This window comes from Micrasema longulum, unplaced genomic scaffold (genome assembly GCF_059751315.1).
Source record: "Micrasema longulum isolate JH-2025_06_02 unplaced genomic scaffold, ASM5975131v1 h1tg001528l, whole genome shotgun sequence".
Taxonomy (NCBI): domain Eukaryota; kingdom Metazoa; phylum Arthropoda; class Insecta; order Trichoptera; family Brachycentridae; genus Micrasema; species Micrasema longulum.
The window spans coordinates 18,273-162,451 of record NW_028278711.1 but is presented as its reverse complement, the minus strand read 5'-3'; the positions used below and the strand labels follow the sequence as shown (position 1 = coordinate 162,451).

Below are 144,179 nucleotides of genomic sequence, written 5' to 3'. Positions count from 1 at the left end.
TACCAGTTTCCAAATACAGAATCTTCAAATAATATTTATAATTTGCAAGCTCGTTTTAATGCTAAAAAAGCTGACTTGGGTTAAAGATGTAAAATATAGTGTACTTTTTTGTATGGAGAAATAAGCTGAGGTAATCGGCTAGTTTCATGGTTCACTGAGAACGGGCTGGGCGCTGGGCACACTTTATAGATATTTTTTTATAGGAAGATAATATAAACATATAAAAAAGGTGGTGATGATTTATAATAAATAACAGTTATTTGATTTATTTTCCCATAAACATGGTTACTATGAAACATTATTATCGAAAGTCAAATCAATCAAATGGTATACCTAACTAACGCATTATATTGTAAAAGGCACTTGTGCCGTATAATAAATAAATAAATAATGGTAAGCTGTGCATAATCGCTTATTTAGACGATTCGCCCCTGATACATACATATATCCGTATAGAATTAACAGTTCAACCGTCAGTAATATTGCTTCTGTTGAAATGATGCGAAGTGAAGTTTCTAATATCTGTCCCTTATGTCTATTGATATAAAATCCTCGGTTTGACTTTTCATACATTACGCGTGTCCTCAGATTACATAGACCGTTTTGTACGTCTCGGTAGACATTATAACACGACCTATTCTATCTGTATGCGGGTCTTATTGTATGACGATCTCCCCCCGACCCGCGGGTGTTGGGTTCAATTTTGGCTGCAAATTCAATGGAAGATGGTATTGGAGGGACGCCAAACTCATTGAATGCGTTTAGCATAATACGCCAGTTAACCTGATTTTCATAATATGTACAAGTCATTAAATATCTGGAAATTTCCTACACATTTAGCTGTACCGGGGCAGGAGTTGGTAGACTTTCAGAAAAAAGAGTCAAAATAAAAATAATAAGAAAAGAGTGCGTCAATATAAAATACGTTAGAACCTCATTTTACGCAGATTCAAAATAACACGGTCCAACGTCCACGGCGGAGAAAGTCCAAAGATGTGCTACAGAAATCCCCAAATGGCTTAAAAGGATGCCTTACCTATTGAGATACCAGATAAAGAAATGACACTCCATACAAATCCAAGCTAAAAAGTCTTCCCTAAAGGAAAGGAAACGACCTGGACGATCAAGTGTCGTCACTTCATATCACGTCGACTTTGGCAAGCAAAACACGTAGTACAAAAAAGGACGGACTGTTTACATCGGTCTACTGTAAGTTCTATTCGGCATATCGCTCCCTTCCGCATACGCGTCACCTTTGTTCGTCGTTTCACTATACGCCCGACTAACTGAGCGGGACAGAGAAAGGAGATAACTCACGAATTGGTAACATATTAATAAGACGTTTTTTGACATTGAAATAGCTATTTTAAACAAGTATTGATCGGTATCGATGTATTTGTCGGCTTCGTGGAGCAGTGGTCAGCGCGTTTGCCTACCGTTCAAAAGGTCACGGGTTCAATTCCCGATATTTATTTAAAAAGGTGTTTTTACACTACAATATTTCTTAGTCCCTGGACTGGTAACTGAAGCGTAAGAGTAATCATCTTACCTTCATGTAACAAATATGATTAAGATACACTGCGATTGGTGTACTAATGCAGTGCCCTATGCACTATTAGGTGCGGAAAGGGAATTATGATGATGATATGATGATTAAGATGAGAACATCACTTAGCAGTGAAAGGTTAGACCATCGCTTTTCCAGATCGATTTGTGCAGTATCTTAGCGTACATAGAGGCATTTTAGTAATTGCGAGGAGACATAAGTTTAAAAGTAGCCAGGGACTGCTCGGAACAGACTGAAGTCCATTCTATCAAACGTATGCCAATTGGCCGCAGGTCAAGGGACTACATTTCGAACGATCATGCTTACTATAGTTATAAAAGCACTAGGACTTACATCATTGGAAGAACGACGGAAGAGAGGGGACTTGATATAATGTTTGTGCGCTTTTGACGTTCGCAAATTTGTCCGCACCGACAGTTAAAATGTGGGCAGTTTGGCGATTTAGTTGCCAATACGCGCGCGCCAGCGTACTGGCCAACGTATTAGCCAGCGCGTAGAGCCGCCTTAAAAAGAGGTTCCAGTGTACATGGGTGCTGCCTCAATAACCAGTTGTAGTCACTCTCAGGAAATTTAAGTTCGTATAGAGATGGCAAGGAATTGCTTTTTCAAAATGCTTGACCTTCTTAGTAATAGAGACTTCAATCTCAATCTGCGTATGTGAATGAGGAACTTCAGCCCTGCGGAAAATTGGATACAAAAAAATGCTGTCTCGCGCGCAGTAAAAATGAGACCATTATTTTTTTAAAGCCAATCAACAGGCTTAAGTAAGTCCTTATAGATTGACATTAATAAGTAATACTTAATCTAAAAATTCTTAAAATCGACTTAAATTAACAAAGTAAATAATTAACAAAAGGTATGTATATGGCATAATCTAGGCGGAAATGGCAAGTGTGACATCGCGAGTCAGGAGAGACAACGCCGCTTGCTCCTTAAATGCTTGCCCTTGCTGTAGGAACACATCGACAGTAGCGTTTAGTGAGATTTCGTTCACTGTTCTGAGGATCCTCGGCAGAGGGGAAAAGAATCCGATATTAGTTTTGTAATTTCCCACAGCTAAGACAGGATTGGTACGCAAGTTACGGCGAGGTACATTAAGGTTTATCTGAGCAAGGATATCATGGGCATCTATACAGCTAGATATTAATTTGTGCAAGAATGTCAAACCAGCAAAAATCCTTCTGAATTCTAAACTAAAGATATGGAAGTAATCTAGACGATCATAATAGTTGACTACGAAAGTATTTGATCCGATTCTAAATATTAACGATTTTAAACATTTATGCAACGAATGCAAATCCTAACGTCAAATGTTCAACAAAAGCCTAAAGAATCTACTTTCTCTAAGTGATTTCTAATCATTTATAGCATTAATTTGTATTTCCAGTATCTTAATAATAATAATAATAATCATTTTTTATTATATAAATAAAACACTAGTGATACTTTAATCCACAAATTTGGAATATCTAGTGACCGGTTTCATCGCTTTCGCGACATCTTCGAGACTGGTATCTTTATTAAAAAGTTAAATGTATTTATACAGAACAGAGGTAAGGATACATAATTCAAAGTTATATGTAAGTAAATTAAATAAAGTTATTTTTATCTTAAGGATCATTATCAACAAATTTTCTATGGGTTAGCGAAAGCGATGAAACCGGTCACTGGATATTCCAAATTTGTGGATTAAAGTATCACTAGTGTTTTATTTATATAATAAATTACAATGAACTTCCATCAAGAATTTTCACTAACAAACTTAAATGTTTTAAATAATAATCATGGTACATTAACAAAAATAACAATTTCTTTATCTACTACATACACGCTTAGGTAATAGATTTGTCTGGATATGTCTCGTCTGCCTAACTAGGTACAACCTGTTTTAAGGTAGACATTTTTATGCAAAATAAACAATAACATTACTACCTACTAGTCAATTTATTATACAGTTATACATTAGTTATTTCATTATAAGACTTACATTTCTTCAAAACCAATAGACATGATCATAAACTAGATACGAAAATCGAAATGTCATTTCTTCGAATTCTGGATTAGCATCCGTCTGCCTCTGGAGGTACAGAATTTCAGAAATAAAAAACTTATTACCAAATACGAAAAATCATAGCGCTGATAAAACGATACATTAAAATTTAATTATTTTTTTGGGTTAATTTTAGTCTATTTTTTTCTTCTTAAAAACCACTGAACTTCCTCATTGTGCGATGCTATATCTCTTCATGAGGCTGCTCATCCTATTTCAAAAATCTGTGCTACACAAGACGGGTTGCTTTAGCTAACTTTAAATTCAGACAAAGACAACCAATATTTTGCCAGATAATTTGTTTCCATTTTCCTATCACGGTTACTTGCGGACAAACAGAAAATGTCTGCAAAATAAATTGTTTTTCAAATATTTCGTTTTACTATTATCTATGAAGAGGCCGCGATCTATCGACTATCGACTATCGACCCCTGTACTAGATCCTAAGCCCATGGACTTTGGCTATTTCAAATCTAATGTATTGAACAATGGTCCATTATAATGAACAAGCCGAGTGCGAAGGTTTTGATTTATTTGATTCCTATATGGGTATTAATAAATAAAACCGTTGGTAGTTTGGGTTTAAAGCCATCGAGTCGAAGCTAGAATTAAAACAGTTTTTTGTACGAAAATGTCAAGAATAATGGATTTTGGTAATAGATTGCTCCAATGTCATTTGTATTGTGAACTTTAATATGTTCAAGCAGAAATTTTAAGTCCAAGTATTTTTACTAAGCATTCATCTTACTATATACGAGTATTTTCGAATCAATCAATAATTTTGTAGTAATTTGCTATTTATCGTGATCAAATAGTCAGCGCATTTGCTTGCCATGTGAGACATCTCGGGTTCAATTCTCGATACGGTTGACAAGATTTTGTTTGTTTTTGAATATATCGTAGTCTCGGGAGCTCGGAACTGGTACCCGGGCCCCGATTACAATAGGAAGTAAACAGAGTTATCTTCGGCTGTCTATGAAAAAAATCTTTATTTGTGTACGAAAATAAGTGTATTTGCATGAACATTTAAAGTATCTTCATCGGTAACTTATAATTGAACATATTTAAAAGAAAAAAAATGTACGTATATTCTGCTTTTCAAACAGAAAACTTAATTTAACTTTGTAGATAAAATCGAAGATAAATGTCAACTTTCCATTGGAACTGGGGCCCTGGGGCCTAATTCTAATGTGGGCGCAGTCACTCATTCATAAGCCAACAAAGTTTGTATTCCACCTTCTGTGGAAAAAGTAGCCAGTGTAATTCCCGAAGTAGTGGAATGATATGACTGAACTTCCAAAGATTCCAAAAATAAGTCTCGCTGCGGCATTCAATACAGACTGTAGGCGAGTTATTTTATTTATTGGTAGACCTGCGTAGATACCATTACAATAATCGACTTTAGACATTACAAACGCATTTATTAATTGACGGGCGGCATCAACTGGCAAATTTTTGTGTATGCATTTAATCTGTTTCAGCTGGTAAAAGCATGAACTTATCGTTCTACCAATTTGAGCGTTAATAGAAAGGTCAGAATTAAGGAAGACTCCCAGTAGTTAAACGGTGGGTAAAGCGGTACTCCCTACATTGAGTAGGGCCGTATCCTGGATCAAATTCTGTCGTCTGGCTGAAGCCACCCATAGTTGTTCCGTTTTTTATGGGTTTAATGTTAGTCTGTTTTCAGCCATCCAGTTTCCTATTTTCTTGATGCATTCATAAATTAAATTGACAAGCACACTTCTCTCGCCTGGTTTGCAATAAAAAAATCTCTGTATCATCTGCATAGCAGTGAGACTACAATCCACATTCTTTGATAATGTTCTCTATATATTATGTGTGTCCGAGTACTGACCCTTGAGGCATTCCTGTAGACACCCGAAAGTTGGGTGAGCTTTTACCTTTTTTTAAAAAAAATATAATAATACGTTTATATATATTTTATTAAACATGTTCAATTACAGATTAACGACGAAAACATTTTGAATTTTCATACGAATATACACATTTTTGTCGTAAATGTTAGTTTATAGCGTCTCGTATGTACCGATGAAGATAGCGTTCGTAATTGCGGCGCTGGGTCCGTATTCTAATAAGAAGTTAAAATGAATCTTTAATTTTATCTACTAAGTAAAATTAAGTATTCTGTATGAAAAATAGGATATGTTTACACTGTCAAAAAAAAAAAACGTTATATGCAGGTACCTACCTATAACAGAGTTCATTTAACTGAGATGGTTTCTCGCACCTAAAGACTCCCCTCTAAAATCAGGTAGGCGTTGGGAGCTAGTTGGGTACCGTTTTTTGCAGAGAATCCGGAAGGAAGTTTGCCAGGAGCCGTAGGGAATTCGAAGATAAATAATTAAATGTAAAGGGGGAAGTTTAATGAGGCGTACGGCAAATACAGGATGCAAACAGCGCCATGTTTCTTTAGGTCATTTGTTGAATCCTAACTAACTTTTGATACCTTGGGTGTAATGAATTAAAAGGGTCAACAGGATTCACGGCTTCAAAGTTAGGCACGGTGAAAAGATATTTATTTAATTAAAATTAAATTAAAATACTTTTTTCTAACCACTTAGTATTGAAAAAAATAGAACAGAAATTGAGAAAATTTTAATTATGGAAATATGGAAGTCTAGGCATTTACATGGCTCATGACATTGGCTGGTTTAAGTCCCCTTAATGTCGATGGTACCAATGTCCAATGCCGTAAATCTACAAAAAATCTAGGAGTACTAATGGATGATAAAATGAAACTCTGTTTCCGAAAATTGATATAAAAAATGCAAAAACAAGCCTATTTTAGTGTTTTTAACACAATTATTCACCAAAAATAAGACATTTATACTTTTTCATGAACAACATCAAATTAATTATTTTTTTATTCGATCAATTTACATTGATCAATTTGTCTCATCCCTAACGTTTTTGCAAAATGTAACCTTGTTAGAACGTCGTTAATAATTAGGTTTATTTAAGTTTTAAAGCTGATTTTATACATTAATGTTGATTTATGTGTCAAGCATTGTATCAAAAAATTAATTAACACGCCAGATACGAATGATTTTTCGTGTGTCAATATAAATAACTCCTTTGACGTTACTACAAAGTTATGTCGTCACTTTTTCTGACAAATGTCATTCTAATCAAGCTATATTTTAACGGCTATAGATTCTATATGTAAACGATTATTTATAAGTTAAAACACTTCTTACTTATTTTTTGTGCAGTGTAAATGAGGGCTAGATTTATAAACATCCGTGCACTATGTAGCTGCAAGACGTGTTGTAATATAGCTCTTATATAATTATTAACATTTAATCTTAATGGAAATCGGAAACTAGAATCCCAGCCGCCTATGCGCTCTGTAGCTGCAAGGCGTGTTGGGATGCTTATTGTGCAGCGCCGTTGAAGTAATTTTCACAAAAATGGCGATATAAAAATTATCGTAAATAAATAACGTAGGACGAAGACGACCAAGAAAGCCGTGGCATGATCATATTAACCAAAATCTAAGGTCTGGGCATGTCAAAAGCAGACACAACAGATATGATATATATATACGTGTGTGACCCATCGTATCTGCCTACCCGTACGGGAAATGGCGTAATGGTAGTAGTAGTACTTCTTTATCTGCCTGGATACAGAAAATATAAATAGGTGAATTAATCAAACCTCAAATTAAAATTATTAAATAAAGGTTTTATCATACAAAAAAAAAATTATAGCATGGGTAATTTGACTTTACACTTGCTTAGCATAGTTAGGTTCTTGGGCGTTTTCTTCGCGCTTAATTATCCGTCTAGCCGATACAGTACGCAATATGAACACCCCCTACAATTTAGATTTAATTAAACGCATTAATCATGCACACCGAGCCGCTGAGGCTGGCACCTTCCACACTTGCACATATTGATTAACAAGAGCTGGCGCGTTCACAAAACTCACACAAACGCATGTGAAATATACAGGATGGTGATTTTTTTAAGGTTATATTAAATTTTAACCAAATACGCTTTATTTTTTTCAAAAATCTCTGTTGGATTAGAGGGTTGTGTGTATACGAAGAAAATAGGTTAAGAAAATGTAATCAATATATTTTTATACGTGTACATCTTTTACTTAATATTTTATGTTCATCATATATATTATTATAAAAATGAATTGTTAAAAAATAAATAAATTTATGACATTTTCTCAACTCATGGTTTTTTTAATACACACAACCCTCTAATCCAAAATAGTTTTTTTTTAAAAAACATGGCACATTCAATTAAAATTTAATATTAAGGTTTTTTTAATACATTCTGTACATTAAACATGCGTTTGTGTAAGTTTTGAAAACGCGCCAGCACTAGATAATCCACTTAGGCATACGTGACTAGATTAAATGAGAAAGTACGTGACTAGATTAAATGAGAAAGTATATATGCAAACCAGTGTTTTTGATCCATAGCTTAGTTAGTACCCATACATTGAATATATATTATTATATTTTTACTATTAAGAATCGCAGCGAAATTCAGACGAACGCGAAAGCCCCAGTGTATATTTTACTACCGTAGCAACAAACAAAGTAATAGTTGTCTCTGTCACGCTCATAAGCGGGTCTGAGCGAGAGAGACAGAGATTATTTTCACAATACGCATGCCGTGCGATGTCATACCATGCGCTTATTCTGTACTACTACACAAGCGAAATGTGTAAATGTATTTGTCGGGATCGTAGAACACCGACGTATGTGCGAAAAATACGACATTGACTTTGTTTTATATTTGATCTTACAAAGGTTATATAAAGGTTATGTAAAGGCTTTATTTTCCAGGTTTGAAAAAAAAATCATTTATATAACTAATACAAGTATCAAATGAACGTAGTTATGCAGAGAGCAGCCAGTCCACAATTTTGAAAAAATGAGATATTGATGTTATCAGGTGCAGTAAGGTCAATTCTATGTTCTGCTAAATACAGCCAGACCGCTTTCACACAAAAAATTGTATTTAATCACCTTCTGAAAATGGTGTCAAATTGAATTTTTCTATTTGCAGAAAACACCTACAGCACTAGAAAAATCTTACGGTTCTTTAAAAATCATTAAAACTGGTCAAGTGCATAATTAGATTCTTGTTTGTCATATTAAAAAAAAATGTTTTCATTGTTTATCATTTGTTAAAGCCAAAAACATTCTAACTATTGTGTAGATTTGTATATTCACTCTTTTTACAAAAGTGCTATTATGTCAGTTTCACTTTTCTATGGCTGGCTGCTTTCTGCATAACTACGTTCAAATGATATACTTTTGTACTTTTCAAATTGTGACTGCACTTGCGTAAAGTTGAAGAAAATCACATGCGTCGTTGTTCTACGTTCATGACGTATTGTTTGCGCCAGCTCTTCCTAACAGAGCAGTACTTGTGATGCCATGCTATATTCATTTGATTTCTTTAACTCTCCCTTCCCGGTGATGTGTAGCTAGTACACATGGCATCTAATAACTTTAATATCTCTATAAATATAATCAATTATGGGTTAAGATTTTCGGTATTCCTCTATTATACGAGTACCATTTACACGTTGGTTTAAATACAATTTTATTAAATAATGTATACTTGTTGGGACCAGAAAAAGCATTTTATCAAAACTATGAGTTAAATCACCAATACCATAGAAAGTTTACCGATGTGTCACATCTTGCGATATAAGAAGTTAGAGTACCGAATATGTCATTATCTCACTCACTCTTTACATCTCACTCCCGATACTAGAGGTATATTCCGGAGCAACAGACAATTTTACGCGTCACACATGCGAACGCAAAGTTGCCAGTACTTCTGTGAGACACCAGATAGTGGCACTCAGAGTTTCGTTAAGAGCGGTTCTTTCGCCCGCGCCGTGAGCATGAGCTAATGTTTTTTTTCATGTATAAATAGTTGACATCAACTGTAAATAATTGAAGCAATTGCCTATAATTATTCCATTTTTCCGATTTAAAAAACTTTAATTTTTTTCATGTGTAATGACTAAACAGCACCGCAACGCGCGTATGTTTTTGGCACAATAAGGAAGAGGTTAGCATGCTAAATGGTACTGGCAAAATATATCACTTGGAGATTACAAAAATCTTTAAAGATTTATTCAAATCTTTGTTTTTACTACTGTAAGATTTTTTTTCAGGTTTATTTAAAAAATATATTTTATTCCCTTTCGCACATAATGATCTATAGTACACCAACCGCAGCGTATCTTGTTTTTTTTTTACACGGAGTTAAGATGATCTTACGCTTCAGGTGTATCATATTCTAGCGTAAAAACAGCATCTCAAAATAAATATTTCAAGACAAACATGTCGGGGATCGAACCCGAGGGCTCTTGTGTTCTAGACAAAAAACGTGCTGACCATTATATCTCGAGTTGAACAAATATTGTTTTTATTGCCATTTTGTAATTAGTTGTATGTATAATACAACCATTACAAATGTAAGTTTTTTAAAAAGAAATACATATTTGCGTTGTTCTGATTTACCTAAATATTTCCTACATTTTCAACGAGTTGTAAATAACTCACTTTTAGAAAATGGTAATCAAATTGTGGTAGAGTGAGGTTCGAACGTCGGATCTCCGCGAGTATCGGCATTAGATACGATGCCATAACCCAATACAAACATGCTGTTTCCTCAGTTTCAGTTGAGATATCGACCTCCATAACGATGCCATCACTAATCACCACCCCTTCTCCCGACTCCTCGCGGGAACCTGATTACGCCCAACATAGTCCTGACTGCGAACAATATAATTTCATCATTAATCGGAATGTTGATTGCTGAATAATAGCGCGCCGTCACTCATAGCTTGTCAAGCTGCATGTCAAGTAGCAAAGAGCAATCGTAAATCATTTGTTATGCGTAATGTGACTATTTGTTCCATTTAAACGGGACATCTAATAATATTCAAGTAACTATGTGTATACGAGAAAACGTATATTTATTAACCTTTTCTGCGCCGCTAGGTATTGCTATAGCAGTCATCTGCAAGTCGATAATTTTTAAAATTTCTCATTTCCGAGTGTTTTTATCAAGCTTCTAACAGATGCCTCCGAGTGTGCGAAATCTAAAATCGTTTGAAAAATTTGACTTAGACGCAGCGTTGTCAGCCCTACTGATTTTTCAGTAGATCTACGATTCGATTGAAATTTTACCGATTTTACAATATTTCCATTTTTTCCATAGATTTTTTAAAAACTTTTTATTCTTCTCTAATACGGCCAATCCACCTATAAATGAATAAAACAAATGCTATATTTTTTATGTTTGCTCAGAAAGCTACTTTTTCTGCCATCTGTTTAGTATTATGAATACTATAGTGCTGGTTTCTTCCATCTCCGACAGATCAAATCCGTGCGGAGAAATATTCCTATAAATGCAACTAAAGCTCTTGTAAATGCTTATGTCGTTTCGCGTCTTGCTGTAATAGAATATACTCAAATCTCCCAAAATATCAAACTAATAAACTTCAACTTGCTTTTGCTGCCGCCGGCCCCTCTGCCTGGAACCAATTGCCTTCAAACTTACGAATCATCGACAGTCCCAGTCAGTTCAGATCCCAACTAAAATCCCACTTCTTTATACTATCATACCCTCAATTTTAAATCTGGAAATATAATATATCACTTTAGTTGAGTTAGAATGTAAGTTTAGGTATACAATTGTAAAGCGCCCTTGTGGTGATTTTTTTACAAAAATGGCGCTGTATAAATCAGCCAAATATTATATTATTATCAGTAAACATTGATTGATTCGCATCGGTATACTCGTGTAGTGATTCCGGAATATTTTTAAAGTTAATGAATAAAAATTATGGTAAACGTAAATTATTGTGACGACACACTGAAAATCAAATCAGTCATTCCCCGTGTGTCAGGCAAGCGTCAGCCATTAGTTCAAGGGGGCTGCATTTGGTTTAAATATAAAAAAAACTATTTTTTAACGAAAAAAAAAAATTGAATACATCCCCCTTTCTACCGATTTATTTTTCTGTATCTACCGATTTCCGCATGATGGTGGATGGCAACGCTGCTTAGACGCGTAAGGCGCGTACAAACGCACGCGTCTACGCGCTATTTTTGTATTGCCGGCCTTTCATGCACGGAAACGGAGAGCGCGTGAACGCGCTTATGGCACTTAACAGGTTAATAATTTTTATTTACTCCTGCATTTTAATCTGGGTCTGTATTACAACGGCAAGTTAACAGAGTCAATTGTATAATATAAGAACATCTAGACGTAAAAATGTTAAATTTATATCTTTATTCTCTTTATTCACTCTGTAAAGCGCTCTTGAGGTATTATATTACGAAAATGGCGCTACATAAGATATCCATAATTACATACTTGTCCTGGTTCATATATAGGACAAAGCGGGAGAGCTATTAAATATAGAGTGAAAGAACATTTAGCTTCACATAGATTAAATAACGATACTATGCATCAGATTTAAATGAATTTAAACATACTTTTGATAAAGCAAAAATCATAAAATTTTTACATGTAGGACACAAAGGTCAAAGATAGATTGGGGATTTTAGAAATAAATAGGATAAAAAATAATAGCGATAGAATTTTAATAAATCAGCAGATATAATTTTAAAACTCACCTTTATTAGCCCCCTTAGTTAGACCCTGTAAATAGTATTAAAACAATAAATATTTTTCATCTAATATAATATTCTCTTAAAGTACACCGCCAACACATGTTTCAATAATTTGTCTCATTCTGTTCCATTGCAATATTGCGTATTGTATCTTCTTCAACTTATTTTTAAATGTACCTACACTTGAGATAATATTTTGTTTTATATAAATTATCCTTACACTGTATAATATTCACCAGTCTGAAGATGCCCATTAGAGGGTGAAAGCGCTAATTGGTCAAAATAAATAATTGGAATTGTACCAAGTATTTTTTAAATTAATAACATACATGTAAATATAAGTTATTACATCATTACAATGGAATTCCATCAAGAATTGTTAATAAATAATTTAAATGAAATTATCCATAATTATTATTATTCACACACAGAAATGTATTCCTTATCCACCTGGACACAGAACACATTTTCTAACACCTACAGTTTATGGACAATAATTGAAGACGTAATTGCCTGTAGTAGGCTGCCTAAATCTGACGGGCACTCGAGGACAGCGGGGCCATTGTGACGGTAAATAAGTACAGACTACCCAATATGAATTTCGTGTCGTTGCCAATGTGACGGGCTGCCAAACGACGGCGGTGCACGTATAATAATATTAATTTATCATTTACCAGAATGTCATTACTCCCGAACTGAGGGCGATCAAACCAATGCAGCGGGATATAGGATATAGGTGTTGTGTTTCGCGGAGTACAACCACCGGCTTATAATAAATAGACACGTTATTTATTTATTTGACGGACTTATGCAGTCCATTCTAACGATGGTAAATACAATTTCTTATAATAAATACAGGTACTAATAAAATAAAATTATAAGAAAACTATTATTACACCGATATTTAAAGCTGAAGAAATAACTAACTACCGTCCTATTTCAGTAATTTCAAACATAGCTAAAAATTGTTAAAAAAAGGTTGAATGAATTTATAAAAGAGAATGAATTGATTTACCATAACCAATTTGGTTTTATGGAAAATAGAAGCACTCATGATGCTATTGCAAAATTATCTTCATATATTCATAATTCGTTGGACAAATCATTAAAATGTATTGATATATTTATTGACTTAAAAAAAGCATTTGATAGTGTATCACACAATAAACTTATTTCAAAATTAAAAGATGCAGGAATGGGTGGGATAACCATTGAATGGCTAGCAAGTTATCTATTCCAACGACCACAAATGGTAAAAATAAAATATGCGTATAGTCAAATTGAGACTTGCGATTTTGGAATACCCAGGGTACGGTGATAGGTCCGCTTTTATTTATTATCTATGTCAATGACATATTTTGTCAAGATTTAAATTAAAAAATAATATCATATGCCGATAATACGGTTGTTTTAGTTGAGGGAGTTAACTGGAACTCAGTAAATTTAATGACGTTATAAATAAATTGAAATTATGGTTTGACAAAAACATATTATCTTTAAATACGGAAAAGACAAAAATCTTCCCATTTTTTATTAACAAAACATATTTCGATTCGGTAGTAAAAATAATTATTCTGCAATTTCTTCCTATACACCATTTGACGTTTACTGATCAGTGTGGCCATTCTATGAAGCAAATAAAAATCTTCAAATTAACTGTAAGGATAATCCAGTAAAAAAAAAATACAAAATTAAATCTGTCTTAGGTCTTGATGATTTTGTTTGAAAAAACTACATTTATATAAGCGTCTCTTCTGCTGATAGGCACCGCTCGCGCCCGCTGTGCATATCGCTGAAGAAAAATATTCGGAAAATTAAATAAATAAATTATATATATAAATAATAAGTTATAAAGACGCCTCAGCCCGGGGTGTAATTACATTTGTCGATGCGTTTTGAAGCTGCAAGACTTTTTGTGATGTTAGCTATCATATTATTTTTATCATATCATGTAAATGTTATCGAATATCTAAATTTAGTAAATGGGGTCTAGAATTTCAACCGTCCATGCGCTCAGAAGCTGCGAGACTTGTTGTTATCTAACTTCTAATTTTATAAATTTGCTTTTTATTTCGTTTTTAAAATATCACTTAAACTCCAAACTTCATTGTCAAATAAAAAAATTAAAAATAAAAATGTAAATAGGGGCTAGATTTCTTATTGTCCATGCGCTCTGTAGCTGCAAGACGTTCTGTTATCTAGCTCATATATATCATAATTGGAGACGAGGAACTAGAATCCCAACCGTCCATGCGCTCTGTAGCTGCAAGACGTGTTGGGATATTTATTTATTGTACAGCGCCCTTGAGGTGATTTTCACAAAAATGGCGCTTTATAAATTATCCAAACATTATTATTATTATTAAATGAATGAATAAGTGTTGAGTGTAAGCCGGCTAATGCGGGGGTGACGCGCTCGTGACAAGTCGAGGCCGTCAGTCAACGCCACATGTTGGGTCGGCTCCACAGTATGGAGTATATTATTATGTATACTTCGGGGTGTAGATTCGAACACGCCGAGGCTTTATGAGTCCAGGTTTATATTCATTAGTCCGCGCGAACACGGCTCAATTTATTTCAACGGCGCGAACCCGAACGTTCGGGATCCGGCCACTACTCGGCGAGGAAGTAAAATGTTTTTAAATCGGCAATATTTTAAATACGTGCAAATATTTGTAGACAAAAACGGGTTCAACCGTCAAGATTGTAAACGAATTATTCTAGGTACCGAGGTGTACATATGTTTGGATAATTTATACAGCGCCATTTTTGTGAAAATCACGTCAACGGCGCTGTAAAATAAATAAATATCCCAGCATGTCTTGCAGCTAAAGAATGCATGGACGGTTGGAATTCTAGTTCCTCGTCTCCAATTACGATATTTAACAATTATGATATATAGGAGCTAGATTACAGCACGACTTGCAGCTACAGAGCTCATGACAGTAAGAAATCTAGCCCATATTAAAAAACTTTTTTCAATGAAGTTTAGAGTTTAAGTGATATTTTAAAAAACGAAAAAATGACAAATTTTTAAAAATAGAAGTTAGATGACAGCAAGTCTTGCAGCTACTGAGCGCATAATTAAATAAGGTATAATCAAATAGAGATGATGCTTCATACACTGATTGTTGAAAAATGAGCGCTGTCGCGTGAACATTGCATTCTGAAATGCCTAGTAGAGTAAAAAAAAAAAAACTTAGTATATGTCAGTTTACTGTGAATTATTATATATTTTTTACCTGCAAGTACAAGTTTTTCATTCGAAATTTGTTTCAACTGAGAGGGAAAACATTTTTGAGAAGGAAATATGGAAGTCCAGCCATTAACAGGGCATATGACTTGTCATTGACTGGCCTTCTTAAGTTCCCTTCCCAAAAATGTTTTCCTTCTCCGTTTTAGATCTGAATAACTCCCTAGGGAGGAAATCCAGCCTGTCTGCAAATATTTAGACATACTCAAAACATTGTGAAATAGTATTGTATTAACCAATCCCCACTCACTGACAAAGATAATGCCTGCATGCTGCCGCTGATTTTTCTTTTTTGAATAAATTATTATTCAAGTTGAATACATCGTTCGCATTGGCTCTAATAAAGTAAAAAAATCACAACAGAGATGGAGAACATTTTAGAGGAGTGAGAATGGAAGTCGAAGAATCGAAATTGAAGAAACCTGGACGTTCAAACATAGGCAATATGGTGAATGTTACGTTATGTTATGTTATGTTACTTATATCAGCCAACGACAGGTCATAAGCCCTGTAGATGCCTAGACTTCTACCTTCTTTAAAATGTTGTTCATCTCTGTTGAACTATGCTAACTTATTAGCAGCATAAAAAATATTTTTAAATTTGTAATTTTGAATTACCGCAAAAATGGTCATTCCATTGTCTACGCCCCTAATACGTCACGATTCATGTTTATTTGTTCCTGCCATTGAAATTTGTTTATAACAATTTCATGAATCATGCCGTCACAACAACCAAAGCCCAACATTAATGTTCACTTTCAACTTTGTTCCAAACCATTCAAGTTTTTCTAGTACATCTTCACGAATCTTGACGTCACAACTATCAATGCCAAACATGTCGCGTTTTTCTAGTGACACATTTGTTTATATTTTCTTTTTTAAGTTATTTATGAAAATATTTATCCACAATCTCCTAATTTGAAAAATACGATTATTCTAAATACATTTAATATATTTTTATCGGTATTCGTGAACGCGATATTTCCCTATTTTAAGGGTTCGTTTGAAGGGTGCATGAAAATTAATTCAACTAAGTAAATTGGGCAGTCGGCCCATCAGTATGACCCATCTTCAGGATAAACTGTGTGTTTTGTAGAAAAAACATGTGTTTATTTATGTACTAGTAATTCGTACCGTGGTATGTGCTGTTAGTCGGCCACGTAGTGTAGCAGTCAGCGCGTCTGCCTACCATGCAAGAGGCGGCGGGTTCGACTCCCGACATGGTTGGTATAAAATATTTATTAAAAAAAATATTTAATGATTATTATTTTTGTGCGTGTACATTTTTATTATATTTGGATAATTTATACAGCGCCATATTGATGAAAATCACCTCAAGGGCTCTACACTTTGCTTCATATCAGGTCACACTGACGATTAAACGTAAAATAAAAATATAAACACATAAAATCAAACATGATGATTTTCATTTAGAACATTATTGCGCTCTTAATACCCAAAACACTTAATTAGGTTGAATTGCCAAAACCGTATTAGTTTTTAAAATTTTTTTTACACAGTTTTATATATAATTTTACGTTTAACCATCAGTGTGGTCATTATATGATGAAGATTTACTATTAAAAATATAAAAATCCCCAAATTACCTACTCTCCGGGGGGTAGACAAGATTCAGAATACCACCCCTTAAGCGAAATACTGATCATCTTACTTCCATGTAACAAAAATGATCAAGGTACGCTGCGATTGGTGTATCAATGCAGTGCCCTGTGCACCATTAGGTGCGGAAAGGTAATGATGATGGTGAAATTGGGCAGTCTCGAATGAAATAAAGCGAATGGACGGCGGAAGAACTCTGCGGAATCAAATTTTAATGGATGCAGAAAACGACGGAGACCGAGAAAGACATAGCACAATCAAATCCAACAAATACTTAAAGATGAATTATTACTATCATTATAGTTGGATAATTTATATAGCGCTATTTATAAAAATCACCTTAAGGGCGCTGTACGGTATATAAATATCCCAGCACGTTTAGCAGCTACAGAGCACATAGGCAAATGAGATTCAAGTTCCCAATTATGACTTTTTACATTATAACCGATAGTAGCTAAATTACAGCACGTCTTGCAGCTTCAGTGCGCAAGAACGGTAAGAAATCTCTAGCTCCAATTTAGATTATGTTTTAATTTGACAATGAAGTTTTGGTTTGAATGACGTTAAAAAAAATAAAAGTATACCTTAAGAAAGAAGCTTGTTTAGCTTTGAAACCGGTTGGTGAAAAAAAAATAGTGGTTAAAAACAATGAATTTTTATTTATTTTATAATAATGAATTACCACAAAGTTAGTGCTTCAAATGTATACACAATTTAGGTATTAGATAGTTAGTAAAATTTCCATATTGAAGCTAGATTACCAATCGTTTTATTTGACTAATATATCGCGTCATAATTTACACTAAAAATGCATTATGTAACTTAGTACACATTATAATAATAAATATGTACATGTCTCTTCCCCTCCTTATCCTCTCTTCAAGCATTCTTGTCCTAATCCAGTCCAATTTACAATAACTTACTGTTTTAAAAAAAAATATTTAAAAAATATTTGATTATTGAAAAATATTTACGAGTACATGAAAATAACATTTTTATGTGTATAAACTTATCTGTATCTATTTAATATGTAATATATTTTGTTTACTAACTTTGTATACTTTGTGGAAATCTGTTATTAGTTCTGAGTTTATACACTATATCTGTATGTTTACTAAAAATATGTATGTTGAACTGTTGATTTCCCAAATGAAATAAAATAAAATATTATGCCATTAAATAAATGTCCCGTTTTTACGAATAAAAATGATGGTCACCTGCGTTATAGTACGTTCACTCTGCTTCCAACGTATTTTAGTCTGTTTTCGGGTGATGTATCGCAAACTGTATTCCAGTTTGGCGCAGATGTATTTTGTAGGCACTAGGCACCAATATCGATCTAGTAATATCCGGCGTGTGTAAGGGTGTATAAGTGGGTGTGTGAGTGTGTGAGCGGGCGAGATGCTGTAACTACACTTCCCGTCGACATAATGAAGTCTGTAACGTCCCTCTAAACTTTATGGGTACTTTATCTACTCGGATACGTACATTTTGTCGATAAAACCATTATTGAGAAGTTATCATCAGACTTGTGAAAATCAATATGGAAAAATATCAATTTATCCCTGGCATGGGTGTAAAAGGGCCAATGGCGCAAATCACAGCATTACAGGAGAATAATTTTACAATGACGTTATAATGAACTATTTCAGTAGCTCGATCACAAATAACTATCGACGTGCTTAAAAACATGCCAAGCATTTGAGCGATCACAATGAACAATAATGAATATGCTCAAATTATCGCAGTCATGAGTCAACGGGTGTGTAATCTCTAAGTCAACGCTCGTGTTGGTTTGCTTTTTGTTTTCGTCGTAAATAAATACAGTTCATTGACGAAAAATCCGTATTTACTTTTTTTTTTTTTTTTAATTTTTGAATTTGCCAAATAGTAAGAGTATCTATTACAAAAAAGTGAAAATGAAATTACAATTATTGTGACGAATGTTTTTTTCAATTTATTTGTCTTGCCAACCGCCGGCTAAATGCAATAAATAGCATGATAAATAATAAATAAAAACAGCAGTTTAGGAATATTTTCCATATTTATTTGACAATGAAGTTTAGAGTTTAAGTGATATTTTAAAAAAACGAAATAAAAAGCAAATTTATAAAATTAGAAGTTAGATAACAATAAGTCTTGCAGCTACTGAGCGCATGGACGGTTGAAATACTAGACCCCATTTACTAAATTTAGATATTTGATAACATTTACATAATATGATAGCTAACATCACAAAAAGTCTTGCAGCTACAAAACGCATCGACGAATGGAATTTCAACAACATAAGAATGATTTTAAAAAGTTAAAAATAAAAAAAAATAAAAAAAACAATAATAATACATTGAGCAAAGAACTAGTAAGTATGGCAATTAGTGAACATGTAACAGCACAAAAAGTAAAATATAAAAAACTAAACAAAGATAGCATTCCTTAACTTATTATTAAGGTTAACAAGATGGTAAGCAGTTTACAGGATCTATTGTCCTTTTCCTAGTAAATAACTGTAAAAACATTTGGTTCACATTTGGCTGTTCCCTGGGAGATGATAGTAGAAAACGCATATGTGTGCGTAGTGTAGAGTGTAGGTACAATATACTACCTTAAGGGCGCTTTACATGGTGATTCTATAGTTAATTTTTTTTTTATTGAAGCTTTTAAATTTGTAATTTAATTAAAACAATTTATTTTGTTGACACATGCTACGGATTTATTCAAATGATTTGGAGAACAAGTGGGTTTTAAGTTTTTTCCGAAACATCACTTCACTTTTACAGTCTCGCACCTCTGCTGGGAGGGCATTCCATGCCATAGGGCCTGCGACCGCAAATGAGCATGAACTTATCGTTCTACTAATTTGAGCGTCAAGAGAAAGGTCAGAATTAAGTAAGACTCTCCCAGTAGTTTGACGGTGGGTAAAGCGGCACTCACTTTCAATTTTCATTTCATTTCATTTTTTTGCACCACAACAGGCCAGGAGGCCCAATTACAGTGGTGAATTACATTACAGAACAACCAGGCTTGAGAAAAATCACACTTTAATTTTTGTGTTCTCACCGGGAATCGAACCCGGAACCTTCCGTGCGTGAGTCAAGCGTCTTGACCACTCCTTACATCGGGTGGTGCCGTATCCTGAGCGAGCGTTTTTAGCTTGAATTGGGATTTATTGGAGTTTATAATCGCCTTGAAATGGGCACTTTTTATCACAGAAGCCGATTAAAAATATAAATGAGAACTATTTTATATGCTTACCTACTGTTTTTTCTTGCATACCTTTGTTATTATTGTTTTTTTTTACTTTGTAAAACTTTTTATTATATCCTTTTTAACTAATTTCAAATATTTTTTCTGTATATTCTGTGTTTATTATTTAGTATGTTAGCATGTATTTCATTTTTATTTTTTGTAAATGCCTTTTGGGCGTTAATGAACAAAATAAATAAATAAATAAGATATGTTAAGAAAGTGAGGAACGCGGACTACATTTTCGGGGTCTTTCATTGGTTGGATTCGATCATATGACGTCGAGATGACGAGTCGGTAGAACATACTGAGGTAGATAGAGATAGTACAGAAGTTAAGTGTACCGTATCGGTATGTACGTATGAAGATAGCGTTCATAATCGCGGTACTGGCCTGATATGTTGTCCAAATTAAACGCCTGAAATAATATATTTTATTTGTTATGTTATTTTAATCTTATATTTGAATTTGAATAATTTACGACAATCAATTGAGGGTATTAAAAGCTCATTTAGAAATCTCCATTGAAGGAGTAACTGTGATATTTGCTAAAAACATTGAAAAAAGAATTGTGTGATTTTTAACTATGCTTCACTAACTCAATGGAGAATGCTCCGTTTGCGGTGTCAAGTATAATTGAAATCTGTTTTTGCAAGATTTAGATCGGGTTTGAATTACGCTATTATTAAGGGACATAGGTTTATATGTATAGTTTATTTTGGCATCAATAGCTAAATTTCCGTTTTTGGTGGAGATTTCAAAGTTTGCTTCTAATACCCTAAATTTACCCATATTAAATTGCACAACACTTTACTGCCGCTAGCGTGCATCCCGCGATAAGCCGCTTTTGCAATAACGTCATTGAGGTTGCATAAATGTTATTATAAACGCATGTATATCATTAAAGATGCATGTATAGCATTGAAGGTGCATATATCGGCAGCCACGACGCAGCCCGCGGCTGGATGACTAATGAGAAGGTGGCTTCCGCTAAGTTCCAAGTTCGCATTCAATTGTGGGCCGCGCGTTCGCTTCCCGCGTTGAATGGCAAACATGCAAACTGAGTTACAAATTAGGAGTTTTGGGTATGATATAATTATTTAGGTACGTTCAAATTAATACAACCGCTCGCTTATGCGAATGAAATACGTTTATTGAATCATTGTTCACGCGCTCCCGCTGGCAAGAGCCGTCATGACTGTTTTACATTTAAATATACGGGAACCTCGTTTTACGCGGTTTTATTACGCGGTTTCGAAATAACATGTTCAAAATTTGAAAGAAAAAATTAAAGATTAACTCATTATTCATTTAATTCATTCATTTTCAGCCCTTTAAGACAGGTGAAAGAATTAAAGGAATATTTATTTATTTTATTTTGTTTATTATGGTTCACTACTACTACTACTACTACCATCACGCCATTTCCCCGTAGGGGTAGGCAGAGAGAATGGACCGCCACACACGTCTATCCTGGCATACACTCCTAGCCTCTTCCACATTCATACATCTTGTCATACATGCCCTTCGGTTCTGTCTGCTTTTGACATGACCAGACTTAAGATTTTGGTTTATCTGATCATGCCACGTCTTCCTTGGTCGTCCCCGTCTAACGTTGCCGTTCATTTTTGCCATATATACTTGTTTTACCATTCTCTCATCGTCCATTCGTTCTACGTGACCAAACCATCTCAGAGACCCTTTTTTAATCTTATCAATTATACTTGTCTCAGATTTACACTCTCTCCTGATTTCATCATTCGTAACCCTGTCATACATTGATTTCCCACACATTCGTCTAAGAGATCGCATTTCAACCGCGTTCACTCGGCTTTCATCCTTCCTCTGCCAGTTCCATGTTTCACTTCCATACATAAGTGTTGGGACTAAAACTCCGTTGTGCACTGCCAGTTTAGCTTCGATTGACATATTTTTATTAGAAATTACTGTGCTTAGTGCTCCGTTCATTTTGTTGCCCGCATTCACTCTTCTTTCAACATCTTTTTCTACTCTTCCATCTCTTGAAAACATGCTTCCCAGGTACACAAATTCTTCTACTTGCTCGAGACATTCGTTGTTTACATTTATTACGCAGTCAGTAATAAAAAATAAATAATACATGTGACATTAACAAATTACAACGGGGATGGAGAATACCTTAAATAAGGGAATATTTACAGGGCTTATGACCTGTCTTTGGCTGGTTTAAGTGGCCACTTTACACAATGTTTAACATTCACCATTTTGCCTATGTTTGAACATCCATATTTCTTCAATTCTTCCATTTGTTGATTTTAGTGAAGTTAAAGAGCTGAAACCTTTATTGTTGCGATGAGATTCATCTGACTGAATTATTTCACATACTAGGCAACGCCTGAAAAAATTTTTCTTGAGACATTGGTATAATAATCACAAATTGTTGTTTTAGATTTTGTTCCATCAATTTAATGTGGACACAGCATGCACTAATAAAAAAAAGAGTTTATGCTAGATTTTTTTTAATTGGCTAACTTAATTCAATTCTATGATAGTTATAAAAGTTATTATAATAAAGTATTACTAACAGGTTATTAGAAATTATTTAACCTAACTAACATAAGTGACTATTCAATTTTATAAATTGCGTTACAGTTTCCCTATAATTATTTAATGTATTGTTAAAGATATCAATATCAGCATTACTTTCTACATACGTGATAATGCATTAAAGTGCGCCATATTATTATTGAAGGTTGGAAAATAAAATGTTGCATACGATGTCAAATGATGTTCAAACATAGGCAGAATGATGAATGTTAGACAGTGTGTAAAGTGGCCACTCAAACCAGTCAATGACAGATCACAAGCCCTGTAAATGCCTTAGAAAGACAACCCTCGTAGTAGGTTTCATCCCCAGAAGTTACTACAGCTCAATTTGGGACTTATACTATATTTGGGACATATTCAGAACAACAAAGAAACATCATCATTCTCTTTCCGCATCTAATGGTGCATAGGACGCTGCATTGGTATACCAATCAGAGGGTATCTTGATCATTTTTGTTACATGAAGGTAAGATGATCAGTCTAACGCTTCTTGTACCAGTCCAGGAACTATGAAATATTCTAGTGTGAAAACACCTTTTTAAATCAATATTTCACATCAATCGTGTCGGGAATCGAACCTGAGACTTACATGGCAGGCAAACGCGCTGACCATTAATAATAATAATAATAATGTTTGGATAATTTATAAAGCGCCATTTTTGTGAAAATCACCTCAAGGGCGCTGTACAATAAATAAATATCCCAACACGTCTTGCAGCTACAGAGCGCATGGAGGGTTGGGATTCTAGTTCCTCGTTTCCAATTATGATATATTACAATTATGATATATATGAGCTAGATAACAGAACGTCTTGCAGCTACAGAGCGCATGGACAGTAAGAAATGTAGCCCCTATTTACATTTTTGATTTTTTTATTTGACAATGATGTTTAGAGTTTAAGTGATATTTTAAAAACGAAATAAAAAGCAAATTTATAAAATTAGAAGTTAGATAACAATAGCATTATCGACAAAATTAAGAAAGGTCTTTTGCGATGGTTCGGTCATGTGGAGCGAATGAGTGATGAAAGAACGGCTAAAAAGATTTATGATGCAAATGTGTCTGGTTGTAGAAGTCGAGGAAGGCCGAGAAAGACATGGCATGATCAAGTACAACAAATTCTTGAAAGTGGTCATGTGAAAAGTCGGAATAATCGACGTGCGTGCATGAGAAGATGTATGAATATGAAGGAAGCAAAGGAAGTGTGCCAGGACAGAGTGGTGTGGCGTTCTATCCTCTCTGCCTACCCCTTCGGGGAAATGGCGTGATGGTTAGTTAGTTAGATAACAACAAGTCTCGCAGCTACTGAGCGCATGGACGGTTGAAATTCTAGACCCCATTTACTAAATTTAGATATTTGATAACATTTACATAATATGATAAAAATAATATGATAGCTAACATCATAAAAAGTCTTGCAGCTCCAAAACGCATCGACAAATGGAATTACACCACGAGGCTGAGGCGTCTTTATAACTTTTATTATTTTTTTACATTCTGAATGATTTTCCGAATGTTCGAGTTTGCTCTTTACCATATTGATGTGCAATATATTTATTTTTTAAATTTTTCATTATGTATCTGATCCTAAATAATAAGTGGTGATATACTCGTATGTCTGTGTTAACTAATTACTCGTCTTAACTCAACACGGGACTTTTAGTCCCGCGCAGTTGGGACTTACCTGTATGTGTCAAGAAATGTGTAATTAACTGTTATTAAGAAAATAAATAAATTTAATTATTTATTTGAGAACGTTCTGTCACTGACGCATTGGCAGAGATTACTAAAAATTCCAATAGGCTATCCATGGTTGAGAAATTATTTTACAGAAATTCAGCATGAAATTTATCGCGTGCCGTGTTAAATTATTCAATCGAACAAAATTAGTTAAAAAGGGTAGAATTTCTTGGGTACATTTACGTTTTAAAAAAATCATGAAAAATAATCGCAACCACTCAAACTGATTCACGTGGAGCAAAAAATCCTTTCAATTTGTTACCTAGTTTATATATACGATTTAAAAGCTTTACACGTACAACTATATAACATGTGTACAGGGTGGACAGGCAGTCAACGACAAAAAATGTGATAAAACACGTGAGATCTCTGTTCAATAGGGAAAATCAACGTTTTATTTATTATTGATCGAAGCTAATTTTTTTTTTTTTTAATTTGTACGTATCGATTTATTAGAGCTATGATTTTTTAAAGTTTTGAAATTACTCTTAGACGAATGTGTTGGAAATCAATGTATGAATGGGTTACGAATGATGAAATCAGGCGAGAGTGTAAATCTGAGTCAGGTATAATTGATAAGATTAAGTAAAGGTCTCTGAGATCGTTTGGTCATGTAGAACGAATGGATGACGAAAGAATGGTAAAACAAGTATATATGGAGAAAATGAAGGGTAACGTGAGACGTGGACGACCAAGGAAGACGTGGCATTGTCAGATAAACCAAAATCTTAAGTCTGGTCATGTCAAAAGTGTAAACACGTGGTTATATAACCACGTGTTTACACGGCTCCGGGATACAAAGTGATAACATACTTGCTTTGAGGAGGTTTTATCACCACATTTTTTTTATGTCAATCACTTGACCACCCTGTACACGAATGTAATGTATACATATGACCCTACCTGTGTGGAGTTAGATTTAAAGTGCCGTCCGCTAGCTAATGGGTGCACGGGTCGAATGAATTGAATTGGAAATGCTAAAATAAGTATGTGAAACTGGAAAAAACCTGGAATCAATTTACTGCGTTTTTTATTCTCCGTAAATGAAAATATATTCGGGCCATTAAACCGTTCGAACTCACCGTTTCAATCAAAAGCGAAATCAACGATTTATTAATTTGATTATTAAAGCGCCATATTCATAATATCCACAAGGGCGCTTTACAAAGTGATTCTATAAATACTTATTTTAATTTGACTTCCAATTTTAAATATAAGTATTTACTTATTTATTAACGGAGATTGTTCATATATACAATTTATAGGGTTTAAATATTAAAATAAAATAATAGTTTAAAACATTTTTAAAAAAAGAAAAGAAGCATTGACAAACATAAGGGGCATCGAGACAAGATCTGGACTATTTATTTAGTGCTCGTTTAAATCGTTGTAAACTTAAACCAAATAAGTCCAGATCTTGTCTTGAATTAATCTGTTAAAACCTTTTTTATGCGGGAGAGATTTATCCGGCTGAACCAAATCACCTACTAGGCAACGCCTGAAAACAATTTTCCAATTATTATACTTCTTCTTTTACCAGGTAGTTAATTCAACAGTGTTTGAGTATGTCCAAATGCTTGCTGACTGGCTGGATTTCCTCCCTAGGGAGTTATTCATATTTAAATTGCAACAGAGGAAATGTGGATGTTCAAATATTGGCGGAATGGTGAATGTTACACAGTGTGTAAAGTGGCCACTTAAACCTGCCAATGACAGGTCATAAGCCCTGTAAATGCCTAGACTTCCGTATTTCCTTATCAATAATGTTTTTCCTCTCCGTTGCAATAGATTTAAATACTATTAGTAATTTATTCTCGTTCTTAAATAAATAAATATAAAATACAGAAATCCAAAAAGAACACCGAAGTTCGATTATTCCCGGGCATTTATTTGAAATTCAAATAAGATTGACACTAACAACTGACCTCGGCGACATGTAACATTATACATTCGTGGGTACGCCGAATCGACTGAAGAGAAGGAAATGCGGTGTATAAAATTACCACTATGCACAGGAAAATATGTTTATTAACCAAAGAGCAAAGTTACACAGAATTAATACGCACTAAAAATGTCGTGTGATATGGATTTTGACCGGGCGCATATCATTGTTAGAGGTAGGTAAAAAGATAAAAAAAAAAAAAAAACACATATCTTTGGAGTCCAACAAATATGCGTTTTATCAGTTCAGTGACACACTGGCGATATAATCACATTTGACAAAATCATTGCTATGCATAATCGGTTAATTCAGTGCTATGGGAAATGGGGTACAAAAAATGTTTTCTTACGCGCTGTGAAAATTAAAGCATTTAAATTGTACGGCGAAGCGTATAAAAAAAATACAATAAAAATTGACCAAATAGGTGCGAAGGTTTTCACGGTCACTGTTATCAATATTATGTATCTTTTTTGGGTGATACCGTGTAAGTTGGATTTGATCCGACGTTTCGGCTACCATTGCAGGAGCCATCTTCAGGGAAAACTGTGTGAGTTTTTCACAGTTTTCCCTGAAGATGGCTCCTGCAATGGTAGCCGAAACGTCGGATCAAATCCAACATACACGGTATCACCCAAAAAAGATACATAATATTAAAAATTAACCACTTTGAAACGTCACAGGTGGACACGTGCTTAGAAGAGGCAATAAATTATGTGATGTGATAGATTTCCGGGTAGCCATGTCTAGCGTGTTTTGAAGGGTGTCAAAAATGTGAAAAAAAAACTCGAGAAAAGGAGGACGCAACAAAAAAAAAACAAATTAGTCAATAATGAATTCTCCTTCATTATTTGGCAACAAATTAGTCAATAATTCATAGCATCTTCACGTACACTACGCAAATATCACGAACAGCTTTATTCCCCAGATTAAAAGCGAACTGAAGATGTCGAAAATGATCATTTTTGTCTACTTGACATTTCATTTTGAAGGCTTTCAAAAAAATAATATACGAGTATGTAACAGAAAGACAATTATCATGATAATCCTCATTCATCGCTCCAACTCGCTTGTGAATGGTTTCTCAATTCGTAACATAAATACAAAAATGTTACCTGGTGTGGATATTCGCTAATAAGCGGAATGGGGAATGTTGTAGTACTTAAAGTGGCCACTTAACCCAGCCAATGACAGGTCATAAGCCCTGTAAACGCTCGAATATCCACAAGCCTGAATTTGAAAAAAATTCTACCTCATCTCTGTAGGGATATAAATAAAAATATATATCAAGTCCTCTTTAACGAAACCCATTTTCAGTAGAAGTGTACAAGTTTGGATTTTGTCTAAGGGAAGAGACAATTGCAGGAGACTGCTGCGAACTACACTATAGATTTATATACTATTAAGCGTGTTGTCCAGATGATTATTTAAATATATGTTAGTGTACTCGTAATAATTTTTTTTGTTGTATTGTTTAATAATATGCATGCTTCCACTTTCCATAATGTTGTCCCCAACTCAACACAGGGTTCTTGAGTTAGGGATACGTTATTATTTTTTGTAATATATATATTTTTAGTAATACCATCACGACATTTCCCCGTAGGGGTAGGCAGAGAATTGACCGCCACGCACGTTTATCCTGGCATACATTTCTAACTCCTTCCACATTAATACATCTTGTCATACGTGCCTTTCGGTTAGGCCTGCTTTTGACATGACCAAAATTAAAAATTTTAATTTGGTAATGTATCCAAAATAAAACAAGTTTATTGGATTATAATTCTACTTTATTTTTTATATTATAAGTTAGTTTGTTTGAAAATGTCCTAACAAGACGAAACGCGTCACAATATACCCTTTGTATATTTTATAAAAAATAAAGTAGAATTATAATCCAATAAACTTGTTTTATTTTGGATACATTGCCAAATTAAATATGGAATTCTACCAATTGTCTGCATACACAATAAATAAATTAAGATTTTTGTTTATCTGATCATGCCACATATTCCTTGGTCGTCCTCGACCCACGTTACCGTCCATTCTCGCCATGTACTCGTATACCGGTTTTATATATTTTTTGTCATCCATTCGTTCTACCTGACCAAACCATCTCAGAGACCCTTCTTAATCTTATCAATTGTACCTGACTCAGATTTACACTCTCGCCTGATTTCATCATTCGTAACCCTGTCATACATATTAACACTTCATGTAACAATTCTTGTACCAACTTCGAAATGCATTCACCTATATCCAGAATACATGGGTCTGGAAATAAGTTCGAAAAAATATTTGATATTTTCAATACTAACTCTGTTAATACATTAAAATGAAATCTTACATTCAATTTAACTTTGTTTTCTTGGATACGTATTTTTGTTTGTTTCTTTATATATCAATTATACATTTGTGGATTTATTGCGAAATAAAATAAAGGTGTTATTAAAATTATTTAAGCTTTCATATTGGGTCCAAAAAAAGTATTATTTATAAAGTATTATTGTAGCGTTATTTTTCTTTTTCATTATTACCAAGCTAAATACTAGCCATTTTATGTTTATGTTAAATTATTCTTAATTTTACTTTGTTATATTTATATTTAGAGCATAAAATATTCTTACTTTAATTGTTATCTTTTATTTGTCATCTTGGATATTTTATGTTTCTTTTGTACTTTTTTGTAGTTTTTTAAAAAAATATTTTACTTTTACTAATTTGTTTAGTTTTAATTATTCAGTTGAATTATATAAAGTTATATTAAATAATTCATAATGAATTGTACACTGCTGTGATTATTCCTGTAAAACTTTTTTTTGTAAAAGGTTCCTGGAACGGTTAATATAAAAATATACAAAAATCAAAATACATTGATTTACCACACATCCGTCTAAGAGACATTTCGACCGCGTTCACTTGGCTTTCATCCTTCCTCTGCCAGTTCTATGTTTCACTTCCATGCATAAGTATTGGAATTAAAAAATATTTATATTTGTATGAATAAAATAATAAAAGAGCAGAAAATTTTCAGCAGCAGTGTAAACCTTTACGATTTTGTTTTACTTTTGGTGGTCATTTTTTATTTGAAAAAAAGGGACACAACTTATGTTGATACCTAATAATAAAAAAAATATATATATGGTGTTGGAATGATCGATCACCCAGAGTCGTTAATTATAATTTTAATAAAATTGCGCCATGTTCCACAATCCCATCGCATGTTAATTTTTACGAAATAAATAATTGATCAAATTGGAAAAAACTCTCACCTTCATAGCGTTCCGGGCGACCCCTTAACCCCCCAAGGGAGGCATGGAAGATGGTAGAGGAATAAACTTCTGAAAATAAATAGACAAAACGTGAGCAGGTAATGTTGCGTTTAATAGAAAAAGAGGGTATAAATTACACTGGGTCAAAGGACGAACGATCACCTTTTTTGTCTGTTTGTACAAAACAACCTACCCCGTTTAGTTGATCATTAGATTAAAATTATTGCGGATAATTTATAAAGCGCTATTTTTTTGGAAATCACATGACGCTGTACAATAATTGTCCCAACACGTCTTGCAGCTTCATAGCGCATGGACAGTTGTAATTTAAGTTCCTAGTATTCAATTATAAAATAACTTTACAACATATAAGAACTTGATTACAGCACGTCTTGCAGATACAGAGCGCATGGACGTTATGAAACTAAGCCTCCGAACGCATTAAAAAAATATTTTTTTAAATTAAAAAAAAATATATATTTTATTTTTATTTATTAATAAAACATTTAACACAAAAAGTACATATTATTTTATGTATTTATTTTTACTTTTACATTGTTTGTATTCTTTTTTCTATACAGAATAATGTTCCCTCTCTGGGGTGTGCCGTGCCGAGGGATACATTTTACAAAATGTGAAACATGCCTAAGATTAACTATTTAACAAAGTTAACATAATAATAACAATAAAAAAACGTTATTAATCCAATAAACCTAATTCTCATTTACATAATAATCAATAAAAAACTAAAATAAAAAAAAAACACAAGACCAATAGAACAAATTTCGTAAACAGTACACATATTTTACCTACCTATACTCCCAGGAGTTATTAAAGAAACTCATTTAGGACCGTACATAAAAAAAATACATTTTTGTGACAATACACCGAAAACAGTTTTTCTCGTGTAATGTGTATCTAAATACACGAGATAATACGGCCGCGAGAGCATTTAAAATACCAGCCCAACACGGCCTGAAGCTACAGAGCGCATAGATGGTTGGAATTCTAAACCCTATTTGTGAATTTACATTTGAAATTATTTGATAGTTAATGACATTAAAACACAGAAGTTAGATTAACGAACGTCTTGCAGCTACAAAGCGCATTGACGTATGCCATTCTAGAAACCTAACGAAAAAATATACATTTGGCATAGTAATAGTTAACCAAGTGTGTCCACAATAAAAAGTAAAAAAAAGCTTATTTTTTTTCATGAATCACTGTTTTCGCAAATTAAGTATATTATTTATCAATATTTTAAGCATTAACTTTGTGGTCAAATATTTTGCTAAATGTAATTGAATACTTGTATATGACCACTTACCGCCTTTTCTATGTCTACCGGTTTTGAGACGTACCCGTCTCTTCGTCAGGACACCAATTAAACTAACACGCAAAACCCACTATAAACCTTCACCGTAGTTGTTGCACAAAAATATAAAACCAACACTATTTAGGACAAACATACACTGTTTAGGTTATGAAAATATTTTATACTGTGTTTCAAATTTATTTTTTCGAAATGTCTGGAATAAAAGTTTCTCGTAATGTTTTTATCATTGCCCGCGTTTTTGCCTTATCCGTTGCATCCAAAATTAGGCACCTACTGTATCCGAAATTAAGACCCTATTTACCTCACCCCAAAATAGCGAAATTTTGAAAAAAAATATTTAATAATTTTATGTACTTTTTTCATTGGAATGGTGTTTTATTTTTTAGAATAGAATTGAAGTGGGTGATAATACCAAACCGTAAACCATTAGTTTCATATTTTAAATTCTACATCATGAGAACAAAATGATATCCGAAATATGGGTATTTTCCCCTACCTACATAAACGTATTGAATAAATAAATTTAAAAAATAAATGATTTAATTTTAGACTCTTCGCGTTCTTTTCCTAAAAGCAAGCGGGGTCAGAACGGGGGTAGAAGGTCGTCTTTCTCGACACGTTGAGCTGATTTGCAAGTTAATAAGTCAGCAGTGCCACGGGTTGTGTAGAACACAGGCCAGTTCATGTCACCCGACCCGAACTAAATTCTGAATGAGAGAGGTAAACTACGGTAACTCCGAATATGATGAAATCGAGTTACTACTATATATGTCGGAGAGTGAATGCGGGCAACAAAATGAACGGCGTACTATCACAGAGGCACTCCTTACATGTGGGTCCAAGATTCTTCAATCTTTTAACTAAGGATCTACAAAACATCAAATCACTGGTACAGTTTAAAGTGGGTTTGAGGTCTTGGATAAGCATGGAAGGAGCAGATACACATTCTTTAAAAAATAAAAATAAAAATGCATACTGCAAATAAATCATATTTTCGTAATTTCAGCGTATGTTAATTTGGTTTTTCTTTTATTATTCTTTTCTTTTCATGGTTATGTCATACCATATATATGTGCTATAAACTATTTAATAATTGGAATGGCCCACGCTCAGACGCTGTAGTCTTTGTGGGTATTTTTTCCAATTCATATTATAGCTTAATTTTAAGATGTATTTTTCTAAAGTGAATTTTCGTAACTATATTTCTATGTAAATAATATATGTATGGAAAAATAAACAAATAAAAAAAATTGTTAGTAAAAATATGTTTGGTTCTAATACCCTAAATTTTATTTATTATTTATTTTTATTTATTAATTTTATTATGCATACATTTGTTAAGGACAGAGACACAGTTTATAGCGACACAATCAGGAACGACCCATGTCTGTGAACTTGCTCCGACTCGCTAGAAAATCCGTGTTGAGTCGGGGCACCTGTAATGCATTAATAACCATACATTCACACACATATATGCATATATATTCGCACATACATATTTATTTTATTTTATTTTTATTTTTATTTTATTAGGGAAATCAACAGTTCTACATACATATTTTTAGTAAACAAACAGATATAGTGTATAAACTCAGAACCAATAACAGATTTCCACATAGTATACAAAGTTAGTAAAGAATATATATATTACATATCAAATAAATACAAACAATTTATACATATAAAAATGTTATTTTCAAGTACTCAATAATCAAAGATTTTTTAAATATTAATTTTAAGAACATTAAGTTACAGTAAATTGGGCGGGATAAGGACAAAAAAGGACAAAAATGCTTGAAGAGAGGATAAGGAGGGGGGGGGGGGGGGGAGATGTACATATTTATTATTATAATGTCTACTAAGTTACATAATACATTTTTAGTTTAAATTTTAAATCTGACAGAGTGATGTTTGTATAATCTATATTTTTAAATTTTGTATTGTACATTGAAAAAGTCCTACGAAAAAAAGCATTTTTAACATACGATGTCTTACTTGTTGGTACATGAAACAGGTGGTACCGTCTACAAATCCTGGCTGGCACATGTATTGTTATTAAAACAAGCAGCTCTGTACAGTCAACCATTCCTGTCACAATTTTGTAAAGCAGTAGTTGGTCCGCACACACTCTGCGGTATTGTAGAGAAATGATTCCATGGAAGGTGGAGGCAGTGAGGGTAGATACATAAGAAATACCGGTTTTGTATTTAAGGTACTTTATAAATTTGTTTTGAATATTTTCTATTCTACTTATATATATGGCATACTGGGGATTCCATATCTGAGAGGCGTATTCCAAATGGCTTCTGACAAATGTATAATATAATGAAATAAGGGCCTTTGGATTATCAAAGTGTTTACTCATTCGAATTATGAAACCTAACATATATTATGTTTTATACATACATATACATATATATTAAGTTTATACACATCATTGATACTTTATACATTATTACATTTTACATTTATAAATACATATTAATCATTTACCAGTTAGTCCACATTTGATCGCAGAAATCCATTCCCGTTCGAGCAAACCAGTTACTCAAACCAGATTTGAATTTCGAAAATGACTCAGATTCCTTTGTTACCTGATCTAGTAAATTAAAAATTCTTCGACCTAACCACAGAGAAATATCTGAGAAATTTAATAAAACGATTGACCACAAAATTAATGCTTTAAATATTATTAATATTTTTTTCCTTTTTATTTAGTGCCTAAGCGAACTCCGGGCTGACATTATAAAAATCTTTACGTCTGCATTTCAATAGTGGCTTTATTCACTCGCGACCGATGCAGAATAACCCGGGGGCATGCTTAAAAACGCCGACGAAGGCACATTTATTATAGCATGCAAAACTCACCTCTAAGGGGGGAAATAAATATGAGTGCGCCCCTTTTTTATATCTCCTCGAAGACAGGAGCAACCGTCGACGTTCCGTCGATTCTTTATTTATTTAATATATATACGGCCTAAACCAATTACAACAAAGAAACATCTATACAAGAAATTGAACAAAAATAATATAAAACTATGTAGCAAAGACAAACAAGGGCAATAAAATAATGGTATACACTCAGAGTAATAATGCGTAACCTAGAGAGAAGCCCTATCACTATGTTTCATAGAACGCAAGCGATGTTGGTTAGGTTAGGTTAAGTTAGGTAAGGCAATTTTCCCGATGGAATGATATATTTTATCGGGATTGAAAGTAGTTTGGTTTTCCAATTATTGCTATGAAAGAAATATTGTGATTCGTTAATCTATGGTCATGTAGAATCGTTATTCCGTTCACAAATTCAAATTTCTACTACAAAACCAAAACGAAAAACAAACCAAATTTAACCATAGATAAAGCTAGCCAATTTTATAAATGTAAAGAATTAATTTCAAAATGATTCTTATTGACAATCCACCATACTATACTGCCTACTCATTTCCAAATAATGTTGCTCATCCATCAATGTTGGCGGCCTCCGTGGTGTAGTGGTCAAGACGCTTGACTCACACACGGAAGGTTCCGGGTTCGATTCCCGGTGAGAACACAAAAATTAAAATGTGATTTTTCTCAAGCCTGGGTGCTCTGTGATGTAATTCACCACTGTAATTAGGCCTCCTGGCCTGTTGTGGTGCAAAAAAAAATGTAAATGTAAATGTAAAAATGTAGATATATTATATATTTTTTAAATTGTATTTTTTTTTAAATTAGAAGAAAAAATAAGTATCCCATTTTACTTCTCACCTCTCCGGTTATCATTAAAAAACATATATCGGCCGCTCCGTTATGACGTGGAGGAAACACTGACAAACAAACACACTTTCGCATTTATTCAATAAGTATGGATGTTTGTAGGTATGTAAATCTTTATAGTAAACTAGCGAACCCGACAAACGTTGTCCTGCCCGAACGTTGGCTTGCCTGCTATTAGCTTGGAAAAAGACTTTTCATTGATAAGTAGGTACCTAGGTACTTGTTTATGATTGAATTCCAAAACTAAAAATAATTCATATTAATATATTGAATTATTTTTGCAAATGTAAACTCGGCTCTCCTCACCAACAGGGGTGCACTTTATTCATGAATGCGATGTTATAAAATGTATTGAATGACAGTAAATATTATTTTATTACCAAAAAGTCAGTTAAATGAAATAAATGGGAAGAAATTATTGGCAATGTAAGGAAATAATCTGATTGGGATCCATAAAAGCGAATGTTGTTTGTACACATTTAAAAACACATATTTTTAAACACAAAAAAACAACATCCTTCCATTTTTTTGTGCATGAATTCTAGTCGAACGCAACCCACACGACGCAGGTCGATGAAAAAAAGATTTATGCTTCTATAACCTTTTTTACAGATTCGATTGAGAATTTAAATAACTACGAACACGCGCAGCGCGAAGATCTACATTTTGCTAAAAACCGCACGTAAATCGGTTAAGCCGTTTAGGAGTTCAGTGACATCACACGTACAAAAGAATTGTAAATATATAAAGATAAATAAATTGCATGCATATAAGTTTTGAACGAATTTAAACAACAGACAAAGATAATCAGGACATGTAGACAGGAGTCTAAAATATAGATATTTATACATCACAGTATAAAGGAAGATTTTTCCGTCTTTTATACCTGATTCCATTCGGAACAATCGCTTAAAACCCGAGAGGCAGTTTTCTGAAAATGAGATTGCTGTGAACTTGGAACAAGGATGTTCTAAAAAAAATTAATGATATTATAAATTTTATTAGAAAAAGATAAATACTCAAGTTCTTATTTGCTTACTCAAATATTTCAATTTTTAGACCTTTGCCTAAAAGTCGTAAATAACTTGTGTTTGAAAAATGTAAAACTAATTGTGGAAGAGTGGGATTTGAACTTCGGACCTTTGGTTCGCGAGTCCACAATATTACCACAAGACCACAATCCGGTATTTAATTTATTTTAATTAAACTTTTTTTACATACAAACATGCACACTTGTATGTACATTTGCCTAACAAAAGTGATTATGTATGCACAATATTTAATATTTGACTTACTGAAGTAAAACTTTTCAGTGGAAAAATGTATTTTGCCATTACATGCTAAGAGTTTATTCAAATTATAGTTACAATATTATCATGTTTTAGTACAGTGGTGGGTAACCTATGATAAGCGTGACCGAGGATGACACGCCAAGACATTTTGGGTGACACGCATCGTTTATGGACGATCTTTGCTCAAGAACGAGAACTACTCATTTTTAGTAGTGTCGTAATTTCGGATAGCGCGATAAGTCTTGATAAAAATAGCAAAGCTTTGCAAAAATATTTTTTTTTATATATTTTTTTCATCGCAATGGGCGTTCAATTTTTTAGAATCAATTGAATATTTCACGAAGTAATAGATAATGCCCAATCGAAAATCACTAGTTTCATATTTCGAATTCTACATCATGAAAACAAAATGGTATCCGAAATATGGGTACTTTCCTCTATTAATGAGGAAGTCCAGTGGTTTGCAGTTATTTGTTTTTATTTGTTTTTTAATTTTTGACTTTTGTCAAATAATATTTTTCAAACCATTTCTATGCACCGTATTCTCGGCGATATGATTATTTAAAGTTCTGTATTTCTGAAATTACTCCGCGTGCGAAGTATCAAGTTCTCTTCCGCTTCTTTTCGGCCAGTTCTGCCGATCGGTTAATGTTCAGACAGTGATAAACTTCAAACCTCGGATGAGGACCAAAAGTAGGATGGAATAATTTTATAAAATAATTTTAACGTTCAATATGATCCAAAATGCAACTTTTTAGATCCCTTTCACTTCGATGACTAAAAAAATAAAAAAAACTTCATACATCATCGGCCTACTCTACTGTACATGTCTGGCTCATCTAAATCTAAGCAACTTTATATGTGCGGAGATGCTCGGGGGGTCTATGCCTCTATTATAAACGCTATCTTCATCTGTATCTATCGAGACGGTATACTTAACTTCTGTACTATCTGTATCTTACCTCGGTATGTTCTACTTACTTGTCATATCGACATAATATAATCGAAACAAGACAATGGAATGACCGCAAACAATTACTCCGCGTTCCTTACGTCATTAACATTTAAAATAGTTATCATTTATAGTTTAAATAGGCTTCTGTAATAAAAAGTGCTCACTTCAAAGCGATTATAAACTCCAATAAATCCCAATTCAAGCAAAAAATGTTCGCTTGAACATGAATTTTGTATGACTTTTGGAAATCACCGAGACGGTACGTTTAACGATCGTCTGTATGTATCTACCGATCGACTACAAAGCCGGCTCCTTTAATGTCTCGATACATACACTCGGAAAGATAGTAAAAGAGATAGAAAAAATGTAATAACTAAATTATTTTTTTGGAGTGGTAATTTTCTAACGCCAATATACTCTTATTTGTTAATAGGAGAGAACCTAGCGACATTATTTTCACATCTAGGCGTTCGTTTTATTCAAGTGACAGTTATGTCGGAATTTAATTCGACTTCAAAACTTACTTATTTCTCTCTCATATTTTTAATAGGCTTTTAAGAAAAAAGTGCCAGCCTCAAAACGATTAAAAAATGTAATAAATCATAATTAAAGGAAAAATTGCTCGGTGGAACAATTTTTTTGACACTTTTAATGCGTAGATAAACGTACGGGTTCTAGACCCGTCGGTATAAACCGATGTACTTACATCAAAACTTGATGGTGGAGGTATCGGTAGTGTACCTTTATAATCGGCCGGGAGACTTTTATCTTCAACTATGACGTCATACTGAAGCTATGTCATTTTAGGGCGTAGATATGTGTACCGTGACGTACGCTTCCCCTCGTTTAATATCGATGTCCCTACCCAAAACTTGAAGGTAACGGTTTGGTAGTATATCTTTATAATCTCTAGAGGTAATTCATCTTCAACTATACCGTCAAGGTATATGACGTCTTTATCTTCCCATCATAATCGAGGCCCTGGTATATATTGTACAGTTCTTCGTTATACCGAATGCACCACTGATTATTTTCTCTCACTAATCCGCAGATTCTTCGGAGTACTTTTCGTTCAAAAGTGTCCAGCATTTCAGCCATCTCTACTAAAACTTTGGTAATTAATTACTTCGGTAAAATAAACCGAAGTAGGGAAGAAAATGCCAAACACTCCTCTAGTGAAACGGAAGGCCTGTTGACTGCTGACAACAGGCCGGCTTCTCCTGAAGAGTTTTAAGTGGTTTCCTCTGCACATGAGCAAATTTTGAGAAGTTCCTGATTGGCCCACATTAGTATATCCCTCCTGACCCCAACAGTTTAGATAAATTTAAAGAAATATTATTGTACAAAAATCCACTTTTGAAAAATAAACCTTGTATATTATAAGCAAGGTAAATAATAAAGCAACTCCTATATATATATATATATATATATATATATATATTTTTTTTTTTTTAAAGCCATCTTTACTGCGAATGTTAGCGCCTCACCCCCATATAATTGTTTTGTATGTTACAGTACGTCAATTTTTGTATCACATTCAAGTCAATATATTTATCTAGGACATCCTGTGCACGCCTATGTTTATACACCCATATATGAATATATCCGAAGGAATATAAGATTGTGTTTTATATTGAATGCAAAACTGTGCGGGTCTCCCACGTTCCCGGTTCTCCCACCCTGTGCCCATAATACAATATCCAACCACAAACCGAGTAATTCCAACCAACATAACGAAGGGGATTTATATCAGCATACTTCTACAAATAACAACTGCCGCAAATCTTTTTTACATTGATAAATAGGCGTTTTAAAGGGAGGTTATCAATCATGAATCATGGCTGGTTGAACCATATAATTCTGAAATAATTACATGTTAACTATTTACTATTTTTTTTATTTTTGTTTTAATATTGATATTTATTTATTTATTTGCGATCATATTTACTATGGCAATTTACATTTAATTATTTATTTATTGACTTGATGTTTATTTTGTAGAATTCCATATTATAATTTTAATATTAAAATCTAAATTTGTTGCAACAGAGAGGGAAAACATTTTTGAGAAGGGAATATGGAAGTCTAGGCATTTACAGGGCTTATGACCTGTCATTGGCTGGTTTAAGTGGGCACTTTACACACTGTGTAACATCCACATTTCCTCAACTCGACCATCTGTTGACTTATGTGAAGTAAAAAAGCTAAAACCTTTCAATAATATTGATGTTTTTTGTTGATATATCTTGATAAAACTCCATAGTTAATGATTATGATAAATTATAAATAAACTTATCAATGAAACTTCTTAGTTTAGTTTTACTTTTATTATTTTGACCAAGGAGCGCTTTCGCCTAAGTAGGCATCTTCAAGACTGGTGAATTGTTTACAACATTGTGTGTTCTTTTCCCACCTTTTCAATAATAAAAACTTAATACCAATTTCGGTCCAAAAACTCCTTAAAATGAACTGTTTATCAAACTAGTTGTAAATATTTTTGTTTCTGTTCCCTGTTAAAATACTTATTTGATCTTATCTCCAAAATGTGTTAAGAATAGTAAAAAAAACTGTAAATGTTTTAAACATTTCACCAGTCTTGAAGATGCCTACTTAGGCGAAAGCGCTTGTTGGTCAAAATAATAAAAAGTAAAACTAAACCAAGAAGTTTCATTGATAAGTTTATTTATAATTTTATCATAATCATTAAATCCTTTCAGTTCACAAGCCCTGTATATGCCTAGACTTCCATATTCCCTTCTCAAACATGTTTTTCCTCTATGTTGTGACAAATTCATATTTAAATAACTCCCTAGGGAGAAAATCCAGCCAGTCTGCAAGCATTTTGAAATACTCAAAACATTGTTGAATTAACAAACTGGTAAAAGAAAAAGTATAAAAATTGGAAAATTGTTTTCAGGCGTTGCCTAGTAGATGAATTGGTTCAGCCGGATGAATCTCACCCACATGATAAAGGTTCCGCTCAAAAGCGAACGCGTAAAAATTACGAAAACTGAGAATGACCCTGTGGCCTCATTCTGTAACTAAATCGTTTCGTAAACTCATTCGTATCGTATGAAAGGGAACGAAAGCGAAATACGATTTTGACTGCGTTAAAGTGAGATGGATATATGACGAACGAACGTACTTATAAAAATGAAAGAATGAATAAGCTGCTGCATGCTGTTGTTTTCGCCAAAATACAAAATACGTTGTTAAATCATTTTCTTCTTCTTCTTTTCCACATCCGCTCTTAAGCTGAATATGTGGATACCACCAGTTGCCCCCAGGAGACCTATCGCCAGCCAGCACTCTCGCCTCCTTCCGCGTCAATCCAGCGCCCCTTAGCTCCGCCGAATAAAGTCCAAAGATCGTCATCGACGGCCTTCCAGCAAGGCGAGAGCCCGCAGGTTTTAAAGGAGAGGCAACTTGGGCCACCGCCGCATCCTCAAGTCGCTCGTTATAAGAGGCTGCTGCGTCCGGAATTCAATGTTAGTCATGAAATCGAACCACCTTACGCCTAATATTCTCCTCAAGTATATCATTTATATTTACCTATTCTTCATCCTCCTGAACACAGAATGGCTTTTTAATATGATTTATTTCACAATGTTTCACATTTTTACGATACAGTGGGGTGGGGTGGGGTGGCTTTTAAATATAATTTAATTCACAATTTCACAATATTTCACATCCGAATGCCGCTAAACGATTAAGCCGATTGTCCACTCGCCCGCCTCGATCCGTGATCGACATGATTTTAATATCGGCTGTCGCCGTCTCGCTCTCCGGCCGCGGCCAGAGCGGGACGCGGGACAAGTTTGGCAGTATCAGCGTGTGCGATAAACACGGCGTTAGATAAAGATGGAGTTCGCTAGATAGCTGTGTGAGTGTATGCGCATGACGTTAATAGTGTGGTGTGTGCATACTCGTACAATGGAGATAACTCGCACGATGAGAAAAAAAAATACCTACGGCCTTTTTATACAAATTTCGTGTAGGTTTTTAACTAAATATGTAATATTTATTTATTTATTTGACAAATTGTAGCCTGCATTACTTTAGGAGCTGTTTCACTTATTACGTAATGTAGACTGTAAATATAAGTTAGAAGTTAATTTTTGTTTTATTTTATTTATTTGACGGACTTATGCAGTCCATTCTAACGACGGTAAATACATTTTTTAATAATAGATACAGGCACCAATAAAATAAAATACAACTAAATAAAATTAAAGCTAGGACAAAAAAAAATACTACCTCAAGACAAGATCTAGTCTATCTTAGTGAATTTTTAAAACTATAAAGACTTACACCAAAAAAGTCTAGATCTTGTCTCGAGTTTACAATACGACACAATCGGAACATTGGTGCATGCGAGCCATAGTTTGTGCTGTGTTGATCGAGGAACAGCGCATTATTATTTCGCAACCGGCGGATGGGAACATTGAATGCCACTTGTTCCAGTAACGATGGTTATATCAATTAAGCCATTCAGCAAATTAAACGTAAATATGGAGTCAATGTCATTTCTACGTTTTTGTAGACTTGAGATTTTTAACATGGACTCCATTTCTCCGTAAGTGTAGTCCTCTCGAGGCCAATCATCCGTGCTACTGTTAATGAATAGAAAGCAGATATCTGCTAAACTGCCGATATGTACAGAAATATAGATCCATATTATACAATCTTTGAAACAAGATAAAAAAAAAAACTATTTGTGCCACCTAAAGGTGGCACAAATAGTTTCACTTTTTTCATTTTAATGACAACATCGTTAGGTCAGAGGAGTCACATGTACCTTGCTCCCAAAATTTACAACACTCTGCCTCTTGATTTAAAATTGAATACAGAAATTAAAATTATTTGTTAAAAATGGCTTCTGGATTTCGGTCCTGAAAACTGCCTTGAGATAGTCACCCCGCCAAAACAGTAGTCTATTTGAACTCGGAATTAATATTGCTTGTCTGCTATTTATGTTTTATGTTCATTATTCTGTATAAAAAAATAATGCAAACATTGTAAAAGTATAAATAAATAAAATATCTAAATATAAAGACAGTGGTTCAGTGTGCCGAATGCAGCAGAGCTGATTAGACTGGCCCAGGATCGTGAGGAATTCAGAACGATGGTAACCAACCTCCGGTATGACCGGCAAAAGAAGAAGAAAGTATTATTCATCTCTGTTATAATATGTTAATAAAATGATGACTTGTTTCATCACGTTGTTTGCACGTCTGTGTGCCCCCTCGATCAATGGACTGTGAACCCCACAGGTATAGGTCAAAGACGATTGGCCTACTACTCGGTTAAAGTGTACAATCTACTTACACTATCCATAAGGACAAATAGTAAGTTCTCACAATATAAAATTGCTATTAAGAAATGGATAGTAGAGGTGGGTTGCGCACGGATCGATGAGTGGATCGAGCCAAATAGGTAAAATGTGTGTACTGTTTATGAAATTCGTTCTATTGGTCTATATAAATTGGTTATGTTTTTTATGATTATTTTAATTTAAATTATTTATTATGTTAATGATAATTAGATTAATTACGTTTTTTTATTGTTATTATTATGTTAAAATTGTTAAATAGCTAATTTAAGGCATGTTTTACATTTTGTAAAATGTTTCCCACGGCATGGGAATGTTCTCGGCAATGTTCCCTCACCCCTCACATTATTCTGTATAAAAAAAATAATAATACAAACAATGTAAAAGTATAAATAAATATTAAATAATATTATTAAGGACATATGTACATACAATAGCCGGTATCAAATAAAGTATATCGGGCTAACGAAAGAGACTGCCGGCGTAATCGGCCAACTGCGGCTTCGTAAAGCGTCGTCTTTGTCATACATACAGATACCGAACTCCTGCGACAGAGACGACGCTCTACAAAGTCGGTGGTCTCATTCTTAAACCCGATGTATTTTATTTACTGCCGGGTACTGTATTTATATTATATAGGTCAGGCTAAGGTCGAAGGACACTCCGAGTAAAACTCGGTAAATTCGTGCGTCCGGCCCCTAAGTCCGTGACAGCCGAGTGTGGTGGCTCCGGAGTACAAAGATAACGGCAGATAACGACTAACATGAGATAAAGCTGTCACTATTCGGCGCTAACATGGGTACCGGGTAACGGGTACCAAGTACCGAGTACCGATTATGTACTGTGGCCTTATTCTGTAATAATTTCGTTTCGCAAATTCATTCGTATTTTTGAGAAGGAACGAGAGCGAAATACCATTTTAATTGCGTTAGAGTGAGATGGCAGCGGCGAAAGGTGATTTTATTTACAGGTAACCTATAAAAAATGTATTTTATTTGTACCTACATAGTAGGTGCATAATATAATGTATGTTATTTTTTTTTTTTAATTTTCTTTTATTTAGGAAACATAGAGTACAGTTACAAAGTTTTATATTTTACACAGTTAGACTTGACTCTAATGGACCAGTGAAGTGTCCATTTTATAAAGTAATTATATGTAAGGTTATTAACTAAAGTACAAAAAAGAGAATGAAAAAAAACACAAATAGATGTTGTTTAAAAATTAAAATGAAGGATGAAAAACACGTTCAGATGTAAAAATAAAATAATTATAACATTTTTTAAAGAGGAAAAACATAAATATACACAAACATATTTCAAGGGATTCAAAGAAACGATGAGACGAATCTTTAGATAAGAAAATAAATTTAAGTAAATTTAAAAACATCTTCAAAATTAATGACACATAGTAAGAGCAGCAATATATTGATTTTATATACATATACAATATAAGTAATTAAAAGTAGTTGAAAAGTATAAAAACATGTCATGTCATGTTATATACGAGTATACTATAAATTGCTTTTTTTCTGTGGTTCTGTGCGACACAACAACTCTCATATATGAAATCAACTCAAACAACGTAACTTCGTGATATATTATATTTTGTAGCCTATATATTATACGTAATATTATAGCTATATATTTGCCGGCCTCGTGGTGTAATGGTCAGCGCGTTAGCCTGCCATGGTTAATGTGAAATATTTATTTAAATGGGTGTTTTCTCACTAGCATACCTTATAGTTCCTGGAGTGGTATCTGAAGCGTAAGACTGATCATCTTACCTTCATGTAACAAAAATGATCAAGATACGCTGCGATTGGTGTACCAATGCAGTGCCCTATGCACCATTAGATACGGAAGGGGAATGATGATGATGGAGAACATTTTACAGAAGGAAATATAGAAGTCCAGACATCTGGGGTACGGTGTAATCAGTAAGTGACTTTAGCAAATCATTTTATATATTTTTTAGTTAAGTCAAGTTAAAGGATAAACTATTTATCGATTGACTATAAGAAAGTATATATAGTGCATAAAATATGTTTACTTGAATAGAGAATTGTTTAGTAATAATTTGAATCGTATTAGTATTAGATCCGATAGCGTACTGTCAGTTCCAGGATGCAGAACTAAGTTCGCACAGAGGCACTCCTCACATGTTGGTCCAAGATCCTTTAATCTTTTAACCAAGGAACTACAAAACATCAAATCACTGGTACATTTTAAAGTAGGTTTGAGGTCTTGGATCAGCATGGAAGGAACAGATAGACACATTCTTAAAAATAAAAATAAAAAAAATAAAAATTAATGCATTCTGTAAATAAATCATGTTTTCGTAATATCAGCATATATGTTAATTTAGTTTTTCTTTCTTTTTTCTTTCTTTTTTTTTCATGTTCATGTCATACCATATATATACGCTATTAACTTTTTAATAATTAAAGAAGGAATGCCCACGCTCAGACGCTTAAGTGTTTGTGGGCATTTTTTCCAATTCATGTTATAATAATAATAATAATAATATTTGGCTGATTTATGTAGCGCCATTTTTGAAAAAATCACCTCAAGGGCGCTTTACAATTGTATATCCAAACTTACATTCTAACTAAAGTTAAGTGATATATTATATTTCCAGATTTAAAATTGAGGGTATGATAGTTTAAAGAAGTGGGATTTTAGTTCGGATATGAACTGACTGAGACTGTCGATGATTCGTAAGTTTGAAGGCAATTGGTTCCAGGCAGAGGGTCCGGCAGCGGCAAAAGCACGATCTCCAAATCTAGTGTTTGGGAGCGCCGGATTTCGACAAGTTTTCCTCTTCCTGAATCAAATGCTGACCTAAGAGTAGATTTTCTTTGACATGTATTTTACCTAATACAAAGGTCCGATGGGTATTTTGGAGCCATTTCATGAAGGGATTTGAATACTGTCCAGCACAGCTTGTATTTTATACTCTCTGGGCTTTTTAACCAGTGCAAATCTCGAAGATGTTGCGAGATGTGAGAATATTTCTTTACTCCCGTAACAAGCCTCGCTGTTGCATTGAAACCAGATTGAAGTTTATTAGTTTGATATTTTGGGAGATTTGCGTATATTCCATTACAGTAATCTAGACGCGAAACGACATAAGCATTTACAAGAGCTTTAGTTGCGTCTATAGGAATATTTCTCCGCACGGATTTGATCTGTCGGAGATGGAAGAAACCAGCACTTACCGTTTTATTGACCTGAGAATGAAGAGAAAGATATGAATCTAAATGAACACCCAGTAGTTTAACTTATATATTTATTTTATAGCTTAATTTTAAGATGTATTTTTTTAAAGTGTATTTTTGTAATTATATTTCTTTGTAAATAATCTGTGTATGGAAAAATAAACAAATAAAAAAAGAAAAAAGAGTGTTCAATAAATAACTATGGATTTTTTAAAAGCATTTTTGTTACACTGTTCCCCATCTTACGATTTGAACATGATTTGGAAATAAATCTTATTTGAAAAAAAAAACAAAATACCATACCATGGAGATGCAACAAAATGACCATAAAATTATTAGGCTCTTTTGCTTTGGGGAGAGATTCCACGTACCAACGCAAACATAATTTGTGAACTTTGTCTGTTTCAATGATAATATTCGTGGTCGGATATCATCCCTCGCGGATTGGAGGACGTGTGCCGTCACCAGCCCCCACTCCATGCGGTCAGCGAACCCTCTAGTGGACCATAATGACGTCACAAACACGCGCGACTAGAGCTCCTCATGACGGTGGCAGTATCAGATTAATAGCAATTGCATAATATCAAAAAGCGTTAGGGTTTTCAATAAATTTATATTATCTTTATTTACATCTGCTATAGGTAAGTACTCTAAATAATCTCGAAAACTATGAGATACGAAAAAAGTAAAATTGTGCTTTTTTTAAAGGAATATTATTGTATTTTGAGAAACATTTTTTTTTTTACTAGAACTGATGGTTTCCAAGAATACATTTTTTAAATTACCTTTTTTTATGTTTCTCAGTATTTGACTCAAGTTCCCTTCCTTTTCATCGGGGCTTTTAATATTACCTTCTTTTGAAACCGCTAAACAAAAAAATGTGAAGCATAATTAAACACATCGGAATTCTTGATTCGATCTGTTTAGTTTGCACTAAAAATAAAAAGTCAACCAAAGTATTGTCTCAAAACAGCGAATGTCACACTAACCTTTTGTTTAAAATTTAAATTCTCATACGATATTTTTTAAATTGTCTATTTCTATACAGTGCACTTAAAGTATATCTATGATTTTATTTTACTAAAAGACATAAAAACAATATTAAAGCCGTGGTAATCTGTTTCTTGAAAATTTGTTGGTTGTGAATAACGAAAACAAGATTTTTTTTCGTTTGAAAAAAAGTTTTTATTTTTATTTTTTAAAAGTTTACTATGAGGAATATTCCTATTAAATTTCGCAGTCTGGGGTGGTGTATTCTAAATCTTCTCTACCCCCTAGACACTTTGCTTCATATAATGGCCACAGATTAAACGCGAAACGATGGACAAAACTGTTTTAAAAAATGGAAAAAAAATACGGTTTGGTCGATTCAATCTAATTCAATCGAGTGTTCTGGGTAATGCTGAAAGTCGCAATGATGTTCTAAATGAAAATCATCATTTTTTATTTTACGGGTCCATATTTATTATAAGTTTAATTATCGGTGTGGCCAGATGTATACGCGAGAGAAATTAACATAGATATAAAAATAGAAAAAGTAAATGAACTAGTACATAAATAAATTCATATTGATACTAGTCTTCAATGGAAAAGTGGAGAGGAAAGTAGGAGAAATTAAGGAAGAGAGGGGATATGTTTCATCGGACGCGATTTAAATAGAGATAATGTGGAAACATTTTTAAGAAAGAGAAGTCCAAAAGTTTATATACTCGTAGCTTGTGACAACAAACGCAGCATTTTTAAGAACGGGAACTCCAAAAAAATTTACAGAGCTTATGACTTCACTTTATCTTTCTCAAAAATATATTCAATTTTTTTTTGTAAAATACAGGAAAATGTCGTTTTGCGCCGGTTTTTTTTTACAATTTACAATTACGCCGGTCACTGCCGGCGTGGGATTCCCCGTTTCGGCCGACACCAGACGACAGTAGGCGCCGCGATTCTAATAGCAGACCCATTTTTACACGTTGCTTTATTATATTACCGTGTACACGAGCATCCTACTGTGTGTGTGAAATTATTTCCGAGTTAATTTTCGTTTTGTTTTTAAGAAAAATAATGAGGTATGATTATATTTTTTATTTTATTATTATAAAAATAAAAAGAATATTCAAATATTTGTAGTTTATGTTTTGATTCTGCAAGAAAGGCAGCAACAATCAAAGCACATGAAATTAGATGCTTTATTAAAAAAAGTGTAAGAATTTAATTTAGTACCGACGAACTGGTGAGTTGGTATTTCTTATAAAAAATCATTATTTATATCAAGGGATTATTATTTATTTTGTAAACGAATTTAAACTGTATTTATTAAATACATTTATAATTTATTTGGAATATATATAGGATATGTATTAAATAAACATGTAAGATTGTTCTTAGAATTTTGACACGGAACCCGACCTTATATTTTCCATTATATTTGTGTTAATTTTATGCCGATTTTTTTTTACCCCGGCGTAAAATGACGTTTACCTGCATTTCAACTTTGGTTAATTTCTTAGGGGTTAAAATCAAGTGCTTGTCTGCAAATATTTGCATATCATAAAAATACTTAGAATTAAAATAACAGTAAGAATGTATATGAAGCAAAGTGTAAATGAATGCAAAAATTAAAATCCCCAAATTAATCACTCTCTAGGGGGTAGAGAAGATTCAGAACACCACCCCTGGCCGCGAAACGCCGTGTAATAATACCCTTCCGTACTGCGAAGAAATGCGGAAAAACTAGAAATAAACTCGAGCCAGGGACAGCATTGTTTCTAATATCCAACACGGGCTGGGGGGCAGCGGGAGCAGGGCGAGGGGGTGACATTATTTATGATTATTTTCCCGCGCTCGCTAATGCACGACTTCCTAATTTAAATTTGCCGGCGGCAATAAAGCGCACATTCTCGTTCGGTCGTGAACCAACCCGTACGATAGGATTATGGACGTGCATGTGACAGAATTATGAACGTAGGTGAAATTGCATTGAGATGCACTCGATTAGAGATACATTATTTTTATTATTCAGTGTCCAGGTGAATGAAAAATACAATATTTTGTTAATTACCTCTGTTTATTTAGTTAGTCTTTTTTGTTTATTCTCAAATGTAAAAACATTTCAAAAAAGTATATTGTTAAGTGTCCTCTGCACGGGTAACCCCAGTGAGGTCACAATATTTTGATTACCCACGGTTTGTAAGAGAAAAATATGAATGAATAAATAAAATAAAATAAAAATAATATTAAATACCGTAAATGATATAGATAACATAGTAAATAAAAGTATCAATAAATCTTCTTGGTTTAGTTTAACTTTTATTTAATTTTGACCAACGAGCGCTTTCGCCTAAGAAGGCATCTTCAGGGCCGATGAATTGTTATGTTTGAGTTTTTTTTTAAAAGTTTTATTTATTTGAACAAACGAGTGACATATATAATTGTATTTTTGTTCCCTCAAAGCCGAAACTTGTCTGCGGGTTACATTACATTAAAAAAAAATATTATAGGTAAGTACATAGTTTAATAAAAAATTAAGAGTATAATATATTTATATGCACACTTAAGTTTCACTTGCTGTTTTCGATAAGTTTTTGACTATTTGTTTTAATGAATTTCGGTTTTTTTCTCATGATTTTCAATCGGTTTTAAATTAAACAGTTTTGGTACTACACTCCCCATTGTTCTATCTCCATAGTAGTTCTTCTGTCGTGGCACCATCAGCTGCTGTGCCGATACTTGTCGGGTCACGATCTGGTGGGTTACTTTGGATTTAATTATAAACGTATCATCGGCATACTCGAAGTCGCAGAGTTTTCGGGAGGAGGAGATGGATATTCCTCAATCAAGTGGAATTGACTTCCTTAGGATGAGGTCCATGAGGATTATAAAAAGGAACGGTGTAAGGACGCAGCCTTGACGAACTCCGGTGGTGACCTCGAACCAATCTGTGACAACATCGTTGATTCTGATTCGGCATTCGCTATTTGTTGGAAAAAGTTTGAAAGTTGGTCGAGCTTTTACCCTGGAACACAACTGCATATTCTCTCTCATTAAGATATGAACTGAACCACGTATGTGCCTGATCACGGATACCATAAGTTTTCTCCAGACGTTCAAGCAAAATATTATGGTCTACAGTATCGAATGCAGCACTTATGCAGGTCATTAGTTGTCAAATTTAACTAACTAACCATCACGCCATTTCCCCAGAGGGGTAGGCAGAGAGGATAGAACGCCACACCACTCTGTCCTGGCACACTTCTTTTGCTTCCTTCACATTCATACATCTTCTCATGCACGCACGTCGATTATTCCGACTTTTCACATGACCACTTTCAAGAATTTGTTGTACTTGATCATGCCATGTCTTTCTCGGCCTTCCTCGACTTCTACAACCAGACACATTCGCATCATAAATCTTTTTAGCCGTTCTTTCATCATTCATTCGCTCCACATGACCGAACCATCGCAAAAGACCTTTCTTAATTTTGTCGATAATGCTTAACTCAGCCTTGCATTCTGCTCTAATTTCGACATTAGGGCACCTATCATACATTGTTTTTCCGCACATTCGCCTGAGGGATCGCATTTCAACAGCATTCAGTCTACTTTCGTCCCTTTTTTTCCAACTCCATGCTTCGCTTCCATACATTAGGGTTGGTACCAGAACTCCATTATGAACTGCTAATTTAGCCTCTTGCGATAGACACTTATTTGCTACGACAGACTTTAAGGCACCATTAACTCTGTTACCGGCACTAACCCTCCTTTCAATATCCTTGTCCATATTTCCATCTCTAGTAAACATACTACCCAGATATACAAATTCTTCGACCTGTTTCAAACTATCTCCATTTACTACAATCTTACATTCAGTCATAGTTACATTTCTTTCAAAGACCATGACGTTCGACTTTTGCACATTCATTAGCAAATCACTCTCCTTGCACACTTCGTAAAAATTTAATTATAAATAAACGCCGGTGTAGCATTCAACTCTAAAAAGATGTTTGTTGTTCCCGGACTGGCACCGGAAGCATAAGACTGATCACCTTACCTTCAATGTAACGAAAACGATAAAGATATGCATAATTGGGTGCGGGTAGGGAAATTATGTCTTAAAACCGGTAGACACAGAAAAGTCGGTAAGTGGTTAAGTTTTATACAGCTTGCCCACCACATACCGCATCTGAGGACATAAGTCTCCTTGTCGGTGCCCACATACACGGAAAATTTGCTCGTTGTCAAACGAGAAAAGCCGCCCGAAGGAGCTCTCTGAAATCTGGTATCCTTAGCATCTTTGTGCTGAAAGAAAGTAATCCAGAAGTACATAATATGTACTGTATTGGATTGAGAAGAGAGGGAAGTGAATTCTTCGCTGACTGAGAATTAATTGATTGGACATGATCAATTCGCCGAAACGATTACAAAACTTTTTAAAAGCCTCGAAATTCTTTTTAGAAGCCACTAGATCTGTATATCCGACAGGGCCTATAACAGGGCCACGGATAGTAGCGATAACCTCCATTCGGTAATCATAGAGAAGGGGAAAGGGACAAGACCACAGGATGTGTTCAGAAGATTGGTTAGGTTAAGTTTTATACAAACAAATATTGACAAATTTGAATACAAATATACATATTTTGGTACAGAAAATTTAATTTGACTTTATAAACAATCGAAGTTAACTTCCAATGTAATCGGGACGCCGCTGACAAGCCTCGAAGCGAGATTTTTCTTATTTTTATTTTTTTAATAAGTGTTCATTTTTAGATAAAATAAATATGAAAATAAGTCACTACACGTCCATGTTGGGAGAGTGCCTCCACCACAGCCAGTAATCATCTAAGAGGTTTTAAAAATGCACGGGATTTTACTTTAATGGGAGGAAATATTATGCATCCAGGACGATTTTAATTAGAGAGGGGAAGGTTAGTGGAGAATTTGTCTCCCGCGGTACTAAATAGATACAGTATGCAAATTAAAATTGTTAAACACGCTCGAAATTGTGGCAGGGGTGTTACTTTCATTAAATTTGCCCGCTTTTAATATTTACATACATGCATTTTCGTGTGTTCATTACGTGGGCGCATATTCGCGTGGTCTCATCATAATCACCTGTCTTGGCGGACAGGAGAACACAGCACGAAGAATCAGAACCCTTGTATGCTGCTCAGTGGCAGGTTTCCTCATGTCCATTGGTCAATGACCCCCCAAAATTGGCCACCATTTAAAATAATTGATTTAAAATACATCATAAAGAAAGTGTATAATATAATAAAATACGGTGATATAATATTTTTTTAAATCATCGTTTATTCAAATATATAAGGACCTGTTGATCTTCATGATTTTATAGAAGTTATCTAGAATATTATCAAAGCACGTGCGCTGACAAATATCCAAAAATCAACATTTCTCATAGTACTTTTCCAACTTTTTTTGAATAATCTCTTCGGAATAAATCTTAGTTAATAGGTACACACGAACAACTTATTTTTCATTGTATTGTGTACTGTATAAGACATTTAAAAAATATAAAAAAACTTAGGTAATTCTATCTATTTTGTGTAATTCTTTGTGTAAAGTATTGTTATTGTTTACTTTTTGTGCTGTTACATGTTCACTTAATTGCCATACTTACTAGTTAAAGAACTCAGCATAGGCTCGATGTATTATCACGTGTAGTATATTACATGTGTAGTATCACGTGTAGTATTTAAGGAACATGATCGAAATAAAATAAAAAGGAATCAATTCATTAGTTACGTAAACCTTGACAAAGAAGCTTGTTTGCTTTGAAACCGGTCGGTGAAAAATAAAAATTAGTGGTTAAAAACAAAGTTGTTTCATTTATTTTATTGTAATGAATAACCACAAAGTTAGTGCTTCAAATATAAACTTTATATTTTAAATGTAAATAGGGGCTAAATTTCTTACTGTCCGTGCGCTCTGTAGCTGCAAGACGTGCTGTTATCTAGCTCCTATATATCAAAATTGTTATTTATCATAATTGGAGACGAGGAACTAGAATCACAACCGTCCGTGCGCTCTGTAGCTGCGAGACGTGCTGGGATATTTATTTATAGTACAGCGCCCTTGAGGTGATTTTCACAAAAATGGCGCTATATAAATTATCCAGACATACACATATATATATATATATATAATATGCATGTGAAATTGTATCGACGAATACCTTCAAATAGTATGTATTCTAATATGTATCTTTGTTGAATTACCTTATAAAATAAAATGAATGTTAACGGAACAAATATTTGAAGATGGAGATGTTAAAAATCGGAATAATCGGCGCGCGTCCATGAGAAGATGTATGAATTTAGAGGAAGCGAGATATGTATGCAAGAGCCATTGACACATTTCTGGTCATGCGGCTACAAGAGTAATACCCAGCAGAATGCTCGTACGAGGTTTTCCTGTAATTTGAATTATTTAATTCCAAAAACAAGTACGACGTTTGCTCAGGAGAATTTCACTTCTGTGACCCCGAGAGTGTTCAATGTCCTGGATAAACATATTGAGTTCTGCAAAACGAAAACCATTTTCAGGAGGAGGGTGCAAATCTGGATTTTGTCCAAGGGGAGACCATTGCAGAAGATTGCTGCGAGATATTGCATAGATTTATATACTATTGAGCGTGTTGTTCAAATTACTACTACTAATACTAATACTACCACACGCCACTTACCCGTAGGGGTAGGCAGAGAGAATGGACCACCACACACGTCTATCCTGGCATATATTCCTAGCTTCTTCCACATTCGTACATCTTGTCATACATGCCCTTCGGTTCGGCCTGCTTTTAACATGACCAGACTTAAGAATTTGATTTATCTGATCATCCCACGTCTCCCTTGGTCCTCGTCCTCGTCCTAGGTTACCGTTCATTTTCGCCATATTTACTTGTTTTATCATTCTTTCGTCGTCCATTTATTCTACGTGACCAAACCATCTCAGAGACCCTTTCTCAATCTTATCAATTATACTTGACTCGGATATTTTAATGTAATAATATTTAATTTTTATTTTTGATATTATTTGTAAAATTTTAATATTCAATAAAATTAAATATCCCAACTAGAAACCATAGACAAAACTTACTCTTTCATACCGATACCATAGAACTAACTATGGTTTTCATTCCCCTATGCCCAGAATTCTTAGGTCTGCCAACAAACATACCAGTCTTGATTTCTTTGATAACAAGTTGTCTTCTTTCAAACGATCACTGAATCAAATTCAATTATAAACATCTCTCTCCCGCTTCCACTTCCACAAAGTATACTATAAACCATTGAGTCTTTCTAATTTTTTTTTATGTATAAATGTGTCCATAAAAATGCTCATTGGCCGTATATTTTATTTTATTTTATTAACATAAACGGCAAATCTGCCTTTTACAAACATTTATAATATTAACATATTTGGCTTAATATTTTTTTCCTTTTCTTTTCAAAAACATGAATTTTAAAAACAAGATTTATAAAAAAAAAATCAAACCAAAAATTATACAATCAAACCAAGATTTATATTTAAAAAAATAACCTAAAAATTATACAGCTTATTCAGTAGAAAGTTGAAATAATAAGACATTCTACAGTAAAACTACAAGAAAATCATAAGTACTGTTTCACACAGCTAGGCAAAGTGAACAAAAAATTGTATATGAAATGCATGAATAAATAAATATAATTTCCATTCACCATCTTTGAAAAAGTTCAAAAGGTTCGTTCTATAGGAACAATACCCTACACTAAATATATCATATACGTGGGAACAACTATTGCCGAGTTCATGAAGTCTATTTAATACTGCATTACAAGTATACACTGTCCGTGAATTGTTGCTACAAAACGGTGGCACCTGTCTAGTCATTCTTCCAGGCACCCTGAAGTTGATGAGAGATAACAGTTCAGGGCAATCCTATATTGAATTTACAATTTTGAACACATAAATAAATATTTAATTATGTACATGCTTCCATTTTCCATTATGTTGTATCCCAACTCAACACAGGGCCCTTTGGCCTCATAGAGTTTGGGATGCGTTTTTTTTTTTGTAATATGTATGTATTTGTATGAATAAATAAAGACGGAGCGATGACGCGTTATATATGCACATTGGACTAATGGTCATTGTATGGGTTGGACGGGAATGATGCTAGATTTAACGATGTGAAATTCACATCTGAATACTGAGTCTATACTCTGTACTCTAAATAAACACTTGACGAAATTCGACATACATTATTTCATAGGCGAGTTATGCAACAAAGGATTCCACGCTCTCAATTATGGCCGAGTGGGGAGAGCCATGTTGTGTAACTTTTTAATTGGAGCTAAGGACCTAACTGGTTACTGGGCTGACTGTGCTCGGCCACTGGCCATTATCATATCATACTGCGGGGTCGGGACGTCAGAGTCAGAGAGCGCAGATACGGGAGACGATAATGTATTATCACATTGGGCGGAAGGGTTCAAACACGGGCAGAATGGCGAGTGTACAGTGCGTAAAATGGTCATATTTAACCGAGTTGCGCAGTTTATTTGGAAGACCAAAAGTTATAATAATACAACAAACCATCACGCCGTTTCCCCGTAAGGGTAGGCAGAGAGGATAGAACGCCACAACACTCTATATTTGCATACAGATCTCGCTTCCTCTACATTCATACATCTTCTCATGCACGCGCGCCGATTATTCCGACTTTTGACATGTCCATCTTCAAGTATTTGTTGGATTTGGTCATGCCATGTCTTTCTCGGTCTTCTATTTCTGCATCCATCAACATTCGCATTGTAACTATTCTTAGCCGTTCTTTCGCTGTCCATTCGTTCTACATGTCCAAAGCAGCGCAGAGCTCCTTTCTTGGTTTTGTCGATAATGCTTGTCTCAGCATTACATAATGTACGGATCTCAACATTTGTGCATCTATCGTACATAGTTTTACCACACATTCGCCTGAGAGATCGCATCTCGACAGCATTTAGCCTACTTTCATCCCTATTTTACCGAGTCCATACTTCGCTCCCATGCATCAGGGTCGGGACCAGGACTCCGTTGTGAACTGCTAATTTTGCCTCTTGTGACAAACGTTTATTTGCCAAGGTTGATTTAAGTGCACCGTTCACTCTGTCCCCGGCACTCACCCTTCTTTCAACATCTTTCTCAGTCATTCCATCCCTAGTAAACATACTTCCCAGATACACGAATTCCTCTACTTATTTTAGTTTAACTCCATTCACATTGATTTCCCATTTAGTCATACTTTCATTTCTTTCAAAAACCATCACATTCGATTTACCGACATTCATCAGCAAATCGCTTTCCTTGCATACATCGTAGACCTTTGTTACCAAAAATTAATAATAGTATTAATATTTGGCTGATTTAAATAGAGCAATGTTTGTGAAAAATCACCTCAAGGGCGTTTTACAATTTGATACGTAAACTAACATCCTAACTAAACTAAAGTAACATATATTTACAGATTTAAAATTGGGGGTATAAAAAACCAAAAAAGTAAACAGGATTTTGATATTGTTCCAAGAAGATAAACTTTTGGAAATAAGACAAATATATTGTTTTCAATGTTTAAAATATATATTTAAGAACAAAAATTTATTTTCAAGTAATTTAAATAGATAGTAAAAGAAGGAATCGTGTGCTAGAAATAGACTAGTGACTACAAAAGCTACCCTTCGGATATTTGTATCTGTAATGTTATCCACAATGTTGAAGTGCTTTATCTGTTTTGTTTTTATTGTTTACTTTTTGGCACGAACACTTTGCAAATTTACTATTATGCTCAATGTTTGTTTTTGTAAATTTATTGATAATTTTAAGTTGCCAGTATTTCACTCGTCCATGCACTTTGTAGCTGCAAGACGATTAGTAATCTAGCTTCAATAGGTAAATGTTATCAACTATCAAATATCCAAATTTAGTAAGTGAGGTCTAGAATCCCAACCGTCCGTGCGCTCAGTAGCTGCAAGACTTGTTGTTATCTAACTTCTATTTTTATAAATTTGTTTTTTATTAATTTTTTTTAAATATCACGAAATCTCTAAACTTTATTGTCAAATAAAAAATGTAAATAGGGGCTAGATTTCTTATGTCTATGCGCTCTGTAGCTGCAAGACGTGCTGTAATCTAGCTCCTGTATATCATAATTGGAGACGAGGAACAAGAATCCCAACCGTCCATGCGCTCTGTAGCTGCAAGACGTGGTGGGATATTTATTTATTGTACAGCGCCCTTGAGGTGATTTTCACAAAAACGGCTATAAAAATTATCCATATATATATATATATATTGCAAAACGAGGATAGCACAGAGACATTCATATTTTAAAGGGACCAACATTTTTAAATTCATTTTTTCTATGATATATTTTGTTGCCTTTTAATAATAAGGGATGTTTTATTTCCTTTTTAAAAAATAAAAAAGAACCATCTAATCTTTTACAGAATATTTTATTTTCTCTTTTTCATATTATACACAAATATTATACCCGTCTATTATCCATATGTATAGGACCAAAAAATTAATAAACATTTCTTGTATACCCAAGAACAGGCCATGCCTTTGCGGAATAATTATAGTTTACTATTCTTACTGTTAAAATGTATTTCATTGCTATTTAATTATTATTTATTTTAATAATACTCTGTTATAGATCTTATGTATATGGTAAACAAAAAATATATAATAATAAATAAAAAATATTAATGTATTTCGTGATGGTCCGCGCCCAAATATAAAAATTCCTTGACTAAAAACATTAAATCATGCGTCTAATATTATGGTTTCGTGCGTTTGTTTTGAAATGTTCTATACCCATAATTTATCATTGTTTTAATTTATTCGTAACTATGGATTTTTTAAAGGAATAACCGTATCTTGATAGTTTATCTTAATTTTATGTAATAATTGTATCTTGATATTTTTTGTGACACGAAGGTCACAAAAAATATCAAAAGAAAAGATAGACAGTCTTACGCTTCGGGTACCAGTTCGGGGACTATGAAATATTCTAGTGCAAAAACGCCTATTTAAATAAATATTTCATGTCAACCACGAGTTTATGAGAAAGATGTTTGGTGTTATTATTATTTTTTTTAAATGTTCATACGAGCATATTGCGATATCTTTTATTTGTGAACTGAAAATATATTTTTTTAAATCAGTTAAGATCTGAACTAACTGGGAATGTCGATGATTCGCAAGTGTGAAGGTAATTGATACATATTTTTTTTGTTTTTTTTTTTAATTTATTTATGTCTTAGTTTGATAGTTATAAATAATAAAACAACTGAACAACTCAATTTTTTTTTCTTAAATAATTTTCTGAAGTTCTCTTCTCGGTCAGTTTTGCCGATCGGTCCGTTGACGGTAAGTGAACCGGAAATCTTTCACAACTCTCGTACCATCGGTTGATTCATTTGAAGTAGTGACGTCGTTCAAAGTAGCTCGCTTATATTAAAATATTTTTTTCTTATTGTCTAGATAAAATTTTTTTGGTCGATATTAAAGAATACCGAAGCGCCAATTTTCATCAAAACTTAACCGGGCATCGTCAAAACTCATTACCGCGTTAGTTCCGCGCGCCTTGAACGTACCGCGTCTATGTTTTATCAGCTTAAATTCCAGTTTGCTTATTTTATTCTTAAGTTCTCTGCTTCTAGTTAAGTTAATACTGAGTTACAGAATTGAGTATAAAAAATGACATCTGGTTTTTCAATGTTCAATGTCGAAAATACCAGATGTTTGCATCATTCATGTATTTTTTTTGCTACCCCACCAGTCAAAGTTTCTAAAACATTTTTTAAGTAATTTTAAACATTTCGTAGAGTTTGTAAAACTGAAAAAATTGAGGGCGCGTTTATTTTATTATATTAATGTATACATGGAGGAATTATACAGGGTATTGCAGACAAAGCAAAGCAATAAATCCATTATACGATTATGCTTTTATCAGCTGAGAGATTAAATGGATACGCAAAAATTTGCCAGTTGATGCCGCCCGTCAATTAATAAATGCGTTTGTAGTGTCTAGAGTCGATTATTGTAATGGTATCTCCGCAGGTCTACCGATGAATAAAATGACTCGCCTACAGTCTGTATTGAATGCCGCAGCGAGACTTATATTCGGAATCTCTAAATTCAGTCATATCAATCCACTACTTCGGGAATTACACAGGCTACGATTTCGGAATACAAACTCTGTTGGTTTATGTATAAGTCACTGCACAACTCTGCTCCAGAATACTTAAGGGATCTCTGCATTCCCGATGAGCTAGCTGACAGACGTCTTACGCTTAGACCAGCTACATCTACGTCGAAAGGAAAAGTTATTAAACCTCTACGCAAACAGCGCACTAAATTCGGCGAACGCGCATTCGCGGTCGCAGGCCCTACGGCATGGAATGCTCTCCCAGCAGAGGTGCGAAACTGTGAGAGTGAATTGATGTTTCGGAAGAAACTTAAAACCAACTTGTTCTCTAAATCATTTGAATAAATCCTTAGCATGTGGTGACAAGGTACATTGTTTTTCTTAAATTAAAAATATAATTGTATCTTTATATAATCACTTTGTAAAGCGCCCTTGAGGTGATATATTACGAAAATGGCGCTATATAAGTTATCCATATTAATAATAAAACCAAATTACACAATTCCACAGTTAATATTACTTAAATACAGGTTGGCCGAAGAAGTGACGTCCAAAAGGAAACTGTAGGTGCCTCATATTGAGAGGTATCCGAATCACCCCCATGAATTTAAGCGATTGTGCTTGGTTTTTGAGTTATGATTTTTTTTACGAGTTTTGGAAAATTTTCGACCGGATCGATTTTTTGTTTTTTTTTTATTTATGGAAGGTTTTTTTAAGTTCGAGCGAGACAAATTTGAACTTTCAGCTTCAAATTAAAAATCTAAAAAGCCAATTCCTTAGTTTCTGAGTAACTTTAAAAGCTGCGCTGGACTCTATTGTAACAATACATTTTTTTTAAAATATTTATTTGTGCATATTGTGTTCACATATAATTGATGAACAATATCTAACATAACGAATTGCGATTATTATACCAATGTCGTATATATATGTTTGGATAATTTATAAAGCGCCATTTTTGTGAAAATCACCTCAAGGGCGCTGTACAATAAATAAATATGCCAGCACGTCTTGCAGCTACAGAGCGCATGGACAGTAAGAAATATAGCCCCTATTTACATTTTTTTAGTATTATTTTTTATTTAACAGTGAAGTTTAAAGTTTAAGTGATATTTTAAAAACAAAATAAAAAGCAAATTTATAATAATAGAAGTAAGATAACAACAAGTCTTGCAGCTACTGAGCGCATGGACGGTTGAAATTCTAGACCCCATTTACTAAATATAGATTTTTTATTTTATTTTCTTTTATTTAGAAAATATACAGTACAGTTACAAAGTTTCATATTTTACACAATTAGACTTAACTCTAATGGACCAGTGAAGTTTCCATATTATAAAGCAATTATATGTAAGGTTAAGTATAAAAAAGAGAAGGAAAAAAAAACATAAATGAAAGTTGTTTAAAAATTAAAATTTAAGTAAAAAAATATATTTTAAAGTTTGTAGTTTGTAGTGAGTAATTTACAAATGGAAATAATATTTGATAGTTGATAACATTTACAAAATATAATATGATAGCTAACATCACAAAAAGTCTTGTAGCTTTAAAACGCATTTACAAGTGGAATTTCAACAACATAAGAATGATTTTAAAAAGTAAACAATATTTTTTTTTTTTTAAAAACCAAACCGGTTTGTGAATCATAATAAATAAAATAAATAAAAATAAATAAATCTAGCGATTAAGGCAGATTATTACCGAAGCGATTACCTCTATTTATTGATATGGAATTCCACCCTAGTTGTACACATAAAACGCCATAGTGCCCATTGGGGTGTATCATGGCGGGCATTATAGGCAATATGGGTAAACGCTCAACGAGCAGCCACGTTATAAAGCCAGACGCCAGCATGGCGTAACCCAGGTAGAAGTATGCCCGCATGGGCAAAGATTAGCAAGGATAGTACAAAATAATAGCTATTGCTTTTATTTTAAAGGAAAAAATATACTAGCGATCTTTAAATTTACGCAAATACTTCAATTTCAGAGTCCATTTTCAACGAGTTGACTATTAGAAAACGGAAATCAAGTTGGGGTAGAGTGGGGTTTGAACCTCGGACCTCTGATGCGTGAGTCCGCAACACTAGCCACGGGACCACAACCCGATTCAAGCCGATATTTAAAGGACGGTGGGTGCCGGGAACAGGGTGAACGAAGCACCAAAAGTAATTTATTAAATAATTTTTAAAGTTTGGTATTTCTGAAATAAGGCCGCGTGCGACGTCTCAAATTTGCACCAGCTTCCCTCGGTCAGTCCTGCCGATTGGTCCATTGACGGTAAGTAAACCGGAAATCTTCCACAACTCTCCTATCATTGGTTGATTTATATGAACTAATGACGTCGTTCAAAGAAGTTCGTTTTTATTTAAATATTTTTTTCGTGCTCTAATTTTAATAAACGTATTCTGTATCCAATTTTCCGTAGGGCTAAAGGGCCTCATTAGTAGTTCAGAAGAAAAACGAGGAGAAAGTAGGCTGAAAGCTGACGAAATGCGATCCACCTACGATGTGTGGACAAATATCGAGATCCGTGCAGATTTACACTATCGACAAAATTAAGAAAGGAGTTCTGCGTTGGTTTAGACATGTAGAGCGAATGGACGGCAAAAGAAATGCTCAATTGATTTACGAAGCAAATGGTGATGGACCATGACCAAATCCAACAAATACTTGAAGATGGGACGTGTCAAATCGAAATCTGTAGCATGGGAAGACAAAACAATACGTTTCACTTAAATTGGAACTATGCAACAATTATACGCAAGCAGCATGGAATAAATTAAGGGTCACGAATAATAATTCATACGGGCAATTATTCAGACTGCCTAAGTACTGCAGTGCCTCCGAAATGTTCACAGCTGGACGGGTAAACACCTTCGCTGCCCTACTTCGCCAAAGCGCCTGGAGCCTATGGGACGCCTGAAAAGCTCTAATAACGCGCTCTTCAAGCCACTGCAGGGTGGATCCATTCACTTTTGTTCACCGATGGCGGGATATGTGATTAAAAATAAGTGCATTAAAAAAAATGCCATTTTATTGGAATAGTATATATATAATTTGAATATTAAATTATGAAAATTACTATACAATTATTTTTTTTAAGTTGTCCTTTTTTATTATTTATGATTATAAAAGTAAGATTTTGGATTTGTGTCCCGCGCGGCGCGCCGCACTTTGAGAGCCACCGAACACGTGACAATCTTAACAAAGCCATTATGCGCGCGCACACCCAACACCCAACACGGACAAAACACAAATACATAGTGCTATACGCTATGCACGATCGGCGATCACACCATCTCAGCTACCAGCCAGCACCCAGCAGCCAGCAGATGTTCAACCATTCGGGGCGCAAGTAACCGTCAAACAGTGATAGAACAACACCCAGTATTCGCAAGAAGCTCCTATGAAAACAATTTTTCGATTTTTATACTTCTTGGACCAGCTGGGCCTCGATTACAATGGGAAGTTAACATTTATCTGAAATGTTATCTACAAAGTAAAATTAAGTTTTCTAATAAAATAAAACAACTTTGTTTTTAACCACTAACTTTTTTTTTCCACCGACCAGTTTCAAAGCAAAAGGGCTTCTTCGTCAAAGTTTACGTAACTATTGAATTAATTCCTATTTTATCTTCATCATGTTTACTAAATACTACGCGTGGACTCAATAAATCAAGTTATTTTTTTCCTTAAAAGGGTGGTAATTTAATATCAATATGTTCGAAGCTAGAACAGGAGAGGACTAAAAGAACTATTGTTTATTTGGCTATAAATTAATTTTATTTCTTATTATGAATTGATTTTTTAGTTTCTAAGATTTCTAAGTTGTCTTTTTTTTTCTTCAATATAATTTTTTTTTTTCTTCAATGAAATATTTGCGTTCTTATAATTTACACGAATATTTAATTTTGAGGGCCATTTTCAACGACTTGTACATAACTCACTATTAGAAAATGGGAACCAAGTTGGGGTAGAGCGGGATTCGAACCACGGATCTTTGATCCGTGAGTCCGAGACACTAGCCACGGGACCACAACCCGATTCTAATTTTAATATTTTATTTTGAACATGAAGTACTTTTAATCTAGTGTCTTTATTGAGTATTTTCCATCAGTTGATTTGCGAATTCAGAAAAATTATTATTATTTAAGCAGATTATTTATTTATATATTTTATTTAATAAAAAAAATGTCATTTACAAATCGTTAATTTAAAAAAAACATGCTTAAATGCAATAAATAATATTTGTATGGATTTAAACAATTGTACTGAATACCTACTTTGGACTACAAAAATGAAATTATCCATAATAATACGAGATGGATAACATTTCAGGGAAGGGAATATATAAGTCTAGACATTTACAGGGCTTATGACCTGTCATCGGCTGGTTTAATTGGCCACTTAACACACTGTAACATTCACCAGTGTTAATATTCTATGGAATTGGCCCACAATGGACTACAAATCGGGCCAATCAACGCATTCCCAAATAATTGATTACCGGGTCCAAACAACGAAGATTTCTCCAGAATCCGGGATTTTTCTCCCCAACGCGTTTCCTGTCTCCTGTCTCTCATGTAATGATGGATTGCCCGGGGGTGGGGGTGGGTGGGCCGGCTACACAGTGCACCGGACAGGGTGGGTATTATTCCGACACGAAAATCCAATTTGTGCCCCAGAAATTGGGAGTAATAGACAGCGGGTCGCTGTGCTAGAAGAGCTGTGTATTATGCGAGATTTAATTGAAATGTTTTAATTTATATATTATATATACACAGCCTTAGGCAATTACAACAGTTATATAAAGAAACAATATACAGTTCGAACAAAATTAGCAGTTCACAATGGAGTCCTGGTACTGGACTCTGATGTATGGGAGCGAATAATGGACTTGGAAAAACAGGGATGATAGTAGGCTGAATGCTGTCTAAATGCGATCTCTTAGGCGAATGTGTGGTAAAACTATGTACGATAGATGCACAAATGCCGAGATCCGTACATTATGTAGATAGGCATTATCGACAAAATCAAGAAAGGAACTCTGCGCTGGTTTGGACATGTAGAGCAAATGAACAGCGAAAGAACGGCTAAAAATATTTACAATGCGAATGACGATGGATGCAGAAATAGAGAAAGGCCGAGAAAGACGTGGTATGATCAAATCCAACAAACACTTGAAGATGGACATGTCAAAAGTAGGAACAATCGGCGCGCGTGCATGAGAAGATGTATGAATAAAGAGGTAGCGAGATTTGTATGCAAAGATAGGGTGATGTGGCGTTTTATCATCTCCGTCTACCCTTGCGGAGAAACAGCGTGATGATTTGTTGTTGTTATTTACAAGAAACTGAACAAACAGAACCTCAAAGTATGTAGCAAAGACAAACAAGGGCAATAAAATAATAATAGATAATATAATAAAAAACACGATCAACATACAAGACTTCGAGCTAACCCATGCTAATCCATCTTTATCTCACACTGTGTTAATGGCGAGAGATCTATCCCAAAGAATTCCAAGTTGTGTGACGAATCGACTAATCTACACATTTTGGACATTGGGCATAAAATCAAAAGTAGCTATTAGAAGATTTTGACAGCAGATTTTGATAGCAGATTTTGACAGCAGATTTTGATAGCAGATTTTGACTTCTGGTGACATTAATAAATTCACTGAAATGAATACAAAACTTTTTAAAAGCCTTGATATTAGTTTATAAACTGAGGATAGTAGCAAAAATCTCCATTCGGTAATCATAGAGAGGGGGAAAGGGACAAGACCACAGGATGTGTTCAGAAGACTGATTAGGATATCCGCAGCAGCACGAAGGGGAATCGACAATGTTAAAAACAAATAATTTGTCATTAAATTTACCATGACCTGATAAAAACTGCGTAGTCCAGTGATCGGGGATAACCCGAGAAGATTTTAAGCGCTGACGGATTGGAAGAAAAAAAAGAAAGGTAACCTTCGTTTTGGGAATATTTTATCGTATATATTAATCCCTAATTTCAATCATTTATATTGTAATTAGGGATTAATATTGGGTATTATACTTGACACTTAACTTTCTTTTAAAATTCATATTGAACATGTTATCGATTATTCCTTAAAACTTCTTGGATTTATTAACAGAAGCACAGCTAACTTCAAAAATATCAATACCCTTAAAATTCTCTTTTGTTCCCTAGTTCGTCCGCACCTAGAGTATTCCTCTGTTATCTGGTCTCCATATTATGATGTTCACATCAAGAATATTGAATCAGTTCAACATCGATTTTTGAGAAAGATAGGCTGGAGGTTGGGCTTATCATGAGACCCATAAACGTATAATGAGTTAGAAACTACCTTGAATATATCTTCTCTTCAAGACCGTCGAAATAAATCCGACCTTACAGTCCTATTTAAAATTCTCAACTCACTCTTTGATGCGCCTGAACTACTGAGCTCAAAAAAATTAAATATCCCAACTAAAAACCTCAGACTAAACTTACTCTTTTATACCGATAACCATAGAACTAAATATGGTTTTTATTCCCCTATGCCCAGAATTCTTAGGTCTGCCAACCAACATACCAGTCTTGATTTCTTCGATAACAAGTTGTCTTCTTACAATCTTACAATCAAATTCAATTATAAACACCACTCTCCCGCTTCCACTCCCACAAAGTCTTTCTATTTTTTTAATAATAATTTTCTATGTATAAATGTGTCCATAAAAATGCCCACTGGGCGTATATATAAATAAATAAATAAGATAAAAGTAAATATAAAATAAAACTATAAACTCACAATTAGATTACCTTAGGTTTAGTTGTAAACTGCATTTTTTTAAAACTAAGGTTGTTCAGGCGATTGGACACGAACCACAAAAAAATGTGTTTCAAGCTAATGTCTGATGTTTTGAAAAATGGTTCTCAATTAAGGTAACACTGCAGCCATTATATGCGACGAAAGAAGATGATTCTGTAGGGTTATGTGGTTGAGGGTTGGTTGGAGTTCCTACCCCAGTTAGAGATTGACAGAGAAAACACGAGTTTGCTGTTTAATGCGTATTTATTACATGGCGAATAAGATATAATAAGATACAACACTTGGTTGTGTAGCGCGAGCGTAGCGGCGATGATGGGTTGAAGAGACTGCACTTGAACTACATGCTGAAACTGTATGACTTCGTCGAGCTGGACTGAAGTGAACTGAACTTGTTGGACTGACTGACTGGCGTTACGTCCTGTGGTCTCATTATAGACGACCTTCCTTTGTAGTTCATTTCTTCAAGGTAGGGACGATGTGAATGTACTGCAGAACAATGCTCCCGGTTTAACGTGCAATACTATAAGAGTTGCATTATACGAATGTATTGGATTCGATAGAAAATGATGACATTGCATCGTCGGTCATTATTCTACTTCATGTGAACTAATTCAACACGTGTGTGTCATCGATTACGGACTATGGACTCTACCATTCGAAAAATTTTGGAATTGTATGTGCTTTTGCATTGGTAACTGTTTAATTGTTTTTTTTTAATGTTTTTTCCACCCTGTTATTTCCAAATCTATCCGATTCACTCCGAAATCTATTCATCAATTCTGAAACTAAAAATAATTAATTTTATTTATTCCCAAATCTACCATCAATTCCCAAATATATCATAATTTTCTGAAATTGATACATTCAATTCCGAATATTATCCGTGTATTTCCAAATATTCCCATTGCGATTGCCAAGCACCAAGAAGAGCATTTAAATACATTTTTTAAATATTCGATCGAGACATTCCTTCGAGACATAGTAAAAACTTAAAAATTGTATTTGTTGTTAAACGTATTAAATTCTCAATCGATCCAGGGCCAGTGTCAGACGTAAAACAAATAAAACCAAAAACGTGGAGCACTTAAAACGCCTATAAAACAGTGACAGAAAATAGATAAAATATAAAACGTTCACCAGCGGCTTTCCTCTACCCAGAGTCAATAAGGCTCGTGGCACGGGGAGGGCTTAAGGTTTTACTACCCCGAAACACATGTGCGAGGTCTGTATTGTGTACAGACATTAGGTACACGGGGGTGTGAGACATCCAAAGACTCGTAATAACACTGAGGAGTTAAATTTTATGAGCAGATCTCCATACAAAGAAAGAAGACGATCAAAAAGGAAACATTGTCTAGCGGCTGTTTTATATTGCTCATATATTTTTTGTTTGGTTAACTTTTTGAAAAGTGAAAACATTTTTGCTAGGCACCAAATGATTTTGATATGTCACGCTTCGAAGTGAAACGCTCATTAGGGTAAGCTTAGAGAAGCAAAGTGAAGCGAAAAAAAAAATTGTGCGAACACATATTTTTTAGGGCAGTGAATGTGTTCGATCCGCCGCGCTTCGATGTAAAATGCTCATTCTTCATAACAAACATTTAAAATGCGAGAGCTCTGCGCCGTCCCCACTGCTGTCCAGCGTTCGAAATATGCCAAATACCCGTTTTCTCTTTTCTTGACAATGTATCTTAAAGGATACATATTTATATCATCAAGTACTTACTAAAGTTAATGAGATGCGGGATCTCGGGGTTCTACTTGACAATGAGTTAACGTTTGAGGCACATGTCAAATCAATTGTGAAAAAATCATACCAAATGTTAGGTTTCCTCTTCCGTATAAGGAGAGAATTCAATCATGCGCGCACTCTTAGAACTCTTTACTTTACATTTGTTCGAAGTCAATTAGAATTCGCATCTCCCGCTTGGAGCCCTCAATACAAAAAATACATTAACCGAATTGAATCTATACAATCAAAATTTTTATCGTATTGCAATTTTAGACCGTTGACTCAGAATACAGGTCCAAATGAGTCTATAAACTTACCTAAACTCTAAACTCTCCAAACTCTCCAAACTCGAAGGAACATGGCTGATGCCATTTTTATGTATAAACTTTGAATAACATGATAGATTGCCCTAAGATTCTGTCACTTATTAATTTTAGAGTCCCAGTAACGCAGACCAGAAACCAATCTCTTTTTAAAATTTCTAAATGTAAAACTAAATCTTTTCAAAATTCATTTGTAAATAGAACCTGCCATATGTGTAATCAGAAATTAAATAGTATTGATATTAATAACATATCTTTGACTTCCTTTAGGAGTGAAATTTTCCAAAATAATTTAAGTTATGATGTTGCGCCTTGAATCCGCAGCCTATATTATGCAGGTTATGTGCAGTTCTGTATGTAGGCACATACTAAATGAACACTGTATGGTCAACTATAGTTGTATTATTTATTGTAATGTGCAACTGTGTGACCAATATTCACTTACATTTCTAGTAATATTATAAGTTTTGTATGATTAGCTATTTTATGTTATGTATAATTTTTATGTGACAACATTTACAATAACAATATTATGTGGAAGCCTCTAATTGGACTTTATGATATGTATTTATGGTATAATTGATTCTTGTAAATGTATAAATGTCTGTTGGCTTTCCAATGAAATAAAATAAAATAAAAATATGATCCTAGTTTTTCTCGTGAACTAAAATACGAGTAAAACAGCATTAAAATTGAAAATCGCTCGCTATGTTTTTCATTCGTCTGCAGTTACGATTCATAATAAACATTGGTTAAAACAAAAAAATTGTTTAGGATTCTCAAGCCTTTTTTATTTTTATTTTTTTTATTTTGAATCTTAAAATAGGACACACATAAACATATTCTTATGTGTGCTCTAATAATAACAATGTACATACATTTCAATTTATTTCAACAGAGAGGAGAAAACACTATTGAGAAGGGAATATGGGAGTCTAGGCATTTACAGGGCATATGACCTGTCATTGGCTGGTTTAAGTGGCCACTTTACACACTGTGTAACATTCACCATTCTGCCCATGTTTGAACATCCACATTTCAAATGTCAATAATCAATAATCAAAAATTGTTACATATTTATTTATTTATTTATTAACGGACATTGTCCATGTATACAATTTATAAGGTTTAAATATTACAATAAAATAATAGTTTAAAACATTAAAAAAAAAAAAGAAAGAAGCATTGACAAACATAAGGGACATCGAGACAAGATCTGAACTATTTATTTAGTGCTCGTTTAAATCGTTGTATTTCATTTATAAATTATTTAACATGTATTTACCGTATACAAAGTAAGTAAAATATTAATTAGATTTAAAAAGGTAGAAAAGGGGCTCTGTAAATAACAATCCAAGATTAATGTGAGTTCTAGCGACCCTGGATTAGCATACATGAAAGTGGCTAAAAAACTCACGCGAAAAGCAGCCCCCGATATGTCGCTAGCGATCCGTCACCTTACATGTTTGACACGAAAAAGAAAGCATAGAAACGCCGCGTTTTCAGACGCGTATTCGGCATAGAAATATCAAAAGATTGGTCGTGTGATTATTGTCTGTGACGGCAAGCAATTTATGACCGTTACAATATCAATGAACACCGCTGCATCCTCAAAACGTTCGTTTTAAGAGGCTGCTGTGTCCGTTCTCGGAGTTCAACATTAGTAATGAAATCGAACCATCTTATACCTAATATTCTCCTCTAGCACTTCCTCTCAAAACTCAGAAGTATGGTGTTTCGAGTTTTAGTTAAGTGCCAGGATTCGCACCCATAACCCTAAACTGGCATTATACAAGAGTTGAATAATCGGCATTTCGGTTCGCTCTCCCCGTTCGGGAAGGTCGTCAATGACGATCTTTTGGCTTGGTTCGGCGGGGAAGACGAGAGTGCTGGCGCGATAGGGTCTCCAGGAGGCGTCTAGTGATATCCACATGCTCCACTTAGGAGCGGGCGTGGGAAAAAAAAGATATTAATGAAAGAATTACAATCCCTATAAACTTCTACGTTTTTCGCTTTGGTCGTGCGTCACACGGCCTTAATCAAGCGCGGCTTTAAAAAAAAGCATTATGATTTAACATCTCTAATATGATTTGAATACTTTTTAGCGTTCAATTGATATTGTATCTGTAAAAATACCTGGCGTGAAAAAAATATTATGTAAATCAGTGTTCTCGTGAAAAAAATCTAATATCAGGAGATTGCTTTATAAATCCGTTGGTATTAAAAGAAACGATGCCTCCCCGTTCGGATCATAAAATACTGGAATGAAAAATGTTCTTAAGTGAGTTATAAGATATAGAGATGACCCGTTCGAATGCATTCGATTACTCAATTCATTCGAATCCGACTTTTATTTCGAATTCCGTAATACTGGAAATAAATAATTCATTCAATTAATTAATTTATTTATTTATATACGGCATTTCTGCTATTTACATATATGTGGTATAAAGAGTGCTTAGAAATAAACATATTAAAAAAAAAAAAAAAAAATCGAGTATGAAATATTAATATACTTATATTAATATATTAGTACACATTATTAATTACTTGAAATACATACATATTTTAAAGAAATTATACAGTAACAAAATACATTAATCAATCAAATTATGACTATTCCAACCCAATCTTCTGAAGATGATTTGCTCTTTTTGATAAAAATATGTTGGTCACTTTATTTTTTAAGTTAGGCAGAGATAAACTAAATAATACAATAATCGATTATTGAATTCATTCAATAACTAATCATTCGATTAGTAAATTAATTCGATTATTTTCATCTCTAATTATATATACTAGAAAAACATGCGTTTTTTTTTATGATTTCTAGAAAAAAAAACTTTTTTTTTTCATCAGAACAAATTTTCTCTCATTACATTGTTTTGTATGAGTGGCAATCAATGTACCTAAGTTTATTCTAAATTTCAAGAGGCGTAATCTGCCGGTCCAAAAGTAATTATATTTTAGTTTTATAAAACTTTTAAGTACATGATAAATACCTTGGCAAATGATTGCTTTTATCAAATATTTATTTACTCAATTTTTTTAAGCGTGCAATTTTGAAAGAGCGGTTTTTTAAAATGGCAAAACCGTATAATTTCCTTTCTATTTATCAAACACAAGTCTAAACTAGAGTTAGGGATACGTTTTTTTTTTTGTAATATGTATAAGATATTACAATAAATAAAAATAAACCGGGACGTTGTAAACCTTTTATTTGAAACACTAACTTTGTGGTTATTCATTATTATGAAATAAATAAAACAACTTTGTTTTTAACCACTTATTTTTTTTACCGACCGGTTTCGAATCTATACTTATATTTATTTTATTAACGGGACGTTATTCTTAGGAAAAAAAACAGTTGAGATTTTAGACCTTACTTATTTGAAATACATACAGATTGTACGCGCCTGTAACGATTATTTAAGGAAACTATTAAATGTTTTTTACGCACAGTAAAATGCAAATGACATTGCATTTGTTGGTTTATCAAATAAGGTAATTAAACCGATATAACTTTGACCGCAATCCGCCGGGAAATTGATTATAAATTTGTCGAAATTCGGTACTTATTTAAAACAATCTAATTAAAACTACATTATCATGGTATGCGGGTATTATTTTACAACCGTTGCATACATGCTGGAATGAGATTGTAAAGGGTCGTTATGATTACATGAAGGTATATAAGTTAAAAAATATTTTTAGGCGTTGCCTAGTACCTAAATGAAATTGTAGGATTTAAATTTATTTCAACAGAGAGTGAAAAATTTTTGAGAAGGGAATATGGAAGTCTAGGCATGTACAGGGCTTATGACCTGTCATTGGCTGGTTTAAGTGGCCACTTTACACACTGTGTAACATTCACCATTCTGCCCACGTTTGAACATCCACATTCCCTCAACTCTTCCATCTGTTGACTTTTGTGAAGTAAAAGAGCTGAAACCAACAATGTTTGATTATGTCCAAATGCTGCAAGCATTTGGACATAATCAAACATTGTTGAAATTGTAGGACTTTAAAACCCACGTTCACCCTTTAAAACAATTTTATTTGTTTATTTAACCGCTTTATTTAAATATGCAAAAGGGCGGGCATTAGGGTGGTCCGATATTTTTTTTTCCGAATTTCGAAATGAAAGAGGTCTAAAAAGTTGCCTTTTGAATTACTCGGAATGCAAAAAATATATTTTTTTAAATTATTTGATACTACTTTTGGCCCTCAACCATTGCTTGAAGTTTACGAAAAAGTCTATTTTTTTGCGATAAACCGGCTGTCATGTCGTATTTAAGTAAGAAAATCAGGCCAATTAAATTTTATACTGGGCATTAAATCTTATTAAATAAGCATCTAAGGACGTGAGTTGCACTTTGTTTTGTAAAAAATAAGTAGCATTGTTTTAATTTAAGCCATTGTTTTCGTCAATATTGGCCAGGCGCTTAACGGAATCAGTTCCGCGGAGTGTAAACTTTTTTCATTTCGGTAGTTTTAAAACGTGTTCGAATTTATAATGTGATTAAGTTATATCTTTACTATCAAAAAAATAATTTTATCAATAAAGATAATTAACAAAATATTCCGACAGTTATAAACTTCAAACCTCGGTTGAGGGCCAAAAATAGTAAAGAATATTTTTTTTAATAGTTTTTAAGTTACGAGCTCCACACCCAGCAACAAGCTAAATACTACATTTGTAACTAAATCTCTAAAGTCCATCAAATACTTGAAGATGGACATGTTAAAAGTAGGAATAATCGGCGTGCGTGCATAAGAAGATGTATGAATGTAGAGGAAGCGAGGTCTGTATGCCAAGATAGAGTGTTATGGCGTTCTATCCTCTCTGCCTACCCCTACGGGGAAGCGGCGTAATGGTTTGTTGTTGTAACTAAATCTCGGTACTGACAAGGCGATATTTTGTAAAAGGCTCGGGTTAATACTTCAAATTAATTATATAAATTCAAGTCAAACAACTACCAGTTTAAGGTTAAATAAATTACTCTCACGAAATATATATATATTTTTAATGTTAGCAGGGCACGATAATGTTGGCCACTAATAGCATGTGTCCTAAGAGCACACTGTTTCTATATTTTTAAGCAACTTCTAATGAGAAGGTATATCTTTATTTTTTAAGGGTTTTGCGTGTTGGTGTAATTAGTGTCCTGACGAAACCGGTAGACATAGAAAAGTCACTAAATGGTAATATACAAATATTTACTAACTTTTTAAGTATTAAAGTTGATTTATTTCAAACTTACCTCTTGACAGAAGATCATGGTTCATGGTTCATATGATGCGATCTGTAACAAAAAGGAAAAAAATGTAAGAAGACAATTTTCAAGAACATGACGTTATGATAATCTAAAATAATATAGAATTTTCGTGTAAAGCTAAAACAAGAAATATCCAAAAAAATCAAGAAAGGAGCGCTGCGTTGGTTTGGACAAGTAGAACGAATGGAAGGCGAAAGATTTACGATGCAAATGTTGATGGATGCAGAATACGAAGAAGACTGAGAAAAACATGGAATGACTAAATTCAACAAATGGGGGTTATAACTTGCAAATCTGGCAAAATCAAAAATCTTAAAACAGTGAGATATGAATTGAAACTTATTCAGAATACTATTGTATACAATAATTATAAAATTGTCAGTTCAAAACACGACTTTATTTGTGAGAATTTGACTTTCAAATTGATGGGTTTGTTGCAAACATACCAGTCTCTATTTGAGAATAGCAAGGTTGGTAATTTCCAAAATTAAATAAAATATTTCACTATTGTTTCTTGACAAAATAATAATTATTTGATGTAATAACTTATATTTCCATGTAAGTTATTAATTAAAAAAATACTTGGTACACTTCCACTTATTTATTTTGACAAATTAGCGCTTTCACCCTTTAATGGGCATCTTTTTAAGGCAAATAATTTTAATGAAATAATAATTATTTCATCACCACGACATACCCGCCACAGATCTCCCTTTTGCTCTGCAAGTTCTAGGACTAACTATCACATGCACTCGCCTATCCCTAGGCTCCACAGATATGATAATCAGTATGAGGACAAGGCTGATATATTTGGTTCTGGACTCGATAGTTAGAAAAAGAGTCTGATTTATTTTTTTCTCTCGCAATATAATTCTTAAACTTTTCTTTATATTCAAAAATGTTTTTCCTTTTTTGTTTTTTCATATTTATTTATTTATTTATTTCGTTAATATTTTTGGTTGCTTATGTGTATTTACCTACTTGTTACTATTGTTATAGTTATGCAATTTTATAATTTTTTGTTATGTATTTTTTTTTCATATTTATGTTCAATATGTGTTAAAGGCAATTTATGCCGTTTATGTATAAATAAATTAAATATGAACTGGTTATAGTAAAAATTTGGAATATAAAAAAAATATTAATGTATCAGTTCTTTGTGATTTGCTAAAAATAAATTTTGCCGGGTTCGCAAATACATAGTACCCTCAAATACTTGAAGATGGACATGTCAACTGTCGGAATAATCGTCGTCCGTCGAAACGGCGTGATGGTTTGTTTGTACTAACTTAATTGTATAATAAAATTTGTTTATGGTTAATATTATTCATTATCTGGGCGGTTCGGGATTATAATATTTTAATGCCCTATTTGCTTTGAATAGTCTTTTTAGCACGCCGACTCAGAACCGTGAAAGCCTCGAGGACAGAATACCTGAGGACAAAATACCCGAGAAGATGGGCGCGTAGCTTCCCATTTCCCGGTGGCAGTCGGTTCGCTTCCGGTTTATTCGGAACACGCCGGAAGGGGGGGATTAATGTTTCAAAAAACATTCGCCAGGAGAGCGAAAAATATTCTACACAATAATAATTGCGAGCCGGATAAATGAACGAGGCATTCATTAAGGGTCCGTTTTTCAACGTGAGTTTACGTTATTGAGAATAATTATAAGTATAAAAAAAAAACGATGTCTTTTATGCCGTCTTTTGCGTAGATATACAGGGTGTTCTTTAAACCCTGTCACATCCGAAACCACAATGATCAGTATGGGCAAGAAGACATATTAGCATATTCAGAACAAAGAAAGTTTTCAAAAGTAAAATATGAAAAAAAACTAATGGTTGCTTACTTCTGCAGGGGAGAAGTGAGGGGAGAGCGGCGCAGTATCAGATTCCCCCCCCCTCCCGTTTCTTCCCTGCAGGAGTAAGCAACCATTTCCTTTTTTTGATATTCCAATATATCTTCTTGCTCATACTGATTATCGTGGTTTCGGATGTGACAGGGTTTAATGAACACCTGAAGAAAACTGTTTTTTTTGTTATATTTTGTATCCGGGCGGAACGAAAAATACAATTTTGTGTGTAAAACAACCACGTCGGCCTCGTAGTGTAGTGGTCAGCGCGTTTGCCTACCATGCAAGAGGTCTCTGGTTCAATTCCCGACGCGGTTGACATGAAATATTTATTTAAAAATGTGTTTTTATTTTATTTATTCGGGATATCAACATGAATGCAGCGAAAATACATGAAATCAATAACAGATATCCACAAAAATACGAACATTTTTACATAAGAATATTATCCCCGAGTTTTACTGCTTTTTATTTTTTTTAAATATATATTTTCATATCTTTATCTTTCCTTGGTTCCTCTTTCTCTCTCTTTACAAAGGTTTTATCTGATCACACATACCCCATCATTTAATATGTATAAAAAAAATACACTTTTAATTTAAGGTAATATGTGCAAGCCATATCTCCCAATTAAAAAACAGCTGTTATTTTTAATTAATTAGGCTTTTTTATATAAATATGTATTTTCCAATATTTATTTGTTGTCTTTTAGTACAAAATTTTGACCAATCTCTTCTCAAAACTAGTCAGTTTTGGTGGGCTGGAATATATTGCTTTTAGCAAAAAGTCCGCCAAAGTACTTATTCTTGCTATTAGTTTTAAATAAACAAATATTTCATAGTCCCTGGCCAAGCACCCGAAGCCTAAGACTGATCTTCTTACCTTCAGGTAACAAATATGATCTAGAAACGCAGCGATTGGTATACCAATGCAGTGCCCTATGCACCATTAGGTGCGGAAAGGTAATTATGATGACGAAATAGAACCGTAACGTATTGTTGTTATAAATTGGGATTACAGAGTGAAATAACGATGAAAGATAGAGAAACATAAAAGCCGATGACTACCAAAAAGCACCGATCTGGCTACGGACATGTATGGTAATATAAAAATTAAAAACAAATTTCCTTTTTGATAATGCCCTTGAGCTGATTTTCACAAAAATGGCGCTATATAAATTATCCAAACATATATAATGCGTATAATTTGATTTCTTGTACATCGCGATCATTATTTTGATATTCTGTGTAACTTTTAACCTATTAAGTTGTCTCTAGTTTAACAACTTGTTAAAAATGGCCCACAAAATTAAAATATATCGGAAAATCGCTAGAAAACAAATATTGTTGTTTTTATTTTGTTAACAATAATCACAGCACAGCTCATTGTTGTCTTCTAAAAACAGTCCCCCCACAATTCTATTTAGTGGTGTGCTGATTCCCAAATTAAATCCACGAAATGGCGATTTAAGTTCCGAAAATCGATTTACAATCGTATTCAACATTGAAGAAAATTAATATCGATTTGGAAACGAAACAAAACGGACAAACCAAGAAAATTATTGAAACACCTGTGCCGTGCCTGAACATCGCACAATATGTAAAACCGACAACAGAGGGCGCTTTCGAAATGCTATAAAAGGAGACCAAAAGAGAGATTGTTCTCTTTTCCACGCCGACAGCCTCCGAACTAATTCTTAAATTGTAGATTATTTTTAGCATTGTCAACAGTAAGAAAGACAAATTTGTGGTTTTTCATACTTAATACATCTTGTATTTATCAATGAGAGGCTTTAAAGTAAATTTATTTTCTAAAATATATTAATTTACATTTTTAAAATCTTCGGGAGTATATTTCTGTGACTATTTCTCTTAATTGTTTCTCAAACATAAAATATTTTCATAACCTAATCAGTGCATGAAACCGTTACTTATTAAAGTGCTTGTCGTGTTGGTTTTATATAGTGGGTTTTGCGTCTCGAAACCGGTAGACATAGAAAAGTCGGTTAGTGGTAATATACAAATATTTAGTAACATTTAGTAAAAATAAAACAAATTGAGAAATCTACAAGATTAAAAAACACTAAGATTGTATCCTACGGTAAAACACGTCTGATATTTTTTACTTGACAGCTAAATCTCGTAAGCTCGTGGGCTGACATGAGGCGTGAACATTTAGCACAATATTATAAAAGACAACAGGATTAGCGAAGCTCTGATTGAAAATCGTGACGCGCCGCAGCCCCGAGGCAATGAAATAATATTTGATGTAAATACGGGCGGTAATGCCTGGTGGCGAAGGGCGGGAATCGCTTAACATGGCGCTGGGGGTGGGTGGTTTAATACCGACGGTTATTGTGTGTAAAACAAGCGGCGTGTTGGTGGAAAAACGGTTAGGTGGCAAAACCTGTGTGGAAAGTCCGATATATATATATTATATTATACAGGTTATTGAAAACGACAAGAAAAAATTCACCGAGATAAACTGCCTCCCTACGTGAAAACTGCACCAAATACTTTGAATATCTGGTTGAGGACTTCACTTTCTAATCATGGTCTATTGAGAGCACCCTCTTTTTACTCGGATCCCTTCTAAAGGCCTTGTGGCGTCTTTTCCTTTTTTGAGAGGATTTGTGGTGTCTAAGAATTTTGAACTGTAAACTCCCCCTAAAGTTGTGCGACTTGGAGTATGCAGACGATGCGGTTCTTCTTAAAAAGTCTGTTAGTGGTTTTCAAGAAATTGTTGACAAACTGCAGGAAAACTCTACCCGTCTGAGTCTTAATATTAACACCAAAAAGACTCGTACGAACACCGAAAACTCAACAAATTCTGTCCTGACCCTGATCAGCCTCTCTATAATAACGGACAGAGGATCGAGAAAATTGACGGCTTTAAATACTATAGTTCACATAGCTGAAGATGGAAGCATGCACAAAGAGCTCGCAACTCGCCTAGCAATTGCTGGGGCAACTTTTAACAAGATGCGTGCTATTCAATTCAATTAATTTATTTAAATATAGCATATACATTACAAACATATGTTCAATACGTACATATTATAAAAAAGAAAAAATACAGGAAAGAGACTCATGTCAAAGTAGTAGGAGAATCCTGCTCCGGAAAACCCCCTCGGATACATGGAACATATCAATATCCAGAGCGATGTTGTTCAGCATAGCGTAGCCCTTCCAACGGCAGGGTGGTTTTCTATATTGGAATATGAAACAATCTATGCTGACGCTGTCTTAGGTAATTATCGGGAACATACAAATCAATGCTCATCATAATCTCAGGATTATCGATCGTACCGCGCAACAATCGATAAAAATGTGTAGTCAAATACACATTCCTTCTAGTCTCTAAACTGCTGTAGCCAAGCATACCCTGGAGAAACTCGGCCGGGTAGAGCCAAGGATTAATATTTAGAGATATCTCAGAAAATCAGCTATCTGGAGATCTAGTCTATACAAGGTTAAAACGAAATGCTAATTATTTAACATTTGTATAATGCCAGTACTCTCCTGTATGGGTGCGAATCTTGGCACCTTACCAAAGCTCAGAACACCAAACTTCCGAGTTTTTAGTGTGAGCGCTCGAGGAGAATAATAGGTACAAGGTGGTTCTATTTTATAACTAACATTGAAGTCCGAGAACGGACGCAGCAGCTTCCTTTAACGAGCGTCTTGAAGATGCGGCGGTAGACCTGGCTCGGACACGTGCTGCGCATGCCTCAGGAGAACCTAGTCCTAAGATGCCTCTTCTTTAAACCTAAGGCGATCACAACAGTTATATGAAGAAAGCATACACAGTTCGTACAAAATTAGCAGTTCACAATTGAGTCCTGTTCCCGACTCTGATGTATGAGAGCGAAGTATAAATTTGGAAAAACGGGGATAAAAGTAGGCTGAATGCTGTCTAAATACGATCTCTCGGGCGAATGTGTGGTACAATAGAAGCACAAATGTCGAGATCCGTACATTATGCAAGGCTGAAATAGGCATTATCGATCAAATCAAGAATGGAGCTCTGCGCTGATTCGGACGTGTAGAGCGAATAAACAGCAAAAGAACGGCTAAAAATATTTACTATGCGAATGTTGATGGATGCAGAAATAGATGAAGACTGAGAAAGACATGGCATGACCAAATCCAACAAATACTTGAAGATGTCAAAAGTCAGAATAATCGGAGCGCGTGCATGAGAAGATGTATGAATGTAGAGGAAGCGAGATCTGTATGCAAAGATAGAGTGATGTGGCGGGGAAACGGCGTGATGGTTTGTTGTTTTTGTGCTAAAGTAGAATTTAATCCAATATTATTTTATTTTGGTTTTCCTTACCTACGAGTAGAAGTAGAAAATTGAGTTCATTATTTTGAATAACCCTGTATTCAGATTATACTTTAAATGGAAAACCCATTAATGCCGAGGCACCTGGATACAAAACTTCCGCAAGACAAAAACTCGCCAACTACTTACACCCGTTTTAAATGGACCAGAAAACATTACAACTTAATCATAAAAGTCGTAAAAAAAAAATGTAACTAATTTTGCAAATTACAGTAGAACTCAAGTTATCCAAATCAATCGGGACCGGACCCCTTCGGATAATCCAAAGATTCGATTTTTTTCCGAAAAAGGGGTATGTTTTGATAAATTATTGTTGGTACGTATGTTGAAAATGAATGATTGAAAATAAAAAATGATCGTTGATTTCGAATACAAACAGATGTACAGGTTAAATTAATATAAATAAAAAATATATAAAACGTTAAGATAGTAGGGCCTGCCATCCAATTATGTATTCACTAACTTATACGACGATAAAGCGACGACGGCTTTAAGTTTAAACTATATAAATAATAAATATATTAAGAGAGAAATATGGACAAAACAGGGAGGATAGTGGGAAAGAAAATTGATAAGGAGTGGTGAAGGATGATTGAAGGAAAGTAGGAGAGGAAAATCGCATTTGATTTAATGATAAGAGCAAGAAAATAGACAAAACGTCTATTCTGTTATTCTGAATCAAGCCTATTAGTTCTCTTCTGTACATATTGTATGGAGCGTTAAATATATTGAGACTATTAAAACTCTTGTCAAATGCTTCTTTTTTAATTAATTAAATGAAAAGGCAAAACTTTTACACGTTAAGCGTAGTTACAAGAGCTGTACATTGATACAGTATGTACGTACCGTACTGTAAATGAAAGTCATTGCTTGCTGAACATCTCGGTCAAAGTAAGCTGTTGGACTGTCATCATCTGTTTTCGGGCAGTCAAGTCGTTATTTTGCGAATCGCAATTTTTTTTTTTGATCGTGTTTTTTAATATACTATTATTTTATTGCCCTTATTTGTCTTTGCTACATAGTTTTATGTTTTTATTGTTCAGATCCTTTTTTTTTATTATTTATTGAATTTAACAATAAATTAGCATACATAATTGTACTGCTGTTCCCGCAAAGCCGAGACTTGTCTGCGGGTAACACAATTTTTTTTAAGGGTAGGTACCGAATTAAATAAAAAATTTAAAAAATATTGTAGACATTAAAAAATTCTAATTTTTTTCTTTTAAAGTCTTTTTTGAAAAATCTCATAATAGAGTAAATCTTTAATTTCTCGGACTGGCATCCCTACCGCTCCTCAACAAAAAAAAATGAGAAACGTATTTGACCAACGATGCGATAAGCACCAGACGCGGACAAGTGAGGCGGCTGGGTAGGAGAGGGGTAGGGGTTTGTGGAAGGACTGCTTGTCCGAGAAATTAAGGATTTACTACATTTTGAGATCACAATTTTTTTTTAAAGCTTACCATGAGGAATGATCCTCTGAAATTTTGCGGTCTGGCCCTGAAAAACCGTGTATTGCATTGTTCCTGGACTGGAAGCTGGAGCGCAAGACTCATCAGTCTTATCACCTTACTTTCCCGTAGCAAATGATCGAAAAACGCTTCTTTTATTTGAATAGACAATTTCTTGTTCCTATAATTTACTCAAATATTTCCATTTTGGAGTCATTTTCTTATAATCATAATAAACCGCAAAAGTTTAAAGATAAAAGTAGAAGTGAATCCAATATATTTTTTATTTTGGATACCGCACCAATAAAACTAATCTTGTTATTTGTAGTAGTGAAAGAAATACGTATATCGACTTGGGTAATTTTATTATTAATACAAAAATAATATTTTATTTTGAAATATGCGCTCTTGGCATTAACCCCCATAAATATAAAATAATATGTATCCATCGCAAATACCAAATTTATTAATGTCATCCTATACAAGCTGCTACACTTTGGCACATTTACCTCCCTGGTAAAAGATATTTGCCCATTAATAACATTCACGAAATGTTTAAAACATGAATTCTTCTTCGTTAATCTTAACGTAATTACTCATAAACATTTTTCATAATTTCTACCTTTCCAGGTAAAATTTATTTCAGAATTTAAGTCACCTTGTTTAATTGCACGAATGCTTAAATAATATCCCTTGTACCCGGTAATCTTAGGCTAAATTCGTTTGAACTTTGAACTTCTAAGCGGATTACTCATTAAAAGGTACTTTTATGACCTTTTTTATGCTTATCGCGAGAGACGGAATTAGCCGTTCACAATAGAGCCCTAGAGCCTGATACCGACGCTGATATGGGGAAATGAAGTGAGAGATTGGAAAAACGGGGATGAAAGTAGGGTGAATGCTGTAAAAATGTGATCTCTGTGTGGTCAAACTATGGTGCACAAATGTAATAAGCATTCAAGGAGCTCTGCGCTGGTCTGGACGTGCAGAGCGAATGGACAGCGAAAGAACGGCTAAAAAGATTTACGTGAAGAATGTCGACGGGTGCAGAAATAGAGGAAAACCGAAAAAGACAAGGTGTGAATAACCAAATCAAAAAAATACTTGAAGATGGACATTTCAAAAGTCGGAATAATCGGCGCGCGTGCTTGAGAAGTGTCATTAGCAAATGCCACCCGATACTGTGCGAAATAGACAACTGCACGTCGGACTCATTATGCCTAACTAAAATCGACAAAATCGAGGTTTCGCATTTCCATTTTACCTATCTCAGGCTGTTGGTGCTACTAGTTGGCGAATTAAAGCTCAGAACACCAAGGCATGAGAAAAATCACATTAAAAGTTTGTGTTCTAACCGGAAATCGAACCCGGAACCTTCCTTGCGCGATTCAAGCGTCTTGACCACTAAGCCAAGGAGGCTGCCATTTTACAGTCCTAGTTCCCATAGTAAACAATTTATTAAAAAACAAAACGATAAGGACACGCCTTTTAAAAACCTAATTAATTAAAAACAACAGCTGTTTTTTTTCATGGGGAGATAAGGCTTGCACATATTAACTTAAAAAAGTACACTATACTATCCATATTAAAGGATGATATGTTTTAGTAATAATAAAAAAATAAAAAATAGTGTGTAAAAAAAATCACTGCTCTGGTGCCATAATCTAGGGGTGGTATTCTGAACGCAAAAGCGCGTGTAGAAAACGAACTTTTAACGCGTATTTACGTATTAAATACACGCTAACATATCATATCTCTTCGCGCGCAATTCCATTCAGAATACTAGCCCAGGGCCCCAATTACAACTGGAAGTTGACGGAGTTTTTTTCGACTGTCTATAAAGAAAAAAAACGATATTTGTGTACATAAATGAGAATATTTGCATGAATATTTAAAATATCTTCGTCGGTAACCTATAATTAACATTTTTAGAAGAAAAAATTGTACGCATATTCTGCTTTTCACGCAGAAAACTTAATTTTACCTACAAAGTAAAATTAAAATTTCAGTGTAAAAGATATAATATGTTTATTTTTTTCCCCTAAAAATGTTCAATTACCGGTTACCGACGAAGATGCTTTGAATTTTTATACAAATATACATACTTTCGTTCATAAATATCGATATTAGTTTTACCGTCTCAGTATAAACCGATGAAGATAGCCGTCCATAATCGCGGCCCAGGGCGAAAATATGTACGTAAATCTGAAGAAAAGTCGGGACGCATTCTCTCTAAATTGCAATAAACGAATTCGGTTGTCTGTATTAAAAAACCAGAACAAATTTAATTCTTAATCGTCCCGATTTCTCCTCATCTTACGATCCCCAAAATTACGGAGAAAAGATTTTAAAAGAGGATCCCTGCCTCATCCCTAGCCAATATTCCAGATCTCGAGTGCCCCTTTCTTCCCGCGTCACTCTTTGTTCTCTCCCTACGTTTCTTGAGCGCCCTGTTCTGCCTCTGGCCTCCTATCCTCTCGCCCTACCGTCGCGGTATTGTGAGCAGAGAACAAGAGCTAATTTCAATGGAATCCTTATTCAAAGGATGTTTCTTTGGCGCACACGTGTACCCACCCAGACACTTGGAGATTTATGAAAAAGGAGCCTTGAATTTCAGAGGGGCGAATGAAGATAATATAATATTTCTTCAGTATGAACGAATCTAGGTCGAAAGTTTGATGGGACCGAGGCCTATATAACGTCACCTTGCACGGATGCGTAATAGGGTAACGCAGTGGTCGGCAAACCGCGGCTCGCGGCCACTCGAGTGCGGCTCAGCGCAATTTACACTTTTTCTTCAAATAATAGTTAATAGTCCTTAAAATATAGCTCGATTGGAATGACAGCTGCCAAACTAATGTCAATAGTGAAATTACTGATCACTGATCATGTACCGATCAAATCGATTTTATCAGTTTTCTCATGCAAATATGAAATAGCGGGTTCATCAATCTATATTATTCGAAGAACTTGTGTAGTGGTCAACGCATCTACCTACATGTTGGCATGAAATGTTTATTTTTAAATGTGTATTTACATTATAGTCCTTAAATATAGCTTGATTAGAATGACCGCTGTCAAACTAAAATCATAAGTGATGGGAAAATACTGATCACTGATCAAATCGATTTTATCAGTTATTTCATGCAAATATGAAACTCTGTTTCCGAAAATTGATAAAAAAAAGGCAAAAAACAAGACTATTATAGTGTGTTTAAGACAAATATTCACCAAAAAATAAGACATTTATACTTTTTTCATGAACATCATCAAATGAATTATTTTTTTATTCGATCGATTTGTCAATTTCTAATGTTTTTGAAAAATTATGTAACCTTGTAAGAACGTCGTTAGAAAAGAAACGTCGTTTTTTTTAATTAAAATGTTGATTTTATATATTTATATTGATTTATATGTCAAGCATACCGATACGAATGATTTTTCGTGTGTCAATATATAACACTTCTTAGACGTTTTTTTGCTGACAACTGTCATTCTAATCAAGCTATATTTTAAGGACTTTAGTCTACAGTAGCTCAATCACCAAAAAACTATCGACGTGCTTAAAAACATTCTAAGCATTTGAGCGATCACAATGAACATGCTTAAGTTATCGCAATCATAAGTCAACGCGTGTGTAATCTCTAAGTCAACGCTCGTGTCGGTTTGTTTTTTGTTTCCTCGTAAATAAATACAGTTCATTGGCGAAAAATCCGCGTTTACTATAATAAATAATACAATATATTGCATTTGCAAAATAGTAAGGAGTATCAAATACAAAAATGTGAAAAATTAATTACAATTACTATGGCGATTGCTTTTCTTGACATTTGGCTTGCCAGCCGCCGCGCCGGCTATGTGCAGAAAATAGCATGATAAATAATAAATAAATAAATGAAAATAGCAGTTTTGGAATATTTTCCATATTTACGCCGGTGAAATTGAAATATGTGATTGCGCAGCAGGATTATACGTCGCGAAACGTACATATTTTTTCATTATCATATTAGACTTGATGAAATTATTTCAATTTCAACATATAAAATAAAATATTTAAAAAAATATATGGGACTAAAATTATGACCGAAGTGAAAACGGTTTTTATTATATTTTCGAAGCAAAGGTTAATAATAATAATAATTTATTCATTTATTTGACACTTTATATACATATACAATAAATATACATATAAGGGTGGGCATATTGCCTTAAGGCAATTTCTTCCTACCTACCCAAACCGTTCGGTTTGAGAAAATTATAAATACATGGACATATTGAATCTTACAATTTTATACAAAAATTAAAAGCAAAGATTAACAAAAATAAATATATATATATAAAAAATATTTAAAAAACACTATACTATGAAAAGAGGAGAGGGGGTGGGAAGGAAAGAAGAAGGATAAAGGAATAATTTAAATATTTAGATAGTGACATTTCAATCTTGACTTAAATGTAGATAAAGAAGGGGCGTCTCTAACATTAGTGGGTAGATTATTCCACAATCGAGCGGCTACTGCTGTGAAAGAGGAGGCAAAAAAATTAGAGCGATGACAGAGTATTAAAAGGGTTCTCTCGTTACTAGAACGAAGAGATAGTCCGTGTTGCGAAAGAGGTTGGATGAGCTATCTCAGATAAATAGGCGAAGTGGGATTATTTAAAATATTGTGAAGAAGTGATAGAATGTGAATGTTTCTTCTATACCTGATACTGAGCCAGTGTAGTTGCGTGCGATACTCGGTTATGTGGTCAAATTTGCGAAGATTAAAGATATAACGAATACAAATATTCTGCAATCGTTCTAACTTATCAAGCAATTCAGAGTTAGCATCTGGATAACATACATCCGCGTAGTCAAGGAGTGGAAGAAGTAAGCTCTGGACTAATGTTTGCTTAACATTAATTGGCAACAAATTCTGTAATCTTTTAAGTGAGTGCAAACTGCTATAAAGTTTACGACTACTTCGTTAACCTGATCGTGCCACCCTAAATGCTTATGAATGATAATACCTAAGTTTTTGACTGAAGTCATGAATGGAATTTCTGTACCATCTATTTTGAAAAGAGGAAGTGTGGAGTGAACGCGGTTGAAATGCGATCTCTTAGACGAATGTGTGGGAAATCAATGTATGACAGGGTTACGAATGATGAAATCAGGCGAGAGTGTAAAACTGAGACAAGTATAATTAATAAGATTAAGAAAGGGTCTCCTAGATGGTTTGGTCACGTAGAACGAATGGACGACGAAAGAATGGTAAAACAAGTATATATGGCGAAAATGAACGGTAACGTGAGACAAGTACGACCTAGGAAGACGTGACATGATCAGATAAATCAAAATCTTAAGTCTGGTCATAGCAAAAACAGACAGAACCGAAGGACATGTATGACAGGATGTATGAACGTGGGAGAAGCTAGAAATATATGCCAGGATAGACGTGTGTGGCGGTCCATTCTCTCTCCCTACCCCTACGGGGAAATGGCGTGATGGTAGTAGTAGTTACTTTTATCATGCTGTGAAATGAGCCTAGCTTGTAATAATAAATTTATAATAGATAAATGAAATAAAATAAATCTTGCTGGAGGGTGTGATTTTTTTAAATGCTGCGAATGCCCAGTTGCATTTTTTATTTGTTTATTTTTCCATACTTATATTATTTATATAGAAATATAATAACATAAATACACTTAGGAAAAATACATCTTAAAATTCAGCTATTTATTTATTTACTTAAGTTAGTTAATATTACATTGTATATTAACTAATATATTTACAATTATAACAAATACTTATTAAATATTTCTTACATAACTACATTATTACAATAAACATAACTTTTTAAATCCTTAAGTTTTCTTTCATTCTTCATACTTTCAGGCATCTCATCATACAGTTTTAACCCTTTATACATTAAGCTATTTTGTGATTTTGTTTTTTTCTTAAGTGGTAGTCTTATCCTATTTCTATTTCTTGTCCTATATTTATGTACATTTCTATTTAATATAATTTCACTTATAAAATACTTTGGCATGAGATTATTAAACACTTTATATATAAATACAAATACATTATACAATAGTCTTTTCTCTATTACCTAAATTGGAAAAAATGCCCACAAAGACTTCAGCGTCTGAGCGTGGGCCATTCCTTTTTCAATTATTAAAAAGTTATTAGCATATAAATATGGTATGACATGAAAAGAAAAGAAGAGAAAAGAAAAATAAAAAAAAGCCAAATTAACATATTCTGATATTACATATATGCGCATTACTCGATGTTACGTCTTCTCAGTACTTTTTTACGGCGTCGAAACGTGGACACTCACCCAAAACACTTCAAAAAAGATCGAAGCCTTTAAAATGTGGTGCTACAGGAGGATATTAAAAATCTCCTGGGTGGATAGAGTCCGAAACGATGATGTTTTCCGACGGATGGAAAATGATAAAGAGGTACTAAAGACCATAAAGAAAAGAAAACTTGAATACTTTGGACATGTGATGAGAGGCGAAAAAAATACAATTTTACAAGTCATTCTACAGGGAAGGATTGAAGGGAGACGCAGTGCAGGTAGAAGGCGCATCTCTTGGCTTAAGAACTAACGCGACTGGTTCCATTGCAGCACTCAGTCCTTGTTCAGGGCAGCTGCCAATAAAGTAAGAATCGCAATGATGATTTCCAACCTCCATCGGGGAGAGGAACCGTAAGAAGAAGAAGATATTACGAATATGTCTATCTGCTCCTTCCATGCTAATCCAAGACGTCAAACATACTTTAAACTGTACCACTGATTTAATGTTTTGTAGTTCCTTAGTTAGAAGATTGAAGGATCTTGGACCAGCATGTAAGAAGTGTCTCTGTGCGAACTTAGTTCTGCATCCTGGAACTGACAGTACACTATCGAATTCAAATAATAAATTATATAAAACTAATACGATTTAAATTTTTAGTAAACAATTCCCTATTTAAGTAAACTATCGTCTATCAACCACCGAGTACAATGTAATACAATCCGAGACCAGATTAAATTGACAATTGATCTCGCGTTCATTCGCGCGTATCTTTCAAACACAGCGCGGCCACGTCTTCATCTCTCACCCCTGCGCCGGGCCAGTGAGGGGAGGGTAAGCCATCTTCCTAATTCCCTCCCAAAACACGTCCAACCCCGCTGGATTTACATGCGAACACTCTTCTCCGTTCTCTGTATTAACGTCCCGGTGACGAGCTCTCCCACTCCGCTCGCACTTCCCGCACATCAAACTTGCTAGTCTTTAAACGTCTAATTCGCCGGGTCTGTTCTGGAGCAGGGCGGATCGATTGTGAAGGGTTGAAGGTTGAACGAATCGTAATTGACACATATTTGAATTACTATGATATAAATCATCAGTCCAAGTTCAGGATTTATTTGTTTACACCTTTTATCAAAAATACAATTTAACGTTCACTTTGCCCAGCTAACAAGGGTACATACCCCGTTCCAAGCTGGCAATTACATTCCAATATATGATAACAGTTAACAAATTAATAGAGAGCACAGACTAATACAGTATAAACTTACTCGTATACACATTTTGATACATGTACATACACACATATATTTACACACATATAAACACATGTACATACAGACACACGTACATACACCCATGCGTATAAACATACTTACATTCATGAAACATTCATGAGACAATTTATTTATTGTGTATGCAGACAATTGGTAGAATTCCATATTTAATTTGGTAATGTATCCAAAATAAAACAAGTTTATTGGATAATAATTCTACTTTATTTTTTATAAAAAACGTCATAAAAAACATATGAAAAGCGTCACAATATACCCTTTGTATATTTTATAAAAAATAAAGTAGAATTATAATTCAATAAACTTGTTATATTTTGGATACATTACCAAATTTCATAGACAATTTATTTATAATGCGAAACTTCACGGTTACCATCTGTATATATATATTTTTAAATTATTCTTTATTTTCATATTTTACTTTCGACATCCAGTAAGAATATCCAATCCGTGGCATGCATCAACCTTTCTGACTCCCTACGCCCAATGTCACGAAAGAGCGAGGTCAACACCTTCCGCAACTTGACAACACTCCCGTCTTTCCACGATTCTGGCAATTGGTTATGGACCTTTTTGCCTACGTAATAGTGTTGTCTCGATGCCAGAGCAGTGTTGACCCCTTCACCTAGTATCAGATCCCTATTAGAGTATCTTGTATTATGGTTGTGGTTGACGCTTGGGTAAATATCTCTATTGATGTGTGTAACCACTACCGTTCTCAAAATATACTGTTAAATAATATTCAGTACTCTGAATTCTTTGAAGAGCAATTAGTTGTAGACTGTTTTACTTACTGACCTGCGAGCACTATCGCCGTCACAAGTCTCATTGGGAAATATTACATACTACGAATAACGATAAAAATATATGTAATGGATTTAGAGAGATTAATTGTATTTTCAAAATAAATATGGATATTGCGGAGAAATGTTTTCATACACAAATGTAAAAAATAAATTTAATAAAAATATTTTCGTAGAAAAACGCTAGGTGTTTGGTATTGATTTTTGTGACGTCAAGGTTCGTGATGTTGTTCGACACAAATTTCAAGGGCAGGAACAAATAAACTTCGTATGATAGCCTAAAGAAGTGGGATTTTAGTTGGGATCTGAACTGACTGGAACTGTCGATGATTCGTAAGTTTGAAGGCAATTAGTTCCAGACAGAGGGGCCGGCAGCGGCAAAAGCACGATCTCCAAATCTAGCGTTTGGGGAGCGCAGGATTTCGACAAGTTTTCTTCTTCCTGAATCAAATGCTGACCTAACAGTAGATTTTCTTTGACATGTATATGGATGGACGCAGAAAACGAGGAAGACCGAGAAAGACATGGCACGATCAAGTCCATCAAATACTTGAAGATGGACATGTCAAAAGTAGGAATAATCGGCGTGCGTGCATGAGAAGATGTATGAATGTAGAGGAAGGGAGGTCTGTATGCCAAGATAGAGTGTTATGGCGTTCTATCCTCTCTGCCTACCCCTACGGTGAAACGTCGTGATGGTTTGTTGTTGTTGTTGTTGTATTTTCTCTAATACAAAGGTCCGATAGGTATTTTGGAGCCATTTCATGAAGGGATTTGAATACTGTCCAGCAAAGCTTGTATTTTATTCTCTCTGGGCTTTTTAACCAGTGCAAATCTCGAAGATGTTGTGAGATGTGAGAATATTTTTTTACTCCCGTAATAAGCCTCGCCGCTGCATTGAAAACAGATTGAAGTTTATTAGTTTAATATTTTGGGAGATTTTTTTTAAATTTTTTTTATTAACATACACGGCATAATTGCCTTTTACAAATTTATAATATAAACATATAAGGTTTGATATTTTTTAAACTACATATTTGCACTCAAAACTAAGGAACAATAATCAAGCCTAAAAATTATATAACATAATATTTAAAAAAAAAAAAGTTTAAATAAAACAAAAGTTTGAAATAAAAAGTATACGAGAACTTTAAAAATTAATATAAAAAGTAAATCAAATTTTAAACATAATAAGGTTTATAATAAAAATATATATAAAAAAAAAAAAACAGAAAATCATATATGAAGTAACTACATTAAATATGATTACTGCTCATCTTTGAAAAAGTTTATAAGGTTAGTTCTATAAGAACAATACCCCACATTAAATATATCTTGCGTATATTCCATTACAGCCATCTAGACGCGAAACGACATAAGCATTTACAAGAGCTTTAGTTGCATCTATAGGAATATTTCTCCGCACGGATTTGATCTGTCGGAGATGGAAGAAACCAGCACTAAAAGATAAAATAAGAAATTAAGAAATTAGGAACAGAACCAGAATAACTGACATTATGGATCGCGTAGCAGGACTGAAGGGGCAATGGGCAGGACATGTTGCGAGACAAGACCCCACAAGATGGACCCCTAAAATTTTAAGATGGGGACCTTGGGAGAATAAGCGAGGCATCGGAAGATCTAAAAAAAGATGGTCCGACGACATCGCTGCTGTGGGGGGTAAAAATTGGCTGTAAGTAGCAACCGACCGAGAAAAATTGAAAAATATGGAAGAGGCCCATATCCAGCAGTGGAGAACAGAAGGCTGAAGAAGAAGAAGTTCGAAAACCGTTGGATGCTTTTTTGAAGGAAGAAGAACTTGTACAAAACGCAGGACACGAGATATAGGCGTATCAGCAAAGGCTGCCTGCCTTTAACGAATTGCAATCATTTTTTAAGCTCTGCAGCTTCGTCTCTGTTGAAAATATCTAAATAATATTGATAGTAAAGTAGACAACACCTAGTTAGGTTTTAGCACGCCGTAAGCGTACTTCTACATGCACGCATACACGCATAAATATATCTAAAAACACAGTTGTATTTTTGATGAACACACACAAATATTATATGCACAAGTATTACATCTATGATATAATATTATACAGTTAGCCATCTTAGCACTGTGAGTGCTAGGTCGTGTAAGCGGCGACGTGCTCTAAACTTTAACAGTGTGGGGGGGAGACGCTGTTATATTGAACATTTTTATAGCTACGATATTATTATGGTTCTCCTTGTAAAGTATTTTCGCCATACCAAACTCCATTTAAGTTGACAATACACTATTTATTAAATAAACACTGGTGTAACTCCTTAGCGCCTTTTTTATGATAATGGTACCAACGTGTTATGAGTTTAATATTTAGGCATTTTGAATTCTCTGTGTAAAGCATTCCCATATAGTCCCTAAATGTAAACCTGAAAGAAAAAAACAATTTGAGATGTTTTTTTACCCAGTAAAAGCATCTCTATTTATTTATTCATAAACAGAATTAGGTTCTTTTCTATTCATTTTCGTTTATATTATTATTATTTTTTTATTTTTTTTTTCACATTTTAAACTTTAATTCATAATGAAAATAATGTAATCTTTTTTTATTTATTTTTTTTTTGGTGAGAACACAAAAATCAAAATGTGATTTTTCTCAAGCCTGGGTGCGCTGTGATGTAATTCACCACTGTAATTAGGCCTCCTGGCGTGTTGTGGTGCAAAAAAAAATGTAAAAAAAAAAAATCCCTTCTCAAAAATGTTTTCCCGCTCTGTTGCAATAAATTGAAATATGATTAAATTTCAGGGAGAAAATCCAGCCAGTCTGCAAGCATTTGGTCATACTCAAATATTGTTGAATTATCATTTTACATAAAAAAATATTCACTTCAAGTCCAAAAGAAAAAAAAAATTAAACTTAAATCTTTATTTAGTTAAACTGCCTCTATTGGGCTTAAAAATCCACCACTGGCCTACAAAAAAATTTACGCATTCATTCAAAATATTCTGCAGCCAGATTAGCACATTTATTTAGAAACGGAACGACCCTGAAAACAGCTGTTATAATTACAAATACACAGTACATCGATCCTAGACTTCATTATATTAGATAAAACCGCACCCCAGCTTTATCCGACCGGCTGTTCCGTGGGGGATGAGGGTAGCCGGGTGGCCTGGTATACTTGTGTGCTGTATGGTATATGGTAGGCTGTGAGTCTGCTCTGAGAGGGGGCACTCTACTCGGCCACGTGGACAAACATATTCACTTCGTTTGTCCAATTTATTCGTCGGTAAGCTTTAGTGTCAATTAATTATAATACTTGGTCATCTCAATAGAAACGAAGATTTATAGGGAAGGGAATGTGGATCGAACAAAACAAGTTCGATGTTTTAACCCTCGTTTTGGCAGACTGAAAGGTTTTTTTGTTTATGTCAAAGCTTGTCACGAATTGTGATCATGTAATGTAAATTTTTACCAGACACGGAGCTATGAGAAGTTACCTATATAGGTTTAAATGAAGGAATGATGACTATTGTCCATGCGATGATATTTCTTCACAGAATATCGGACATCTGTTATTTCAGTGCCCATTTTTCAGTTTACAACGCCATAATCTTGAAGCAGAATGCAGGAAAGATGGAATATCCTTAACAGATATCCACACTGAGTTAAAAGTAGTTATCACGCGCCATTGTTCTTGGACTTGGCAACAATGGTGATTGGACTCATAAAGGTAAGAAACAAAATCAGTGATCGAACATCCCATTTCCAAGACTAGCAAAAACGATTTTTTCCGAGTAACTTAGCCTTGTACATGACACGTACGTAAGGCTACTAAATACAGGGGTCTAAATATATATTTAAAAAAATATTAAAAATATCATTTAATGTATTTATTATAGATAGTTGTACAAATAATAATCGGCGTCGTGGTGTAATATTCAGCGCGTTTGCCTACCATGCAGTAAATCTCGGGTTCGATTCCCGACATGGTTGATACATTATTTACTCAAAAGGGTGTTTTCACACTAGAATGTTTCATAGTCCCTGGACTGGTACCTGAAGCGTAAGACTGATCATTTTACCTTCATGTAAAAAAAATAATCAAAATACGCGGCGATTGGTGTACTAATGCAGTGTCCTATGCACCATTAGGTGCGGAAAGGTAATGGTGATGATGATGACAAACAAAACTTTAACACCTAGTTATACCTTAACGCCTTAACTAATAAACAATATATTTACAAAAATAATTTCAAAAACAAAACATTGTTATAAAATCCAGACGCTTTCAGATGACACTCTATTTACCCATATGGATGTTTTTTTTTTAACAAAAATCATCGCCATTCCACGAAACGATGCAATAGACCCAGCATCTCTCATCTATTTTGGCAACTCATTAAAATTCTTTAGTCCTTTACGGTACAAATTTTTCAGAGTTATTATTATTTTAGTTGGGTAATTTATATAGCGCCACTTTTGTGAAAATCACCTCAAGGGCGCATCAGGATTATTGTTTTTGAAAGTTTTATGCAGTAAAGAATGAAAAATCAGGTAAAGCGGTTTTGACTGAATGCAGATTTACTAGTTCATGAGAAAAAATTAGATCATAATGTGTATCCTTTAGTTCATGCTTTCACCAGCTAAGACAAATTAAATGCGTGCGTAAAAAAATGCCGGTTGATGCCGCCTGTCAATTAATAAATGCGTTTGTAGTGTCTAGATTATTGTAATGGTATCTACGCGGGTCTACTAATGAATAAAATGACTCGCCTACAGTCTGTATTGAATGCCGCAGCGAGACTTATTTTTGGAATCTCTAAGTTCAGTCATATCACTCAACTACTTCGGGAATTACACTGGCTACGTTTTCCACAGAGGGTGGAATACAAACTCTGTTGGCTTATGTATAAGTCACTGCTTAACTCTGCTCCGGAATATCTAAGGGAACTATCCATATCAGATGAACTAGCTGACAGACGTATTGCGCTCAGACCAGCTACATCTACGTCGAGCGGAAAAGTTATTGTACCTCTCCGCAAACAGCCGTTTTTCTTTTGCCCATTTTATTTATTTACATGTAGTTTATTACACATTATTTGAGAGATATGTCCCAACTTCATGGGAATAAAAGTCCGGTGTTGAGATGGGACGAGCAATTAGTTGACATAGACACATAAGTATATCTACCACAAATATAGGATCAGAAACATTTTTAAAAAATCAATCCATTGAGTAATAGTATTGATTTAAGGTAATTTATATACTAATACAATTATTTCTATTTTTGTACGTCTTTCGCTTTTTTTTTTCTCTATTAAAATACAAAAATTAAATTTAGATTTTATTGGTTGGTAGGAATAAATTGCCATTTGGCAATAAGCCCGCCAATGTACATATATTTTTAACAAAAAGTTAAACAAATGATAATTTTATTTCTTTGACTCAATCTTTATTCTTATCTTTCACTTAATCTTTATTATTACTTAAATTGATTAAATATAAAAAAAATATTTGATTATTGAAAAATATTTACGAGTACATGAAAATAACATTTTTATATGTATAAACTCATATGTATTTATTTGATATGTAATATATTTTCTTTACTAACTTTGTATACTTTGTGGAAATCTGTTATTAGTTCTGAGTGTATACACTATATCTGTTTGTTTACTATAAATATGCATGTAGAACTGTTGATTTCCCAAATAAAATAAAATAAAATTAAGCTACACACTTATTTTATATAATTTATGAAAGATGGTGGAGTTCTATAATTGAGGGTATGTATAAAGAATGTTAGGAATGCGTACTTAAAAATTGAAATTTTATATATCCTTGTTGAACTTCCAAATAAATAAATAATAAGTTAAATAAATTTACATCTAAACAAATAAATAAATGAGAGTTCATAACCCTTGTAAATGGCCAGGCTTCCACATTCCCTTCTCAAGAAGTTCTGTATTCTTCAGAAATACGAATCAATCAGGTAATTAAATAGATTCATTGCGTACGAAGTTCACAGTGGAACGATGCGCCCTTTAGCCACTCCCCGAGTAGCTCCAAACTGAGGGAGCTTGCATCGGATCGATGGCCGTTGTTTCGAGTTGGCAGTAGGCACACCCTTTCTCCAGACGCATACGTATATACTACGAGTATATTACACTCCCTATACCGATAGGGATTATCGATACATATCACCGCGCAAAGAAAAGTTTTACAGTTCATACGCATTAGAATGAAAGCCACAGGTTGCAGCGTTTTTCCTAGATGTGTGAAAATTCCCATTAAAGACCTATAGTCCTTAAAATACATCTTAATTAGAATGACAGTTGTCAGCAAAGGTGACGACATAACTTTGTAGTAACGTCTAAGGAGTGATTTATATTGGCATACAAAGAATCATTCATATCTAGCATGTTAATTTATTTTTTAATACTATGCCTCGTAGTGTAATGGTCAGCGCGTTTGCCTACCATGCAAGAGTATTTGAAATATTTATTTAAAAGGATGTTTTCACGCTAGAATATTTCATAGTCCCTGGGATGGTACCTGAAGCGTAAGACTGGTCATCTTACCTTCAAGTAACAAAAAAAATGATCAAGATACGCTGCGATTGGTTTACCAATGCAGTGCCTTATGGACCATTAGGTGCGGAAAGGGAATGATGATGACATATAAATCAACATAATTATACAAAATCAGCTTTAAAAATTAAAAACTAAAATCAACATAATTATTAACGACGTTTTTACAAGGTTACATAATTTTGCAAAAATGTTAAGAGATGAGACAAATTGATCAATGTAAATGTAATTCATTTGATGTTTATGAAAAAAGTATAAATGTCTTATTTTTTGGTGAATAATTGTTTTAAACACACTATTATAAGCTTGTTTTGGCGTTTTTATATCAATTTTCGATAACAGAGTTTCATGTTTGCATGAAAAAACTGATAAAATCGATTTGATCGGTACATGATCAGTGATCAGTACTTTACCATCACTAGTTAGATTAGTTTGACAGCTGTCATTTTGATCGAGCTATATTTTAAGGACTATGGTCAGTGGTCATTAAACTCATTAGTAAAAATATCGAAATATCAGCATTATCTAGTTATGCAGAAAGCAGCTATGTTCTGCTAAAAAGAAGCCAGGCCGCTGTCATATAAAAAAAATGTAATAATCAGCTTCTGAAAATATTAGGTGTACCCATAAGTAATCAATTACTTTTAGGGTTTGATAATGACGCTTTAAAAACACCTGTGGAAACGAATCCTAAACTGAGTATCCAGGAAATAGCAAATACTCTTCAGGCTACTTGGTAAACAGTTCAGACATCTTTACGAAATCGGGAAGGTTTGCAGACAGGGTATTTGGGTCCCACATCTATTGTCGGAGATGAATAAAGATCAACGGCGTATAATTTGCTCATCTCTTTTGTGCAGAGAAAGAAGTTATCAATTTTTACAAGGGTTGTTACTAGTGACGAGAAATGGGTCGATCTCGATCTCGGGTCGATCTCGAAAAAAAACGCATGTATGCATTATTTATCATTTGTCAAGAAAAAAACACATTGCGCACAAAAACATAAAAATCCAACTGTTGTGCAGATTTAATTATTAACTCTTTTCACAAAAGTGCGATTATCTCATTTTCACTCATCTATGGCTGGCTGCTTCCTGCATAACTACAATAAATTACTAAGATTTCTTTTCGTTTGGGAGAAATTAATCCGATTGAATTATTTCAAATAATAGGCAACGCCTTAAAACTATTTTGTATTTTTCAAATTTCTTATTGGACCAGTTTTTTGTCTAAAAACATTTTGACTAACTCAAAATATTGTTAAAAATCTCATTATTTTCCCAGATACACAAGGCGTGTCGGTATGTTTACTTTGTATTGAGTAAATGAAACCATTTCAAATTCCACTGTCAAAAAAACATCCCTTTCTCTTGAGAAACCAGTCTATTTATAATATTTACAGGTAATTATTTATTTTTTATTTACTTCACGGACGTTGCCTAGCGAAGCACTTTAGTCAATCCACATTCTAGAAACAGGACGTGTGGCGCTAATTGGTCAGCCAACAGGGGTGCGAATCCGGAAGTGTCTGTCCATTTCCGGCCGAGGCGGAACTCTATTTCCGTGTGAAACACACTTTGTACAATTTTCCGGAAGTGAAAATCTACCCAGGGCCCAGAACTATCTAATAAAAGAGTCTTAAATATTTTGATCGAAAGAAGTTTTATTTATTTTAATTTCATTGCAACAGAGAAGGAAAACATTTTCACGAGGAGAATATGGAAGTGTACTGCCCTGCAAAGCCTACAAGTCGTAACTAAAAAAAACCGTTTTGCGTAGTATTTTTTGTAATAGCTATTCCATAGCCTTAAATATTTACTAAACCAACATTTCTGCTTCTCAAATATGAGATATTCTCTTGGAAAAAATAAAAAATTCAGACAGGCAAAGCATAAAACAGTAAAGTTACAGTGATCGCGACTCCAGCGAGTGCGGTTTCGTTATAACGCGATATTTTTCGCAATGTAGGGACGTTCTTATCCTTATTTATTTATTTATTTTACACTTTATATACATATACTTTTTTCCATCTTGAGTAGTTTATGCTATGTATATGTGCCGCATGCAATGTATATGTTTGTGTATGTGCGTTCATGTGTGTGTGCGTGGATGGCTCGGAATGTGCATTCGGTTCTGTTTTTTTTTTTAAATTAATTAATAACGATAACCTCCATGAAAATGCAATTGTTAACAATTATTATTTTCTCACTTGAATTTCTTATTTATTTTTTTGTCAAATTAAATTTTTACATCTTATGCATAATTTATGAAAACTTAATTGATCTTTTTATGTTCAAAATGAATGTTTTCTGAATAAAATAAAATAAAAACAAATAAAAAATTGACATATAAGGGCGGGCATATTTCCTTAAGGCAATTTCTTCCTACCTACCCAAACCGTTCAGTTTGAGAAAATTACAAAAACATGGACATATTGAATCATAGAATTTTATACAAAATTAAAATCAAAGATTAACAAAATAAAAAAATAAAAAAATAACACCATACTATAAAGAGTGAAGAGGGGTGGGAAGGAAAGAAGGAGGATATAGGAACAACTTAAATATTTGGTCAGCGACTGCGATTGGTGTACGAACGCCGTGCCCTATGCACCATTAGGTGCGGAAAGGGGGATGATGGTGAGCAAAAGAAGCATTTTACGCCAACCGTTCCAGGAATCGAACTCAGAAACTTAAGCGTAGTAGGCGAAAACCTACTACACTAGGAGCCGGACTTCTCTCCACTGGATTTTTTTTACATGTTCTTTTTTCTACCACTACTACTACCATCACGCCATTTCCCCGTAGGGGAAGGCAGAGAGAATAGACCGCCACACACGTCTATCCTGACATACATTCCTAGCTTCTTCCACATTCATACATCTTGTCAGACATCCCCTTCGGTTCTGCCAGCTTTTGACATGACCAGATTTAAGAATTTGGTTTATCTGATCATGCTACTTCTTCCTTGGTCGTCCTCGTCTCATATAACTGTTCATTTTCGCCAAATATACTTGTTTTACCACTATTTCGTCATTCATTCGATCTACATGACCAAGCCATCTCAGAGGCCCTTTCCTAAGCTTATCAATTATACCTGACTCAGATTTCCACTCTCGCCTGATTTCATCATTCTTAACCCTGTCATACATTAATTTCCCACACATTCGTCTATGAGATCGCATTTCGACCGCGTTCACTCGGCTTTCATCCTTCCTCTGCCAGTTACATGTTTTCCTTCATAAAATTAAAATAACTGTAAAAGCGCTAGTCTAAAGTAGTAAGGCGTTCTATCCTCGGCTATTCCCTTGGGAAAAAGCCTCGGGGCAAAAGCGGCGTGTGGCGTGGTGTGGAGAAGGCCAGGATAGAGAATTGGTTATAACAGCCGATTACGTCATTTCCTACTTAGCAAATAGGTGGGGGAACGGATAAATCTACAGCTTCCGGAATAAAGTGTCATGGCGACCATGCTAGATAAGAGAACTCTGTACAATCTGACGAAAACGAGTTGAAAAAAATTCAGGGCGCCAGCTTAAAAATCTGATTCACAATATCCGACAAAGTCCCTACATGTAATTTGCAAAACTCACAAGGAAAGGGGCAGTGAAAATAAAATAGTTAAATTCAATTCGTCGATGAGTTCCTACAGCAAAGGCATGCATTCAAGAAGCAAGCGGTGTTATCACTCCTGACTTGAGATGACACACTTGCCATATCTGCCCAGGGCCTCGATTATGATGGAAAGATAAAGACGTCATTCACCTTGACGGTATAGTTGAAGATAAATTCCCTCTAGCGATTATAAAGATATACTACCGACCCCACACCTTCAAGTTTTGGGTACATCGATATGAAACAAGATGAAGCGTACGTCTCGGTACACATTTCTACGCTCTAAAATAACATACCTTCAGTATGACGTCATAGTTGAAGATAAAAGTCTCCCGACCGACTATAAAGGTATACCTACCGATACACCATGCAGTTTTGATGTAAGTACATCGGTTTATACCGACGGGTCTAGATCCCCCGATACGTTTATCTACGCAATTCAAGTGTCAAAAATTTTGCTCCACCGAGCAATTTTTCCTTTAATTATGATTTATTAAAATTTTTAATCGTTTTGAGGTTGGCACTTTTTTTGTTAAAAGCGAAATAAGTCAATTTTGAAGTAGAATTAAATTCCGATATAACTGTCACTTTAATAAAACAAACGCCTAGGTGTGAAAATAATGTCGTCAGATTCTGTCCTATTAACAATAAGAGTATCTAGGGGTTAGAAAGTTACCACTCTAAAAAAAAAAATAGTTATTATATTTTTTCCATCTGTTTTACTATATTTCTGAGTGTATGTATCGAGACGTTAAAGAAGCCGGCTTTGTAGACGATTGGTAGATACATACAGACGATCGTTAAACGTACCGTCTAGGTGATTTCTAAAAGTTATACAAAATTATGTTCAAGCGAGCATTTGTTGCTTGAATTGGAATTTATTGGAGTTTATAATAGCTTTAAAGTGAGAACTTTTTATTACAGAAGCCTATTTAAACTATAAATGACAACTATTTTAAATTTTAATGACGTAAGGAACGCGGACTAATTGTTTGCGGTTATTCCATTGGCTTGTTTCGTTCATATTATGTCGATATGACAAGTAGGTAGAACATACCGAGGTAAGATACAGATAGTACAGAAGTTAAGTATACCGTCTCGATATATACAGACGAAGATAGCGTTCATAATCGAGGCACAGCGCCCCGATTTTACAATGGGTTAACATTTATCTTCAATTTTATCTACAAAGTAAAATTAAGTTTTCTGTATAAAAAGCAGAATATGCATACAATTTTTCCCTCTAAACATGTTCAATTATAGGTTACCGACGAAGATACTTTAAATATTCATGCAAATATTCTCATTTTCGTACACAAATATCGGTTTTTCTATACACAGTCGAAGATAACTCAGTTAACTTCCCATTGTGTAATCGGGGCACAGGTACCAGTCCGGGGACTATGAAATATTCTAGTGCGAAAACACACTTTAAAATAAATATTTCACATCAACCATGCCGAGAATCGAACCCGAGACCTATTGCATGGCAGACAGACGCCCTGACCATTACACCACGAGCCTACAACTGAATAATATAACTGAATTATTTCACCTACATAATAGGCAATGCCTGAAAACATTTATCAAATTTCCGTTTTTTTCACAAGTAGGTTTAATCAACAACATTGAGTTTCTCCAAATGTTTGAAGACAAATCTCTCCAGGGGGTGAAATCCAGTCTTTTGTTTACAAACATTTGGACAAACTTAAAATATTTAAAAAATAAATAAAACTTACTCTTTTGCAGACAGGTTAGATTGCGGCCATTTTATAAACCAATTTAAAATGTCTGTATGTTGTTAACGCGGTGTCGTTTTTCTTCATACAAACGTATTCCCGTATTTTCTTCCTGGATTATGGCACTGGAGCAACACACTACGGATATTTACCATTTGCGTGTCCCTACCGTTATTTTTTTGATTAATTGTTTATTGTGGAACCGCCGAGGACCGCCAAAAACCCATAAAAACGTCCAGTCTTATCTGCTGTCGTCAGACGTACGTACAGTATACAAATATTCAAACATTTATTTTGTTCATCATTTAAAAAGTGCTTTATTAAATTTAATTCAATCAGATAAATAAAAAAAACTTTGTTTTTAACCACAATATTTTTTTTCCAACGACCGGTTTCAAAGCTAAACAAGCTTCTTTCTCAAGGTTTACTTAACTAATGAATTATTACATCTTTTATTTTATCAGTATGCTGCAAATGAAACTAATAATCAAGTCTTTTTGTCTTAAAGGTCTTGTCGTAAAACGGTGATTTTACACTATAATATTTGAGATTTGATTTTTTTTTTTTATTTAGAAACATCGCTGGTCTGTCTTTAAACCGTTTCTTTTTTATGTTATAATATTATTGTCGACTGTTTGTTTCAGTAAAATAAATAATATTACATAGTCCTGAATCGTAAGACAGATCATCTTACCTTCACGTAACAAAAAATGATCAAGATAAACTACGATTGGTGTACCAGTACGGTGCCCTATGCACCATTAGGTGCAAAAAAAGGAATGAAAAATAATAAAAATAACTTTTTTTAAATATCGCACAAAGTAATACAGAAAATTTCATTCTGACGCACTTTCTTAAAAAAACAACTAAATCGGTTCAACAAAATCGGCAACAAAACATCGATTTTAGTTAGGCATAATCAGTCCGATGTGCAGTTGTCTTTTTCGCACAGTATCAGGGAGCCATCTGCGAGAGAGTGGCGGAAAAGCAATGTTGATTTCTTAACAAATCTCGCAAGATACAATCGTTTAATTAATTTTTTCATTAATTTGACCCCCGGGTCAGCAATAATCTCTCTGAGTCAAAATATTTAGACATTGATAAAACTTTATTCAAGTCACAAACCTATTTGGAGCAATCATTTTAAAACGGATGTTTCAAAATTTAAACTGTCTTCTTTTTGGTTGAGTCAATGAGGAAGTTCAGTTCAACGGGAAATAGGATACAAAAAATTATTTTTCTTACACGCGGTAAAAATTAGAGCATTCAATTTTACAGCGAAGATTCTCGAAACGTATGAAAAAATGATTTATATAAAAATAAACTATTTTAAATGACGTCACGGGTTCTTTTAAATCGACCAATGATTGATAATTATGATAGATTATTGATTTCCGGGAAGACAACCCACAAATCAGGACAACTCATCGAAGAGAGCTAGTGACGTCACGCGCGGAGTAATGAAAAATTTACAAAACTTTTAGTCGTAGCCATGATACGATACGTAAAAAGAAAGCCATTTTTTTAGCCTGGTTTGATAGTTTATTGATAACTTTTATTATTATTTTTTTAAACACCGAACTTCATCATAGGCTCGTCACAGGAAAACCGTTACATTTAGCAAACACGTGGAGTATTGACAATATTTAATCGTAAAAATGCATCGAAATCGCAAAATCAGATAACATATTTAAATTCCTTCATTTGAGATGTGAAAATTCGCATCGAACCGCAGATAACGAATTGATGCAAGTCATTAAACTCCAAAAATAACATGTTCGTAAATCAGCGTTATCAAACGCGGCAGAAAAAAATGGCGTGTGGAACCGCGGATTTCACAGCGTCCTTGAAAGGAGATGAAATTCGCGACACAAATAGACCGCGCGAGTTAAACTGAAAAATTCGTTTTAATTTTATCGACGCGGGTGTTAAACAGCGTAAATTGACGAAATAATTCAACATCACAGCCGGCGTACTAAGAAAATGTTTAAAAATTATGAGGGAAAGATGCGCGCGCGTCGCGCACACCCTCCCCAAAAAGCGACCGCCGCAAAACTGAATCGAATTTCGTATTCCATTGCAAATGAACCGAAAGCTCAGTGTTCGAAAATTGAACGTCGCCATGTCGCTATAATATCTTAATAATACACGATTCTCAAACTGTGAGGCATGAATTTCTAATTCTAACAATTCATAAACTGGATCAAAAATATGAATGTCAAAGTTTTCTTCTCCAGATAAACTTTTAATTGGCTCTCGTATTTTTCCCTAGTTTAATTATCAACTTTTATTTAATATTTTTTTTATCTTCGTGTATTTTTTTTCTATTTCTTATTTTACACATACTCGTGTTTTGTTTAATGTATTATATATGCATCTACACCTTAGATTTTTATAATGTGTTCTAGATTAAATATACCCACGCACAGGCCGTGCCTATGTGGGTTTTTTGTTATCGTGAAAAAAGTTATATATCGTGTAATAAAAAATGTACCAAATGTACACAAAAAAAATAAAATAATAATAAATTAATTTATCTGCCCAGCTGAGATATCGACTAACATCTACAGATGTATATTTGTTAAGTTAAATAAATTCTTTATGCTCAATTTTTGTATAAATAAATTTTACAATCAACATATCAGTCTCGAAGATGTCGTGATAGCGCTGGTCACTGTTTTTTATAGATTTATGAATCTGAGTTTTACTCGCTTTTGTTTCTATAATGAGCCAAATACCGAACAAATATAAGTATTTCTGTCTTTTAAATAAATAATCCTTTATTGAGACATTTTGAGAATTGATTTGATATATTATGTATTTGTCTTAAGATATATTGGAAGAAGAACACAATATTATCGAAAAGTAATACAATTTCTGACTTTTTCTCAAGTTTCCGACGTGGATTGAAAGTAAATTCTCTTTGGGAATTGTATGTGGTTTGTTAAATAAAGTTCCTTTTCAATTAAAAGTTATTTTGAAATATTTAGCCTTGCTTCAATATTCGCATTGTTATTTTGAATTTAGCCTTTCAATGTATTGACTGTATTTTGAATATTATAACTGAATATTAGTAGACGTATACCTTAGAGGGATTTTAACAATATATGATCTGAATGGAAAAGATTTTTTAAGAAGGGATTATAAAATTTCAGCATCGGGTGTGGCACTAAGTAATATAAAATCGATGGCGAAAATTTGAAATGCTTTTAGGACGAGGCGTAAATTGTTCAAGAAAGGGTAAATCGATGTCGTCAAAAATAATATATGTTGTTGTTGCGTAAATATAAATTTTGTGTGTCCGAGTGGATTAAAAATACAGTTTTGAGAGTTAAAAAAAACCAGAACCCTGGACAAGCGTTGTTGACTCGATGGCTACTTTGAGGTCTAATTCTGAAAAAGAAAATCGATTAGATATAAGTCCACCTCGTTGTGTAGTGGTTCGCACGATAGCCTACGATTCGTGAGTTCCTGTGTCCTATTTCTAGCGGGATAGACATGAAATATTAGTTTAAAGGATGGTTTAAGACTGCAATATTTCAACGTTCCTTGACTGGCACTTGAAGTATGATGTAAAAGCATTTTAAGACGTTAAAGGTATCAAGTACCTGCTGTCAATAAAAAAAATTAATTTTACAGGTGTGAATTACAGCTCAGAATACTCGGGCTTGAAAAAAATTACATTGAATTTTTGTATTCTCATCGAGAACCGAACCTGGAACCTTGCGCGCGTGAGACAAGCGTCTTAACCACTACACCACGGAGGCCGCCACCATACACTTGACTGTAATTTTTCAATTATAGTGATTGATTTGTGAATTTATGTATGAACTGCAATTGCGTACTTATTTTTTTACGAATTATTATTTATGTTAAATTATTTTAATAGTGCATTATGAGTTTTACTATTTTTCGAAACACCAAAACCTTACATAATGCATGGATCTCGACATTTGTGCACTAACAGTGGATTATTTGACCACACAGAGATCGCATTTTGACAGCATTCAGCCTACTTTCATACCATTTTTTTCAAATCCATACTTCGCTCCCATACATAAGGGTTGGAAACAGGGCTCATTATGATTCATTTTTTACATTTGATTTTGTAAATCATTTTTCTTCTCCTGTTCACACCCAATAGTGGAAAATACACTAGAATGCAATGTGTCTAAACCATCGCAGCATCCCTTTCTTAATTTTGTTGAACAAGCCCTTGCTTTTGAACGATGTCACCTAAACGAACCACTTATTTCTGCTACTACAACTACTAATACCATCACTCTATTTCCCAGTAAGGGTAAGCAGAGAGGATGGACCGCGAAACACACGTTTATTCTGAGATACATTCACACATCTTGTCATACATGCCCTTCGGTTGTGTTCGCTTTTGATGTAACCAGACTTGAGATTCTAATTTATCTGATCATGCTACGTCTTTGTCGGTCGTTTGCGTCTTACGTTAAAATTAATTTTAGCCATATTTAATGATTTATTTAGGATAATTTATAAAGGATATTCTTGTGAAAACCCCCTCAGGGGCGCTGTACAATGATCATACCAACACGCCTTGCAGCTACTGAGTGCATAGGTAGTTGAAGTTTTAGTTCCCCATTTGCATTAAGGTTAAATTTTAATAATAAAATCTAGATTACATGTCCTGCAGCTACAAAGCACTTGGTCGGTTAAAAAACTTAACTGTATCCACCCAGCCACCGAACAGGCTAGGTGTGAAATATAGTTCCTCTGTCCAACTTCACTTTTAAATTCTAAAGTAATTGTTTAATTGTTAAAAACATTGAGTTTTTTTATAGAAAAAAGAAATATCAGCGTTCTTATAATTTACCCAAATATTTCGATTTAGGTGGCCATTTTTAACGAGTTGTAAATAACTCACTATTAGAAAGCGGAAATCAAGTTGGGGTAGAGTGGGGTTTGAACTTTGCACCTCTGATCCGTTAGTCACGGGACCACAACCCGATTAATGTAAGGATATGCCATAAACAAAGAGTGAAAAGAAAGATAATATGAATTATATATCTCTGTTATATCGTTCTTTTGCCACCCATTCGTGCATTCTTTCCATTTTAGATAAATTAAAATGCTAATTTGAAAACAGGATTGAGAATCGTTGTTTGAAACAGACGATACTAAAATAAATCCCTTAGGATTGGCCGATGGGATAAACTAAACAATCCGCCGAGGCGTGCTTTTCTACGCGCGAAAAAATAAATATGGTCGGTATTTTTTTTGAATTCGCATTTCGAACCATGAACATGGAACACATGTTAGCCAGACCCTTCAACCGAATACAAAAATACTTCCGTCAACCGAATCCCAACCATATTATACTAATTCTTAAAATATGTGACGATAATTATATATTTAAGAGGATATAATAATAATAATAATCATAGAATTATAATACACAGAATAAGCGTAAAAAGTCTGTTCATTATACAAGAATTTTCAAATAAACAATCCTGCCGCGTGATACTAAACGGCACGGTAAAATTATAGTGGATTGTCATTTATTAGATTCGTTAGTACCTATTTAAATTTGATAGCATTTATATTTTTGATTTTTTTATTATTAAACTCCATAGTTAATGACTTTAGTAAAAACATCAATTAAAACGTCTCAGTTAGTTCATTATTTAAAAAAAATAAAAAAATAAAATTTAGCGTTTTTATAATTTACCCAAAATATTTAAATTTTGGTGACCATTTTCAACGAGTTGTAAATAACTCACTATTAAAAAATGGAAATCAAGTTGTTAGAACCTCGAACCTCTGATCTGTGAGTCCGCAAAACTAGCCACAGAACCACAACCCGATTCAAATAATACAGTTCAACTTAACGAAGGAGATTTTAATGAAAATTTTATCAAAATCATTTTTTAAAGTTAGCGAGTACTCTCAGGTAAAAATCCTGCAAAAGAAAATCGACTGGAGATTAGTCGGTCTCATGGTGTACTGGTCATTGCGTTTGCCAGGCATTAAATAAATAAATAATTAAATAAACAATAAATATCGATCATCCGTATTGTATTTTATCGGGCTGTGTAGATTTTCGCCATGGTGTGAAATGGGCCAATCGTGCGATATCACGCAGTGGGCTCGTGCATTGCACGGGTAGAGCGGTCCAGTCTCCGTGAATGTACGGTAGAATCATATTTTAATACATCGGACTGTGTCAAAAAAATTACGATCGCCCCCCACTTTGCCCCACTTTCGCCTCGCGCATGCGTGAAGTCGCCGCGTAATGTTGCCAGATCACGAACACTATTATCGTAACACAAATGTAAGATAATTATATTTCAAAAAAAGGTATTTATTAATTTCTCTAAAATTTTATTGTCATCGTGGAAATATTGATTGACACAACAGAGTAAATAAGTAAGGGTAGTTTAATAAGAGTAATTGAACTTTGAATTTAAAAAAAAAATATATTTTATTTTACATATAGCGGATATTTGTATGTCATTTTAAATAATATTTGATGCCATTATGTTTGATTTGTTTATTTTACAGAAACAAACGGAATGATTTAATAACATAAAAAAATACGGTTTAAAGACAGACCAGCGAATTTTCTAAATAAAAATCATACATATTAAATTATGGTACAACAAAAGGTTGTGTTTATGTGTATTTGTATGAGAGTAAGTGTAGAGCTGTAGAGGTGTGTTTGTGTGTATTTGTGTAGGAGTAAGTTACACACCTAAACAGGTGTGTAAGCATCATTAAAGGTAATGTCAGTCAAATGTCCTCCACGGCGTTTTTTAATCCGAGATGTCCAATTTATGTTAGTTCTCTCATATTATACCCTGGTAACACTAACAAAATGTCTGTTTTTAGTTTAGTTTAGTTTTGTTATTACCACCCTGATTTTTTAAAGTTTTGTATTTTTTAAATTACTCCGCGAGTGACGTTTCAAGTTCTCTCTCTCTTAATGCAAAGAAGTTCGTTTTTATTAAAAAAAAAAAAAAAATTCATACATTTTTAAGAAACTACGCAGAATAATTTAACGCTCTAATTTTTACAGCGCGTAAGAATATATATTTTTTCCAATTTCCCGTAGGTCTGAACTCTTTATTGTCTTCTTTTTGGTTAAGTCAAAATATATTGGATATGTGGAATAAGGTCTTAAATGTCTACACGTCTACAGTGTCAATTATTGGTATCCATATCTTACCCCATTTCAAATATCAGGGGTGATATTTCAAACGCTCTCGCGGCCGTAGAAAAAGCTTTTGTCTCGTGTATTTACATACAAAATAAGCGAGACAAAAGTGTCTTCTACAGCTGCCAGAGCGGTTCAAAATAGCTCCGCAGAATGGCATTCAAAAGCACATGAAATGAAATCAGCTTCATTTTGTACAATTCTCCCCATCGTAACTCAAGTTTGTTACCGAATTGAGAAAGTTAGGCAAAATACGACGAAAATTCCGCCCATTGTCAGCCCCGTATTACTTACTAACTAACTTATATAATTAATATTGTTTTTAATTATTCTCGCACGATGTTACAGAAGTAGGCAAAATGTCACGAAACAATTTAAAAAAGTAATATTCATATGCAGTTCATCTGACTAAATCACTTTATAACGTGACATTCGCTGTATGAGTTTATTTATTCTTGTCAATAGGGAAAAATCACATCCTACGAATACCCATAAAATATATAAAATGGATTTCGAATAATTAATTGGCAATAATTATGGATTTTTTTTATTAGCTAATCAATTAATCTAAAAAATCACAAGCCGATCAGTACTATTCTTATTAAAACCTAATAAGAAATAAGGGAGATATAATGGATTAAATTCTAAAGGATTAAAAGTAATTTGAATGGTTCAAAAACCAAACAATTCGTGATGTCATCAAGTATGACGTCTTCAGATGTTTTGTGACGTCATCGGATTTTTTAAATCAATGTCTATGGATTTTATAGAGTATTGTAGATAGCTTCATTTTTCTTTGCGTCGTTTGTTTACATTTATGCGTCCTGTCACTTATCAAACATTACGAGTTGTGATTTATAATTTTCATGATAAATTGATAATTCAATTTATCATTATCGTAATAAATTAATATTTAGAAGAGGTTGAAAACCATAAAATATTAAAAGAAATTCGAGTTGTAAGATGTAATCCGTTTACACTTTCATCTGTCAGTGCCTTGAACTGGAGTGGATAAGGGGGGGGCTTAGAATAATATGCATAGAAAACCCTCCTTATATCTGTGGCCTGTGGCATTACCAACATTAAAATGAATGCATTACTCGTGAACTTCTATGACAAAATTTATTACCAACTTACGAAACGATTGTTTCCGAAAGGCCTTATTTTCGAAACGAATACAATGAATGAAAATATTCATTATAAGGGTTTATATTTATGTTTGTATTTATGGTTTGTGTTTACACTAGAAGAATCTTTAAATAAATCTTTTATTTGTCGAGTAGGTTAAATCTGATATTCCTCCCAAGTGATAATACCCTATTGTATTTTCGAAATCAATATGGATATTATTATATAGAGAAACGTTTTCATATACAGTGTGGAAGAAATAAACTGGAGTAATCGGCTAGTTCCTTGGCTCATTGTTGGGCTGGGCGGGCTTTATTAATATTTTTATTTATATTTGGAGAAAAATGCAAATGGCGGCAATGTTTGTTTGTTTTCCTGTAAATAAAGTATTTGTAAAACATTATTATGTATAGTAAAATATAACAGTAAGAAGGGCATACTCGCTTCTATACACGGTTCGCCCCTGATGTAGAAAGAATGGACGGCGAAAGAACAGCTAAAAAGATTTGCTTTTAAATTGTCATGGGCTGGTTTAAGTGGCCACTTTAAACACTGTGCAGCATTCACCATTCTGCCCATGTTTGAACATCCACATTTCTTCAACTCTTCCATCTGTTGACTTATGTGAAGTAAAGGAGCTGAAACCTTTATTATGCGGGTGAGATTCATCCGGCTGAACCAAATCACCTACTAGGCAATGCCTGAAAACAATTTTCCAATTTTTATACTTCTTCTTTTACCAGGTAGTTAATTCTGTTGCAATAAATTTAAATATAAATAACTCCCTAGGGAGGAAATCCAGCCAGCCTTAAGCATTTTGACATACTCAAACATTATTGAAAAAGATTTTCAATGAGAATGTAGAATGTTGAAACGAGGAAGACCTAGAAAGACAAGGCGTGACTAAATCAAACAAATACTCCAAGAAGAAAAGTCAATGCTTTAAATATATATTTTTTACTAATTATAAATAATTACTTTAAGTTGAAAGCTAGATCTACACGATATAATGAGAAGAGGATTGATTTACTTTTGAAACGGGATATTTCTCGACGTGTTCCAGCATTAGACAAATAACATGGATTCAGATTTATAGTTTGTGGTTTTGTAGTACAAATATGGACTTACCAACCCGGCCGGTGGATTATTTTAAGGGTTGATAATTGAAATCCCAATGAAATCTGTTTTAAACGTTTCGTTAGCAATAAAGGGATGCCTCGCCACAGACAAAACAACCTAATTGCAGAAATTCCGAACCCAAAACTACACGGAAAGGCAAATATGTAATGTTAACAGTAGAAGGGGTGCGGTATGGAAAACAATATTGGATGTTTGAAATACCGAAATACCTACCCAGTTCGAAGCAAAGATCGCCAATATTGCGCCATTCCAGGTGTAATATTTTACGGAACACAAGGTGATCACCGATCACTCATTTTACATAGTGAAAACAGTGCTTTATTTATTTAGTTCTTTAATTGTTTACTCTTTATTATGAACACTAGACTAACTTACTACTCTGCTAATGTGTGTTTTTTTATTAGAATCATTGTCATGAACTATTAAATAATTTCAAACTTAAAATTCATAAATGGGGTTTAGATTCCAACTGCCTATGCGCTCTGTAGCTGCACGATATGTTGTAATCCAAATCTTATTTGTAAACGATTTTGAAAAAATAATCAGAAAAACCACAATTCAATTTTCAAATAATGTAAATAGGGGCTGGGCTTCATACCGTCCATGCGGTCTGTAGCAGCAAGACATAATGTTATCTAGCTCCTATCTATTATCTGATATTAAATTAAATTATAATTTTAAACAAAGAGCTTGAATCCCAACCGTCAATGCACCATGTAGCTGCAAGACGTATTGGATAAAGCGCCCTTGAAGTGATTTTCAGCAAAATGGTGCTATGTAAATTATCCACAATAATAGTTGCTGCTTCAATAGGTAAATGTTGTCAACTATTAAATATCTAAATTTAGTAAATGGGGTCTAGAATTCCAACCGTCCATGCGCTCAGTAGCTGCAAGACTTGTAATCTAACTTATATTTTAATAAATTTGGGTTTTATTTAGTTTTTTAAATTATCACTTAAACTCTAAGCTTCATCGACACATAAAATAAAAATAAAAATAAAAAATACAAATAGGGGCTAGATTACTTAATTTCCATGCGCTCTGTAGCTGTAAGACGTGCTATGATATTTATTTATTGTATAGCGCCCTTGAGGTTATTTAAAAAAAAATGACGCTGTATAAATTATCCAAATATATATAAGAAAGTTCAGTGGTGCGGGATAAAAAATGTTTTCTTATGCGGTAAAAAAAAAGCATTGGATTGTGCGTCGAAGTTTCTCGAAAATGCAAGCAAAGAAATGTTTTAATTGAAACGAACTACTTTGAAACGTCACAGGTTCTTGTGAACAATCAATTGAACGATTAAAATTTTGAAATAATAAAATATCTCAAAAGATAATTTTCAAAAATGGTCAAGTCAAAAAACGAGTTTTTTATATTTTTTTACATGTTATTTATAAACATTTATTTTAAAGCATCGCTTTTTTTTTAAATGTCACAATATCACTTCTATTTGCACAAAAAATAAATGTTTTTAAATTGCTTAGTTTCAAATTTGGTCTAGTCCTTCGCTGTTCTGCTTCAATATTGGCCAAGTCCATTTTGACCAATGACAGCATCGTATTAAGACCCGCCAATTTGATTTCCGTCATAAAAATTTGAAAGTCATCTACTGAGTGCGTGCCAAGAGTTTTAGCATCTTTTTTGATGTTTTTAAAATTAATTAAAATAATATTTAATTAAAACTATATTTTTGAAATAATTTATATTATTTAAAATTGTTTTTAAATATTTGTAGAAACCTAGACTACGAAATTAGCCTTTTAGTCATAATACAGAGGCTTTATAGTGTGTAAATTTAACAAAAGTGGACATGACCATTTATCAGTTAGGTAAATTCTATGTTTTGCTCAAAACAGCAGGCTGCTGTCATACAAAAAACTGTATAGATCACAAAAAAGTTTGACAACATTTGTGTATTTTATAATTAATCATTAACGTCACGAAAAAAGTCAGTAATTGATTTCTAAATTATTAGACGCTAAAAAATAAGCAGTTCGTCAATAACTAGCTGAACATCACTTGAAACGCGAGGAATTTTAATTTTGTGAAGTACTTTCTAACTCCCCAATCCATTTTTAACAGTCCGCCATGAAATGATTTAAGTCCATTTCCGAACAGATCTTTCCCCCTTGAAAATCTAAAAACTCGAACATTTACGAACTCGCGCGAGCGCACTTTGAAATATGGCTGCCATTTCCGAAGCATCGAACGCGATGGATTTTCAACTTTACACTATCTGTTTTTTACGGCGATGGGAAATGCGAGAACAAAATAAATGTAAAATAATATTTCACGTGCATTGTAAATGTTTACAGCGGAAACATCTAAAAATAAAAATGTAAACATACCAGAGCAGATGTGAAGTTCTCGAAACGTCACGAGTTACTGCCATCTATGTATCTGCAAAAAGGTAAAATAGTTAATGATTTTTTCAATAGTTTATTTACTCACATAATGATGTATTACGAACCTTATAATAAATAGTTTCTTAATAAGTGTAATCTTATCACAATAAAATTATAAACTGTATAACATAAATTTATAATAGTAAATTTTTTTAATAAAAATAATGAAATAAACATAAATATCGAAGTACAAAAATACAAATTTATTTATAATTAAAATATTAGGTGCCAACGCTAACTGGGGGCGTAGCTCAGATGGTAGAGCGCTCGCTTAGCATGTGAGAGGTACCGGGATCGATACCCGGCGCCTCCAAAGTATTTTTTTTTTTACGTTCGTTTAATTAAAAATTCTTCTATGTTATTTTTAAGCATAGAATAACATTAAATTGGAGAAATTTACTGGTATTTAAAAAAAAAAGTAAAAGCGTTCATGATAAACGGCGCTGTATAAATTTACCATGATTATTTATACATAGTAGGTATATTTATTATGGTTTATTGTTTGAGCTTCTACGTAAGACCGGAAACAATTTTTTTTTAAATGTTCATGCACTTGATACGTTTTGTTCGGACCAATTAAATTTATATCTACCTGCCCGTCCTTCCCATTTCCTAGCGCACTCCACGCAACAATAATTCTACGTGTGAGTGCCGCCAACAACATCAAAATTGCAGTACCCAAATAACGTTCTACGAGGGAAGTGCATCTTCTTTCATCAAAATCTTTCATGAAGCGAGCTGTGCCAGGGTCCATTTACACCGCTAGCTCCATACAAGCTATGCCAGCGTCTCTCGACCGCCAGCTTCACCAGCCAGGTTCCAGCACTCATCACGCCTCATCATCAGCAGGTTAGTGGAGTTGCGCAACCTTCCTTCCTAACATTACAGTCCACTTACTAAACTTTTGGACGAGGTATTCTTCACACCTCGTCCATCCCTCAACACATTTTTTATATCGAAGTTCCTCAGAATGGCATCTATTCATATTATGATTATCATGTGGGTGAGATTCATCCGGCTGAATCAATGATAAAGATTTCAGCTCTTTAACTTCAAAAAAGTCAACAGATAGTAGATTTGAGGAAATGTGGACGTTTAAACATGGGCATAAAAGTGAATGTAAACTTCCATATTCCGTTCTCAATTTTTTCTGTTACCTTCCCATTGTAAGTTATCTATCCCATTGAATAAAAAGTTAACTGAGTTATCTTCAATTGTCTTTAAACTAAAATCGAAAATTTGTAGATACAGTGCGTTTGAATCTTTAATGTTAACCCAAGTAAGCATACAAATTTCGTTTGTGTAAGTGGACACAATACAATGATTTATACAAGAACTTACTGGTATCTGGTATGCATACATAAAGCAGAGTTTATTAAAGATTGGAATGAACTGCGCAAAAAGTTCAAGCATCTTCGGCAGTAATCTGAAAAAAAAATCTTACAAATAGACCTTTTTTGTACAGAAAATTCGATTTTACCTTATAAAAAATATTAACAAATTACAACAGGGATGGAGAACATTTTAGAGAAAGGAATATGTAAATCTAGCCTTTTACAGGGCTTATGACCTGTCATTGGTTGGTTTAAGTGGCCACTTTATTCACTGTGTAACATTCACTACTTCGTCTTTATTTATTTATTTGTTATATATACGGCCTAAGCCAATTACAACAGTTACACGAAGAAACATAAATGCAAGAAACTGAACAAAAAGAACATAAAACTATGTAGCAAAGACAAACAAGGGAAAAACAATAATGGTATACAATATATTCATAAAAACGAAAGACATAAGACTTCGAGCTAAACCATGCCAATCCAACTTCATCCCACTCTGTTCAGTCGCGAAGAGATCTACGAAAAGCCGGAAGATCTATCCCAAAGAATTCCAAGTCGTGTGATGAATTGACTAATCTACACATTCTGGACATTGGGGCATTAAAACAAAAGTTGCTTCTAGAAGATTTAATAAATAGCAGATTTTGACTTCTGGTGACACGGTTGGGAACATGAAAAGAAATTAATTGCAACAGAGATGGGACATCACTTATAGCATTGAGTATTTTGAAAATGCATATAAGGTCCATCTCAGTTCTACGTTTTTCCAATGAAGACAGATTGAGAGATTGCTCTATTTCAAAATAGGAATAATTACCCCTTGAAATCCGAGCAACCATGTCATTTTTCTTAGAAAACGTCCTGTAGAATGGAGACCAAATAGGAGAAGCGTATGGATGGCGATGGGGTCGAACTAGTGAGCAATAAAGAGTTTTGATGGTATTAATATTTTTGAAGTCCGTCGTCACTCTATTGATAAAATCAAGAAGTTTGAGAGATTTGTGTAAATGCCTAGACTTCCAGATTCCCTTCTGAAAAATGTTTCCCCTCTCTGTTGAAATAAATTTCAATACGAACAACTCCCTAGGGAGAAAATCCAGCCAGTCTGCAAGCATTTGGACATACTCAAACATTGTTGATATAAAAAGATGTTCATAAGAATTGTTATTTCTTGTTTTCCTTACATTCTTGTTATTTTAACCTTTTAATGCCCGATGTAGTATTTTGTCCACATAAACTAAAATATGAAATTAAAACTGAATAAATTTACTTTTTTTTTCATTGTTTTTCTCAGTATTTGCATAAAAAAACATACATAAAAATATGTATTTAGTTAGAATTAGAAAAATCAGGCACTGAAGGGTTAATTTGCTATTTTAATCGGGGCCCAGGCAGGGTCTTTTGGGTTTTTTCTTGAAGACATTCATATATAGCTCATAATACCGTTGTTCGAATAAATTAAATTTGAAAACATAAGTCTTCCAAAACGTCTGGCCGTTAAAAGTTTGTATACACTAGAAATTCCCGGACGAATATGCCGTCAAAAATGCAAAAGTAATTTTCCAAATTCGGCCGGAATTCTCAAGTCAACGGAATTCCCGCTCGTAGCTCTCTGGGATGAGTTTTGAGAGTGAAATATATTTCTTAGCGAAGAGGAGTGTGAGTTAGAGAGCTGCATTTGGCAAAGTTTCCAAACTGCACTATTTTAGTAAGCTTTCAAAGTAAAGACATTACAACTATTTTATCTTAGTTATTAACTTGGACAGCTAAATGGATGCGAAGGTAGCAGAAGGTATGTTAATTAATTGATCAATAAAAACTCCTCTCCATCCATTCAATTCTATTTTCCCCAGGTGGGTAACAAATAAAATATTTGCATGTACATATTTTTTTTATGCAGCATCAAGAGGAAACGCTGTCTGATTTTTCTTCATATGATATTGTATATAGAGCAATTATATTTTTACACATCATAGATTTACCATTGGGGTGTCCCTATAGATGTGTTTTAAAAAATATATAAATTGTTTATTATGGGAGCTAGAACCATCCATAAACCCTTCAAACCACATAGGTTTATCTGCCGTCTTCGGACGTACGTTTTTTTTTCCGTAATTATATCAAATCGTTAATGAATGCTTTAAGCTGTATATATTCTAGACAGACGTTTAATTTGTAGCAGAAATTTCAAGATATTCACGAATGCGATGCCTCCGTTTATAAATTTATAAATTCATATAAAACTAAACTACTCAACTTTAAATAAATGGTTTTCAATTTGCGTATCATTTTGGAGGTTAGCCAAGAATTTTCAATACTCAAGCCGGTGAAGAGACATCTATCGGCAGGTAGATGAACCGCGCGCTTTCAAAGTGTGACAATAGATGGCAGTAAATTTAATTTATGTCCCATAATATCTCCATTGCCTACCCGAATTCATTTCAGTTTTCAGTGGTATTAAACATTTTGAATAATGACTATAACCGACTTGACAAAATTTCTAATGGTCGAACGACAAGGACCAATAATATTAGAGAATTTGAAGACGTTGACGAGGTTATTTGTTGCTGTGAGCTGAAATCCAAAGATGAATTGATCGTAGTTATGCAGAAAGCAGCAACTCCACAATTTTGATAAAATTAGATATTGGTGTTATTGGGTGCAGTAAGGTCAATTATATGTTCTGTTAAAAACAGCCGGGCTGCTTTCATAGCGCAAATTGTAATAATTACACCCTGAAAATATGTTGATCACAAAAACGACATTTCTCAAATTGCAGAAAACACCCACAACATTAGAAAAATCTGATGGTATAGATGCTGATGGGAAAATTAATGCCTCCAGGAAACTAGTTATCTTAAATAAATTAAAGTGGATAAACACAAAAGTATTTTTATTTTATAAATTCATTAATTTAAAAACAACTGCAATAAAAAAATGTTTTAATACAAAATGTCACCTCATTTAAAGTTTAAAGTTTGAATGAGGTATCATTCAATATTAAATCTGTCTGTTTTGTTGCAAAATGCTTATTTTAGGTTGTGCTTTGTATCCCGGAGCCCTGTAAACACGTGATTATAATAACCCCGCGTTGTGTCTCGGTCCCGTGTTTTCACGTGGTTTACCAGCAGCGAAAAAGTACTAATGAAATATTTAAGGTTCATACAGAAGACGCTCTTTATGAAATAAATTCTATTATACAAATATATAAAAAAGAAAAAATAAAAGAATTTGAGATGAATAAGTCACTCAGATACCAACATAATATTAAAATTTCTAAATTCCACACAAGTCATGGTCAAAATAGCTTTGTCTTCAAAGGTGTAAAAAATTACAATAATCTTCCCAATGAACTAAAAACTTTTAAAAATAATATATCAATAAATAAATTTAAAGTAAATCCAAAGAAATTTTTGAACACGTGTAAAAACTACAATAAATTTTAATTAGTATGAATGTATTATTGTTTTATGTTTAATCTTTGAATATTCTATGTTATTATTTTTTTCTCATGTACTCGTATTTAAAATTATATGAACTCTTATGATAAACAATAACAGTGTAAGCCACTCTCCAACCACAAGAGTTCGTCTCTTTTTTGGAAAGTTACAGTGATAACATTTACTAGATGTGTAAAAGTAGGTTTGGATTAGATAGGTGTATGGATTTTTTTAAAAAACATGTACCTTTTATGAAATTTATTAATAAAAAATAAAAAAAACTCGCTAGATGTCAATAAAATGCACTTTTTTAGACAGCTGGTAAACCATGTGAAAACACGGGACCGGGACACAACGCGTGGTTATATAATCAGGTGTTTACACAGCTCCGGGATACAAAGTGTTAAAACGAAAAAGTGAATTATATTTTCACGATTAACCAATATTTGAAAATATCTACTTTTTTCTTGAATAAGTACTATTTTCGTAAAAACTGTATATGTTAAATATCATTATAAATCAATAAATAAGAAATATATTAATTTAGTCGATATGCAATCAATTAAAAAAAATAAAATTATAAAGTTATTTAAAGCTTCGATATCGAGTGACCAGGGACAAAATCAAACTTTTAACGAGAGTGATTGTGACTTTGAAAAAGTGGTTTTTAAAACCCCGAGTCGAGCCTAGCCACCCTAGACCCATAGCCTCCTCCAATTAGGGGCAGGAAAGTGGCGGAAGTCCATAGACTGTATAACGAAGAGCGACGCTGCAGAGCGTCGCGACGCCGAGGCCACGCCATGATCATTTAGGACGCCCTCGGGGAAGGAAAATTATTGAAGACAAACTCCCCCCGAGATGTCGCTTAGAATAAGCAACTTAATTAAAAATAAAACAACATATTTCAAGAGAGATGGGTAACATTTTAGACGAGGGACATGCTTGTCTAGGCATTTACAGGGCTTGTGACTTGTCATTGGCTGGTTTTATTGGCCGCTTTACACAATGTGTAACATTTGTCAATGTTTGTGATTTTTTATTTTGTTTATTCAGAAAAACGACAGCAATACAAAAAAATATACACAACATTATAAAAAAAACTTAAAATAAAGCCAAATCAGTTTTTCACATAAATACAATAATAAAAATCCAGTTCAGTTAGAGATTAATATATGTAGGAGTGCATGTGCGCGAGTTTTTGTGTGTGAGGATGTGTGGGTAAGTGAGTGGAGTGTGGTTTAGGTAGGTATATTTTCATATCTACATAAAAAGGGAAATATCACAATAAAAATATATGAAACAGATTTGGAGAAATTAATTGTATTTCCAAAGTCAATATGGATAGTAAGAAAAAAAATCATTCAAAATTTAAAAAATAAAATTGTCACAAAAATACGCCTTCACAAAAACGCGACAAGATTGACCGCCCCCGGAGAGGAAATTCAGCCTGTCCTCAAACATTTGGACAAACTTAAAATATTGTGGATTAAACCAACGGGTCTAAGAAGTATTGAAATTGAAAAATTGTTTACAGGCGTTGCCCAGTAGGTGTATTGGTTCAGCCGGATGAATCTCACCCACATGATAAAGGTTTCAGCTCTTTTACTTCTCAAAGTAAACAGATGGAAGAGTTGAGGAAATGTGGATGTTCAAACATGGGCAGAATGGTGAACGCTACACAGTGTGTAAAGTGCCCACTTAAACCAGCCAATGACAATTTAAAAACAAATCTTTTTGGCTGTTCTTTCGCAGTCCATTCGTCAAGAGTTGAGGAAATGTGTAAAAAATAGACAGAAAGGTAAATACATATTAGACAATGTGTAATGTGGCCACTTATACCAGCCAATGGCAGGTCATAAGCTCTGTAAATGCCTAGACTTCCATATTCCCATCTTAATTTTTTTCCCTCTTTTGCAAAAACTTAAGATCTAAATAACCCCTTTGAAAAAAAATCCAGCATGTCTACAAACATTTGGACATACTCAAAACATTTATGATTAAACTTGCTGGTATAAGAAAAGCAAAAATTGAATAATTGTTTTTGGGCGTTGCCTAGTAGGTGTGTTGGTTCAGCCGGATGAATCTCCCTTACATGATAAAGGTTTCAGCTCTTTTACTTCACAAAGTAAACAGGCGAAAGAGTTGAGGAAATATGGATGTTTAAACATAGGCAGAAAGTTAATGTTACACAATGTGTAAAGTGGCCACTTAAACGAGCCAATGGCAGGTCATAAGTCCTGTAAATAACATCCATATTCCCTTCTCAAAAATGTTTTCCCTCTTTGTTGCAACAAATTAAAATATGAATAACTCCTTAGGGAGAAAATCCAGCCATATTTTTTTTTAATGAATTTTTTTATTTAAAAATTATTTTTAAAGGATATTTTTTTAAATATTAATTTTGTCAGTTTTTTCAAATTTTCAAGATTATCTCTAAAAGAAAAACAAAATTGTAAAATTTGTACATCATTCGAAAGAAAATTTTCTGCTATTCAAGATATGTTTGCTTTTACCTTACAAATGTATATAACTTTGTTTTATCACAAGTCTTCAAAATGGTATGTCAAATAGACGAAAGTGAGCATTTTTGTCACCCCGTTCTGTTAGCGTTCAATTGATAATAAAGCTGCAGACGATTTTTGCGCAGTGTACTATGAAGTGTGGAAGCGTGAGAAATTTCAACGTTTATCAGTTCATGGTTTACCTCTTCCTTCTCATTCTCAAGGCACTCTCTTAATACCCATCCACAATTCCTCTTTCTTCACTAACTCATATAGTGTCCATGCGGCTCGACTGTGGAATCATCTCCCATCCACCATCAAAGATGTTACTGCATTATCTCTGTTTAAATCACGTCAGAAGAAACATCTCATTTCTCTTCCTTAATCTCTCCTCCTTTCCTCTTTCCTCTTTTTTCCCATTGAGTAAGAGTTTTGATTAAAGGTAATTTATAAACAAATAGGTTTATTTATATTTAGCTTTTTAATCTTTATTTTTTATCGAATACGTTCTGTAACTTGAATTAAAAAATAAAACTATTATTTTATTGGTTGGTTGGAAGAAATTGCCATTTGGCAATAAACCCGCCAATGTACAAATAATATTTCGTACAAAAAGTTAAATAATAAATAAAAAGATGCTAAGAATTATGGACTAATTTGATGTAAATTATTTTTGTGTCGACTTGTTTTTTTCATTTGGAAAAAAGCAGACAAACTTATGTTAACATTTAATACTATTTCGTCATGGTGTTAGTTCATATATTTTTCATGGTGCTTTTTCACCCTTGGCATTTGGAAATGCCATTTTAGCAATATCTCCGTGGCGCCCATTGTTACTCCTAAAGCTAAATGTCATCATAATGTCAAACTACCCCTGCTAAACTATTTCATTTTAACAGTATTTTAACTGCGACCAAACGTTTGTAGACTAATTAACTCTTTTGTGGCTGTGGTAAAACACGGGTTAAAATTTGATTGTACATATTATATATTTATCAGTATGTATTTAAATGAATATTTATATTAGTTGGGAAGTATCTGATGCGGCAGCAGGCGCCACATTCAACAGCACGAAGGCTGTCTGGAAATCAGATATTTACTCAGTGAAAAACAAATGCCGCCCATATAACGCCTGCATAACACCCATTCTCTATGGATGCGAACAGCAAAATATTGAGTTTTAAAAATAGGTGTAAAAAAATAAGAATCTTAGGTGTGCAGAATGAAGTAATAAGAGAACGAACGAAGCAAACTTCGGTGACAAATGTCATCAAACGGAGGCGATACGATTGGCTTGGCCATGTACGGCGAATGCCTCCTGAGAGCCTTAACTATGCTTGCCTACTTTACAAGGCATCAGGTTCTCGACGTCCTGCTGACTGTTTGTCGGGAGTTAAGGTCAGAACTACGGGACGCGAACCTGGCATGCCTGGAGGATCTTCGTGGACACCATATGCTCCATCTAGGGAGCGGACATGGAATGATGATGATGTAAATATATATCTTATTTAAAGAATTTATATTTTCTTAGACAGTCAGTGTTTCGGATTCATTTTCTTTTATTCAGGTGTCAAGCCATTCCTTCCTTTGATTCTGGTGGTCCTTGTTTTGAATCCCAATGTACCTACTCCTCCCTGACGGCGAGTCAAGAAAGCAACGCGCGAACACAACAAAAAAACCGTACCGCGAACAACAACGAAAACCGTACCGCGAGCGTGACAGTGATTTCGAATCACCAACATACAAAAACGTGCAAAGTGACCAGTGCAAACGATAACGGTGTCTTTCTGGACCAGTGCCAAAGGGAGGAAACCGTAAGTCCTTACTCCTTTCATTAATTCCAGGGTTGACACTCAAAACCATAACCTCAATTAGTTTACCTAAAATCAAACGTTCCCTGTTTTCTTCGAACACGCGTATCGCGAGAGGGCAGGCCTTGTTTACAGTCCCGAGGTCGAAGGTATCGAGCATCCAACAGTCAGGCTGCTCTAAAAGCACTGAACTCTGTCGAGATCAATTCTAAATTAACCTTGGAATGCCTACGGGCGTTTAATTGTGCAGGTGAGTGTACCAGATTGACATTAATTAGGGTACCTGGACACTCAAACATCGGCAGTAACGAGGCAGCTGATGCTGGCAAGGCTGGGAGCTGAGACAGCCCCAACAGGCCCTGAAGCCTACTGTGGGTTGCCTAAATGTGCTCCTCCTGATGAGCTTAGATCATGGGCCAGGAAGCAAGAGGAAGAGTGTAATGTGGCCACTTAAACCAGCCATTGACAGGTCATAAGCCCTGTAGATGCCTAGACTTCTATATTACCTTATCTCAAATATTCTTCATCTCTGTTGTAACATGTTAATATAAACAGCTCCCGAGGGAGTCGAATCCAGTCCTTGTCTACAAAAATTTGGACAAACTCAAAATATTGTCGGTGATAAATACAGTTTTTTGTATGAAAGCGGTCTGGCTGTTTTTAGCAGAGCATAGAATCGAGCTTAGTGCACCTAACAACATCAAAATCTAATTTTTTCAAAATTGTACTACGTTCAAATGTTCTTCGTTTCTGTTGTAACATACATACATAAAGAATAAGAAATATTAGCGTTCCTATAATTTAAATTTTAGTGGCCATTTTCAATGAATTGTAAATAACTCATTTTTAGAAAATGGAAATCAAGTTAGGGTTGAGTGGGGTTCGAACCTCTGACCTCTGATTTGTGAGTCCGCAACACTAGCCACGGTGCCACAACTCAATTTATATTAATTTTTAAGTTACTTTTGTCTATTAATCTTACTGCTTTTAAAACAGTTTGTGGCCATAATGTCATTTAAGTCAATATAGAATACGAGACATATACCTGTCTTATTTGAAAAAATAATAATGTCGTATTTTGTTACAACAGGCCCCTAAATTAAATGATTATTTTTACGAATTGTGAAAAATAGGTTAAAATCTATTATAACCTTTCTCCACTATCCATCAAAACAATTAGTAACGAGAAAACGTTCAAAAAGGCTATACAAAAATGGATAGTGGAGCTAGGCAGAACTAAAATGGATTGTCTCATCCGCCCAAACCAATATTGAATAAACTGCTCCACAAATGTATAGTTTATATTATGTTTTGGTTCTTTTTTTGCGCGTTTTATAATATAAATCATATAGGAATACAGAAATTAAATACAAAACCTAAATATATAGTGTTTAAAACTGTCTTGGCAAATAAATGTTTGTCGCATGAGGCAAAATTAGCAGTTTACGATGGAGTCCTGGTCCTGACCCCGATGTAGATTTGTAAAAACAGGGATGAAAGTAGGCTGAAGGCTGTTGAAATACGATTTCTTAGGCAAATGTGTGGTAAAACTATGTACGAAAGATGCACAAATGTTGAGATCCGTACGTTATTTAAGGCTGAGATAAGCATTATCGACAAAATCAAGAAAGGAGCTCTGCGCTGGTTTGGACATGTAGAGCGAATGGACAGCGAAAGAACGGCTAAAAATATTTGCAATGCGAATATTGATGGATGCAGAAATAGAGGAAGACCGAGGAAGACATGGCATGACCAAATCCAACAAATACTTGATGGACATGTTAAAAGTTGGAATAATCGCCGTGCTTGCATGAGAAGATGTCTGAATGTAGAGGAAGCGAGATCTGTATGCAAAGATATAGGGATGTGGCATTCTATCCTCTCTGTCCACCCTTACGGGGAAACGGCGTGATGGTTAGTTGTCATGGATATTGAATAATTTATATACGTTATGAGGAAGTTTAAGAATATTTTTTAATATTTTTGTATCTTAATAGACTATCAAATATATTGATCGCGCCACTCGCCAAATAGCAGAAAGATACTCGAAATTTGCTGGTTTTTGTCGTTGCAATTGCGAAAATGGACATGTTAAAAGTCGGAATAATCGGGGAGCGTGCATGTGAAGATGTATGAATGTAGAGGAAGCGAGATCTGTATGCAAAGATAGGGTGATGTGGCGTTCTAACATATCTTTCTAGCCTTACGGGGAAACGGTTTGATGGTTCGTTGTTGTTGTTAAAACTGACTGAACATTATGTTAATTCTCACATGTAAAAATATTTAAAAAAAAAGTATATTGTTAAGTGTCTTCGGCACGGGTAACCCCAGTGAGGTCGCATTATTATTATTAATCATTGTTTATAATGAAATAAAAATTATTAATAAATAAATAAGCAAAAGGGAAGTTTTTTGACAATGATTGCAAAATGAGTGAAATATAAGATACCGGTTAAAAAAAAATTTGAACCATTTGGTACATAGCAATGATGAAAAAAATATTTCAGTACAAAAAACGGTATTTATTTATTATATATATATACGGCCTAAGCCAATTACAACAGTTACATGAAGAAACATAAATACAAGAAACTGAACAAAAAGAACATAAAACTATTTAGCAAAGACAAACAAGGGCAAAACAATAACTATATGCAATATATTCATAAAAACGAAAGACCTAAGACTTCGAGCTAAACCATGCCAATCCAACTTCATCCCACACTGTTTAGTCGCGAAGAATTCCAAGTCGTGTGATGAATTGACTAATCTACACATTCTGGACATTAGGGCATAAAAACCAAAGTTGCTCTTAGAAGATTTAATAAATAGCAGATTTTGACTTCTGGTGACACGGTTGGGAACATGAAAAGAAATTGATTGCAACAGAGATGGGACATCACTTATAGCATTAAGTATTTGAAAAATACATATAAGGTCCATCTCAGTTCTACGTTTCTCCAATGAAGACAGATTGAGAGATTGCTCTATTTCAAAATAGGAATAATTACCCCTTTGTAATCCGAGCAACCATGCCGCTTTTCTAATAATGTTTTTTAATGTTGATATAATGTTTTTTAGGTTTTTTTTACCAATAACCCAATTTGTAGAGATCCATAACCAAAACCTCAGTGTAGATATGACACTCACAGGTTTTATACTTGAAAAAATTGACTTATTGTTTTTTTACTAAAGATTATTAAAAGTTTTTTTTTTAAATTTATAAATTATAAAAAGCATTGACCGACCGAAACGGGATTTTCAACCCGAAATGAAACTTGTTAAAAAAATTATACGTTACTTTAAAATGACCAAAAAAAAAACCTTACTAGGTCTTTTAAATAAAAGTTAAATCAAACACACAATTATATTTTTCCTAAATTTAATGAGTAAATTTGTTATTTATTGATTTGGTGTTTATTTTGTAGAACTCTATATTTAAACTTATAATATGAAAAATCAAACACTGATTTGAGTCTACTGAACACATTATTTTATTTTTGCAAATATAAAAACAAAAAATTCGTTATAATTGTTTTGCCTTGTTAGGGCATTTTCAAATGAATGTGAAAACATTATATATAAACATTATATCTGTAACACGTCCAAGACAAGGAAATATATGAAATTTATCTTGGATTATTGATTTACATCGATGATTGATACTCTTGTGTAATTAAGTTTGTGATAAAAATGGCCGATTATCGAAAATTCCCTTACGTACGTCGAAGGATCGAAGATCGATTCATGATATCACCGTTGGCGTAGAATTATTATCATATTTAATAAAATAAATATTATACAACTTTTTTTTAACGGCTTTTTTTTCTACTGACCAATTACAAAGCTATACAAGCTTTTTATTCACAAGGTTTAATTAACTCATTAATTCTAACCTTTTTTAATTTAACAGTGATTATTAAATATTGCATGGAACCTATGAAGCTAACAAGCCTTGTCTTTTTATTATTTTATATATTTAAGCTTTATGGTTAGTTTTTGACATCAAAGTGTAACCAATATTAAGTTTAAATAACATTACATTTAATAATTATTTGTGCAGAGGCTATCTAGGCCGCGATTACAAAAGCCATCTTCATCGATACATATCGAGACGATGTAAAGTCAATTTGTTTATTTATGACGTTTTTTCGTTCGTTGTTATGGTTTACATATAACTCATATATAACATCAACAAATCACAACAGAGATGGAGAACACTTTTGAGAAGGGAATATGGTCATTTTTTTCCCTTATTAACAAAGATTAATAATAAAATAACGTGACCTCACTGGGGTTACCCGTGCCGAGGACACAGAACAATATATTAAAAAAAATATTTTTACAAGTGAGAATACACAAAGATAAAATATACAGAGGTACTTAACAAAATGTTCAGAAAGTTTATATTCCATTTAAGTAAAAGTATATTATTTATATTATAAAACGTACAACAAAATAACTAAAACATAACATAAAGTATACATTTGTAGAGCAGTTTATTCAATATTGGTTTGGGCGAATGAGACAATCCATTTTACTTCTAAATAGCTCCACTATTCATTTTTTATAGCCTTTTTGAACATTTTCTCATTTCTAATTGATTTAATAGACAGTGGAAGTAGGATTGCATAATACTCTTAATACCTTTGTCCGAAAATGGTATTAGTTTGATATTGTTTAAGTTGTCTTTGTGTTGAGGATCTAGTGATTGTATTGTTTGTATGTGTTGTATTGTTGGGGTTATGTCTTTCATTTGAGTAGGAATAGTTTAGCTGGTTTCAGTGGCTACTTTACACACTGTGTAATATTCACCATTGTGCCTATGTTTAAATACACATATTTCTTCAATTTTTTCATGTTTTGTTTTTAGTAAAGTTAAAAAACTGAAATCTTTATTGTTGTGAAGAGATTCATCTGATCGAATTATTTCACATATTAGGCAACGCCTAAAAACAATTTTCCAATTTTACTTCTTCTAAACTTCTTCAAAATATTGTGATTTGTTAATATCCATCTCTGTTGTAATTTGTTAGTCTTAATGACTCCCTAGGGGGTAAAATCCAGTATTTTGTTTATGTACAGACATTTGGACAAACTCAAAATATTGTAATAAAACCAACTGGTCCAAGAAGAAGTGCAAAAATTGGAAAAAAAATTCAGGCGTTGCCTAGTATGTGAAATAATTCAATGAATTTCTTCACAAAAACAAAGGTTTCAGCTTTTTTACTCCACTAAAATCGACATATATAAGAAATATGGATGTTCAAACAGGCAAAATGATGAATGTTACACAGTGTGTAAAGTGGCCACTTAAACCAGCCAATGACATGTCATAAGCCCTGTAAATGCCTAGACTTCCATTTTCCCTTCTTTAAAATGTTCAGCATCTCTGTTGTGATTTGTTAATCTAAATGACTCCCCGGGGGGTGAAATCCAGTCATTTGTCTATGTACAGATATTTGGACACACTCAAAATATTGTCGTATAGGTATAACGTAGAACTTATATTGATTCCATATATATGTTCGGCAAACTAAATAATATATTTTTTTTGGTAAAAATAAATATTTGCGTTCTTATGATTTACGCAATTATTTCATTTTGAGGGCCATTTTCAACGAGTTGTAAATAACTCACTATTAGAAAATGGGAATCGAGTTGGGGTAGAGTGGGATTCGAACCACAGACCTTTGGTCTGTGAGTCGGAGACACTAGCCACAGGACCACAACCCGATCACAATCGATGTTCCATCATTACTGGGACAAGTGAAATTCAATATTCCAGTTATTTTATTTTTTGAATACTCTGTTTTACCTCTTATGTATATTGTAAAATAATCCAACTCGTAGGTTGAGAAAAAATAAAGTACTGTTCATCGATCAGCATAGATCAAACTATGGCCTCAATTGTCCAATGACCCGTCTTTGTCGTATTGTTAACTCAAAGACAAGATCTGGACTTTTTTGGTATAAGTTGACAACGATTTAAACGAGCACTAAATAAATAGTCCAGATCTTGTCTTGATGTCCCTTATGTTTGTCAATGCTTCTTTTCTTTTTTTAAAAATGTTTTAAACTATTCTTTTATTGTAATATTTAAACCTTATAAATTGTATACATGGACAGTGTCCGTTAATAAATAAATAAATAAGTATTCTTTTAGTTTAAAATTTAAAGCCTTTAAATTGTATACATGGACAACGTCCTTTAATAAATAAACAATTAAATTGAAAGTAATTACAAAAATGTAAATATGTAAGATATTAGAACTACTAACACAGTCAATCAATCACAAAATCAGTTAGTTTGAACGTTATCCGACCGGCCAGTCACCACCAAAAAGTGTCATATCTCAAAATATGACTTTTGCAAATAACTGCCATTTTGCTTATTACGGCAGTACAAATATGCAATGATTAAAATATTATAAACAATGGAATTTTACCAAGAAATATTTCCGAAAAACATTGATAGTACATATCCGTCAAATTTATGTTTTTAAATACATGTATTTAAAAATATATATCCTATTTTGCTAAATGTAAAACGGCGTTACAACACCGTCTCCAGAGAAATTTTAGCATACACTTTTAAGAGCTAAAAAAACTCTAAAATACATACTAGAAATTTAAAATATGCGTCCATAAATAATCGTTTTTTCCCAAACACAGCGTTGAAATTTAATAACGGTTTTTTTTCTGTGTTTTGAAAGGTTATGAATATTTTTATTAGAGTTAAAACAGTAGCAGTTTTTTTTGGATTAAAATGACACAAATGTATTTTGAGGTAGTTTTCTTTTTACATATTTACAACATGTTAATAATTTAATATTTTGTGCTCACCTGAGAACGATCAAGTCTTTCTTCGCCGGCAGTCGGTTTCGGAATCGATAAGCTGTATACCGTAATACAGAAGGGTGGAAAAGGGAACGGGTAGGTGAGGGAAGAGAGGGATGCTGGGGTAGAGAGGGAATCGGGAGGTGAGAGGGGAGAAATATCTCTCTAACCCTACAGCGAAAACCACCCTTAACGCATCGCATTATTTCACGGAAAAAGAAATATAAATAAGTACACCGAAATTTGTATTTAATTGTGAGTTGTAAGGTGTGTTGAAATCACGAATTATCAATCTTTTTTTATGGAATAAATGCTCGAAATGCCGGACGCTTTTTTGACAGAGGCATAGGCGGTGGTGACCTGTCATTGACTGGTTTAAGTGCTCACTTTATGCACCATGTAACATTTACAATTCTTACATGATCGAACATCTAAATGCGTAGAATTTAATATTTCTACTTATCGGGTAACTTGTGAATTTTTCAATAAAAACAGACTTTATAAAATACTCTCAGTAAATTAATAATTATTAGAAAAAAGCGCTTGCCAATATGGGTATTACAGAAAAATGACAATGGTTGTTTAAAAACATTTCGATATATTTTTGATTTAAAACACTTCTTTTTTTCAATATTGTTAAAAAAAAATTAAAGTCGTTGTCTCTAATATTAATTTAGGTATAATTAATTAAATCTGAAATAATGATTTGAGAAAATAAACATTAAAACGCTTGCTAAAAGTAGTTTTAAAAAAATACATTTTTTTGAACAATTGAAAAAATAACAAAAGTGATTCTTAAAATAACAATAATTTTCTTTTTAGAAATCTGATGCTTTAAAAAACAAATGCATTACTTTTTTTGAAAAGGTGAGTCTCAAAGCAATGAGGTTAAGAACCTACCTTGTGGAGGTGAGCATTTAAAACTGATGCATACGGAAAAAAGTAATTTTAGTCTTCTATAATTAAATCCCCAGCGCAGAGAAATATGTACCGTGAAAAATGAGTATTAAGTCGAGGGGTGGTTTTCAGGCGTGGAAAATCTGCATAAAGGATTTTTCAGGCGTAGTATAATAATTGCTAGATTTTACAAGTAACTTTTCATATTTTCATGAAAGTACCGAATGGATAATTAAAGCGGCTTTAAATTTGGTTGCAGTTATTTTAAAAACGTCATTTTTAAAAGGAGTCTGGTAGTTGCAGGAGGGAATATGTTTACGGTAACAAAATCGATTGATTCTTGGAAAATTTTCAATCGGACGCGCGGAAAACGGACCGTCACAGAGCGCAGCCTCCGACGGACAGCGCGGGCGCTCTGAGATGTGCCCTCCCGGGGAGGTCCTTTTATACTCTGGCTGCGGGGGGAAGGGGAGGTGGGCGGAGCTTACAGAGGGTTGCCACGGCAACAGAGCAGACGGCGGATGGCGGCGGTGTAGTCTGTACAGCGAAAAAATGTGAATTAAATAATATTTTTAGTTTAGGATATTTTTCGAAAGGTCTTAAGTGCGTTTTTTATAAAACCAAACTGGTTATTTCCTTAAAGTAGAATTTTATATTTGTCGTCAAACCAAAAGAAAAGTTAGACGAGGAAAAATCATTGTAGAATATATTTTTCAAAATAAAGCTGTTAAACTCATGATTTGAATTCGGCATAATTTACACACTGTTTTCAATCGATATAACTACCGCAAAAAAAATATTACATTAAAGTTTTGTTGGAAAAAGTCCTTTGATCAATTTTATAATACTCGCATAAACTTTGAATACTTTGCGTTTTCTATTTTAGTCAAGTGTATGATGAAACCTGGATTTTTCGCTTTTCAAGAGACGTATTCATTATTGCGGGCAAATTTATATGGGCGCCATATATTTTACGTTAAAAAACCCAAGATAAGATTTTAAAATAATATAATATTGTTGCAATCAATTTCTTTTCATGTTCCCAACAGTGTCACCAGAAGTCAAAATCTGCTATTTATAAAATCTTCTAAGAGCAACTTTGGTTTTTATGCCCCAGTGTCCAGAATGTGAAGATTAGTCAATTCATCACACGACTATGAATTTTTGGGATAGATCTTACGGCTTTTCGTAGATCTCTTCGCGACTAAACAGTGTGGGATGAAGTTGGATTGGCATGGTTTAGCTCAAAGTTTTTGGTCTTTCGTTTTTTTTAATATATTGTATACTATTATTGTTTTGCCCTTGTTTGTCTTTGCTAAATAGTTTTATGTTCTTTTTGTTCAGTTTCTTGCATTTATGTTTCTTCATGTAACTGTTGTTATTGGCTTAGGCCGTATGTATAAAATAAATAAATAAATAAAACATAAAACAATTAACTTAACTATGGTAGATATCAATTAAATCTAAAGCAAAAAATCAACGCCTTTCAACGAACCAAATTTTTAAAATCTTTTTAACCTATCTTGACAAAAAAATAAGATTGTAAATTCTAATTTTAAAAAGATTTAAGGTCAATAGAAAGAGTGCCCAAATAATGTAAACTCTCGGGTGGTTATGATATCACATAAGTCGCATACAAGACTTGATATTTCTTTGGAATGTTTTAGATAATGAAATCGTATTTTGCTATAGCACTTCTAAATTATACGATTACTTTTATGAATATTGGAAAATATTATGAAAATAATATAATAAAAATTGGTGTTTTTAAATACCTGTATTTGAAAATGTCTCGTTTTTTGCTTAATGTAACACGACTTTACAGCGCTATTAGTCTATTTTTTTTTAGTAAAATTCAAAGAGTAAAATTTTTTTTTTAACATTATTTTCTACGAAACAATTACAGACAAAAGATAAATGTAATTTTTCAGATGTACTTTGAAAAATAAATTGTATTTATTACATTAACACGATAGTATGATTTTCGAAATAAAATAACGTGCTTATCTTCATGATTTCCTGGATTCTGTTCTCTATTAATCGAGACTAAATCTGTACACAAAAAAAGGCATTATTTATTCCGATATCAACGTGTTTAGCTTTAATATTATGTACAATTGAAAAATGCAATAATTACGGAATTTCAAATCGAACTAGAGTGAATTCATTCTATTGATCACTTGACAGAAATGTGTGATTTGACTACATTCAATTTTTTTTTTCAACGAATTCAATTGACTTCGCTTAAAATGCATTCCTTTATATGATGCAAACTTCTTAATTGCACGTTGAGAGACGTAAATAATTTGACCTTTTCATTCGCCTTTAAAAAAATACCATATAACAATCAGAGATAGGGAACGTTTTATGGAAGTGAGGTTTTGCCCATTATCACTCATTTATTTTTTCACTATTCTCTTTCCGCACATCGTTTTTGTTACACGAACGTAAGATGATCAGTCTTACGCTTCAGGTACCAGCCCAAGAACCATGAAATATTTTAGTGTAAAAACACCTTTTCAAATAAATGTCATTAACTGGGCTTATAACCAGCCATTAACTGAGTCAAGTGATCACTATAGAAACGATGATATTGACCACTCTGTTTCGATTTGAATATCCGTATTTCTTCCATTCTTCCAACTGTTAAATAAGTTAAAGAGCTAAACCATCGTTGATATGGGGCGAAATAAATATTGGAAGTGGTTAATAAACCTTTTTTTGTGTACAGGTGGTTGAGAGATTCAATTTAGTGTGTGAAATAGATCCAGAATCAGGAAATCGAGTGAAGATAAGTTCGCTTCGTAGTGTAGCAGCTAGCACGTTTGCTTACCATGCTTAAGGTCCTGGATTCGATTTCTGGCAGAGGACGTGAAATACTGATTTTAAAGGTTGTTTAAACTGCAATATTTCGTTGCCCCTGGATTGGCATCAGAAACATAAAACTTCTCTGGATCATGTCTAGTCTGCCTAACTAGGTACAACCTGTTTTAAGGCAGACATTTTTATGTAAAAATAAACATTACCATTACTACCTACTAGTTAATTTACTATACTTGTTAATTTACTATACTAGATAATTACACTATGGCTGCATCATCTGCATGGCATGTGATGTTAATGACCTTATCTCCCTTAGTAGATTCACTACTTTTTTTATTCTTAAAAGCGTTTTTTTATGTGCATTTATTCTGCTTGTGTAAGAAAAGCTTTTTGGCGTATATATTGTTGTGCTATATTTAGTTATAAAGGTGCTAAACTTGCGTCGTTTCTTTGTTGTTCTCAATATGTGTTATTTTCTAAATGTTAATATTATTTATGTCCTGAATTGAGTTGTTGTAACTCCTGGGAATGTAATTCAACGTATTATAATTGTAAAATACTTTGTGTTAAATGATTTATAAATAAAAAATATAAAAAAACATTTATGTATTCTTTTAGATGGATTATCGAATCATCTGGTCTAATAAGTAATTTAAAAATTCGAATCTAGATGTTTACAGACATTTTCTAGAAGTTGTAACGATACGATAATATTCACACATCAGTTTAAACTCTTCATACTTTACAAAAATTAACGTTAAGATATTATATGGACAGTGCGTAAAGTGAACTTAAACCAGCCAAATAAAAACAGTACACGATATGGAAATATTCTTCGTCTATGTTTTAATTAGGACGATCCATCCAAGAGCGTTGTACAGCATTTGTCATCCGATTTCATTATTAAGCGTTAACGTCCTTTGTGTAATAAGCTGCTGGTCTTGCATAGTATAATGTAATGTTCTAAATAGAAAATGTTAACTTGCTTTCTGCGATCGAAGCTTTAGATTTCTGCCCAAATAATGTGGCGCTATGTGTTTCATCGGTCTGTGAACGTCCATTGATTAAAAACAGTCTGACTTATTTTACAAATCAAATTTAAAGTAACGTTTTTAAGCCAATTTTATACAATGAAGATTTAGGAGCGTTTTGCTTGTATCCTAAAAAAATATTGGAAAATAAAAATAAAATATTACAGTTGCATTCTTAGAACGAACGAAGTATATGAAACCATCTCACTTCAAGCGATTTCGGAACTCTTTAACTCCGCGAATTTCCCGTATTTTTCTCTCTGTCTAACTCACCTGGCAACACAACTCCCTACCAAATCGTGTATCCGTCTCAACTCCGCCTAAATTACTAAAACCCCATCCACCAAAATGCACCCCAGAGTAAAAAAAAACATCAAAAGCCCTTAAAACCGGGAGAGCGATAAAAAAATGAAATTCGTTGTAGCGACGTGCCTTTACTCGTCTGAAATTTGCACCCTTAACAGATTTTTAAATAATATAAATATAGCAAAGACGCAAACCGGAATTGAAATCAGATGTTTTGATCAAAAAACGACGAATTAGTTTTGCATGCTAGTAAAAATGTTTTATTGTAAATATTGTCTGCAACTATTTTTGGTTGTTTATTTCGTACTTTTTTTATGAGTGGTCTTTAATTGAATCGTGCTTTTTAATTTCGTGAAGATGAAATTTGTGAATATGTTTTTCGGTATAAAATTAACAGTGTTTTTAAGGTTTACGGTACAGCAGAGCAGTGCGTATTTAGTTTTGTACATTGTGGGTTCTGGGTTTGAATCCCTTGCCAACAATAATCTTTAAAAAGGGTTTTTTCGGTTTTCCTTGAGAGCTATTTTTTTTATACCGGGAGTTAATAAAAATGTATGATTTTTTGTTGATCACAAGAGAGGGGAGTATTTTTGAGAATGGAAAATGTACTGACAACATCAACAAACCATCACGCCGGTTTACCGTGGGGGTAGGCAGAGAGGACAGAACGCCACTTCTTTGTCTTTCCATATTCGATCTCCCTTCCACTGCAAATTTTGACCGCTTTTATCTAACACCAACTAAATAAATCTTTAAATAAACTTAACAATTAAATGTGAATAAAGTTTTTGAACTAGAATCATTAAAATGTATTCATCAGTTAGCCACTGATATCATTGTAGACAAAAAATTAAAACTTGAAAAAAAAAATGTATCAAACATGGATATAATACAAAAAGATCAGAACAATATCACATACAACATTTCAAAACAAGACAAAGACAATCGAGACATATATTTAATTATTTAAATATTTATTTGTTTGTTTATTTTTCCATCCATATATTATTTACATAGAAATATTAAACTTTAATATTAAATAGAATATTTGTCGAAACATTAAAATATTCAAAAATAACTCTTTGCAGACGATGCCTTAATATATATATCGGGAGAAAATTATAAAACAATTATGGACAGACTAAATCATGATCTCAATAATGTATCACTGTGGCTAAAAATTAATAAATTAAAATTAAATGTTAACAAAACTAAATATATGAATATAGGAAACCAAGGAATAGAAATTACACCATCAATTGTAATAGAAAATGAAAAACTTAATGAAGTCACTGAAATTAAATATTTAGGTGTAATGTTGGATTCAAAACTTACATTTCACCAAAACGCTAAGATGGTAATAAATAAGATTGCAAAAAAATATCAATTTTGGGAAGGATCAGAAGATTTATTGATAAGGACTCTTGCAAAACTTTTTACAAAGCAATTATTGAACCACACGTTAACTACTGTAGTAGCATTTTATTTTTATCAAACAAAGAAAACATAGATAAACTAACTGTATTACAAAATAAAGCCTTTGGAATCATTTTGAAAAAAAAACAGATACACGAGGTTAAAGTCGATGGTTAATGAAATGAAATTATTAACATATAAACAAATAATATTTTACAATACAATGATATTTGTTCATAAAATTATAAACTCTAATAAAAAACAGAATTTTGGAAAAAAAATGATCGGAACCAGCATGAACACGATCACAATACTAGAGAAAAGAACAAAATTAGACTTCCATTTAGGAAAAAGGCAAAGTTACAAAATTCAATTTTATTTAAAGCAATTAAAAAGTATTACGAAATGGGAAAAAATATTTATGAAGAAAAAAACATATCAAAATTTAAAATAATGGTCAAGACATATGTGATAAACAATTTATAAATTAAATATATTTACAATGTTATTATTAGAACACACATAACAATATGTATGATATGTGTGCCCTAATTTAAGATTTAAATTAAAATATATATATATATATAATTACAAAAATACACTTCAGAAAAATATATTTAAAAAAAATTAAAATATAACGTAAATTGGAAAAAAATACCCAAAAAGACTTCAGCGTCTGGGCGTGGGCCATTCCTTTTTTAATGATTAAAATAAATATAGCATATAAATATGGTATGACATGACCATGAAAAGAAAAGAAAAGAATAATAAAAGAAAAACCAAATTAATATATGTCCTACACTAATATACAAAGAAATTGACAATATTTGCGTATATACTGTTTATTTATCTAATAAAATAAATTAATAAACCGACCGATCGGCAGAATTGAGCGAGAAAAAGTAGAAGATAACTTGAGACGTCACACGCTAAGTAATTTCAGAAGTACAAAACTTTAAAAAACCACTGGACTTCCTCATTCTGTTATAATAAAATTATGTATTGGGCGTACTTATTAAATAATAATAAAACATAATAAAAAAGTTAGACATAATTTATATGAAACTTTTTGATTTTCTTGTTATATTAATCCTTTAAAATATTTTATTTGATTTTCGCATTTATTTTTAAATTGTTTTAAACTTCTTTTGAATGTGTTTGGTTAGGTTAGGTATATTTTTTTATTTCTAAATATTGGGTAATAGGATATATTTGGTTTTTAAAAATAATTCAACCAAATCCGTTAACTTTTTTTAGTTATGTAAAAGGAAATTTTGACGTATATGTTAACAAAATAAAATAAAATATAAAAAAATACTTTTCGAAAATTGAGATGATAAAAATTGTACTTACACAGTATTCGTTCGCTGTCATTTATTTTATTTATTTCCTTATTTTACAGAAACAAACACGTTTGTCGACACAATGACAAATTAACATAAAAAATATTCGGTTTAAAGACAGACCAGCGAAGTTTCTAAATAAAAATCATACATATTAAATTGTGGTACAACAAAAGAGTGTGTTTATGTGTGTAAATGTAGAGATGTGTTTGTGTGTATTTGTGTGGGAGTAAGTGTTCAGGTCTGCGTAAGTGTGAGCATCATAAAATAGCAAGTGGGATCGTGTCGCAGCCAGAAAGAATGAGTCTCAATTTATTTTTAAATAAAATATTTTTTTTAAACAAAATGTCACGTTAGGAAACCAGAATATGGCAATTGTATTGACTTGAATTGAATTGAAGTAAAATTTTCTGCGCTCTGTCTAATTCTAAAATAAGTGACTGCATAAGACTGTTGGGTCGGCGGTCGCCCAGTATTAAATTTACACGTCCGCGCATGCGCAAATTGAGATCTTTAGTAGCGCTGTGGAAGCAGTTCTAGCAAACCAATCCACATTTATTTTTAATATATTGTGTTTGTGATAAATTTATTCAGGCGGTTTGGATATCATATCATAAAATGTGTTTAAAACCCCTTCACACCTGAATAAATTCAAGTACATATAAATAATATTTTGTATTCAGTTAAAAACACTGACGGAATTTTAGTTTTGTATGCTTTATAGAGAAACAGTAAGTTTACTTTTGTATGACTAATTCTTTATCCTTAGTTTCTCCACTGCTGGATGACGGCCTCTTCCAAACGTCTCCATTTTCTCCCGATCACCCGCTTTCATCATCCACGTTTTACCGGCAATGGAGGGGAGGTCGTCGACCCATATTTTCTGTGGCCTTCCGACACTTCTTTTGTTTGCCCATGGTCTCCACTTTATTATTCTGGGCGTCCACCTGCCATCATTTTGCCTCGCCAAGTGTCCAGTCTACTGCCATTTTAATGTTGCTGCAGGATCATGATATCCACGACTCCGGCTCGGCACCTTATCTCTTCATTTTTTATTCTGTCTCTTAGACATACACCGAGCATCTGTCTTTCCATGGATCGTTGCGTGCATTTTAATTTCTGGGTACTTTTCTGTGTTATAGACACAGTTTCTAGTCCGTATGTCATCACTGGCATAATACTTGTCTTTATAGGCATAGAGGGACTTGTTTATTTTCAAAAATATATTTTAGTTTGCCAAAAGAAGCCTAACTAAGTCCTTTTTTTCTTGGTAATTCCACTGTCTGGTTATCTTTACCAAGTTTGACTTTGTATCCTAGATATATTTATTCATCAACCACTTCGATTTTATAACTGTTAATGTTTACTATTATTTTGTTGATTTTAATGATACCACTATTTTGTATATTTGATTATGTCTGATTCTTAATTTGTATAATTTATATTTTAAAAATTATTTCTGATTATATTTTTTGCATTGTATTCTTTGGAATTTGATTATTTAATACATTTACCTTTTTTCTAGATTGTGATTCTATGTCATTATAATTTGATCTAATTAATTTTACTATGTATTTTTATTGTTATTTATTGTGACTTGACACGGGCATAGCCTAAAAAGCCTTAATAAGTTCATAAATATTTAATTTTGTAATTTTAAATGAATAAATAAATAAAATGAAAATGTCTATCCTCGTTGGACTGATAATCTTTGCTTTGTGAATATCGATTTCCAAACAAATCATTTTTGAAGCCTCGTGTAGTTCAATATATGACTGCGCTAGTTAAAATAAATAAATAAAATTTAAACTCGGTCTGACAGGGATACATTTTATGGTTTTAGTTTTAAAATTATAGGCAAGTCCTTACATAAATAATTAAGGATGTACAAACAAGTCACATAAATTAGATTTAATAATATGTATTAATGTTGTTCAAATAATATTATAATATAATTATTTACCACGCAAACCAAGGTGAAAAGTGGTAAGGGGATGCGAAGGAAGGGAGAACGCTGTTTGTAAAAGTTACTCATAGATGGCAGTAAAGGTAAAGGCGGAGTAAAGCTTCGTGGCTTGAATTTTCTTTAAAACCTTTATTTTAAAATTGGTATTTTTTTAAATAACTAACCATAGATAAACATTTGTTTAAATCTAACGTCTAGGGGACTTTTATAATACTGAGTTGCTCATAAAATAGAGAATAAAGTTAACAAACCATAATATACAATGTTTTGATTTTGTTCCAATAATATTGATAATCAAATTTCTAACCAAGCATTTTCCTGTACACTTTTCAATATAATTACAAGTTTTATTTTTTTTTAAATATACTTACGCACCCACACACATGCACCCTCTCCCTCATTCGATCACACATACACACATTAACATTCACCATTCTGCCCAGAATTTGAACATCTACATCTCTTTGATCTTTCATCTGTTAATGTTTGGTTAAAGAAATTTTTTATGGCTTCAGTATTGTTGAATTATTTCACCTACTTTTATAACTGTAAATTCTTCCAAATGGATAATGAATCGCTCAGAACTGTTTATCTCTTATGAACTTCAGGGTGGCGTGGAAGAATGAAATAGACAGGTCTATTTAATACGGCATGACAAGTATACGCTGTCCGTGAATTTTTGGTATAAAACGGTGGCACCTGTCTATTCATTCTTCCACGCACCCTGAAGTTCATAAGAGATAACAGTTCTGAGCGATCCCATATTGAATTTACAATTTTGAACAAATGTAGGTGAAATAATTCAATTGCACGAATCTCGCCCGCATAAAAAAAGGTTTCAGCTCTTTAACTTCACAAACATTAACAGATGAAAGATCAAAGAGATGTAGATGTTCAAATATGGGCAGAATGGTGAATGTTACACGGTGTGTAAAGTGGCCACTTAAACCACAATAGTTAAATGTGTGAGCTGTACTAATAATATAATGTTGCTTTCTTTTTATTCTCTTTTTTTTTATCTCTTACTATTATATATGTATATATATCTGTGTGGATTTAAATACGAGTATGTAATATTTTGTATGTATTTTATATATATTTTTTAGACACTATAAGTATCATATCCATTGAAATTAAAATGCAGTATAATTAGACCAATATACAAAGGAGGTGATCATTCATTATTAGGAAATTATAGACCTATTAGTATTCTACCTGCTCTTGAAAAGATCTTTGAAAAATATGTATTATTAAAATTAACAAAATATCTCGAACTTTTTGGAATAATTGATATTAACCAACACGGTTTTCAAAAAAAGAAGAGTACTGAAACTCTTCTCCAAAGTTTTGCTAATTATGTTAATAATGAACTAAATAATAGAAAACATGTATTAATATTATTTATTGATTTTTCTAAGGCTTTTGATACTATAGATCATTGTAAACTATTAAAATGTTTAAATATAATCGGAATAAGAGGACCATTACTTAACCTCTTCAAAAACTACCTAACTAATAGAACAATGTCCGTAAGTATCGATAGTGCACAAAGCAGTAATAGAAATATCAAAGCAGGTGTCCCCCAGGGTTCCATATTAGGACCCATATTGTATATAATATATGTATCATTCATTAAAAATATTTTTTCACATGTTAAACACTTTGTTTATGCAGACGATACTGCTCTAGTTGTTTCGCATAGGGATATTAATAAATGTACTGAAATGTTGCAGGATGACTTTAATATTTTACAAATTTGGTGTCATGATGCGGGTCTTTTAATAAATGCCAAAAAAAGTCAATTAATGCATGTTAGATCGCCACACGCCAAAACAAATATGTTACCTATTGTAAAAACTCATAATTTTGAATGCCTTCATAACTCTACCTTTGATAGAGCTTGCTTATGCGATAAATTAAAAATTGTGAATGAATATGTTTATTTAGGTTTAACTATTGATAACTTTTTTAAGTGGAATATTCATGTTATGAAAACATGCAAACGGTTAAGATCTGTAGTTAGTCAACTACACAAATTAAAGTTTTTAGTTCCTCTCTCCACACTAAGATTAGTATATTTGTCTCTGGGAGAATCTATAATAAGATACGGGATCACTGCTTGGGACATTCTTGTTCAACAAACATTAAATATGTACAAAATGTTCAAAATGCACTTGTCAAATTGATTGCACCCAATTATGTATACAATCAGAGGAATAATACCCCATTTATGTATGATAAATTAAATGTTTTACCAGTTAAGGGTATTTTATGGAGCAAAATTGTTATCCAACAGATGTTCAGCTCGATATATAAAAATAAATAAGAACACAGCTATCTAACAAGATTTACATCTGTTGATGGCCTAGTAGTACCAAAATTTAAAAATAAATATGGACAACGTACGTTGGATTATATTGTTCCAAAAGTATTTAATTTGTTGCCACTTGACATGAAAACATGTCATAGTAAAAATAAAATTAAGTTTCTATTACGTAAGTGGTTAGTAGATAAAACGTTCCTATATTGATTTATTATTTATGTAATATTTATGTAATACATTTTTTAAATTTTTTAATATTTTTTACTTATTATTATTTTTTTTACATATATACATTTTTTGAAAAAAAAAAATAATTTTATCCCTCATTAATTACATTTTTGTTATTTTCTTGGGTTAACCTTTTCTTTTCTTTTATTACTTTCTTACTTTCTTATTTCATTTACAAATGTAAAATGTTAGATCTTAATTTTAATATGTACTTTTAATTTTCTTACTAATTTTTTTTTTATTTATTTTTTTTTTTTTTTTTTTTCTGTAGATATGAATTGAAATTCTAGATTTACTTTACCTTGTTTAATTTATTTTTTATCTTGTTTTGATTACATTTATGAGCACACACTATTTATATATGTGTCTATTATTATTTTTTTCTTATATTTAAAATATATTTAAGTGAATTACTATTCTTTAATTTTAATTGTATTATTTTACTCTATTTTCTTACTTAAAAAAAAAATAAAAATCTTTAAACTAAATAGTTTAAAAATTTATGTTTATTATTTTATACGTATACAGTATTATGTCTGTACTCTTCTTATTTGATTATTAATTAAAACTAATGTCTGAGCACCCGATGATAAACTATTATTGAATAGTTTATCGGGACAAAATATATCTTAATACTTTGTTTTCTTTATAATGTATTATAATGTAATAATATGTATATTTTTTTATTGAATAAAGATATGTTAAATCATGTAAATGAATGCCTCGACGCAGGTTGTGCCCAGAGACGTATTCATATTTTCAAAAAAAAAAATTATGTACAACGTGAAATAAAAAAAAAAAAAAAAAAAAAAACAGCTAACGACAGGTCATAAGCCCTGCAGATGCCTAGACTTCTATAAAATGTTTTTAATCTCTGTTGTAATATGTTTAAAATCCGAACCTTTCACATCCGAAACCACGATGATTAGTATGAGCAAGAAGACATATTGGCACATTAAAATATTTTTTTAGAACGAATAAAATTTAAAAAAAAAAATATTGAAAAAACAAATGGTTGCTAACTTCTGCCGGAGAGAAACGAGGAGGGGGGAGGGGGAAGTCTGACACACCGTTAACCACGCGGCCGCACCCCCCTCGCTCCTCCCCTGCAGAAATAAGAAACCATTTGTTATTTTTTATTTTTACATATTATCTTCGTTCTAAATATTTTTTAAAATATGGGAATATGTCTTCTTGTTCATTCTGATCATCGTGGTATCGGATGTGGCAGGGTTTAAAGAACACCTGTATAGCTTGAGATTTTTTTTTGACTCTTTCAGAGAATTTTGGTGACAATTGTAATAAGGAGAGAAGAATTGTATATATCCGCTTGGAGATGACAACAATCGTCAGAAGTTGTCACCTTTAAGAAATGTTTTACTTTGACACACTGCGACCCTACTGACAGATAGAACCCCGCATTTTTTAAAAGAAAAATATTTTTTTAAAATTTGTACAATGAGTAAAGTTATTTCAATAAAATGACCCCTTTTATTAATGAGCCCTTTAGTTTAATCTAATATGAATGGCAAATATTGGATATTAAGATATTTTGTATGCCTAAAGCCCTTTGACGTTTTACCTGCATGCTTCATATTGAACAACTTATGTCTATGCGTCTGTATTATTTTGGAACACGGCAACATTTGTCGTTTCAGGAATTCCAATTACAACGCTTTAGCCTTGCATTTTTGAAAATTATGTTCACCGCGCCTGCGGCAACGGCCATGGACATCCGAAAAAAAGACTTAACATACCGAGAAAATAATTTACGACGTAGAATAAAAATTTAGGCAAATAAATGTTTGTCGCAAGAGGCAAACTTACCAGTTCACAATTAAGTCTTGGTCCCGACTCTGATGTATGGGAGCGAAGTATGGACAGACAAATCAGGGATGAAAGCAGGCTGAATGTTGTCGAAATACGATCTCTCAAGCGAACGTGTGGTGAAACTATGTACGATAGAAAAACAGAATTTTGGAAAAAAATTGATCGGAACCAGCATGAACACGATCACAATACTAGAGAAAAGAACAAAATTAGACTTCCATTTAGGAAAAAGGCAAAGTCACAAAATTCCATTTTATTTAAAGCAATTAAAAAGTATTACGAAATGGAAAAAAATATTTATGAAGAAAAAAACATATCAAAATTTAAAATAATGGTCAAGACATATGTGATAAACAATTTATAAATTAAATATATTTTCAATGTTATTATTAGAACACACATAACAATATGTATGATATGTGTGCCCTACTTTAAGATTTAAATAAATAAATAGATGCACAAAAGTCGAGATTCAGACATTAAGGCTGAGATAAGCACTGTCGTCAAAATCAAGAAAGTAGCTTTGCGTAAGTTTGGACATGTAGAGTGAATGGACGGCGAACGAACGGCTAAGAATATTTACAATGCAAATGTTGATAGATGCAGAAATAGAGGACGACCGAGAAAGACATGGCATGACCAAATCCAACAAATACTTGATGGACATGATAAAAGTTGGAATAATTGTGCGCTTGCATGAGAAGATGTATGAATGTAGAGGAAGTGAGATCTGTAGGCAAAGATAGAGTGATGTGGCATTCTATTCTTTTTGCTTACCCTTATTTATTTGACACTTTAAATACATATACAATATATATACATAAGGGCGGGCATATTGCCTTAAGGCGATTTCTTCCTACCTACCCAAACCGTTCAGTTTGAGAAAATTATAAAAACATGGACAAATTGAATCTTACAATTTTATATAAAAATTGAAAACAAAGATTAACAAAATAAAAATATATACAACAAATTTAATTTTTACTGTGAAGAGAGGAGAGGGGATGGGAAGGAAAGAAGAAGGATAAAGAAACAATTTAAATATTTAGATAGTGACATTTTAATCTTGACTTAAATGTAAATAAAGAATAGACGTCTCTAACATT

The 144,179-nt window shown here is 33.4% G+C and overlaps 2 long non-coding RNA genes and 1 other non-coding gene across 3 annotated transcripts; 2 read left to right on the top strand and 1 right to left on the bottom strand.

Moving 5' to 3' along the window:
- Positions 1 to 29,928: 29,928 nt before the first annotated feature.
- On the bottom strand, positions 29,929 to 130,224 carry LOC148275018 (uncharacterized). The gene is made up of 4 exons (XR_015824130.1): positions 128,917 to 130,224; positions 112,923 to 112,974; positions 73,138 to 73,179; positions 29,929 to 29,990 (listed from the first exon to the last, which is right to left on the bottom strand). It is a non-coding gene; the product is annotated as an uncharacterized LOC148275018 (long non-coding RNA).
- Positions 43,399 to 45,963, top strand: LOC148275020 (uncharacterized). Its single transcript, XR_015824131.1, has 3 exons — positions 43,399 to 43,562; positions 44,326 to 44,531; positions 45,233 to 45,963. It is a non-coding gene; the product is annotated as an uncharacterized LOC148275020 (long non-coding RNA).
- Positions 113,220 to 113,292, top strand: TRNAA-AGC (transfer RNA alanine (anticodon AGC)). The gene has a single exon. It is a non-coding gene; the product is annotated as a tRNA-Ala (tRNA).
- Positions 130,225 to 144,179: the final 13,955 nt, after the last annotated feature.